Here is a 144,179-nt window from a genome sequence, read left to right on the forward strand (position 1 = left end):
ACCAATGTGGAATCATTGTAGTAGGAACTATCATAGCAACAATTTGTGAAAACTTACATAGTTAGCTATGACAGACACAAAACAGAGTCTGAGGCAAGCCTCAGTTTTAAAATAACAGGAGAGAGCATTTGCATACTTGCTAATGACTGAACTCAATGTTTATGACCAGTGGCCCTAAGTGTTTGCACTATAAGAAGCTATCAGCAGAAACCACAGTTGCCAGTTTCTCTTGGAAAGCCTGCCGAACAGTCTGAAATATTGAAACTTTACCTGAACACTGTGTAAAACATAGATAGATGACAAAATGGTCAGTGATGGTGAGTGCCCACCTGGCTGAGTCTCTGGTCCTCTCTGGAACCCAGCCAATGCTGTGAAGTTTATGTGCAGAAACCAAAGAGCTAGGCTTTGGAGGCATACAATTTATTCATCTTTATAGGATCTGCTCACTTTTCAAGGGAGGCCCCCTTCCCTAAATACTTATACATGACTCAAAATCTAATCTTCAGGAGGTTTTTTCCTTGTGCTTCATCTGATGTAGGGAAACTGGCGAGTTTTGGATATTTGTGTCTTTTTTGTTTCTTTGGTTGCTTCAGTTCTATCGTAAACCCTTTTAATTGGAGTAAACTTTTTTCATTATCGGAATATGCCTTCATTTCTCCAGATCCCCTACTGAGTTTCCATGTGACTTTATGTCCTGAAATAATAATATCAATCAGGTGCAAATTCATTTCAGAAAAAAAAAATTGAGGACAGTATTAGAATTACATAAGACAGATGAATTGCTTTATAATGAGAAGGAACTTATTTTCATGTCAGGTTGAAATTCTACTTGTTGCTTCGCGTGACCTGACTTTCTGAATAGAGTCAAAAAGAAACAAAGAAATTTCCCTTCACACTCCCTAATTCCAGAAAGTATATAAACTTTTTATTATTTTGAAATCAATAGAAACATGTTTCAGATAGTTTTTTACCAAGTATGGCTAGTAATGTCTTGCCTCATATATATATATGAGGAGTAGGAAGTGATTATGGATACAAGTTGTTTAAACAAGGTTTGAACTTAAATATTCAAGTACCTAACTTGAATGACAGTTCAAAATTATTATGGCATTAGGATATTTAGAATCTAAAGTTCTGTATTAAAATAAATATAATTATGCTTTTATTAATAAATATGTAAGTCACAAAATTTTAAAATAGAGAAGGACCCCTGGAAGAATGTCTCTAAGAGTTCGTTGGCTCTCCCCAGGTCTTTAGTTCCAACATCCGTTACAAACCTGCTCTCCATTTTTATTGTCAGAAACCTGATTCTGTGGCCAACCGTTACTCTACCAGGCTCACCATCAGCCCTTCTGATTTCACTCCTAGTAACCTAACCTTCAATCAATACTGCAAACCATAAACTTTCCTTAACCCTTGCTTTCATTAAGTAAAATGTTTCTCATGTGTATGTCAAATCAAGGCAGACAATCAGAGTCTTCTCCCACTCTGTCCCATTTTATCTTTCCTGGTCTTAGCCAAGACCACCCTTCTTTTTATATTTTAATACATATACTACCACTCTGATCCTGGATTGATTCCTCGCTAACTCCTGCCCCTCCAACTCAAGTTTCTCACCTCTCACCTTGGTTGTTCACTTCTCTGAACTCTGAATGCACTCATGGTCAATAGCCACAGTGTTTGTTTCCATTCCTTATTCTAGCATCTAGCCCCTACAGCAGATCCTTTTCTACTTCATACCTTTAACTTCCCTATATGAACTGATAACTACTGCCTCTATCTTTAGCTCAAACTTCTTTCCTGAACTCCAGGATTGTTTATCCAACTAAATAGACTTCCACAAGCCCCTACAAAGCATCAGTCCACTTGCCAGCATCCATACCTATCATTCCATCTCCTATCCTCTCACTATCAATGACTGCTTGTGCCCCTCTCTAAGTCCATTTCCTATCTTTGTCCACCAGATCCCAAACACAGTGCTTTGTAAATTCTCTCTTCCTCCCCATCATGAATTTTTCTTTGTCTATTGGGTTAATTATCCTGTTGTATCCCCTACCCTAAAAAAAAAAAATCTACCCTCTCTTGATCTGACATCACCTTCTAGTTCCTGCCTCATTTTTTGGCTCCATTGTACAACAAAATTTTTTACATGGTTGTGTCTCTGTCTTAATTCCTTCCCTCCTATCAGGATTTTGCCTCTGACTTAATCACCTTGTCAAGGTCACCATTGACCTCTCCTTTACTAAATCAGTTGGTCAGTTCTCATTCCCAACTTCATTGCCTTGTTGGCTACCTCATTCTTAGAACACTTTCTTCCCCCACAATCTCCTGGTTTTCCCTTCTTCTCCATCCTCCAAACCACTAGCAAAGTAATTTTTTATTGAAGTATAGTTGATTTACAATGTTGTGTTAATTACTGCAGTACTGCAAATTGATTCAGTTACATACATATATACATTCTTTTTCATATTCTTTTCCATTATGCTTTATTATAGGATAGTGAATATAGTTCTCTGTGCTTTACAGTAGGACTTTGTTGCTTATCCATTCTACATAAAAAAGTGCAAAGTAATTTTTAAATTACTTTAGTAATTTTAGTTCATCATGATACTCTAAAATCCCTTGATGGGTCTTTTAGCTTCAGGATAAAGTCCAGACTTCATTTGTTCTTCAATGATCTGATCCTTGCCTATCTTTCTGGCCTCATATGTTTTCATTATCTCTCCTTTCTCTTCCTCCTTTTACCCTCCCCTGCCTCAATATATTGGTCTCTGCTTGCAGCATGCCATTCTTCCTCATCTTTGCTGACATGACTAACTCTGCCTAGAATGTCATGATTGACTTACCTAGCTGGTAGCTGACAACTCTCTTGTCTCCCAAGGCAAAATTAATCCATCGTTACATTCTTTACCTTTCATCATATGTGTTAAATAAGATGCTTGAATGCATGACACAGTGTGAGGTGTGAGGCATATTCCACTTGCTCAATATTTGATTATTATGATGAGTGATAAAGATGACGCTCTGTCTCCTCTTCTAGACTGATTCTTGGAAAAGTAGCTTTTATTTTATTCCTTATCACCATCCAGCACAGGATCTTCCCAGTCAGCTGTAGGAATCTAAAAAAACATTTTTGGACCTCTTAAGGGGCACAGGGAGACACCCACAAGAATGATCAGAGAACCTTTATTTATAATGTGAAATAATATTCAGTTCAGTTCAGTCACTCAGTTGTGTCTGACTCTTTGTGACCCCATGAACTGCAGCACGCCAGGCCTCCCTGTCCATCACCAACTCCTGCAGTTCATCCAAACTCATGTCCATTGAGTCGGTGATGCCATCCAAACATCTCATCCTCTGTCGCCCCCTTCTCCTCCTGCCCTCAATCTTTCCCAGCATCAGGGTCTTTTCAAATGAGTCAACACTTCGCATCAGGTGGCCAAAGTATTGGAGTTTCAGCTTCAGCATCAGTCCTTCCAATGAACACCCAGGACTGATCTCCTTTAGGATGGACTGGTTGGATCTCCTTGCAGTCCAAGGGACTCTCGAGAATCTTCTCCAGCACCACAGTTCAAAAGCATTAATTCTTCTGCACTCAGCTTTCTTTCTAGTCCAACTCTCACATCCATACATGACCACTGGGAAAACCATAGCCTTGACTAGATGGACCTTTGTTGGCAAAGTAATGTCTCTGCGTTTTAATATGCTGTCTAGGTTGGTCATAACTTTCCTTTCAAGGAGTAAGCGTCTTTCAATTTCATGGCTGAAATAATATTAATGATAAGTATAATAAGTCTACATCCCCAAAGTAAAAAACCTAAGCAAAACCACACACACACACAAAAAACTGTAGGGACAAAGCCTGTTGAAACTGATGATTCAGTCAGCTGACCTTACCTTCTGACTCAGTTCTTCACTGAGAAATCACATAAGTCCCCAAAAAGCATATACTCAAGGTCAAAGATATGTGGCCACGAAGCCTGTGTTCTCACATGGGGGCACCCAAAGTTTATCGTTTCAGCAGCCCTCCTGCAAGTGAAGCGCATGACAGCTCAGAAGCAGCCCGAGGATGGGCCCGCTACTGTTTTTACTGAGGTCTGGGTGAGAGGCCATGAGAACGTGCCTGGGACGACCACTGTATCACCACTGACTGAGTCCACGTTTTGTCCTTTACTACATTATCCCAGGGGGCATCCGCAGTTAAGAACCCACCCACCTGCCAGTGCAGGAGACGGAACGAGACTTGGATTCGATCCCTGGGTCCAGAAGATCCCCTGGAGGGGGGCACGGCAACCTTCTCCAGTATTCTTGCCTGGAGAATCCCATGAACAGAGGAGCCTGGCGGGCTACAGTCCAAGGGGTCGCAGAGAGTCGGACACGACTTGAAGCGACTTAGCACATACGCACATGATCAAACTTAGCCAAGATTTCAGGGTAGCAGGTTTGCCACGCCCACCATATTCATCAGTAGGAAAGAAGACAAATGAATATTGCCTTATCTGCTGTATCAGACAAGATGCAACCAAGAAAATTAAAATTTTAGGAGAAAATTAAATTTTAGGAGAATTTAATGTAGGGATTTGGTTACACAGGTATTTGATGACTGAAAGACAAAAAGGAACACAGGGGTAACACAGGCAGTAACTGCCATTCCTGGCATTCATGAACAAAAGGAAAAGGGGGGAGTAGGAGCTAGAAGCTTTCCGGGGAAGCCTGCGGAGCTGAGGCTCAGACCCCTAGGGTGAGGCGCTCTCCAGCTGGTGTAAGAAGCCAGCTCCCCAGGGGAGGGCCCCAACAGAGCTGGGACTCGTCTCTTAAGGAGACATTGGTTGCCGCTGTTATTTTTGAAGGAGGGCAATGACATCAGTTCTCGGCATGGGGAAGAAAAGCAGAACTAAAAACTAGAACCAGCTGGTGTTGGAAGAAACGACTGCCGGCAGGCGCAGGCGCGTGGTTCTGGCAAGTGGGCCAACGGGAGTCCCTCCGCTCCTGGTGCCTGTTGTGCGGTGTCCCTCTAGCGCCCTCTATTGGCAGACCCTCCCAGGGAGCCGGGGGGCAAAGGAGACATGCGTTTGCCTACCCTCAACCTCATCATCACAAGGAAGAATACAGCCGTGGGTTTGGAGCTGAGACAATAGCCGAATAACCAGCACACTACTATAATTGGACAGCAGACACTGTGAAAATGCATGAAGTAAACTGATGCTCACTTGCATAGATTAAACTCATAATTCCTTATGCAAAAATAAGAAATACGCAGAATATGTGTAATTTGATGCCATATATACAAAGTTTAAAAAGATGAAAAATAGTACTCAAATACTTTTATGCATATGTAATCAACTGCCAAGAAGTCATAAGAATGATCAAAAATAATCTTAGGATAATGACTTCCTCTAATAAAAGCAGAAAACAAAAGGAGAAGAATGCATTTGGAAGGAAATACAAAAAGTATCCACTCTGTTTGCAACATCTTATTACATAAACTGGGCAGACGGTACATATTCTTTCATTTGATGTCTTGTACTGTCCCTTTATCATTTTTTCTAGTATATTTGGATTTCTTTCTTTTACATTAGTGAGGTATTTAATTGATGAATACGTTCCTAGCTATGAGGCATGAGTTAGGACTGACTAGTAAGGCATACATCTACCCTCCAGCTACACACTTCCTATTTTTATTTTCATGGGTCAAGAGCATATTTATACTAGATGTCTCCCAGTAAGAGTAGATAATAAGCAATTGCTTTTACATCATGTCCAAATGACAGTCCTCTCACTAATTCACTAATATGTTCTATACATCCCTCAGATACGTAAATCTGAATTCATATATGGTCATATTGGAAGTAGGGTCTGGCCAATGAAAGATTTATATCTCATACAGTAGGATCTACAGAATTATGTCCCAAATACAAACAGACATCCATTCTGGGCATCCATTCTCTCTGTTCTTAGTAATTTAATTTTTTTTTTTCAGTTCATTCAGCAGCTTTGTTTCAGGCATTGCGCTACAGGTTAGAAATACATTATGGACAGTAAGCATGATTTCTTCCCTGAGAAACTCATTTCAGTGGTAATTATATAAAATGTGATAATTTTTATAACATGATATGTTACAAGTACTTACCAATGCTTGAGGCTTGAAAGAACTTAGAATGGATGTAAAATCTTGTAGAAATAATTTATTTTAGGCCTTATATTCTGTGCTTTAAAATCTACCATTCCTTATATTTTTAATTCTTAAAATTTATAATCTTTGGTGTTTTTGAATTCTAGCAAATGGAGCCTTACTTTTAATCCTGAAGTTGCTATAGTGGATCTCCTAATTATAAATAAGAGAAGGGCAAACTATATGCAGGTGGGCGGGCGATGAAAATCAAACAATAAAGCCACTTGAAATGTGTTTTATGTGAGGTCTGATGCCAAAAACATTAAATTCCTGTCCTATGGTAACTATGTGAGAGTCCTTATAAATTGTCTGTGAAAACACCCATTTTAGCCCTCTGGAATTCAAATATTTTATAAGTCTGTTTTACCTGCCCTTAACTTACAAAGCTTTTTGGCTCGTTAGTCATCCTGGGTAACTGTTTTCAAATTTGACCTTCTGATTCTAGAAGATATATAAACTGTTATATTCTTTATCATAAAAAAAGAATATTGGCCTCTTTTTCAGTTTCTTTTCTCTTTATTCATGAAGGGTTAAAAAAAAATCAGACTCTTGGAAAGCTAATCTTTAAACAGCATTATGAAAAACTCAAAATTATCAATATCCTAGAATGTTTTCATCATTTGATATTTCTTTATTTAAAAGATTAGAACCATAGTATAAAATGATCTAAGTATAAGAATTTCTGAGTCTCCAGCCAGCAGACCGAATTTCAAGAGTCTGACAGGAGTAACTGAAGGGTGTTTTCTTTTTAATTAATATCTGAGATAAAAAAACGAAAAGTACATAAGAGGAGCAGGGGAACAGGGCTTATAAGTCTTACAGTTGATCAAAGCTATCACCAGGGTTATTCAACTCATATTTATATGAGATGTCACAAGTCTCTTGAGGACAAGTAAGTTAATATCACTCAGTTTATCCCTACTATTTTTCTCCTTTTATCTTCAAGGGGCCTGGAAATTCTCTGGGAAGATTGTCAAAATATCTTCTTTCCTCCTCCAAATACTACTCCATGTCTCCAGATCCTGTTAACTAAAGGAATCCTCTTCACAGTTGTTACTGTTTTCATATCCAAGTATCTTCCCAAGAATGACTTTGTTAGAGGTATCTGTGTGTGCCTGTGTGTTTGTGTGTGTGTGGTATGACCAAATTTACATAAGCAGTCCTCAGCTCTAAGATTTTTTTCATAACACTTATCTATGAAATACCTAGGAGATACGGTCAGAATGGAGTTAGAGAATGTGAATGGACTTTTAAAAAGAGGTCAAAACAGGAAAAAAAAAATTACCACTGGAGATCACTCATGTAGATGAAAGAGCTGACACCATGACAATGGGTCAAAATGCAAAGATGGACTAAAAAAGGCAGAAAGTAGAGGTAATGATCATTGCAGAGAAGGCTGTGAATATATGTTAGAAATTATTGGTCTAGATTGTATAAGGTCACCGGGGCAAAGTCACAGAGTGGCAAAGAGATCAGAGAGAATATATAGACCATGTCCCAGTACTTGGTACCTGGAACATAGTATGAAATCAACAAATGCTGTCTGAATGAAGGGACAAAAGATGGAGGGTGAGCGCTGAGGGGAAGTGGAAGCTGAAGAGAGAGAAACTGGGAAGCTTGCTCTCTGTAACAGAGCATTTCAGGAAAAAAGGATGAGTGGAAACCAGTACCTTGGTTACTCCCTCCAGAACCACAGGAGACTCAAGAACGAACATGAGATTTTAAGGTGAGACAGAAAGATGTTTATCAGAGAAACTGGACTCTGACCTTAGATTCTTTAGAAACTAAAGAGCTACTCCTTCAGGTGCATTTCCCTGAATCAAGGCCAAATGAAACTACACTTAAGCTGTTTGGTAAATAAAATGTGTGTGTGAAAATCACTGATGCGACATTGTAATGCAAACAATTTTACAGTCAAGTACTCTCAGTTTTCCTGGGGACTGGTGCTATTTGTTTTTCCTTCTCGCTTTTGCTTTTAACGAATTCTAGTATAGCTGACAACTCTAAATGTGAATCAGGGGAAGCACTGTCCCTTAGAATCTGTGAGGAAATCCTTGTTTATATCTTTCTCAAACCAGTGAGTTTAACTTCAGAGGCTGACTACCAGTCAACACCGAAACTCCTGAAAGTGAGATATGATTGCGCATGCATCATAAAACACGCCACAAAACCATTGCATAATGTCTAACTTCCTCAAGCAAAATTGACAAATCTGAAATGTTCTGTATTTTATGAAAAGATAAAAGAGCATGCAGTTTTGATGATTTTGGAATATTACATACATGTACGTTCCCCATCACTAAAAACAGACTACTCAATGTTGAAAACAGTGTTACTATTAACAGTCATGGTCTCTGCGTTATGGTATTTGTGACTGTTAAATTATACCACAGCCATTAAGTAGGACTATTTGGAGCTATGACTCCCCAAGAAACTGGACTAGGTGTTAGTTTTTCTAGAACATCTCAAAACAACTTGTTTTGTTAAGATAAACTTAAACGTTGGAGTTTACGTTTCCAGTGGAATTCCGATGAGTTTGTTTCCATCTGATTAGAAAGCAAATCCCCCCACAATCATTAGCGCAGAAAACTGAATGAATTCAAGTTGTCTTTAATGTCAAATGGAATTCAGTCATAAATCTCAGTTCCCCTCATTCCCATCATTACTGCTGTCTTTCAAGGCCATCACTGCATTTAAAATGTCCCTGAATCTCTTCACTCTGCTCCTGCTAACACACACATAAGTAGACACAATGTTATACGGCAAATAAGGCTGGAGCCAGGATTTGATCCTCGTCTATCTGGCCCAAACATCAATCATACCATTATACCATACTGTGATATTTCAGCATAGGCAAAAAAAGAGGCAAAATTCCTGTAGCCCTTAAAAATAATCCTTGATCATTTCCTTGAGGAAAAAATATTTGGAAATCACTGGTCTATACTAGTGAGCTAGTCATTCAATATTTCTTAGTAAATCTGAGATGAATCAATGACTATGATAAAGTGATGTTCTACGCCATCACAGTATACTGCAAGGTTATGATCATTAATAATGTGGGTAGCATCAGGTACGTTGTTGCTGAGTTGCTGGTCCCGCCTGAGATGGAATGTGCGTCTTTGGTGTACCATCTCCCAAACAGCGACACTGTTAGGATAGGCTCAGATGATCCGTTCTTGTTTACCAAACGCCCATCTTCTAGTACCTAAAGGAAAAGTGGGAAGAGTATAGCCAACTTAATTCAAATATACATTACATGCAGACTCATGATTTTGAAACCACCCTAGATATCACAGTTGATCAAGTAGGTTACTAGGAAAGGGGCCTGGGGCCAGGGCTTGGGGAACCGGTGGGAAGGGTAGGGGACAGCTATTTTATATGTAAGGAAGACTAGAGCCATTCTATAAGGTTCGATAATTGAGTTTACACAATCAAATGTAACCTTTAACAGAAAGTCAGAAATCATCAGTAGCAAAAATTTATTGAGTCCAATTATATGCAGGATAACCAGGAGCCAGAAGAGTACAAATAGCACTCTTCCCTCAAGAAGCTTAAAAGTTAGTGCTAAAAACTGAGCAGATTCCAAATATAAAGAGAGAAATCAGTATAATAGTATCTTGGCAAGAGAAACAGGTATGTGCTTAGGAAGTCTGAGAAGGAATAGCTGAACTGGTCAGTTTCCCAGAGTGGGAAACAACCTACTAAAGGAGGAGAATTTCTCCCTGGGGTTGTATGACGGAAGACTCTGTGCCAAGTGGAGATCAAGCCGCAAAGGCTCATTCTAAGACAAATATGTGTGTGGCGGGGGCTGGCGGGGCACTGTGGGTGGCCTTCCCCAGACTCACAGTGTGCTAGGCAATGTGCGGGCTTGCTCATTCCCATTTGGTTAGAACCAGTGAGATATTCGCCCCCATTTTATAGGTAGGAAATTCAGAGGTTCACTGACGCACAAACTTGCATAATTAGTTTCAGAGACCAGTGCCGTGGTATGTAAGCTCACAACAACAGACTGTTAAATCTCCAGGAACTTTGACAGCTGGTTGTTAAGCATGGCTGTTCTTGAAATTGATTGTAGTGAGAGTATTTACACCATGATAATTGGCAAATGCCACACATCAGAGCTTTGCTTCTCCCTTAGAGAGTGGCTTGTTACAATTTATAGTGCATCACTAGTTGAAGATTAGTGAAGAGAAGACTAAGGCATATGGTCAAAAAGAAGAGCAAGGGTTAGATATGCAAAAATTGTGAACTCTCCTGAAGTCACAGAGGCTTCTCTGTAAGGGAGTAATGTATGCAAAATAATGGAACAAGAAGAAACACAAATAGACAACAGAACAAGAAAAGAAAATGAATTTATAGAAAGAAACACAAATAGAGAGACAAGAGAACAAGAAATAAAGAAAATGACAATTTGGATGGGGGAAGAACTTAGAGGGTAAGAAATTAGATGCTTCATAACTAGAAGTAGAAAATAGCTAAATATCCTCAAAGATAATTATTCTGGTGACACATAAACATAAAAACACAGCTCACTAACAATTTTCAAATGCACAACCTGTTGGTAGTTAGTTAAGTGTTCATTGTTTCTAAATTGTTCCTTGTTTACTAAACTGTTCATTAAAGGAACAAAAATGAAATACCAGAGGTATATTTCAAATTATAGTTGGGTGAAAGTTTGAAACAAGTTAAACACAAATATTTCGTTTTCTTGTGACTTTTCATTAATATAGTAAAATCGTGTCTATGTTAACTTCCTTGGGATTAACTTTTCCATATCAGTGATTGTATCTTAGGTTCTAGCTAGAACTTAGCAGTTTTACTAGTTTCCTGTTACAAATTTTCCTAAAATATACTGTATAATTAATTGACCTCCTAAATAGTATATACTCAGTATAATTTGATCTTTTTGATTATTCTCTTACACTGGGAGTTCTTACCCACAAAAATCAAATCAATCAATCAACCCACCAAAATGTGGGACTGTGGAAAAATACAGGTCTCACCCCCAGAGACTCTGATTTACTGATCTACAATGGGACCTGGTCTCTTACTCTTCCAGTCCGTCTGCACATTGACCTATACTTAGATGATGTTCAGTACATGTGGCCTAATTCTGGCAACATTTTCCTCCAGTTGTTGATAAACGGTTAACTAGGGACACCTTCTGAGGTAACTAACTAAAAATACATCCTGATACTTGTACAATGCTTCACTGTACAAGTGCTTTCACATGCCTTCCCAAATCAGTGAGGAAGATATTCTCCCCCATTTTATAGGTAGCAAATTCAGAGGTTAACTGACTTGCACAAACTTACATAATTAGTTTCAGAGACCAGACTTCTGATAATATACCAGAGTTAACTTCAAATAGTAAAGTAATGTTTCCCAGAGTTGTGGTCAATAACACTTCATACTCTTAGCTTGAACTAAGGGTGGGGAAAAGATAAGAAGTAAACATACTGAAATCTTTGCAGAAGGGATCTTAAAAGATAATGTGTAAATATATGTTGATGGAGAGTCCATAACCAGGGAAACTGGGGAAACACTCAGGAAAACATGGTTGGTGTGACTCTTGTAAAACACTTGTCATCTATGGTATTAGAACTGATATCTCTAGAAATAGCAAGTTAACAGATCAGCAAGTTAACATGATCTGCAAAGTTTCTAGAGAAAGAATAACTAAAAGATAAAATTCTTGATCGTTGATTTTTTTTTTTTTTATTGTTCATTTGGTTAGTTGGTTCTTCCTTTTGTCTTTCTTATGAGTTTACTTGGTGTCCGTTCCTTAGAACCTGATGAACTTCAGGGAAAGTCATGCCACAGAGAATCTACACTTGTAAAATGAAAACCAGTACCCTAACTAGGAAACATCCTCCAAGGAACTGTTATACCAAAACCCCTGCTTGCCAGCAGACAAATGCCTCTTTTATAGCTCTGAGGAGTCAACACACAGTGTATCCCATTTCTTCTTTTTGCAAATGAGCTGGAGTAGATGCTGCTGCTGCTGCTAAGTCACTTCAGTCGTGTCCGACTCTCTGTGACCCCATAGACGGCAGCCCATCAGGCTCCCCGTCCCTGGGATTCTCAGGCAAGAACACTGGAGTGGGTAGATGAGATATGGCCCAAATGATAAATATAATGCAAGTGCCTAATTTATTTATCTATTATCATTTTTGGCCATACCATGCAGCATGCAAGATCTTACTTCCCTGATCAGGGATCAAACCCATGCCGCCTTCATTGGAAGTGCAAAGTCTTAACCACTGGACTGCCAGGGAAGTCTCTGTAAGTGCTAAATTTAAAGGGTAGATACGATCCCTCCCTCTCCTCCCTCTTTCTATCCAAAAATAAAGGGCCAGTGTTCAAGGACAGGAGGTAGCATGACTAATTCTGGGAATTTTGAGTTGAGATCAACAAATTAAGTTAAGTGCTTAACCAGTTACTATTTTGTTTTATTCTCTCATTGTTTCCTACTGCCTAAAACCATTTGTGATGAAAAGTTTAAAATCTTCATCAACTAGCACCACCAACTTCTTCAAGTATATTGATGTGGTTCAGAGTGATAGTCACATGGCATCTCGGACTTTGGAATTTTAATGTGATCTGGAAAACTCCAACTGTTTTTTGTCTTTCTCCCATGGATGAGACTCTTTTGTGAGATAAATGTTCTGTCCTATTTTGGAGCAAATCCTCAAAGAGATACAAGTCTAAGAGTACATGGCATGGGGAAAATTTTTCAAAACAGTACCCAGAAAATTAGATTGTGTGCTCAGTTGAAATGGCAAGGCTTAGCTAGGTGGGATGCGTGGTGACAAACGAGATCCAAGAGGGAGGGCATGTATGTATACATATAGCTGATTCACTTCATTGCTCAGCAGCAACTAACACACCATTGTAAACTAATTATACTGTAATTAAAAAATAAAATGAATGGCAAGGCTTACAAGACACAGTGCACACACACCACTAGACCCCATGTCTTCCTAAGCTTACCTGAGTGAACCCTACCCTCCTTTCTTTCACTTCCTGGAATTCGCAGATAATTTCAACTTATCGACACATGTTTGTGCCAGGCTATCAACTTTTAACTATTGGATTTCAGTTCCAGATCTCTTACTTCAGATCTGATCATGGTTTTCTGTAGTTGGCACCAAAGGTTTTATTCCAGCCTCAATGTGCTCCCGAGATTCTCTGCCTTTACTGGGTTCTATGGCAGCCAAGGATTCCAGTTCTCTGAGTTTCCCAGCCTTAAGGCTGCACTGTATGTTAAATTGTTGGTGTCACAGAATCAAACATTTTTACAGATGTGACATATTCCAATCTGATAATACAAGCAGACACAGATATATAACCATAAGCAGTCTGCAATTTTAAAGATTCCCTTGCTTGATGCTTTGGATTAATTAGCTTAGATTTTATTTTTCTTTTGTAAAAACAAAAAATGCAGTGATTTCATTTAGGTTTCTAAAAGTCTGCCACCATTTGTCACAGTTCAATGAAGATATTAAATTCCAAACTTGTGGAGTGTGTGTATGTACGTGTGTGTATATGCACCATGTACTAAGTAGCAGATATAAACCTGCAGAATCTTAATTTTAATTTGAGACCAGCTTAATTTGTGGATGAACTAGCTATGACCACTGTGGTTTATGAAATAAATATTTGATTTTCTATTTGTCTTCACATGTTCGAAAAAAGAAATTAAAACTCTGTAAGCAAATATTCTGCAATGAATGGTTCCTCAGACTCATAGGCCTTAGGTATCTTGTGTTGTTCCAACAAAGTGTCATCACATAAGAATTAGTTGCTGTAAGTTACAAATATGGTCACAAACCCACTTCCCCTTCTTATCCATACCCTTTGCAATATGATTTCACAGCTCTTCCCATTGAGAGTTCTGCATCATTTTTTTCTTCACCCTTTGAATCTACATTGGTCATGTGACTTGCTTATGGTAGATGAAATATTTGCAAACACGGTCCAAGCAGAGACTTGAAAAGAACTTGCCTATTGTGTTTCTTTCTCTATTTATGCTCTTGGACTCTTTCATTTAACATGTGGACAAGCCCAGGCTTTCTGGAAGATAAGGGACCACAGAACATGCCTCCAGTCATTCCAGCTGTTCAAGACATGGCCATCACCAACCAACCAACCCCAGCCAGCTCACTTGCTAGCAGCAGATGCATGAATGAGCCCAGCCAAGATCAGCTGAGCCCCTTCTAGTCCAGAAGAACAGCTTAGTCACACCCAGTTCACAGCACCAACCACAATATCAGGCTAAAGATACGGTTATTGTGCAAAGCCATGAAATTTTGAGGAAGTTTGTTACACAGCAAAGGTTAACAGAAACTGTTTTCTTAGCCTGTTTTGTTTGACTTCAGAAGACAGATAAAACGAAGACACTCTTAAAATTCTCCTACCTCAAATTTTTCAGGTGCCAGCTTGATTTTAGAAAGTAGCACTTCAGGAAAAACATACTCTGTTCCAAATGTGCCGCTTAGGGAGAACATTTCAAATCTCGTCAGAGCAGTTTCTACTGGCTGTCCACACGTTGTCAAATTAGTAGATCCGCATTTCAGCATTGTGCATACCTGTGTAGAAGAGATGCATATAAATTCCAACACCTTGAATCTAAGTTACTTGTACTAGAACTCTTGACTCAGTTTATAACAAAGAAAATATTTTCTCCATTTGCTAAAGGGATTGGATCATATAATTACTTGATTCATTGGAAATGGCAAATGATTAAGAGCCAACCCACACATCCTGGGCAACCAGTGGATTGAAAGAAAGAAGCCAGTTTTCATAATAGGAAAGAACAAATCTGACTCCATATTGGATCTGGTTCTATTACTTTAACCTTTGTATTCTAGTGCTTTTGCTACAAGTTAATCACTGAATGGAGACCGGTGCGCTCAGTTGCTCAGTCATGTCCAGCTCTTTGCAATTCCTTGGACTGTAGCCTGCCAGGCTTTTCTGTCCATGGAATTTTCCAGGCAAGATTACTGAAGTGGGTTGCCAGTTCCTCCTCCAGGGGATCTTCCTGAGTCTCTGACATCTCCTGCATTGGCAGGTGGATACTTTACCACTGTGTCACCTGGAAGCCTAAATGGAGGTTGCCTATAAGCTTAAATTATACATAATGAACTGTCTCTGAGAATCGTGCCTTTCATGTAATAAGCTAAAATACCTCTGTTTAGCTCATAGGGAATATCTAGACTAGGTCCACTTATGAATGACTACAAGAAGAAACATTTTACATTTCCCTTCCAGAGTCTGACCGGAACCAGGACTTTACCTTTTTCCCTTTCAGTATAAAAGAAGCCTGACTTCTACCTCAGGAAAGACGGTTCTTTGGGACACTAGTCCGCCACTTCAGTCTGCTGGCTTTCCAAATGAGGTCACTGTTCCTTGCCACAACAACTCATATCTCAATTTATTGGTCTGTCCCACAGTGAGCTGTACAAGCTTGAATTTGGTATCAGATATAAACCATTCATCTGGCATGTCAGATGATGGCATTTGGTCCAAGAAAGTGGAACTCTTTGGGCAACAGAAGTACTAAAGTCAAAAGAATGATTAAAATTTTGACCATCTCTTTTTTTTTTCCCTATCTGTTTCCTTAGAAGAAAGCAATGAGGCACAGAGTGTAAAAATAAAATGCAAATGCATAGCCAACACTATACAAAAAGCTTGCACTTTAAAAATTTGTCATTGGAAGGGCAGGAAATGACTAGGACATATGGTTACAAGAGCAGTTAAAATAAAAATGATATCCCTACTTATTGTTAGTTTTAAAAGTTAAAGTAAGACTTTATATTTAGATATGTCAACAAAATTACTTAAGGAAGCCACTTAAATATGTAAGCTAGTTCATTAGTCAATTAGAAAATGAGGTTAATATTTTTTTAATGTGTTCAAAGCAAGCAATCAGATGATACTTAGCTCCCCTGCAAATATCATAGGATTAATCCCAAATCGTGAAACCATGAAAAAGCACTGGATTCCCCGGAACAAATATGAAAAGTTGACCCTGGAGTTTACTCACACCCAAACACTCGTCTTCACTTGAGTTGAGATTACCTGCCAATATTCTCTTCTCCTTCGCCCATGAAGTCCTGCGAAAGCTCCTAGAACATACACTTCACTCCCCTCCTGTCCTAACATCCTGTAGCTTAGATGACAGCAGAACTCTTTTTGACACACGGTAAGGTTTCCTGCCCTTTCAGAGAGCTTTGTGAAGTTGAACTCATCGTGGGAAATAAATCCCCTGAAGGAATTTTTAGCTCCTGGAAAGGGTGTGATGGAGGTGGCGTAGGCACTCCAATTCATGGCTGGTGGGTAGGTCGGGGAGTTCCGGGGATGGGAATCCACCTCCGCAAAGAGGATCTTTCCTGACTCTGTTTCCATATCATGATGGTAGACTTTGGGAGAGTGTGGTGCATAGATACCACTGCCTGTGAATGGAAGACAAGTCTTTTAAAAACAAACAAACAAACAAACCCAACACCCCCAGTTTCCCCATCAGAACTGAGCATATGGTCATGTCACAAGACTAGTCATGAGACGGCACAAGGCATTGAACACCCAGGTACTTCTCCTATTCTCCACTGGAGGAGATTAAAAATGGAATGATCAGTGGTCTCATTTAATAAACTTTGAACATAATTTATTACCACAACAGAAAATTGAGCCAAATATTAAAACCACTGAATCATTGAAGTTTCTGAGATGTGCATGCTAAGTCACTACAGTCGTGTCTGATCCTCTGTGATCCTGTGGGCTATAGGCAACCAGGCTCCTCTGTCCATGGGGTTCTCCAGGCAAGAATACTGCAATGGGTTGCCATTTCCTCCTCCAGAGGATCTCCCCAACCCAGGGATAGAGCTGGCATCTCCTATGTCTCCTGCATTGGCAGGCGGGTTCTTTGCCACGGGCCCTTTGAGAGGTAGGGAAGGTAACAGAAAAGAACAGTCCCTCCTGTTCTCCATTGTGGTGGTTTTCAAATATGTCCAAAAATTCTTCATTATTCCTCTCTCCAACAGGTGGATCTAATTTGTTTTACCTTGAGTGCGGGCTTGACTTAGTGACATACTCCTAATGAATATAATGAGGTAGAAATAATGGCTTATGACAAGTCATAAAAAGCTGTTCAGCTTTCCCCTATCTCTCTCCATCTTTCTCTCCTTACTAGCTCTGGAGAAAGTCAACTGCTATATCATGAGGATATATCACACAGCCCTATGGAGAGGCCCATGCGACAAGAAATGAAAGTCTCCTGTCAACAGCCACTGAGAAAGAGAGGAACCCTACCAAGAGCCATACGAGTGAGCCATCCTGAACGCAGACCTGCCAGCCCCAGTCAAGTCTTCAAGTGACTCCTAGCCCAGGCAAAGGCTTGATGTAACCCAAGAGATGGCCTGAGCCAGGACCACCCAAGCTACTCCCAAGCTCCTGACCAACACAAACTGTGAGATAGCAGATGTTTGTGGTTTTACGCCACTTCCGCTTTTTACTTTTTGAGTAATTTATTACACAGCAACACATCAATAACACGCTCCTCTGCCTTCACCAGTTTTAGAGCATCTTGTTTAGTTTCCTGCTTTGCTACATACTGCTGCTGCTGGGTAGTGACTTCAGTCCTGGCTGACTCTGTGAGACGCCATGGACTGTAGCCCCCCAGGCTCCTCTGTCCATGGAATTCTCCAGGCAAGAGTACTGGAGTGGGTTGCTATGCCCTCCTCCAGGGGATCTTTCCAACCCAGGTATCGAACCCAGGTCTCTGCACTGTAGGCAGATTACCACTGAACTACCAGGGAAGCTCTTGCTACTTACTAGCTGATGCCTTTGGCAGGTTACTTGTATTTTTGTGTGTCTCAGTTTTCTAATCCACAAAACCAGACTGATAATCCTCAGCCCACACATAAAGTTGTGAGGATAAACGAAATAATACACATAAAAGTCTTAACACAGACATAGCTATTATATGTAGCTGTTATTATAACAGTAGCTCTTCTTTTCTTCTTCTTCTTCTTTTTTTTTTGTGAACAGATACAAGCTTAGTGAGAAGTTCCAACAAAGAACTAAAAAAAATTACAACAGGTCATATCCAAAGCATGAGTTTCTCTCCATTTAGAAATATAATCTGCAAACCACATCTAGTCATGGATTACCTGTCATTTTTAGGTTGATATTATGTGTGTTTGCTGCAAGAAGATTAACTCTCATTCCCATTGCCCATGCTGAATGAAATTCAATAGCTGTCAAAAGGGGCAAAACGTTCATCCAAGCTGTGGGAAACAATATGGTGTCCACGTGGAAATCTTTCACCAGGGTCACAGCAGGATCATGGAAGAGAATATCAAAGCACGTGAAAATGCCAAACTTTCCAAAGGTGGTGTTGAAAGTCACTAACTCCGGCTTTTCGGGGACATCAAACTGAAGCTCACGGTAGAGGTGGTACTGTAATAAACACCCAGGATAAAATCAGAAAAGCCTTGTTTATTGAAGAGATGACACATGAAGACCTTCCAAGTTAGTAATTACCTGCTCAACAGTGGGAAATCTATAGAAGGTGAATGCCACTGGTGATTGGAAGCTAACTTTCAAAGAAAAATAAGGAGAAATATAGTTTCTCTGGGTCTCTCTCTGTCTCTGTCTCTCTTGCTCTCCTTTTCTTTCTCTCTCTCCCTCCTCTTGTCTCTCCTTACCTGCCTCCCTCTCTCAATCAGGGCCAAATATCTCCCCATGAATTGCAAACACTATGTGCTTCTTGAAAGATGAAGATTTACATCATTTTTCTTTGAGTCCCTGGTACCTAAAAATACAATTGTTGTTGTTGCTTAGTTGCTGAGTTGTGTCCAGTTCTTTGTGACCCCATGGACTATAGCCCGCCAGGCTCCTCTGTCCATGGAATTTCCCAGAAAAGAATACTGGAGCTGGTTGTCATTTCCTTCTCCAGGGGATCTTCCTGACCCAGGGATTGAACCCGAGTCTCCTGCATTGGCAGGTGGATTCTTTACCACTGAGTCACCAGAGAAGTAGAAATATAATAGATACACAATAAATATCTGTTAAGCAGGTGAGGGAGGCCCCATCCCTGTTTACCATGTCCCTTCCAAAGTAATCTCAGGGACTGTTATCCAGTTTTGAAAATTGTTGTTAAACACAAATGTTTTATTTCATTCTGATTCCTTCCAAGTAAGGTTGAGAAACAAACCTAGTCTAATTTGCTAATCAGGGTCAATAGCTTAATAAAATGATTTGCAAAGTAGGAAAAGCTGAGAGTTAGAAGCAAGACTATTAAAACTCCTCTCAACGTTTATTTTCTATCTAAAAAATTTTTAATTGAAATTTACTAGCATTTTAAGAATCAATCGACAAAAGTACTCTTATCAGATCCATATGTCAGAGGACATCGGTCACGAACTGTTCTGAGGTGCCCTGCCAGGAGAGTAGGAGCTTCTCACTTTAGGATGACTCAGGTCCTCACTAGCTGCCCACATCCTGTACACTGCACCATCCTGCCATTTACTGGGTCTGGTTAAGTGGATTGATCAACTATGTTATCAGTTTAACTAGGTCAACACTTACAGAATAGAAGAGTAACTGCAAAAAATAGCCTTTAAAATGATACTAACGATGCAAACACGGTCTCCAAAATAACAAAAATGGCATTTCTATTCCTAATTTGAGACACATTTTTGAGAACATGAAAGTTTAATTACATTTGAAAACAAGTTGACAGACCCACAAGATTACATAGAAAGCTTTTGGAAAGTTTTGGGTCTTATTTATAAATGCACAAATAAGTGCATAAATAAATATAAACATATTTTTAAGGACTTGTGTTAAATTCTTTTTCATAGAGATATATGATCAAAAACATTTGAAAATATTTGATAATATATCTTTCTTCTTGACTAAAATTTATTTTTTACCTAGGACTTCCAGGAGATAATTTCTCCACTCAGAAGATTCTGAGGTTCCAATATAAGATGATTAGAAAAAAGAATATGAGACAGGAAACGGGACATTCACACGGACCTGCACACCCCATATTCATGTAAAAGTTCAGTCTCTCTCCATGCCCAATTTGGTACAAAATTATGGCTTTATGTTATTTTATTCCTTCAGGTTATTTTACTCAGATTTTAAAGTAAAAATTTTATAATTTGACCTTAAATCAATAAAAGGATAATTAAATCAACTGGTATAGAAACTAAAAAATAAAGATCATTTTTGTAACTTGATAGAAAACAAAGAAATTAGCTTCTATGAAACTGATTCATACAATATGAAAACACCTTTTATCATTTTAGTGTTAAATGGCATCCAGGTCAGAAAGCAACAGTTAGAACTGGACATGGAACAACAAACTGGTTCCAAATAGGAAAAGGAGTATGTCAAGGCTGTGTATTGTCACCCTGCTTATTTAACTTATATGCAGAGTACATCATGAGAAACGCTGGGCTGGATGAAGCACAAGCTGGAATCAAGGTTGCCAGGGGAAATATTAATAACTTCAGACATGCAGATGACACCACCCTTATGGCAGAAAGTGAAGAAGAACTAAAGAGCCTCTTGATGAAAGTGAAAGAGGAGAGTGAAAAAGTTGGCTTAAAGCTCAACAATCAGAAAACTAAGACCATAGCATCTGAACCCATCACTTCACGGCAAATAGATGGGGAAACAGTGGTTGACTTTATTTTTTGGGGCTCCAAAATCACTGCAGATGGTGACTGCAGCCATGAAACTAAAAGATGCTTACTCCTTGGAAGAAAAGTTATGACCAACCTAGACAGCATATTAAAAAGCAGAGACATTACTTTGCCAACAAAAGTCCATCTAGTCAAAGCTGTGGTTTTTTCAGTAGTGATGTATGGATGTGAGAGTTGGACTATAAAGAAAGCTGAGTGCTGAAGAATTGATGCTTTTGAACTATGGTGTTGGAGAAGACTCTTGAGAGTCCCTTGGACTGCAAAGAGATCCAACCAGTCAATCCTAAAGGGAATCAGTCCTGAATATTCATTGGAAGGACTGATGTTGAAGCTAAATTCTAATATTTTAACCACCTGATGTGAACTGACTCATTTGAAAAGACCCTGATGCTGGGAAAGATTGAGGGCAGGAGGAGAAGGGGATGACAGAGGATGAGATGGTTGGATGACATCACCGACTCAATGGACATGAGTTTGAGTAAACTCTGGGAGTTGGTGATAGACAGGGAGGCCTGGCGTGCTGCAGTCCGTGGGTTCGCAAAGAGTCGGACATGGCTGAGCGACTGAGCTGAACTGACTGGTATCCAGATGACAGTCATCTCAGTATCCTTTGTATCAATATTAAAATTATTTGCATATATAAAACAGGGCCTTTTCCAATGACTTGTCTCTTCACATCAAATGGCAAAGTATTGTTTTATATATGCAAAAGTATTGGAGCTTCAGTTTCAGCATCAGTACTTCCAATGAATATTGAGGGTTGATTTTCTTTAGGATTGATGTGTTTGGTCTCCTTGGTATCCAAGGGACTCTCAAGTCTTCTCTAGCACCACAGTTCAAAAGCATCAGTTCTTTGGCTTTCAGCCTTCTTTATGGTCCAACTATCACATCCATACATGACTACTGGAAAAACCATATCTTTGACTAGATGGACCTTTGTCAGCAAAGTAATGTCTCTGCTTTTTAATACATTGTCAAGGTTTTTCATCTAGGTTTGTCAATACGATGTTACCAATATTTTTTAAAAGAGAGCAAAAAAAAAAGACATTTTAGAAATGTGGATTAAATTGTAGACTGAGATCTGTAAGAAAGGTTTTGTAAGTCCAGGCCCTGATGCTGGAAAAGTTTGAAGGCAAAAGGAGAAGAGGGTGGCAGAGGATGAGGTGGTTAGATAGCACCACCGACTCAATGGACATGAATTTGAACAAATTCCAAGAGCTAGTGAAGGACAGAGAAGCCTGGCAAGCTGCAGTCTGTGGGGTTGCAAAGAGTCGGACATGACTTAGTGATTGAACAACGACAATAAAACATCGTATTATAAGGAAATGAAGCTCTATCCCCTAAACACAGAACACACCCTTCTCAAAGGAGGCTCCATTTTACACACTCACCCCGTCTTACCTTATGGTAACGTGCCACCAGCTTTCCCGTTTTATCATACACCACGTTGGTGTTGTATTGATAATGGCCATTAGAAGGACACTTGGTATGACTAGAATTACATGGTTTTTTGTCACCCATATTTGCCACGACATAGATAGAGTTGTTCTCGGCCAGGCAGCTGAGTCTTGCTTGTACTGGTGTATGACCAAATCTAAAGCAAATTTTAATTAAGACATTTCAATGTCAAAGAGAGAAAGGCCAATACTGTATGATATCACTCATACATGGAATTTTTAAAAGTCAAACTTGTAGAAACAGAAAATAAAATGGTGGATATCGGAAGTTGGATTGTGGGAAATTGGGGACATGTAGTTTAAGGGTACAAACTTGTAACTTATAAATAGATAAATCCCAGAGACTGAATGCATAACATAATGCTTATATTCACATATACGCATGTATGATAAACTTTAAAGTCACTATGAAACTAGGTCTGAATTTTCTCACATACACACAAAAAAATACTAATTATGTGACATGATAGAGATCATATTTAGAAGTCACAAGTTATACTTGGTGAATTTTTTCCACATTGTATCTATTAGTCCAGCAATTCATTATTCACTCTCCTGTAGAAACGGTTTTCACCTCTTCAAGAGATCACTCCATCAACACACACATATACACTAGTACCTCTCATCTGTGGAAAAAAAATAAAATAGAAACATCTCTTGACCCCCACATGCCCTTCTAGTTTATTTTTTCCTTAGGTCCCTAGGTTCATAGGTCCCTCTTAAAATAAAACTCCCTGAAATAGCTGGCCCTCTTTCTGGATCAGCCCATCTTCTCCCATTCTCTTTGGAAATGCTCAGATCAGGCTTCATTGCTCTCGTTCCACCTGACAACCCCTACTAATGCAAGTGATGACAGCCACATCTTATCTTATCTTGTACCACTTCTGCATCAGCTGACGGAGTTACACCCCCCTCCTGGAAACACTTCACCCCACCTATTGAACCCCACTCTCTCGTCCTCCTACTCACTGGCAGCTTTTCTCCATCTCCTTTTCTGGTTCCTCCTCTTCTGCCCTGACTCTAAACATTGAAGTTTCCTGTGGCTCAAGCAATAGATTACTTCTCTTCTCTGACTCATTCCATAGGTGAACCCATCTTGGTGTTAAATATTGTCTATTAGAGATAAGTTTCTCTTCTTTTTCAAAGGGAATTTTATTCTTTTATTATTTCCAACAATAATCCAGCTCCTAAAGTCTTGAATTTAAGATGTATTGGGGAGTTTGGTTCTTAGTAGTTTGGGAATAGTTAAATGAGCTCTCCTTCTGGGTCGTGGTGGCAAGGGTGTCTCAGTTTGTTAGCGGTGCAATCCAAAGTTACATGTGTTATTCTGGTGGTGGAATCCACTGGAACCCCCTGGAAATAGTAGCACTGTTAGCCACTGGACCAAGGCCAGCCGTGAGGGCCATGACCTTTGGACTCTGGAGATTCCAAGACAATAAAGTGACAAACAGCAGAATAAAAAAGAAGGGACATGATCCTTCCATCTGTGCCTTTCTTTTTAGCTGTGACTCTGTGGCCTTACGTAGCAGTCATGCAAAATAGTCTATAATTCTTATCTTTGGATTTGAAATGAGTGTAAAAAAGAATGTTTGCACGGCTTATTGAAAAATCTGACTACTGTGTCTTTACAATGAACAGAATAACTTTATATGATGAAAGTAATGTTTTTGTTCTTACTGTAGAAATATTTCTTTTCAAAGTTTGTACATGATTAAGGACATAAAAAATGTGCTTGACAGGTCTCTTGTTTTACCCAGAATAAAGAATATGCAGACCTGTGGTTACATCTGTGAATAGATCATTCTTTGAGACAGTTCTTCCTCCTCTGAGGACCAAGATTTTTGCTCTTTAACAGTACCGACCAGTGTGGAGTTGGCCTACCTTTGTGTCTGCTCAGACAGTCAGTTGTGTCTGACTCTTAGTGACCCCATAGACTGTAGCCTGACAGGCTCCTCTGTCTCTGGGGCTCTTCAGGCAAGAGTACTGGAGTGGGGAGCTGTTTCCTCCTCCAGGGGATCTTCCCAGTTCAGGGATGGAACCCATGTCTTTTACGTCTCCTGCATTGGCAGGCAGATTCTTTACCACTAGGGCCACCTGGGAAGCCCAGCATAGCTTTACTGATAAATTATTAATATTATTTGAGAATAGTCACACTAAATGTGAAAGGAATAGAGTGAGCGCCATGTCAGGATATCTTTTTTAAACTAAGTATGACTATCAGTATTTAAAAATGCAACTACTATTCTTGTGTAGATGATAGATATTGTGTTTTATTTCCTAAAGCTTAATAGGTTTGAGTATGGACTTTATTTGTAGACAGCAAATAAGAGGAAATCTATAAAAGCATGTCTCAAAATAATTATCTATTTATCCATCCTATAAACTACATTATGACATGTGTTTCATTGAGAGCAATGTGATTTGAAAAAAAAATGAGATTACGGGGGACCCAGATTTACTTAGATATTTATAGATGGTTCCTGATTTGAACTGCCACTGGCAAAGTACATTCATGACCTCACCAATAAGAATCTGATAAGATTCACTTTTGATTTTTAAAGCACAATTAAGTGTTCTGGAGCTTGCATTTAACAGGCAGTTTAAATTCAAACCCCCAGATGACTCTTTCTCATGACTACATTTCTGCTTCCTTACCGTAGATCTCTAGACATTTGCTGGTTACATGGGTGAATGAGTGAATGAATAAATGAAAAAGAATGGATTGATAAGTACTCTTATCCATGTTAGTAAATCTGATTTGAAAATGTTTTTCTCCCTGATTTTCTACCTCGAACCCTGACCTTGTATTTCATGCCAGACTCAAATATATATCTGCCAGGGTTACATCTCCACTTGGATGTCTATTAAGTTACAGCTCAAACTTCAGATGCACAAAATTGATTTCCTAAGTTCCATCCCAGACTTGCTATTCCTTCATTGCTCCTGTAACTGACCAGGACCCTAGGGGACCTAACCAGGACAGCCTCCCCCACCCCACCCCCACCCTGCCCTGTCTTCTACCTGCCTCTTTTTTGTAGAAAAACTTTAGTCTCCCAGGCCTCCCCTGAGTCACAAAAATTTAGCTCAAGAATTAATGACTGGAAGAATGTAAAGACATAGGAACAAAAAAATAGCAGTTGGGCCAGGAGGACTGGGAACAATTTAAAGAATAGATCAGCCATACAGGAGCACAGAATGTTAGGTCTTCCCCTGAGGACATAAAAATCAGTTTCTGACACCCATTCCTAGTCGTTTTGCAGACATAAAACCCTCACCAGATGGAAAAAGCTAAGTGCATGAAGGCCATGAGCATGTAGCCCCCAGTCTGGCTGGAATCTGAGGACTGATGATGTTAACCCCTGTGACATCACCCTATTACCTCTCCATCAGCTAACCAGAGAATTGTGCATGAGCTGATCACACACCCTGCAACTCTCTCCCTTACCTTGCCTTTAAAAACCCTTCTCTAAAGACCCAGAGGGATGGGATGGAGAGGGAGGTGGGAGGGGGGATTGGGAAGGGGAACACATGTAAATCCATGGCTGATTCATGTCAATAAATATTATTTAAAAAAATAAAATAAAATAAAAACCCTTCCCTAAAATCCATCGGGGGTTTGGTTCTTTTGAGCATTAGCCACTGGTACTCCTGGCTTGACACTGAACTTTCCTTCACCACGACCTTGTATCAGTAGATTGTCTTTCCAATGCCTGGACAAGAGAAACCAAACTTGGTTCATGAACAATCCCTATGTCCATAAATGGCAAGTTTGTGTCTCCAACTGCTTAGGCCAGTCATTTGGGAGTCACTCTTTTGTTTGTTTGTTTGGAGAATTTTGTTTTGGCTGTAAGGCATGTCTTGTGGGATCTTAGTTCCCTGGCCAGGGATTGAACCTAGCCCCCTAAAGTAGAAGTTCGTAGTCCTAACAATTAGCAGTAATCTTTTGATGTTGGACTACTTTGTTTACTTTTATTTGTTTGGTTTTTTCTTGGAGGTGGGGGGGTGTTGCAGAAACCCCTATAAATCTTGGCTCCTCCCTTACCTCTTTGGACCAGTCCAAAGAAGTATCTGAGCGACTGAACCCCAGGCTTAAGGCCTTGGTAAAGTCCCAAATAAAACATAACTGTCAAATTTTAGATTGTATTTGTTTTTTTCAGTCAACACCCCTATTATTATCTCCAAATGACATTCTATATGATAAATGAGTTTGTTTGCATCTATCTTCCCCCACAAGAATACTCATAAGCCATGGGGAGGGCAAAGACTTTGCTTTAATAAGTGCTATATCCCCTCTTCTTAAAATAGTATCTGGTACATAGCAGGTGCTCAATAAGTAATCATTAAATGAATTAAATGTGACTACATTGGATGACAATGCAAACCCATTTTCTTTTAAAATTTCTTTTTTGTAGCATAGAACTATGAAAGAGGTATTTACTAACCACCTGGAATAGACCTGTCCTCCAGCCTTCACCATGTGGCTCTAGTGGTAAAGAACGAGCCTGCCAATGTAAGAGACATAAGAGACGTGGGTTTGATCAGGAAGATCCCCTGGAGGAGGGCATGCCAAACCACTCCAGTATTCTTGCCTGGAGTATCCCATGGACAGAGGAGGTGGGCTAATGTCCACGGGGTCAGAAAGAGTTGGATACAACTGAGGCAACTTAGCATGCCAAGCATCACCAGTTTTCATAGCTACTGTGATCTCTGACTGGCCCATAAATTGGCCAAATATGTTGTTTGTTTGTTTGTTTTTTTAACTAAGGAATCCATCTCGCAATCCTACTGTGAGATGAAAAACAAATGGGTTGTCCTCTTCTCAAGACTTCTAGGCAGAAAGACTGTCCAGCTATTGCCCCTTTTCTTCCACAGCAAACACCATGGGAAGCATCAGCTCAGAACAAGAAGAACAGGAAAGTGGGGCTGCTGACTGTCATGGAACCCAATGGTCTCCTCGTTGTGTGGCTAAGCCCTTTAGAGCTGAGGAAAGCCATTTTCTGATAACCCTTACATAAGCTTCAGACTTAACAGTAGTGCCTCAAAAAGCATGGTACCCATAATCCCCAGCAAAAGCGTGGCAGAGGAATGTTTAATAAGCTTAATTTGAGGTACCAGAGTGAAAAAAAGTATAAAAGGGTAAGATGGTGAGAGGATCTGAGAGTTGAGAAAGAATGAGTATGAAGTATAGAAGTGTTCAACCTGTACCTCAATAATTCAAGCCTTAGTAGGTAGTAGAAGTTATATATTAATAGACATATATATTAAATATTTTATATTGGAAAGTTTCTAAATTAATTTTTCCCAGGAAAATTAGCTTTACGAGCCTAGGAAACTGCAAAATGTCAAAGCATAAAGTCTTATGATTCAGATCTTTCTGCATGGGAAACAGATTCTAGAGCAGAGAGACGAAGAAACTGAAGTCTGATACCATCAACAGAGACCTTGGAATATTTTCCGAACACAACCCACGGTCCACTTCAGAAATTAATTTACTATTTATATTCATGAGATTGCCTTCCCCTTAGTTTCTAATCCCAATGATAAATATCTTATTTATATATTTCTCCAAATTTGATAAGCATATTAGATTACAAATTGTTAAATGGTATCTAAGTACAGTTTTAAAAATCAGATGAATGTCTACATATATATAAAACTTATACTACATATATGAACAGTTAGGATTTATCATTTTCTGTAGTAAGCATATACATTTTAGAGAATCACAGTACTTTGTACAAACAACTATGACCGGGACTTCCCTCATGGTCCAGTGATTAAGAATTCGCCTTCCAGTGTAGGGGAGGCAGGTTCTATCACTGGTCAGGGATCTAAGGAACTAAGACTCCACATGCTCTGGGGCAATGAAGCCCAGGTGTCACAACTGGAGAAGTCTGCATACTTCAACAAAGACCCAGCATAGCCTAAATAAATAAGTAAATATGTTTTTAAAAATAGGATACTTCAAATACCTGCGGGGGTCTTGACATGGAATCCAGTTCACCTGAGGATCTGGGATATTCTCCAGATAAGGGAAAATGGTTTCCCTGGTAAATTTCCATCCATAAAGCGCATCTTCTGGGGTCACGATGATCTGAGCACCCTGCTCAAAACAAGTTAAATCGGAATTATTTCTCTATGTATGTAGACAATTCAACACTCCAGTTTTCATCAGCTCTCATGCCTGTCTTACGAATTATGATTTGCAGAAATAAAAGAATACCTGCTCAGCTGCCTGCTTAATTGCCTTCTCCAGAATATCTATGTTCTTGTTCATGAGGAACAAGGCCTCACCTGGAGAAACAGGTGTTTTTGTATCACTTGGCAGTATGACAGCATGTTCATACACTGCAGCTTTAAAAGTATCCAGAGCACTGACATGCAGAATTATTAGGGCAAACACTGCCACGGAGGTTTGTAAAGAGGAAGTGATCATGGCTAAGGGATCCTGAGTTCTGCAAGTGAAAGTAACATTCATGCAGTATTTATAGAGGAAGGAACATTTATGTAACATGTGACTGCCAGTTCTTATTTTATAATCTCATGAATATTATGTCTCATCATTTCGGAGGAAACAAATTTCAGTTCCATGAATACAATCAAAAAGTATTACAAGGACTGTACAACATGTACTGTTGATAAAGTGTAATGACAAATTTCAAAAGAAGAATTCAAATATAACACAATTCTAAAAAAAAAAAAAAAAAACAAAAACAAATATAACACAATTGTACCCTTTTATTAATAGAAAGAAAATAGTTTACTAAATTAACTCTCATATGAAAACTATGACACAATAAATTTCATTTTTAAAAATTACAAAAACCAGATAATTTTTTTTTTCTGTTCTGTTGAAGGATCTACTTTGTGTTTATTTTCAGAAGATGAGAAAACTTTTAAAATATTTACTACTAGGAGAATGCAGTACAGGGTGATGTTGGGGGCAGAATTCACCCAGATCAACACTCTGACTTACTTATTAAAGACTGAATGTGCACTCCACAAAAACAAGATTTTGTGTTTGGTTTGCTCCTTGCTGCAACCTTAGTGCCCAAAGCACTGATCCTCCAGGAGCTGGTCCCTGGTGTTTGGCCAGCAGAGAAATCAAGAAACTCTCCTTAAGGAGCCTCTGTCCTTAGGGAGCTAAGCCTCCTTCCTCCCCCACTCATTTCCTTCCTTCCTTTCTCTCTTTGGAAATAGATGCAAGGGAAGGGGAAGTATCTCACTTGGGCTAGTGACTACAAAGATCATCTCTGTTGTAAACTCAGATAATTGGAAATTTCATTTTTTTAGGGGCAAATGACCACAAAAATGAGCTTTAAAACACACATGCACATACATTATGTGACCACTGATAACCTCCTGAAAGAAGTGAAAGTGTTAGTCGCTCAGTCGTGTCCGACTCTTCGCGACCCTTGGACTGTTGCCCACCGGGCTCCTCTGTCCATGGGATTCTCCAGGCAAGAGTACTGGAGTGGGTTCCCATTTCCTTCTCCAGGGGTCTTCCTGACCCAGAGATTGAATCCAGGTCTCCTGCATTGCAGGCAGGGTCTTTACCATCTGAGCTACGAGGGAAGCTGGCCCTTCCTAGGACATCCATACTCTCCCTTCTCCAGTCCAATTCTATCACACAAGCACTTAGTGCATTTTGTTTATTTGTCTGTTTGATTTTGTTTTTTAATCTGAGTCTTTCTTTCAAATACTTTTAAACAGCATAAAAGAGTAGAAACAAATAAATACAATTCTTGATATAGGTGAGGTCTAAAGGTTATAAACCAGGTCTGCTCAAATGTTCTTCATTGAATAGAAATTTTTAGTAAAGAAATAACTTATTAACCTATATAGAATAGAAAACTGAAAATAATTTTTTAGAAGAATGTTCAAGTCTTTAGTGGATAATGTGAAGATATTTTTTATCATCTATTTTCATACAGTAAATCATGAGTGCCTTTAGAGTCTAGAGAGTGTGTAACACAAACAACTCTTTATAGGACAGGAATTGGAGGCATAGAGAGACAGAGTGATTAGAAACAGGGTGTGGAACTTCTCACTGTTTATTCCAGAATCTTTTCCTGATACCTAAGACATCATGTGTGCGTCTGTACTCTAGTTTAACATCTGTATCCAGGTGTCTGAATATTCAGTTGCATCTTTTAAGGAATCCTATTCAAAATGACCATCTTAGGAAGATCACAGGGAAATCTAAATATGAACAAATACTTGATGTAGCTGTTGGAAATAGCATGTACAGTCATTGATGGTATTTCCTCATAGGTAGCAAGGATGACGCATCAAAAAGAAGGAAGCAAAACAGAAAAACCAGGCCCTTCTTTTAAAATTGTTTTCTCTTGATACTATATACCAAAAAAAAAAAAAATGTGTAGTTGAGGCCTTTAAGCTCTTGCATTTCTACCAGTATAATTTGGGTCATGATCTGCTACCTTGTCATTTAATCTCACCAACTGGTAATACTTCATTATCTCTTTTGCTTAGTAGTATTTAGGTAAGCTGGTGAAAATACACAAACAATCTTTACTTTTGGAGGGTAAGAACAGAAACAGTCTTATCTGTCTTTCGAATCTCAGTGTCTCCAAATTTCCTGGATGTTTTTCTCTCTTTGTTGCCATACACAAGAGATATAGTGTTTTGTTTATTAGAGGTTTTTGGCTGGAGGGCAAAAGGGGAAATGGTTTCTGATGTAAAGTCAAGGTGATGAAGTTTCCTTTTTTCTCTGTAGCATTTCAAAATTGTCTCATGAAAATTGAGAATTTGAATAACAAAACATTGGAAGAGTCAGAAACTAGTAAATGAAACAGCAATTTAAATATGGAAAGATCTATAAAATATAAGAAAAAGAGAATGAGTTTTACAAACATTTGCCATAGAATAACTGATATACTTTTAAATCTTCACCAAATTCAGGACAGAGAACTTTAAGAGTTTACATTTTCATGTTCATAAATGTGATTGTTTAAGTAAGGCTAAATTAACGTCTTCAGTTTATAACTCAGCTATAAAATAGTGTTACCTAGCCACAGGAAAGACTGAATAATTATAATTTATTGCTAATAAGATCTATTTCCTAATTTACCAGTTTTGATTACGGAATTCATTACGAGGGTGAAAAGTTCCAATCAATTCAAAGTTTTGAATGAAGAGTCACTATAAAAACTTGACAAGAGTTCAAATATTTGTTTCTAACTGGGATCTGATCATCTCAAAAACAGTACTCAACTGAACTTGGTTTTCTGGCTCTAATAAGTAAGAAGAGTAGAAATGCAGTTTCTTTTTTTTTTTTTCCTTTTTCTCATTTTTGACAGTACCACACAGCTTGTGAGATCTTAGTTCCCCAACCAGAGATTGAACCCAGACTCACTGCAGCGAAAGCACCAATTCTTAACCACACAACCACCAGGGAATTCCCTAGAAATGTAGTTTCTGCTTTGTATTCCACTTCTCTGAACCTCTATTTCTCACCTAAAAGTTCAGGTAATCATACGTGCTCTATCATTTTCACAGAGTTGTCCTGAGAGTCAGAGACACATGAAAGTCGTCTGCAAGATTATGATGGAATGACAGTAGTTAACAAAAAGGGGGAGACAATTTACGTTAGGTCCACAGAACCACTATTTTTCAATTGAACAGATCTAGTCCATTTGGGGCTCTGTGCTGAGGATGAAGTCAGGAACATAGCACCTGGGCACCAGCTCCCGGAGCATGCACAGCTGGGCCTGGCAGACACACATCCATGCGGCAGCAACAGCGCAATAAGAATGCCAAGGCCTCAGAAAGGCAAGGAGTGGCTCCTGGCTCTGACTCAAGCCTCAGCACTTCCTGGTTTCCAAGGTTGAAATAACATTAACAAAGACTCAGAAATAGCATGTACAGTCATTGATGGCATTTCCTCATAGGTAGCAAGGATGACATCAAAAATAAGTAAACAAAATAGAAAAACCAGATCCTTGATGGGATGGTGAGGGAGGCGGGAGGGGGGCCCGGGATGGGGAACACATGTAAATCCATGGCTGATTCATGTCAATGTATGGCAAAAACCACTACAATATTGTAAAGTAATTAGCCTCCAACTAAGAAAAAAAAAGAAAAAAAAAAAGAAAATTGCTTTCGATACTATATACCAAAAAAAAAAAAAAAAGATAACACTGTACCCCCAAAAAGTACTTAGTGGTAAAGGACAATGTTTTGTCCCCATTTGGGTTGTGCTTTGGTCTTCAGCGTGCCTCTCTGATTCAGTCTCTGAGAAATAAAATGCTTCTTGAGCCAAATCAGGCTGAACTTGAGCAGAACCTGCCTGAACTTTAACGATGTTTTGGAGTCATGTCCCACCCAAACGAGGTGCTCCTCCAGCTCTGGACTTGAATGGGTGTTCAACTCTTCAGACAGTTCAAGCAACTCAAACCAAGAGAGACTCTTAGAGAGTAAGGATTCCAGCCTGCATCTCCTAGAATGGATGGAAGGGTTGGGCATAGGAAGTTGCTAATCGCCACCTGTTTTTGACCTCCGGCAACAGCAATTTCACATGGTTCAAACTACCCTTCTGTTTTCTTGCTCTCAAAAGTTTAGGACCGTGGTAAGACAAACTACAGAAGCCTCTTTGATCTGGCTTCTATCAGTATGCTCCCACACTGTCCTCAAAAGAAAAAGAGTTTATTTTGTTCTAATCCAACGCTGCCAGGAGTTCATTGACTTCACCAACAGGAACTTCTGAAATGTCTCTTAGTTGGTGCTATAGACTGAATGTTTGTGTTTCCCCCACAAACAGATTCACAAATTCATATGTTGAAATCTAAACCCCAGTGTGATTGTATTAGGAGGTGAAGCCCTTGAGAGGTGATTAGACCATAAGGGTGAAGCTCTCATGAATGTAATCCCTGCCTTTATAATGGAAACCCCAGAGAGCCACTTTGCCTCTTCTACCACATGAGGACACAGTAAGAAGATCACCATCTATGAACCAGGAAGTGGGTCCTACCAGACCGGAATCTGCCAGCACCTTGTTCTTGAACTTAGCCTTCAGAAGTGTGACAAAGAAATTTCTGTTGTTTTAAAATACCCAGTTGATGGTATTCTCTTGTAGCAGCCTGAACTAAGACAGTTGGATTCAATGCTTTGGGTAAGGTCAGGACTGCCACATATGACACGAATCCCTAGGACCTGGATCAAAGTCGCTTGTTTATTTATGTAGGCAGATGTAGAAGCCTGCATTTGAAAGGGTTGTTGTTTAGTTGCTAAATCATGTCTGACTCTTTGCAACCCCATGGACTACAAAATGCCAAGCTGAAATACAGGTCCATTGAGTTGGTGATGCCATCCAACCACCTCATTCTCTGTCACCCTCGTCTCCTGTTGCCCTCAATCTTTCCCAGCACCAGGGTCTTTTCCAATGAGTTTGTTCTTTGCATTGAGTGGCTAGGGTATTGGAGCTTCAGCTTCAGCATCAGTCCTTCCAATGAATATTCAAGATTGATTTCCTTTAGGATTGACAGGTTTGATCTCCTTGATGTCCAAGGGACTCTCAAGAGTCTTCAGCACTACAATTTAAAAGCATCAGTTCATCCATGCTCAGCCTTTTTTTATGGTCAAACTCTCACATATGTACATGAAAATCCATAACTACTGGAAAAACCATAGCTTTGACTATACAGACTTTGGTCAGCAAGGTGATGTGTCTGCTTTTTAATACGCCATCTAGGTTTGTGCTGTCTAGCTTTTATTCCAAGGAGCAAGCGTCTTTTAATTTCATGGCTGCAGTCACCATCCGCAATGATTTTGGAGTCCAAGAAAATAAAATCTGTCACTGTTTCCACTTTTTATTCTTCTGTTTGTCATGAAGTGATGGGACTGGATGCTGTGATCTGTTTTCTGAATGTTGAGTTTTAAGCAGATTTTCACTCTCCTCTTTCACCCTCCTCAGGAGCCTCTCTAGTTTCTCTTCACTTTCTGCCATTAGAGTGGTATTATCTACATATCTGAGGTTGTTGATATTTCTCCTGGCAATCTTCACTTCAGCTTGTGATTCATCCAGCCCAGCATGTCGCATGATGTACTCTGCATGTAAGTTAAATAAGCAGGCTGACAATATACAGCCTTTTGTATTCTTTTCCCAATTTTGACCAGTCCGCTGTTTCATGTCTGCTTTTAAATGTTGTTTCTTGGAGTGCATACAGGTTTCTCAGGAGATTGGTATGGTGGTCTGATAACTCCATCTCTTGAAGAATTTTCCACAATTTGTGATCCACACAGTCATGGCAACCCACTCCAGGATTCTTGCCTGGAGAATCCCACAGACAGAGGAGACTGGTGGGCTACAGTTCATAGGGTCACAAAGAGTCGCTCACAACTGAAGCAAATGAACACACACACACACAATCAAAGGCTTCAGTATAGTCAATGAAGCAGAAGTAGATTTTTTCTGGAATTCCCTTGCTTTTTCTATGATCCAATGGATGTTGACAATTTGATCTCTGGATCCTCTGCCTTTTCTAAATCCAGCTTGAAAATCTGGAAGTTCTCGGTTCATGTACTGTTGAAGCTTGGCTTGATGGATTTTGAGAACTACCTTACTGGCATGTGAAATGAGTATAATTGTATGCTAATTTGAATATTCCTTGTCATTGCCTTTCTTTAGGATTGGAATGAAACTGACCTTTTGCAGATCTGTAGCCACTGCTGAGTGTTCCAAATTTGCTGGCATATTGGGTGCAACACTTTAACAGCATCATCTTTTAGGAATTTAAATAGCTCAGCTGGAATTCTATCACCTCCATTAGCTTTGTTCATGGTAATGCTTCCTAAGGCCCACTTAACTTCACACTCCAGATTGTCTGGGTCTAGGTGAGTGACCTTGCCATTGTGGCTATCTGGGTCATTAAGACCTTTTTTGTATTTGAAAGGGTACATATGATATAAAAATAAAACTGAAATCTCAGGTACTTACATGGGGAAAAAAATGAAAAGATAGGTTAAAAATAGAAAAGCATCAAGCAGTGGTACATTTACTGTTTTGTTGAGCAATATGAGGGCACCACAATAATTCACCAATAATTTACCTTGTTCTTCATGGACAAGGATGTGAAAAAGCATGTTTCTTACATGAAGTAACTACTTACAAGCTTGGTCTACATGAAATCCTCCACCCAACCCTGGCTGGATCCCATCTGCTTTCTTCTTTCCATGGCCTGTAGCTCCTTCAGTCACCTCTGAGTTTCCGTTTTGGCTTACCTTCTGTACAGAGAGCAGGTGGCCAGGGGAGGCTGACACCATAGGCACCAGAAGGAGTGTGCGTATTATTCTAGCCTGGCAACTATGATTACTGGGTTTTTCTTTCAAGCAGTCGTAGAGGCCAGATGGAACTATAGGGTTGGCCAAAAAGTTCATTTGAGTTTTTTCCATAATATGTTACCGAAAAAAAACCCAAATGAATTTTTTTGTCAACTCAGTACATGATTTCTACTGAGCAATGACAAAATAGCCAGGAGAAGTAATAGAACGATAGAAGCTGGGCACTTCCCAGCCTTCAAGGCCTAACTAAAGTTGACTCTTACATTTATTCCATATTCTTTCTTTTTAGCATATTTTTCTTCTATTGTAAAACATATCCACTCTTGAACTTCCCTCCAGGTAGAGGTAACTAAATTCTGCATGGTCCTGCATCTAATTACTATTTGCTTACATGGCATGAAGTTTTCCCCACTATATTGATGAGTGTCATGATCATATTGGGTAATGGTTAAAGTATGGACCCTGAAGACAGAATTCCTGGGTTTGAACCACTCCCTGTGTGTACGGCCATGAGCCAGTCACACATCCTCTCCTTACATTTCTCTCACCTGGAAAGTGTTGATAAATGGGCTGAATAGCTTTTGCTGTTATTATCATCTCACACCCAAAACGTGGAGGCCCTTTGGTGAGAGGGATGCCCAGTACAGCTTTGACACAGGTCTTTAAATCGCTCAGGTCAGATGCCTACCTGTTTTTGGCCACTAATTTGCTAAAAGAATGTCAATTAGTTCACATTCTCTATTTTCTCATTTCCACAAAATTGTTCATGTTTCCTTTCTTCTAATGTCAGCCTGACCTGAATGGCTTCCCTTGGAATTATTAACTTAAAGTCCATTTCTATGAGCTCATCTGGATGATTTTTCCTCTTAGCAGTCCCACAGATTTGCTCTCTAATCAATAACTCTCCATATTTCATGCATCACTCTATTATTTTATTTTATTTTATCTTATTTAAACCTATTTATTTAAACATACACACACACAAAACTTACTGAGAAACTGGGTTAGTCATACGTTACTGTTGAGAAGATTGCGCAACGGTAAAATTGCCTTGGAAAACCGCTTGGGGGTTGCTTTAAAAACTAATCACAGCCGCACCCCTCCTGAGTGACAGTCGTGCTTGGAGGGAGGGCAGGGTCACAGTACCTCCCACAGCCTCTTGTTCCTTGTTCTAGAAGAGGTCAGACAAATGTTTGTAGAGAATTTAGAGGTTTCAGTGAGGGAAGAATTTCTTTATGAGCAGCATCTTCCATTTCTTGTAAGCTGGGTCATTCACCAAAGTGACTATATTCAAAGACAGAGGAGAAAAGCTGAAGTCTGTGTTTGTCTGCTTTGACCCACCCAGAATCCAAATCTTAGGCTTTGCTAAGTGAAATTTGTTTATATGGAAGATCAATTAATATGCTGTATCTGTTTGGGAGTTCTTGCTCCTCTGTGTCCTGAGAACAAATCAAGACACATTCAGGAATGAAAAAGTGTGGGAGGATCTTCCTTTCTTGTGCAGTTAATTTTTTCCAATTAACAACGTGTTTGACCTCAAGTATATTTTTTCTTTCAGAGAGTTTGCAGTGGCATTTATGTAATTTTTTTTTCCATTTATTAGTTGGAGGCTAATTACTTTACAATATTGTAGTGGTTTTTGCCATACATTGACATGAATCAGCCATGGATCTACATGTGTTCCTCATCCTGAACCCCCCTTCCACCTCCCTCCCCATCCCATTCCTCTGGGTCATCCCAGTGCTGGTAGCCCCGAGCACTTGTCTCATGCATCCAACCTGGGCTGGTGTTCTGTTTCACACTTGATAATATACATGTTTCGATGCTGTTCTCAGATCATCCCACCCTTGCCTTCTCCCATAGAGTCCAAAAGTCAGAGAAATGCAAATCGAAACCTCAGTGAGGTACCATTACACGCCAGTCAGAATGGCTGCTATCCAAAAGTCTACAAGCAATAAATGCTGGAGAGGGTGTGGAGAAAAGGGAACCCTCTTCACTGTTGGTGGGAATGCAAACTAGTACAGCCGCTATGAAGAACAGTGTGGAGATTCCTTAAAAAACTGGAAATAGAACTGCCATATTACCCAGCAATCCCACTGCTGGCCATACACACCCAGGAAACTAGATCTGAAAGAGACACGTGCACCCCAATGTTCATCACAGCACTGTTTATAATTGCCAGGACATGGAAGCAACCTAGATGCCCATCAGCAGACGAATGGATAAGGAAGCTATGGTACATATACACCATGGAATATTACTCAGCCATTAAAAAGAATTCATTTGAATCAGTTCTAATAAGATGGATGAAACTGGAGCCCATTACACAGAGTGAAGTAAGCCAGAAAGATAAAGACCAATATAGTATACTAACGCATATATATGGAATTTAAAAAGATGGTAAGGATAACCCTATATGCAAAACAGAAAAAGAGACACAGATGCATTTATATAATTAAATCTTGCAACTTCCTTACTACCAGATGGCAGTGGCAGGACACGCACATCCTTGTCCTCATACTATTCGTGTTCCAGATCTGCAAGCTGGACCCAGCTCTTAGGAATGGGCACACTGACAACCAGGTAACTCTGATCGTCATCAGATACATAAATAAAAGAGGCAACAGCAAACCAGTAATAGCAATAGAAAACAACAGAGGAAATGAATATAACCATTCATTTCACTTAAGTTCTGAAAATGTTTGAAGGAAAAGTATTAATATGATGTTTTCAAACATTCAGTAAACAGAAATCTCAATGAAATAGAGTTGGGAGATCAGACGGGAAGCTCTCATACTCTGCGAGGATAGCAGAGCCCAATGGGGGAAAGAAAAATCCATCTTCTTTCCTGGCAAGGACTCTGCCAATGAAATGCCAAGGCCTGTTTGTTTACCAGTGCCCTTCCAACTTGCTTTTCCCTTTATAGAAGTATTCTCCTTCCCTGGCTGTGTGGGGACTTGTGCATGGCTCACCATGGCTATGAACCCTGAACTGCAGTTCTCTGTTGATTCCAAATAAACCCATCTTTGTTGAGGAACTATCTGGCCATCTATTTGTTTCGGGTCAATGTGTTCAAACAAAATATTTACCTACACTGGCTTTAATTCTCTTAAAAGAAAAAAAAAACTCTTTTCAAATTCTGATTTGAAACTGATTTCATGCCAACAAGAAACTGAAATCAGCCAACAACTGATTTCATGGCTGTGACTTTTGAAACATATAACGATGCGACTTAACTGATTTGGTTTTCAAACTTATCTTGAATGACAAAAACCTAAAAATGATAATAATACTGCATTTTGTATTAGTTGTGCCATTGACCACAATCAGTAAGAAATACACTCCAGATTATTTTAGTACTGCTGATGCAATTGCACTAAGACTATAAACCACAAGCTATTCCTGAACATCATGTTTCTTAGATTGTCACCTACAAATAAACTGGGATTCAAAGTGGATCTGTCGATTTTCTGAAAGAAAGGTCAACTTAAGAAAAGGCACAACATGGAAGTTGCCAGTTAAGTTTTATTTTGGGCAAAATGAGGACTGCAGCCTGGGAGACAGCACTTCAGATAACTCTGAGAGACTGCTTCAAAGAGACAGATGGAGGAAGGTCAGTATATACACGATTTTGGTGAAGGGGGAAATACATGCAATCAAGCACATATGTTTCCAGAAGGTTTCTGCTAGTCAGGAGGAAAAGTTTCCACCATGAAGGATTTTTGTGCTTTTCTAGATAATGAGGAAATACAAGAACTGGCCTCATAAAATAGGCTCCTGAAAATGTCCAACTATCTGAAGACCTATCCTGCCAGTGTTTTCCCCCTGAGCACAGAGTGCCTCACTTTTGCTCTCCACACTGAACTCCTTTCAGAGGATGTTGAAACTCAGTAGAAGTCTCAGCAAATAATTTAATCCTCATTGAGATACAGGGTAAGTGCCCATGGCAACTGCCAATTTGTAGCTGACAGGAAATAGTGCAAATATTTTAAGAGTTGCAAGTTGTTCTTAATGAAAAACTGAATATGTAAAATTTTGTTTCATTTGTTAATACTTTAGATAACATTTTACTTTTTCTAAGTATACTGTTTCAGAGTCTTACTCTCCTGCATGTTTATTCATAACTTGAGGACATATGATACTGATACCAAAGGAAAGAAGCCCATCATAACTAGTCTCTAGATCATTCCATGTTGCAATGATTGTATATAAATAAAAGATACCAGCTCTTTACTTCTCACTTACTAATTGTACTTAATGAAAATCAGCTGGCAGTTCAGTATTTGTTATCTACCTCTCTTGCCAGCTAGATATAAGAGGTATGTTTAATAAATTTAAATCTGGATAGCTTAATAAGCAAGTAAATAGAATATTTCATTGATGTATAATATTTAATATTTATTGTCCAAAACTAATTTCCTATGTAAAATATATGGGTTATTTGGGGAAAAAAATAATCATGCAATTACCTTACAACTCAACAGTTGTACTCCTGGGCATTTATCCCAGAGAAGACATTTTCACATAAATACCTGTACATGAATGTTAGTAGCAGCTTTGTTTTAGCTATAAACTGAAAACAATCCAAATGTTCTTCAGTGGATGAATAACCAAGCTGTATGCCTATCATGACGGAGAAGGCAATGGCACCCCACTCCAGTACTCTTGCCTGGAAAATTCCATGGACGGAGGAGCCTGGTAGGCTGCAGTCCGTGGGGTCGCTAAGAGTCAGACACAGCTGAGCGATTTCCCTTTCACTTTTCACTTTCATGCATTGGAGAAGGAAATGGCAACCCACTCCAGTGTTCTTGCCTGGAGAATCCCAGGGACGGAGGAGCCTGGTGGGCTGCCGTCTATGGGGTTGCACAGAGTCGGACACGACTGAAGCGACTTAGCAGCAACAGCATACCCATCGCATAACACTCTTCAGTGAGAAATGAACTACTGACACATGCAACAACGTGGATGGGTTTCAAGAATCTTATGTTGAATGAAATAAGGCAGTTTCAGAAGATAACATACTATATGATTTTATTTATGCAGCATTCTTGGCATGACAAAATTACAGAAATGGAGAACAGATTAGTGATTGCCAGAGATTAAGGAAGGAGTAAGTGTAGCGGAGAGAGATAAGGAAAAAAGCCTTCCTCAGTAATCAGTGCAAAGAAATAGAGGGAAACAACAGAATGGGAAAGACTAGAGATCTCTTCAAGACAATCAGAGATACCAAGGGAACATTTCATGCAAAGATGGGCTCAATAAAGGACAGAAATGGTATGGCCCTAACAGAAGCAGAAGATATTAAGAAGAGGTGGCAAGAATACACAGAAGAACTATACAAAAAAGATCTTCATGACCCAGATAATCATGATGGTGTGATCACTCACCTAGAGCCAGACATCCTGGAATGCGAAGTCAAGTGGGCCTTAGAAAGTATCACTATGAACAAAGCTAGTGGAGGTGATGGAATTCCAGTTGAACTATTTCAAATCCTGAAAGATGATGCTGTGAAAGTACTGCACTCAATATGCCAGCAAATTTGGAAAACTCAGCAGTGGCCACAGGACTGGAAAAGGTCAGTTTTCATTCCAATCCCAAAGGAAGGAAATCCCAAAGAATGCTCAAACTACCACACAATTGCACTCATCTCACACGCTAGTAAAGTAATGCTCAAAATTCTCCAAGCCAGTCTTCAGCAATATGTGAACCGTGAACTTCCAGATATTCAAGCTGGTTTTAGAAAAGGCAGAGGAACCAGAGATCAAATTGCAAACATCTGCTGGATCATAAAAAAAGCAAGAGAGTTCCGAAAAACATCTATTTCTGCTTTATTGAATACGCCAAAGCCTTCAACTGTGTGGATCACAGTAAACTGTGGAAAATTCTTAAAGAGGTGGGAATACCAGACCATCTGACCTGTCTCTTGAGAAACCTGTATGCAGGTCAGGAAGCAACAGTTAGAACTGGACATGGAACAACAGACTGGTTCCAAATAGGAAAAGGAGTACGTCAAGGCTGTATATTGTCACCCTGCTTGTTTAACTTATATGCAGAGTACATCATGAGAAACACTGGGCTGGAAGAAGCACAAGCTGGAATCAAGATTGCCGGGAGAAATATCAGCAACCTCAGATAATGCAGACGACACCACCCTTATGGCAGAAAGTGAAGAGGAACTAAAAAGCCTCTCGAAGAAAGTGAAAGAGGAGAGTGAAAAAGTTGGCTTAAAGCTCAACATTCAGAAAACTAAGATCATGGCATCTGGTCCCATCACTTCATGGGAAATAGATGGAGAAACAGTGGAAACAGTGGCTGACTTTACTTTTTTGGGGGCTCTAAAATCACTGCAGATGGTGATTGCAGCCATGAAATTAAAAGACGCTTACTCCTTGAAAGTTATGACCAACCTAGACAACATATTTAAAAGCAGAGACATTACTTTGCCGACAAAGGTCCATCTAGTCAAGGCTATGGTTTTTCCAGTAGTCACGTATGGATGTGAGAGTTGGATGGTGAAGAAAGCTGAGTGCCGAAAAATTGATGCTTTTGAACTATGGTGTTGGAGAAGACTCTTGAGAGTCCCTTGGACTGCAAGGAGATCCAACCAGTCCATCCTAAAGGAGATCAGTCCTGGGTGTTCATTGGAAGGGCTGATGTTGAAACTGAAACTCCAATACTTTGGCCACCTGATGCGAAGAGTTAACTCATTGGAAAAGCCCTGATGCTGGGAGGGATTGGGGGCAGGAGGAGAAGGGGACGACAGAGGATGAGATGGCTGGATGGCATCACCGACCTGATGGACATGGGCTTGGGGGGACTCCGGGAGTTGGTGATGGACAGGGAGGCCTGGTGTGCTGCGGTTCACGGGGTCGCAAAGAGTCGGACTCTCACTCTGAGTGAGTGAACTGAAGTGTGAAAGAAAAGTGGCAGCTTGGGTCAACGTGAAGATTATGAATCTTTCTTTATCTTGACTCTACCAATATGATGCTGCTGCTGCTGCTAAGTCGCTTCAGTCGTGTCCGACTCTGTGCGACCCCATAGACGGCAGCCCACCAGACTCCCCCGTCCCCGGGATTCTCCAGGCAAGAACACTGGAGTGGGTTGCCATTTCCTTCTCCAATGCATGAAAGTGGAAAGTGAAAGTGAAGTCCCTCAGTCGTGTCCGACTCTTAGCGACCCCATGGACTGCAGTCCACCAGCCTCCTCATCCATGGGATTTTCCAGGCGAGAGTACTGGAGTGGGTTGCCATTGCCTTCTCTCCTACCAGTATAACCTGGTTATAATATTGTTCTACAGGTGTTACAAGCTGTTACCATTGGGGTACCTGGGTAAAGAATAAGATGATCTCTGGGTATTATTTCTTATGACTACAAATGAATCAACAATTATCACAAATTTTTTTAAGTTTAATTTTTTATAATCTGTGATTTTATTTGTCCTGTTTATTTTTTCTTTGGCTTAGTTTGTCCGTCATATATGCATAGGATGCAATGTGATCTTAACATAAAAGATAGTTCTTAGTTATTCTACATTCAGCCTCATTTAAAAAAAAAGAGCTTTTTTAAACTGGGCACTTACCTACATTTTGTTACATTTAGAAGACCACAACTCAGTCGGTAAATCATCTGCCTCAATGAAGGAGACCTGGGTTCGATTCCTGGGTCGGGAAGATCCCCTGGAGAAGGAAATGGCAACTCACTCCAATATTCTTGCCTGGAAAATCCCAGGGACAGAGGAGCCGCGCAGGCTACAGTCCGTGGGGTCGCAAGAGTTGGACACGATTCAGCCACTAAACCAACCAACCATAAACACAAACAAAGATTTCCCTTGATAGTTTTGACCTACTTCTTGGTTTCATTGTTCAAAGTTCTGCTATCATTTCTCCTTTTAACCTTTCTTTCATTGAATATTTCAAAATCATCACATGTGCAAAGTTGGTTTGGTACAAAGTGGCTTTAAATACACCAGTACCCACAGCACGTATGGACAGCGGTGTTTGGGGAGTGGGAACAAAAACTTCTCTCGCCAGACAGCGTGGCATCTTTGCGCTTTCTTTGAACTTCTCTCCAACAGTCAGCAGCGCGCGGAGGGTAACAGGCCGACAGTCCCGAGTGACGTCTGGACGCCAGGTCGGGGCGGCGCGAGTCCCTGCTCTGAGCCGAAGGATCCCCGCTGTGCTTTAATAGCGGCCCCACGTGGCAGAATTGGGAACTGCAGGCCCTCGGCGGCATCCTTGACCCCTGCGCGGAGGAGGGGTATTTTCCTCTAACCTTCGCCCAGAGAAGAAAAGCACTGGAACGTAGCCAGGATGCACACGAGTGCAGCGGGCCGGGCTCACCCTCGTCCTAGTGCCGCTCCAGCAAGCGGGGGAGGAGTGATAGGCCATTTGCGCTTGGCTTGGCACGCCCTGGACCACCCTGTGGCGTTCTCAGGGTTATGGGGCTTGGAGGGAGGGGGGGAATGAAGAGTTCATGAGGTTTGTGAATCTTCAGTTTGGGGAATTAATGCCAAGCAGCCTTCTGAAATGGTCCTTAGGTCCAGTTTCTGTCCGTATTATCCAATCTGGGTATTGTGATTTTTTTTTTCCCCCCTTCTAGTGGTGTGAAAGGGCAAGGTTTAATTTGCTTCTTCGGGACCTGCTTTGCTCCCATTCTTCCCCATTTTACTAAGAGGCATCGCTGCCCACCCATACCCTCAAGCCAGATCCCAGGAGTCGTCCTGAATTTCCCTCTCCTCTCTCCATATCAACAAGCCCTGTTGCTTCCACTTCCAAAACATCCTTTTCTCTCTACTTCATCACCTTCTTGCTTGGAACTATTAATGACTGTCTCAAGGCTTCCGAAGATCCCCCTCTACCCCGAGTATGCAAACACAGCAAGCTTCCTGAAATATGAATCAAATTCTGGCATCCTCCATTCAAAAGCCAGTCCCTCCCCACCTCTCCAAATTCCTCTGTTTACTGGTCTGCAGCCTTGAGGACCATGGCCGCCTTCTCTTTGACCATGCCAAGCCTTTTTGCGCAAACTGAGGAGGGCTCTCCCCTCTCAACGGCTGCCTCATTGTCATCCTTCAGATCTCGGTTCAAAAGCCCCTCCACAGACAGGCCTTATCTAAAGGAGGACCCTCACACCTAATCAACTCCAGCCAATTACTCTTTCGTATCACCAGGTTTTTTCTATCATAGATAATTAGAGATTCTGCCATTATTTATTCTTTATCCCTTCCACTGAAATATTAGTTCCATAAAGGTTAGACTGTTTATCTTGATCACAGCTAACTCTGTAATACCAAGCACAACGTCTGCTTCGAGAAGGCATTTAATATGTTTGAATTACTAAATAGATGAAAAACCGTTTAGTCTACTAAAAAATTGGGGGTGGTGGTAAATGTGGCTACTAAATTATGAAAATGGATCAGGGGGTATGAGAGTTGCTCATTAGAGATTCACTCAAAACAATGACATGGATTTTACATGAAGTCAGAGGAACCCCTTCCCTAACACAGAACAAGTATTCCTGTGGACTCACTTGCTCTGGAAATGGGATACATCTATTGGAAATATTTAATTTTTTTAATGATAGAACTAAAACAGAGACATTAAGAGAAATGAATAATATTAAACCAAGCATTATTTATAAATCAAGATCCTAATTCACAGTATGTTACAATATTGGAAGTGATAAGTAATATTATTCTTGTATTTTTCACACAAACAAAATTTTTGGAAGAGCTGATGGCCAGGATATACAATAGAGTTTTTATACCATAGGCTGGAAATATTTTTTTGAACGAAAACAAACAAACAAAAACTCAGGGCACAGAGAAAGCAACTATTTTAAAAACTGATTTCACAGTAATTATTCTGTATATTTTGAGTTATCTTTACATTATTTATAGGCATGTCAAATCAATTCTTTTCCTGTTAATAAAAAAGGTACATTCACAGAATCAGTGCACTCAATAAAAAGTAAACAGATGCAACAGGACACCTAGAGTCAACCACATCTTCAAGGCCAAGTCTAGTCACTCAAGACCACAAACTTCTGTTCATTTTCAATGACTCCTCTCATATTTAAGATTTCAGATATGACTGGTTCAGTCGGCCAGTTCTTCAGGACAGCAGGATGTACAGCCCAACACAGGATCCCCCAAAACTATGTTAACATTTCCAGGATGCTCGTGTGGAGTCCACGGAGGTTTGTGCGTAAAAATTAAGAAAGTCCAACACTGATGTTCAAGGCCAGGAGCATCCATCTTCCAGCCCTGTATTGGTTGAAATTTCTAAGGCTACCTTTCATCAGACAAGAGAGCAGTCCGTTCCTCCTCTGTGCCAAGGATACTTTGAAGTTCAGATCTATATTGAAGGAAAAAAGAGGCCAACCTCAATATTTCTCACCTTAAAAAAAACCTCAGTACCTACATCGCTACCCAACTATTTCCATATGTGTGTCTATCAAGTGATGAGGCACAGAGAGCCCAGAGAGCTTCAGACTGGAAGAATGGGTGTAAAATGGTGTTTGTTTTCCACTCCCACAAGCCAAATTTTAAAGGCAGGGGAAAAGCTCCAGAGTTGACCATACCTCCTCCTTCTCCTCAAGTGCTCCAACAGATAAAACAAGCCCATCACTAGTCCCTTTAACATAATGAAAGATATGGTTAGCGTCAATTATCCAAGTCATGTTTCTCCATAAACATAAGAAAAATGAAAGTAAAAGACTAATTACTCACGCTGGTCAGAGCCCAGAGACCCTGTAGAGCAGCTGCCCATTCGAAACCGATTTTCTCATAGAGAAATCCCCCCAGCGTTGGTCCTACAAAAGCACTAACAGTGGAAAGAAGAAAGAAGATTAAAAAGAGCCAAAAGAAAGCTACCGCTTATGGGCTACATGACCTCTTCAATTCATTATACTGAAACTACGTGTGCGTGCATGCTAAGCCACTTCAGTCCTGTCCAACTCTTTGTGACCCCATGCACTGTAGCCCTCCAGGCTCCTCTGTCCATGGGATTCTCCAGGCAAGAATACTGGAGTGGGTTGCCATGCCCTTCTCCAGGGGATCTTCCCAGTCCAGGGACCAAACCCTCATCTTATCTCCTGCTTTGTTGGCGGATCCGTTACCACTAGCGCCACCTGGGAAGCCCTGAACAGGGCATCAGGTGTAAGAACATAGAAAGTGAAAGTCGCTCAGACATGTCTGACTCTTTTCGACCCCATGGACTGTACAGTTCATGGAATTCTCTAGGCCAGAATACTGGAGTGGGTAGCCTTTCTCTTCTCCAGGGTATCTTCCCAAGCCAGGGATTGAACCCAGGTCTCCCGCATTGCAGGCGGATTCTTTACCAGCTGAGCCACAAGGGAAGTAAGAAAATAATTCTACCTGAAAAGGATGATGTTTGAAATGTTTAAACAATCCTAAGATTATGATTGCTTCTGAAAAGTTGGTGCCTTATATGAGAATTTTTAAAAGATGGCATGCATTCAAAAGAGTCTTTATTATATTCTCTCCAGGTATTTGTGTTTAAAATAACTCAGTACATACTGATTGATGCTAGCTACACAGCTAGCATATAATTCTCTCTCTGGCATAGTACAGAGTGGGCTTCCCTGCTGACTCAAAGGAAAAGAATCTGCCTGCCCATGCAGAAGAGGCAGTAGATGTGGGTCTGATCCCTGGGTCGGGAAGATCCCTGGAGGAGGGCATAGCAACCCTCTCCAGTATTCTTGCTGGGAAATCCCATGGACAGAGGAGCCTGGCATGCTACAGTCCATGGGGTCACAAAGAGTCAGACACGACTTAGCAACTGAACAACAACATGAAGTGAAGTGAAGTCACTCAGTCATGTCCGACTCTTTGAGACCCGGTGGACTGTAGCCTACTAGGCTCCTCCATCCGCGGGATTTTCGAGGCAAGAATGCTGGAGTGGGTTGCCATTAGTACAGAGTAAAAAATAAATACGAAAATGAATGAATAAATGAATACATCTTTAAACCTGAGACATGGTCCTGTTAAAAGAACTTTAAAATATCACTTAAATAAGACAAAGTATATGAGGCCATTGTGGTTATCTTATGAAAACTGTTGGTATAACCACTGATCTTTTTTTTTTTTAACCACTGATCTTGAAGTCAGATAGCATGGGTCAAAACTGCAGCATTGCCCGAAGAGAATTATGTGCATTCTGGCAGCTCCTCTGATCTCTCAGTGTCTGAATTTCTCCATCTGTAAAATGGGAATAGGAGTCTCCAATTTACAAGTGTGAATTAAATTCCAAAGCTACTCACCCAACTGACCACATTGCACCAAAGAGGCCTGACACAAGCCCCAGGGTACTTAATCCTTCTTCAAATCCGTTTTCGCTGCAAAAAGGAACAAGAGTATATTCATGATTAAAAGGGAGACTTTCATGAAACAAAGGAACAGCGTATGGTAGATAAACTAAACCAAACCAGGGATTATCTGGACAAACCCAACAGCAAGAACACTCCATTTCTAAAATAAAAAGTTAACCTAATTTGAAGCTATTCTCCTAGTTATGACTACTCCAGGGTTTTCTAGAAATGCTTCTACTGTATATGTACAGGATACAATATTAAGAATCCTGACCCACTTGCATTACATGTTAAAGTATACAATTAAGAAATCTTAAAATGAACATGTAAAGAGAACAATGGGCAACTTTCAGAAAGTACAGAAGCAGCTCCTAATTCCTATGAGGACTGTTGAATTGGCACATCAGAACCAACAGTTATCTTCCTGCTCAAGTTCACTTTGTGTTCTTCATCATCACATCTACTAAAGACTGACGGCCAAGTGACAAATGCCTGGTGTGGTATAGTACTTCACAATAAAAAGATACATTTGGTCTTCTTCCCCATTCTTGGCACAGAGCTCCTAAAATTTGTGGAATTTCTTAAAAGATGAAAGCCATTTAAAAAAAAGTGTCTTTTGTTGTATTGATGAGATGATTTTGGGACCAGCACCCACGTTGCACGGAGAATCAATATGGATTAGAGGGTTGGAAATTTCAGCCCCGCAAACCCCTTCCCCATAGGGATGGGAATGGGGCTAGAGATTAAATCAATTGCCAATTGGCCGATGATTTAATCAGCCGTGCCTACGTAATGCAGCTTTCATAAACATCCAAAGGGACTGAGCTCAGAATGCTCCCAGCTTGGGAAGCCAGAATGCTTCCTTGTGCCCCAGTGCTGGGCCCGGAGAGAGGCCCCGTTGCTGGGACCTCACTGCCCTTGGTATCTTGTCATCTGACTGTTGACGAGTGAACTGGTTTCCTGAGATCTATGAGCTACTCCAGTAAATTAACCAAATCCAAGTCATGGGAACTGCCGATTTACAGCCAGTGGGTCAGAAGCACAGGTAACAACCCACACTTGAAATTGGCTTCTGTAGCAGAGAGCGGTCTTGTGGGACTGAGCCCTTAAGCTGTGGGACCTGCTGCCATCTCCAGCTAAATGGTTTCAGAATTAACTGAACTGCAGGACACTCACCTGGTTTCAGAGAAGTGCTTGGTGGTGTGAGGGGGGAAAACGCACACGTTGGAATTGGAGCTAAAATCATTTCACCTGGTCACTCTGTGTCCTTGTATGGACCTCTGCTGTGAGAGGGAAATGATGCTGAGGGCTTTCCACTGTGCTTGGGCTTTATTTTAAAATTTATTGAAGGATAATTGATTTACAATGTTGTATTAATTCCTATTGTAAGCAAAGGGCTTCAGTTATGCATATACATATACACATATATATATGCTTTGACTTTTTAAAAGTATACCTGTACCAAGGTGTAAACCAAGCCAAGCTTCTACCCACAACCCATTTTACCTATCACTGTATTAATACTACTCTATATCATCATTTATATTATTGTATTGTTGCTTATAGTATTTATAACAATATTGTGTGACATGAAATCATGAAGATTTAGTAATGTAAAAAAAATATCCAACATCCTACAAAATTGAGAAATTCAAGAAAGCTTGTGATGTTTACCGTTAATTATAACAACAGTTCAAGCAACGGAAGTCACTTACTGTGCACAAGTGAGAATCTCTGGGAAAATTGGAATTAAGCTCATTCCGGCAGAGATACCATTTATGACCAATATCAGCACCAGCAACCAGAGCTGACTGCAAAAAAGTTTTGGAGAAAAAAAAAATTAACATTGCAAGAGACAACAAAGCTTCATGCCCAAAAGGGCAAGGAACTTGGGAGAAGTTCCTTTCACAGATTACAAGACTAGTCTGATTCTTATTCCCATCTGATCTTTATATTTTGATGGAAAAAAATCAATTCATTCTGCTATCCCCAGGTCTTTGGCCACACATGTTAAATGCCTGGAGTCATCCTGCCTAATCACCATATAAAACCCTTCCAAAGTTGATTAAAATGTCAATGTTAATGTCACTCCTTCAAGCACTTAGTTTTAAAATTCCATTGACTGGAAAAGAGCGCAGAAGAGGCGTGGTGAAGGCGGTGGCAGGAACCTGCTATTTCATGCCAGGCCCAGGTCAGTTACTTCATATCCTCTGCTCTTTAGAATCCTTGCAGCGACCCTGCCATGGGGGTCTGTGAAAACAATTAAAGAAGACAATCTAGGTGACAGAAGCAAACCTGACTTAACACTTCATGAGGCGGATGGTCTCCTCTCAGAGGACCGCAAGATGGGATGGGAGGCAGGAAGCTTTTACGGGGTAAAGAGTAAAGAACAAGGAAGGGAAAATCAGAAAATATCTGATTGGCCAGGGCCACACCGTCTGTCTTGTCTGGGGTGAGAAAGCCAGGGCAGGGTTGGCCATCTGGGGGGGGACGGGCTGACTGGATACACTGCTTTCTGGCCAGGAGGAGCATTTACAGGGACATGAAAGTTTTCTAAGCTTCAGTTTGCTGATATGGAACCCTGGGCTGGAGTCACTCCACCCTGAGCCTAGAAAGTTATCCCAGTGGTACTATTATCACCTGTTTCGTGTGTGTGTGTGGATAAGAAAACCTAGGCTCTTGGAAGTTAAATGAGTTACCCAAGTTCACATACCAAAGAAGGTACAAGGCCCAAATACAAACCCAAACATGAAGGACTCTGAGATCCTTGCTTTTTTCCATGTCATGCTTTGTCCCAGAGGTACCTAAAAAGCTCTAAGTAGCTCACTTTATTTTAGCAAAGAAATTACAACAAACAAGCTTTAGTAAGCAGCTATCACATACTAAGGATGACACAGAAGCTAGACCATTGCTAGCATCCAGTAATACTGTCAGTAAAACATATTTCAATATAGTCCTAAATCCGATCATTATTTAAATAATAAGATTCAGATACTAAGCATATCAGAGTTACACCAAAATTTTTAAAAAATAATTCTTAATAATACTTGGCCAAAAATTTGAAAGAAGAAAAAAAATTACCTCTTAATGTGCAAGAATGGGGCAGGTCCTAAGACCATGTAGCAACCTGCTAAGGTTAAGTTTCCGAAAACCAGAAGCCATTTCCTCAGGTGCTGAGAAAGAAAGTCCAAAGAAACTTAGAGGTAAAAACCTCCCATAATCCAAGAATATAAAGAAATCATCAAGGAACACAAGTCATGATATTTAAAAAAAAAATTAATACATTGAAAACAAAACTTTACATATAAGAGAAAACAGGGTAGATGGTAAACACAAAACAAGTGCAATCAGTCTACCCCAAGACAGGGTGTGGGCAAAGGACAGGATCCCTTGGAAAGGGAGTATTTGTAGATTTTGCAAATGATGAACTGTTTCAGATATAACAACTTTAAAGAAGCAGTCACCACAAGAAACAACCAAGTAGATGCATTATCTAGAAAAATTCACATTTTAAGAAGTATCAAATAAATGTTTTCTTATAAACTACTGAAATGCAGGCTAAACATTACAAGGGGATGATATCCATTCAGTTATATATATGACTACATCTTAAAACTAAGCTCCAAACCCTTTAAGACACTTGCTTTTTCTCACCTGGATTACCAACCGCCACATAACCAGTCTTCATAAATACATACACATGTGCAAGAAAGAGGGGAAACATGAAAATAAGCACTAGGATCACAGAAGCTTGAGACTTGGTTAATAGTACTAAGCTCTCTATACTAGTCATTTAGACTGAATCATTTAAACCTAGTTAAAGGAGAACAGAGAAATTTTCTTTCAGGATGGCTCTGGGATAACCATGCACATTGACATGACCAGTCCTTTCACTCTCGTAGAAAAACTACATTTTATCCTTTCAAGTTGGTCAAGTCCTAAGTACCTTGGAGCTCTGTCCTCATTATTAAGGTCAATCCACTTTTTTTGCATCAAGGGAACCTTTTCCTTTAGAAAGTCTAATCCAGGAGTTTATCAACAGTTTTGGCATAAGCTTCCCCTTTTCCCAGCTGAAGCAATTAAAAAGTGAGTCTGCTCAGGGTGATGACAAGTTGGAAGATCCTGAAACCTCTCCATCAGCCCAAAAAAATGAGTATATTCAAATTTAAATGTTCTCACTGTTCCCTCTCCCCCCAAAGATAACTGTGGTGATGGATATATTAATTAACTAGATGGAGTGGATCCTTTCACAATGTGTAGATATACCAAATCACCATGATGTATACTTCAAATATCTTAAAGTTTTCTTTGTCAACTATACTTCAATAAAGATAACTTTTTAAAAAATTTGAATATGTTCATTCTAATCAGTAGCCCTGCAGAACTCCAGAAGTACAGTTAGTTGGACAACCACCAGTCTAGACATACAAAAGTCATTCTTAAATATCAATGAAGTGTACTTACTGGCATTTTATCACTGAGCAGGCCCACCAGTGGTGAAGAAATGGCATAGGACAGTGCCAAACCCAGGAATACCAGTCCCACATATCCAGCTGGTAAGTTAAACTGTAAAAGAAATCCCGTGTTAAAGTGACATGGTTAAGTCATTTTTTAAAAATAAATATCTATCTTTTCCTTCTACCATCTCTTCAGCTCTTATCACCTGCCATGAGGCTACCACTAACACTTAGCATCCTTTGTGATTTTTGTCTTATGCTTGTAAATGGATTATTTTTCACTGTGGGAGAAGAAACCTAACCAGAGCTCACAAATCCAGGATGCTTTTGCTTTGTTAGCATTTGATAGTAAATATTGTATAATTATCCTTCTATGAACCACAGCATATTTACATGTCAACCTGTGCTTTGCAAGTGTTAGTATACACAAAAAAATTACCTGGAGAACTTGTTATAAGAGGTTCAGGAACCCCAGCCCAAGAATTTCTAATTCAAAAAGTCTGGGAGGAGGCCTGAGAATCTGCATGTCAAACAACAATCCCAGGTATGCTGTCTGTCCACAGACTAAAGTGCATTTCTGTAAAAAGCACTGACAATAACACCTATTCTGTCCATCTCAAAGGGATATTAATCTCTAATTAAAGAATTAGATGGTATGACACTTCTTATAAGGCTTTTATAATAGTAAGCTACCTCATAACTCTGTTACTATTACCAACATGATATAAATGCCTTTCTTGGTTATCTGAGTCATTCTTATTTTCCTTAATTTCCTTAACTACTCTTTAATTAAGCACATGGGATCTACTTAGGTCGGTATATGTTTTAACAATTTTTATGACATAATTCAAGCTAAAAATTAGCCCTTTAAAGACAGTAGCAAGATATAAACGTCAGAAATATCCTCTTCTGATTTTATAGCTGGCGGAGACAGGGTGGACCCCTTCCTTCCCTAAAAGACTGGTTGATCAATGATGGGACAGTAAAAAGCCAATTGAAACAACAGATAAGGCAGAAGAAGGGCAACAGGAAAAAAAAAATGTGATAGAAAAACAGAGAAGTACATTTCTAAAGATTTTTATAAGTTAGACATGAGCAACCCGGGTTTATGAAAGATTGTTACACTTTTTTCTAGATTTGGACAGAGTTCTTAAAAGGAAGAAAAATGACTCTTAAGCAGACTCGTTGTTGATAATGTGAATGGAATGTGTCATCAAAAACACAAGATATTTTTCTTATGCATTACCTCATAGATGCTCACTGCTTAATTGTGATATTATATTATTTTCCAAAACTTGGGCCTGGCACTAAAATTACAGTCCCCAAGTTTACCTGTGGAATACCCCAAACTGTCGAGTGACTTCAAGGGGCTGTGTTTCTGATAATGGTGCTTTCTTCATTCTAGGGCCTCAAGGTGAACTTGGGCTGTAGCTAGTAGATTTCTGTCTTTATAAACTCAGATTAACTCTCTAGTATAATTAACTGTCAGACTCAGTAATATACTCTATTGCATTATTTCTTAATAATCTTTTTTCAAAAATATCAAAGAACAAATTGCTATGACATCAAACTTTAAAATTCAGTCATTTTCAGCAGTAAAAAGATAGCGACTCCTGGTTCCTTTCTCCCATTTCAGATCAATATAGTTCATAGTCTTTCAAATACACGCAATAGACTAAAAGTAAATGGACCCAGAGGGGATCACGGAAGTCCAGAAAAGAAGGACACCTCACATTAAATGAGCCACTCAGAACCTCAAATGCCTCAGTGGAATTAAAACAGAGGAAAGTATCCTTGTTAAGCAGTCAGGATGCTGCCCAAGCCAGATCTGTGAAGACTAGAGCGAGGCCTAGGAGAAAGAGACCAGATGAAAGTCTTTTTTCATTTACACAAATCAGACCGCTAGTTATAGGGATATCACAGAGGGAAGGTACGGGCTATCTTGATGTATGGATTTCATTCTGCCTCCTCCTTGCAGCCACACCCAGGACTTTCTAGCAAGCAGGGCCTGAGAACAAACAATTATGTGCTCCTACCACAATGGGGAGTCTTCATCACCAGGCTACTCACCTTCTCCAAAACAAAGAGGGAGAGTGTAGGATCAAGGAAGCCAAAACAGGAGCTGAAGGAGGTGATGACAAAGGATAAAAAGGCAACCTTGGGTAAAGCGATGAGTTTCCAGAATGAGTGTTTCCCTTTATCAGACTCTTTGGGGTAAAAATTTAAAAAGAAATTAGAGTAATTAAAACTGCTGAACTTAATCTTTCAGTCTATTTTCAAAAGTAAAATCGGTAATGCCATCTTTATCCAGTAATCAAAAAAACCACGCCTCTGAGTTAGCCTAAAATTGCACATTATCAACAGTTGCATATAAGTTATTCAAACCTAGAGGCCATTTCCAGGTACTTAAAAAATAATTTCTCAGATTCAAAAAAAAAATCAACTGGAATCAGCGTATGAGGAGAAGAAGTGGTCTTGGTTATAGGTCATCATCGAGAAGGCTTTCCCCAGATGGAATAGAGAACACATAAAGTTGCACTTGGTGGTAGGGAAAACCAGACGCTTTATCAAGCAACGATGTGTGTGTGCTGAGGAAGAATCTGAGTCAGTCAAAGAACACAAGACAATTTTTTTCTGCTACGGAAAAACACTGGATTGAAAGGGATGCTAGTGAATCATGAGTACATTCGATTTGGCATCAAGGTCAGCTGAGAGCCAACCTCATGTTAGTCGCTTAGTCGTGTCTGACTCTTTGCAGCCCCACAGACTGCGGTCCGCCAGGCTCCTGTGTCCATGGGATTCTCCAGGCAAGAATACTGGAGTGGCTTGCCATTCCCTTCTCCAGAGGATCTTCTCAACTTGAGGATCGAACCCCGGTCTTCTGCATTGCAAGCAGATTCCTTACCGTTTGAGCTATAGGAAAGTCCTTTGAGCTATAGGAAAGCACCAACCTCAGGTACTGCTATTTGCTCAATAGCAACACAACTTCTGCACTGTCCCAAGTACCAGGTTTGGTTGTTCCCAAGCCTCCAGTCATATCCAATAACTCCCTTCTTTTTCTCCTGCTAATTTTTCAATCTCTAGCCACTCTGTAAAGCCTCGTTCTGGTCCTAAGCATCCTGCAAATTTTACCTCCATTACCATGTAATGGAGCAACCCAAACTGCGTTTCATCTTACATGGTTTATTGTTTGATGACTTTCCTATCTTCCAAGTAATGTGCTCAACAAAATCTCTGCTGAATCAATACCATGCCACATCCCTGGGTACACAAAGCCAAAGAAGACGAACTCAGATCCTGACCTCATGGAGAAGTTACAAAAAGGTGTGGTGAGAGGCAGGATGGAGCCAGGAGGGTACCAATTGGAGCATATGAGACGGTTGCCTAAAAGAAGAGCGAAAGCTGTTTAGGAGAGAATTTATGAAAGTAGTAATGTCCAAATTACTGCCTCAAGGATGAGCTTGAGATGAGCAAGCAAAGATGGAGGAAGGAAGAACCCAGGCATACTATCCAGGAATGGCTCACTGTGAAACTCAAAACTGAGGGGAAAATATTCTGTTTGAGGAAATGGAAGAGCAGAAGTAAAGAAGGAGGGTGGGGATTGGAGTGTCGGGAGGAGAGATCACACTGCAGAAGGATGTGGTGATAAGATGATGCAGGACTTTCTAAAGTAGGCTAAGGAGCCCAGGAAATCACTAGAGGGTTCAAACAAGAAGTGAGAATCAGATTTTCAGTTCAAAGAGCTACCTCTGTGGTCTCCTGGGAAACAGAGACAGGAGGCGAGTTAGGAAACTGCAGGGCGCTAGGCCAGGACGCCCTGAGAGCCAGATCCGCACTGACATAGCCTCATTTCTCCAAGAGCACCCAACAGAACTCATTATGTAATAAATTCTTGGTGAATAATGATCCAGTAGGAAGCAAAGTACAAAAGAAGCATCAAGTGTGGTTCAGCTATATTTGTCAGGATAAGAGGGATACAGTTAAACTGTGTTGTTGCTTTCTTAATTAGCCAAATAGTCAATGATGAACCAAATGTGAGCCCAGCCCATTTCACTGCAGATTTGACTTAGAAAAGGGCTAAGCCCACCATGTGTCTCAGTGAGGCAGGCCAGCAGGGAGACTTCACTGGTTATGGATTTTGGATTGTATATTACCAATGTTTAAACTAACAATGATAAAGGATCAACTTTAATCAATTACATTTATTGTGTATATAGAGGTATTATGGGTCTGTGGCATAAGACAAACTATTATGAAATAAATGGTCCCTTTCTCTGAATGCAGAGTGGGAAAGGGGATTATCACCATAAGAACATACAGGAACATCCGTGAAAATAACACATGAGTTTAGCTAAGCTGTTCATTCAAGAAGCCCAAGTAATGAAAACTTAGGGTGATACCTGTTTCCAGAGACACATAGCAGAATCACCCAGGGAGCTTTTCCAACCTCCTTAAGTAATCTCTCTGCTTCCTCCAATTCTGATACATCCTTCTTGGAGGACATGACTCCATGGTGGACAATGCCTGCCACAGGAAGCTGCTCTGAGCGGTGGGGAAGCAGAAAGGCCTTCAGGTGTGAAGGGATAGGAAAAACGTGGAACACTGTGGCACTATTGAACAGCATTTAGATCAGTGATTCAGAGGGTTCAGGGAAACTTTCCAGAGGAGGTCATACAATTAAGTTTTGAAGGATGAGTCTGAGGTAGAGCGGAAGTGGGAGACAGTCCAGCTCATATGACTTGCCCGAAACCTCTAACAACAGCTTCTAGTGGCTTTCAAGGTAAAGCTCACAATTCAGGGATTCAGGCATTTTTATTGAGAGAATTGTCATCCCTACAGGGGGCTTCCCAGTGGCTCAGTGGTATTAAAAAAAAAAAAATCCACCGGCAATGCAGGAGACGCAGGAGATGTGGGTTCGATCCCTGGATGGGGCAGATCCCCTGGAGGAGAGCTTGACAACCCACTCCAGTATTCCTGCCTGGAGTATCCCATGGACGGGGAGCCTGGCGGGCTACTATCCACAGGGTCTCAAAGCGTGAGACAGGACTGAAGTGACTGAGCACCACACTCAGGCATCCCTAGAGGGGTGGGAGGAGGGAGTGGTGGGAGGAGGGAGACTCAGGAGGGAGGACACGTGTATACTCATGACTAATTCACATTTTTGTACAGCAGAAATCAGCACAACATTCTAAAGCAATTATCCTCCGATTAAAAACATAAATTAAAAAAAATTAAATTTAAAAAAAGAAGACTGTCACGTACATGCCTGTGTTTTAAAAATATTTCTTTAGGGACTTCCCTGGCAGTCCAATGATTAAGATTCCCCATTGCCACTGCAGGGGGCATGGGTTCATCCCTGGTCCCCAGGTCAGGGAACTAAGATCCCACATGCCAAATAGCATGGCCAGGGGGGAAAAATTTTTCTTTAGCACAATAAAGAAGAGGAGACTTGGCAAGCAAATATAAAGGATGAGGAACAGTGAGGGACTGAAATTGACTCTTAGTAATCCAAATCCACAGTGTTCATGGGTTTAAAAGGAAGTAAACTAGTGGAGTAGAACTTATAGACACAAAATTCTGCCAATATCATCAAAATAAAAGGAAATTTAACTTTCCAGCTTTACCTATAAGCTTTCCTAAAACAATAATTTTTAAAGGCACTCCTTAATGGGAACATCTAAATCTATATTTATAGTTTTAACATTATAAATTGTGAGATTTAAAAAAATATATATCGGTTTTTCCCATTCAATCTAAATACAAAATCCTTACTTAGATAAACAGAAAGTTTGCCAAACCATTTTGTTCATAAAAACATAGTGGGCCTTAGGAAGCAAAACAAAGCATAGTGGAGGTGATGCAATTCCAGCTGAGCTATTTTAAACCCTAAAAGATGATGCTGTGAAAATGCTGCACTCAATATGCCAGCAAATATGGAAAACTCAGCAGTGGCCACAGGACTGGAAAATGTCAGTTTTCATTCCACTCCCAAAGGCAATGCCAAAGAATGTTCAAACTACTGCACATTTGTACTCGTCTCACATGCTAGCAAAGTATTGCTCAAAATTCTCCAAGCCAGGCTTCGATAGTACGTGAATCGAGAAATTCCAGATGTTCAAGCTGGACTTAGAAAAGGCAGAGGAACCAGAGATCAAATAGTCAACATCTGTTGGAACATAGAAAGAGCAAGAGAATTCCAGAAAAAAACATCTACTTCTGCTTCACTGACTACACTAAAGCCTTTAACTGTGTGGATGACAAAAAACTGTGGAAAATTCTTCAAGAGATGGGAATATCAGACTGCCTTACCTGCCTCCTGAGAAATCTGTACGCAGGTCAGGAAGCAACAGTTAGAACAGGACATGGAAAAACTGACTGGTTCCAAATTGGGAAAGAAGAACGTCAAGGCTGTATATTGTCACCCTGCCTATTTAACTTATATGCAGAGTACATCATGGGAAACGCTGGGCTGGAGGAAGCACAAGCTAGAATCAAGGTTGCATGAGAAATATCAATAACCTCAGAAACACAGATGATACAACCCTAATGGCAGAAAGTAAAGAGGATCTAAAGAATCTCTTGATGAAAGTGAAAGAGGAGAGTTGAGAAAACTGGCTTAAAATTCAACATTCAAAAAACGAAGATCTTGGCATCTGGTCCCATCACTGCATGGCAAATAGATAGAGAAACAATGGAAACAGTGACAGACTTTATTTTTTGGGGCTCCAAAATCACTGCAGATGGTGACTGTGGCCATGAAATTAAAAGATGCTTGCTCCTTGGAAGAAAAGCTATGACCAACCTAGACAACATATTAAAAAGCAGAGGCATTATTTTACCGACAAAGGTCCACCTAGTCAAAGCTGTGGTTTTTCCAGTAGTCATGTATGGATGTGAGAGTTGGACCATAAAGAAGGCTGAACGATGAAAAATTGATGCTTTTGAGCTGTGGTGTTGGAGAAGATTCTTGAGAGTCCCCTGGACTGCAAGGAGATCAAACCAGTCAATCTTAAAGGAAATCAATCCTGAATATTCATTCAAAGGACTGTTGTTGAAGCTGAAGCTCCAATACTTTGGCCACCTGATTCGAAGAGCTGACTCATTAGAAAAGACTCTTATGCTGGGAAAGATTGAAGTCAGGAGGAGAAGGGAACGACAGAGGATGAAATGATTGGAAGGCATTGCTGACTCAATAGACATGAGTTTGAGCAAGCTCCGGGAGATAGTGAAGGACAGGGAAGCCTGACATATTGCAGTCCATGGGGTTGCAAAGAGTCTGATACGACTGAGCAACTGAACAACAACTGGAGCTTTAAGTTAATTGAAGATGTAGGAAAATTTTAATTGAGGAATAACAGGAATGAAGAGAAATAAGTACCAAATAACTAGGCTGACAGTGATTAGAGGGGCTTCAAAAGATACCATGTGGTAGGAGTGAGGGGCAGAGATGAGGAGAACATGCCAGGACTCAAAGAATTACTGATGCTGGGGTCAGTCCAGCACCTAATCACAGAAGCTCTAAATACCACATCCCACAATTAACTAGTAAGCCATCGTTTTTCCCTATATGGTGTTATTGATAAAGAGTAAACAGAACTCTTTCTCCTGTTGCCAGAGAATCTGACCTGGTGTCAGTTTCTTAGTTAATAGCCAAGTGTTCACCTGTGAGCCCCATCGGAGGCCAGTCCGGGATGCCTGCCTACAGAAATAACTATCACTATACACAGAGAGACGACAGGCTCTCCTCCAGCTCTCGAGCTAACTCGGCGGCTCTGTCGCAGTGGTCATCTGATACTGGTAAAATGCCAACTCCGTTACTAGGCAATCTGGCTTATAATGAGAACGACCCCTGACTGGTGAATTTCATCTGCACAGAAGGAACTATAAACAAGCCATCAATACCCGAGGCTTCGTGCCTCCCTGAGCCTGGGGACTCTTGCGCCCAGAACGTGTCTCATGGAGACCCCGGCAGCTGTGACTATGGAGTTGTTAAGGGATAGGTTGACTCCTACGGGGCATGAAGCTTCGGAGCCAAGATGATTCCCATTACTGCCTGATGTGGCCCTGGGTCTCACACTTGAGTCGTGCTGTGAGCACAGCTACAAGAAGCCTGGGGGAGGAAGGTCTAACTGTCCTCCTGTCACAGTGCCTTGTAATGGAAAGATTCTTTATATTAAAAGATGTAAAGAATCTTTAATTTAGAACCCAAGAAGACATCTGGTGGGCATTGAATATGTTTTATGATAAGGAATTTAATATTTGCTAGTTCTATAGGTCAGAAAGAATTTATGACAATTTATGTAAGCTAATTGCCTACCGCAACATTTCTGAAAAGAGAATTGATTCTTTCAGCATGCACTACAAATCTATTAGTGATTATATAAAATGAAAGTGTGCATATGTTAAATTGGTCTCCTACAAAGGCATAAAAATATTTAAATTTAAGATTCTTAAAATGAGCAATAAATGAGGTCTTACCATAATTGGGTAAAATACACATGTTGAGGGGAACCATCAGCAGAACTATGCATCCCAGAAAAATGAAAGGCACCTCATATCCAAAGGATTGGTACAAAAAGCCACCCAGAGGAGGCCCCAGCACGAGCCCCAGGCCAGAGAAAGTCTCAAGACTTCCCTAAGGATGGGAAAACAAAAGAAGATTGAGTTAATATGTTTCGTTTGAAAAATGAACAAAGATTTAATGGAAAGTTCAGGAAAAATTCTATCTACTTTACAATTTATACACACACCACCTACACACATCCAAGATAGACTAAAAATTTAAACATGCACCCTGAAATTATAAAAGTACTAGAAAAATAAAATATGAGAGTTTTTTCCTAATCCTTACAGTGAAGTAAATTTTCTAATTATGACATAAAAACTCAGAAGACACAAAAGAAGACTGATAACTCTGATTACACAAAAGAATGAAAAACTATGGACAGCAAAAAAGAAAAAAAAAAAAGACAAATGAAGAATGGGGAAAAAGTACTGACAAAAGACTAATTTCCCAAAAGCACCATGACAGCTGCTATTAATGAATGAGACAAATCAGCAGTACTGTGGTAAAACGGGCAAATGTTATAGCCTGTTCACACATAAAATGAAAACAACTCACACTAATGTGAACTGACCACCTCTAATTTGCAGGACAGCAAAGCCCTACTCCAAACATCTTCAGCCACAAAACCTTGTTTTACAGAGCATGTCAACTGACTAGCATCTTCCTGAACCCCTTCTGAAAAATATACTTTTTGGAAATGGAAATAGTGTATCTGTTACAGTGGCCACCATGGCCTGACAAATTGCTGTAGAACCTAAAGTGAATTTATCCAGATATACAACACATATACAGATATGTGTACTTACATTAAGGGTGTAAATACATATGGGTATATACTTAATAAAAGTGTGAATATTTATATTTATACAGCAAGCAGTTTACCTGATGGTCAAAACTTTCAAACTGTAGTATTAATATGGGTAAATGAGGAAATGTGGTACTGAGCTGATTAGACCTGAGGTCTCTGAGGGTAGTGCCTATTCTCATATACAAACCAGGAGTCCTTCAGGAATGCCTGGGTCTGGAGGAGAGAGATATGGGAAAGTCTCACTGGGATCAGGGAGGCAGCAGCCAAGAGCTGGGACAAGAATCCGCTATGTCACTAATGCTCTGTGTCAAGGCATTTGGGCAATATATGAGAATGTATGTCAATACAATGCTACCAGACTCTGGATTTTTATGGTAAAGTAAGTCTGTCCTCAGACCCACTGCACAGAAGCACATATGGACTTCAAGACAATCTCCAAGATCCTTTCCATGACTCTGGGAAAAATGGAAGCAGGACTCTAGTATAAATCTGCTTCAGGCAGCCCAGCCACAATCTAGGCTACAGAGAGATAGCAAATACTACTACCGAGGCTTTTTTTTTTAAGAGGTAAAAAAAAGTATTTGGTTTTGCCCATTTAGGGGCTTCTGAGCCCAGGAAAAGCACCTAAGTAAGACTAAGGGTATGTTTATGGACAGCCTGCTGCTGAAAGTAGAAACTGGGGTAAGAGCTAACAAATACACAGAGAGTAGGAAAAAAGCAGGTCTAGAAGAATGGGCCCCAGCTTTGGCTTGAAAGGTCAAGCAAATATTTTAGCTTACACTAAAAGGAAAACAGGAAAAGTATATAAACTCACCAATACTGTAGCCACATTGTTTGGAAAAGCCTTTGCAAGGATAGAAGAAGACGCAGTTATTGCTGCCTCGAAACTTACTGCATCAGTTATTCTCAGTAGAAAACACATAGCAATAAACACTGGTCCTTCTGGAACTTGGTCCAAGAGACTAAAAAAGAATAAGACAATCCTCAAATACCAAATTGATTTTACTTTTTTTAACTGTACTCACTGAAAACAGTAATACCTCAATCACAGTTATTAAAATAAGTCAGTTTAGAATATGAATTTTTAAGAGTTTCTTTGTTACATTTTTAGTAGGAGGAATTTGAGTCATACTAACAGCCTCATTGTCCTTTTCTACTGACATATTTGATGTCTTAAATAATAATACTAAATAGACCTTTTGAAAAATATAGAGTCAATCTAACAAGAACCTATGTAGAAAGACTTCGATTTAGGTCTTCCCCAAGCAAAAAAAAAAAAAAAAAAGCAAAATCAGGAACCTGAGAAAGACTTCTGATAACATTATCTTAACATCTGTATTCTGATTTTTAGCTGATTGTTTAGACAAGAAACTCACATTTTTGCTTAAGCGAGAAAAATCTATGACTCAGAAAACTGAGTTAAGTTTCTGTCACTCAAGTCACAGAAGTCCTAAAGAACAGATTCAGCAGCCAACTTAATGGTGATCCCCTAGAGGAGTTTTTTCTTAAGATCAATGTCATTCATTTCATTCTCCACACCATCCAACTCCCTTCACCATTAGTCATATGCCAGGCATTTGATAATCAATGGTAATGATTGATTTAAAGAAACCATTAACAGTTTAAACTGAAGATAAATTAGAAAATCTGTTCAGGCTCCCAAACATATCAGAACATGACTTACCCAAAGAGAACTGTAACTGCTCCTGAGACAAACATTCCTGCTACAAACATAAATTTTGCTCCAATATGTACAAGCTATAATAAACGTCAAAGAAAAGTGGTAAATTGATGACTGCTACAAGTCTATAGTGACATAAACAAATCCACTGTATCAGGAAACAGAAGATTTGGGGAAGATATATACAGTTAACAAAACATAATTCTTCAGTGGAATGATAACATGCATTCTTGCAAACATGGAAGAAGTTAAACATCAATCAACCGTAAGAATGGAACTGTCAGCTGAAGCACAGTTCATAACATACGATGTTGGTTATTTCTGCATCAGTGGAAATTTTAGACTTGTAAGTTAGAATAACTCATTACACCATTTTAAAAAATTAATACTTACATATTTTCCAAATACCAAAGATGCCAGAAAGTCAAATAAAGCATAACATCCAAAGATCATACCAATAACTGTATTGCTGGCTCCTTTCTTTTCAGCCTTTAAAGAAACAGAAAAGAAAAAGTTTGAAAGATAAATTAGCAACAGTATGGGGAAAAAATGGAGCTATTAGATCAGAGGACCATCCTCCTGTAACCTTTGTCCGTAAAGCAATTTCAGAGATTATTATTTCAGAATAAAGGCTAAGAAAGGAAAGAGAGCTATAGTAAAACCCAGTTCTCTGACATGAAAATAATTCACTCACCAAGCCTAAAACAAACTGTTAACTTTATGATCTTGAGGAAAAAAGAGCAAAACTGGAGGTATCACACCTCTTAATTTCAGAATAGATTACAAAAGTGTAGTAACTAAAACAGTACAATACTGGCCTAAAGACAGACATATGGATCAATGGAATAGAGGAGAGAGCTCAGAAATAAAGCTAAACAAACCCGATCAATTCATCTTCCACAAGGGTGCCAAGGAGAAACAATGGGGAAGAGATATTCTCTTCAACAAATGATGTCGGAAAAACTGGATATCCACATGCTAAAGAATGAAAGTGGATCCCTATCTTATACCACTCACCAACTAAACTCAAAGCAAACTAGACTTAAACATAAAATCTGAAACTGTTAAACTTCTTGAAGAAAATGGAGGATGGGGGACTTTTTAAAAATTATTTTTATTGGAGTATAGTTGATTTACAGTGCTGTGTTAGTTCACTGTACAGCAAAGTAAATCAGTTATACATATACACATGTCTACTCTTATTTAGATTCTTTTCCCATATAGGTCATGACATTGATCTTGGCAATGATTTCTTGTATTTGACACCAAAAACCTAAGCAACAAGACAAATCAAACAAGTGGAATTACACTGAACTAAAAATCTTCACAGCAAAGGAAACAATCAACAGAGTGAAAAGGCAATCTACAGAATGGGAGAAAGCAATTTGTAAACCATCTCTATATAAGTAGCTAATATCCAAAATATGTAAGACTCTCCTACAATTCAATAATCTATTAATAAAAAACCACCACAAAGAACATGACTTAAAAATGAGAAAAGGATTTCAACAGACATTTCTCTAAAAAAGATATATACAAATGGCCACCAGGTGTTAGAAAAGCTGCTCAACACTGTTTATAACAGCCAGGACATGGAAGCAACCTAGATGCCCATCAGCAGACAAATGGATAAAGAAGCTGTGGTACATATACACCATGGAATATTACTCAGCCATTAAAAAGAATTCATTTGAATCAGTTCTAATGAGATGGATGAAACTGGAGCCCATTATACAGAGTGAAGTAAGTCAGAAAGATAAAGACCAATACAGTATACTAACACATATATATGGAATTTAGAAAGATGGTAATGATAACCCTATATGCAAAACAGAAAAAGAGACACAGATGTACAGAACAGACTTTTGGACTCTGTGGGAGAAGGCAAGGGTGGGATGTTTTGAGAGAACAGTATCGAAACATGTATATTATCTAGGGTGAAACAGATCACCAGCCCAGGCTGGATGCATGAGACAAGTGCTCGGGCCTGGTGCACTGGGAAGACCCAGAGGAATCGGGTGGAGAGGGAGGTGGGAGGAGGGATCGGGATGGGGAATACATGTAACTCCATGGCTGATTCATGTCAATGTATGACAAAACCCACTGCAATGTTGTGAAGTAATTAGCCTCCAACTAATAAAAATAAATGAAAAAATTAAAAATAAATAAATAAATAAATAAAAAGAAAAGCTGCTCAAGATTACTAATCATCAGGGAAATGCAAATTAAAATCATAATGGGATATCATCTCACACCAGTTAGGATAGATAGCAATAACTGAAAACACAGAAGATAACAACTGTTGGTGAGGAGGTGAAGAAATCAGAACGCTTATACACTGTTGGCAGGAATGCAGAATGGTGCAGCCACTATGGAAACAATATGGAGGATCCCCAAAACATTACAAACAGAATTACCATATCACCCAACAATCCCTCTTCTGTGTATATACCCAAAGGAATTGAGAGCAGCATCTCAGAGATATTTGCAATCCCATGCTCACTGTGGCACTAGCTAAGATAATACAGAAGCAACTAAGAAATAACTAAGATAATATAGAAATAACCCAAATGTCCATCGACAGATGGATGGACAAAGAAAATGTGGTATATACATAACACAGAATATCATTCACCTCAAAAATAAGGAAATCTTGGCATCTGCAAGAATATGGATGAATCTTGAGGAAATGATGCTAAACGAAGTAAGCCCTCATAGATGAACAAACACTGCATGATTCCGCTTGTATCAAGTATCTACAATAGCCAAATTCATAGAAGCAGAGTTTAGAATGGTGGTTGTCAGGGACTTTGGGAAGGGGGCAGTGGGGAAGTATAGCTCTTTGGATATAAATTTTCTGTTAAGTGAGATAAGCTCATGTTATGTTCTCACCACAAAAAGAAGAAGAAGAAGAAAGAAAAAGTCCACAAGAAAACTCAAGGGATATTTTGGAGGTGCTGAATAAGTTTAGTATTTTGGTTGCAGTGATGACGTCATAGATGGTGTGCATATGTCCAAACTCATCAAGATGGATATATTAAATGAGTGTAAAATTTTGTATAACAATTATACCTCAATAAAGTCTGCCCCCAACCAAAATAAGAATTGTTAGCTTTAGCAGGCCAAAATCAGAACTAGAGTATAAACAAAACAAAAAGCCTTGGTTGAGGAAATGTAAGCTCAGCTTCTCTTGTAGAACTAAGCCAACAGTTGATCTTGAAATGCTTTCTTTTTGGTATCTTTGAGTTCATAGAAAATATACTTATTGGTCTCTGCCCCCAGTTCTTGGCACAGAACCCTGACCATCCTTGTAACCTCCTTAGTGATAAGAGCCCCAGGAGTAATAATGTTCTAATATTCGGTCTTTGACCCTGGTTCCCAACACCAAGCTCCTAGTCCCTTGGTATCTCCTGGGTGACTCTTGGTGATTCCTGTTTGGGGATTAGTCACCAGAAAGACCAAGCCATGATTAGAAGCTTAGAACTTTTGGTCCCACACCCCATTCTCCAGAGAAGGGCTGGAAACTGAGTTAATGATTGATCATGCCTATGTGATTAAGTCCCCATAAAAATCCCTAAGGTGTGGGACTGGGGTTGGTGAACGCATGGAGGATCTGGGAATGTCGCTCACCTGCAGGGACATGGGAGCTACATACCCCTGCCACATACCTCGCCCTCTGTATCGCTTCCATCTACATGCTCAGCTGTATACTTTATCACATCCTTTTATAATAGTGTTAAGCAAGAGTTTCCCTTGAGTTCTGGAAGCCATTCCAGCAAGTAACTGAATCCTAGGTGGAGAAGTAGGGGGTCATTGTGTCTTGCCTAAGGTTTTACCTATAAGTTCAAAGGATTTGTTAACAAAAGAAACCATTCATTACACACAAATAAACAATTTCAATTTTTATAGGTTTGACTTAATTTCAATATGCAGTCATTAAAGAAAAAAAAGAAATAGAAACAAGAGAGAGAACTAACAGACAATAAACCACCAAACTGAGCCAACAACCTACATCCAGACTTGAACAGGGCTGGGAAGTCCCTCGTTAATAGCAATCTGGAGTCACAATGGGACAGGGTCCCGAGTGGTGTGTCCACCCCATGGGTGAGACTTCAAATTGTGGTTAGGGGGCTCCCACTTATAATCCCAGGCCTCAGACTGATATCATCAGCAGTTTGCATGCAAAAATGCAGCTCTGGTTTTGGGGTTCTTTTTTAACTTTTACACTGCATTTTGTTTCACTTTGTGAGTCATAGGATTTTGTTAGACCCCAGGGATTGGCCAGACCTTCAGAGGCTCGAGAATTCCAAGAGCCACTCCCTTTCTTATCTAAGCACTTGTGGTGCTTGCAGGCAGGATCCTCGGTGTCCAGGCAGGTCAGAAGTAGGTCAGAGGCCCACTCTCCTGCTTCCAAAGTCTGAACAGGGTTTCCTCCATTTTAATTTCCCTAACACATCGGAGGGCTTCCCAAGTGGTGCTACTGGTAAAGAATTCACCTGCTAATGCAGGAGACATAAGAGGCACAGGTTCCATCCCTGGGCCAGGAAGATCCCTGGAGAAGGGCATGGCAACCCACTCCAGTATTCTTGCCTGGAGAATCTCATGGACAGAGGAGCCTGGCGGGCTACAGCTCATAGGGTCCCAAAGAGTCGGACATGACTGAAGAAGCTTCACACACACACACACACACACACACACACACTACATGGGAACCTGTGACTTGTAGCCAAGTTGGACAGAAGTTGGGGGTAACTTGGAGACCTACTACTTGCAACTAGCATCTGAAGCGGAGGGCAGTCTTGTGGGACTGAGTTCTTAACTTGTGGGGTCTGGGCTAACACATTTCAGTGTCAGAACTGAACTGAATGGTAGGACATCCAACTGGTGTCACAGAGAATTGCTTGGTGTGGGGGAAAAACCTACACATCTGGTATCAAATGTGTTGTGAGTGTGCAAGCAGCATGAGCATAAAGGTGAAACACACTGGAAGAAGGTTTTCCAACTCAATATCACATTTAGTCATAGGATCAAATGTCAATAAAAATACACAATTCCCCCCCCCCCCCCCAAACAACCACTTTACTTTGCTGGTCAAAAAATCTAAGGACAGAAAGTTCCTTAAACTGGTACAGGAGTCATCCCAAGGACCGATCAGACCATTCAGTTCTCTATTTCTGATACCAACTACCTAACAGTTCACAGAAGATCAAGTTTCCTTTCCTGACATCAATGACACAGATGAAAGAAGCTCCCTCTCTTCCCAACATGCTGCTGAAACATTTGGCGTAATTTATCACCCATCAATGATTCCTATGATTGTTTATAGACTACTCTACCAGTGGCTCCTAAATTTGCTACAGATGGTGGTGGTGGTTTAGTTACTAAGTCGTGTCCGCCTCTTATGACCCCATGGACTGTAGCCTGCCAGGCTCCTCTCTCTATGGGATTCTCCAGGCAAGAGTACTGGAGTGGGTTGCCATTACATTCTCCAATTGCTATAGATGATATAGTGTTCATTCTAAAACTACTTCTTTCAAACTTCAAATGCTACTATTAGTTGTGTTGTACAACTGAATAGACAGAGGTTTGAAAACCTTTCTAAGACCCTGGAATTATGGTGGATCCTTAGATCAGGTTCTAGCTATAACCATTTAAGGGGTTAAAATAGGAGTAATTTTTTAAGATAAGATTGGCAACTTGGCACACCATGAAGCACTAAGTCTGAAACATACATCTGTCCTCTCGGGCAGTCAGTGGTCATTTATCCAGCACCTTCTATGCATCACACAGGAGCCAGCAGTGAATATTTATAGTTAGAAGATGTGCCTTAGATTCATCCTTTGCCAGAGCTTCAGATCTTCCACTAATCACTCTACTCTAAATTAAGGAATGTGTGTGCGCACACATACTCCCTTTAAAATCTGTCATCCACAACAGCCTTAATTCTATTTATCTTTTCACCTTAATTATAATTCCAAGATAAAAAATTAGTTTATCACTTCCTACAGGAAGTTACGAGAATCATTCAATCCTTGTCTTTAAAAATATATATTCTTACATTGTGTTTCTAAATAAATCCTACCTTTCTCAAAGCATCATACCACAGGAAACCAGATGGGTGAACTCCATTTTTTCTAATTTTGGCCCCATCACATGGCTTGTGAAACTTCCAGACCAGGGATTGAACCTGTACCCCCTGCAGTGGAAGCACAGTCTTAACTCTTAGACCCCCAGGGAAGCCCAGGTGAGCTCTACTTTTCATTGCTAAATACAGGAAGCAAAGGCCCTCTCGCTCTGGGAAGCACTTGCTAGCCCTGAAGTGCGGTCCCTAAGTGCCTGGTGGTGGGAGAGAGTGGAGAAGTTGAACCTAGAGCATTCTAGAAACTGCTTGGGTGGGATGGTGGGATTTCAGCCCATAATTTGATGAGACTCAGGATTAACCACTCCTTTTCCATCACTAATCATCATACGAGATAATGGTATAGAGAAAAGAGAGCCCTCACTATGAAAAATGCCTTCACTGGCATCCTAGCCAAAGGTTATGCTATATGTAGACAGGAATGTGGAGTCCATGTTTCTACCACACCAAGTGTCAGGGGGTGCCACGGGGCTGTGTCCCTCAAATTCCTTATGCTGATGTCCTGACTCTCAGCACTTCAGCTGTTGTTGAGTCACTAAGTCATGTCCGCCTCTTTGTGACCCCCATGGACTGCAGCATGCCAGGCTTCCCTGTCCTTCACTATTTCCTGGAGTTTGCTCAAACTCATGTCCATTGAGACAGTGATGCCATCCAACCATCTCATCCTCTGTCACCCTCTTCTCTTCCTGCCTTCAATCTTTCCCAGCATCAAGGTCTTTTCCAATGAGTCAGTTCTTTGCATCAGGTGGCCAAAGTATTGGAGCTTCAGCTTCAGCATCAGTTCTTCCAATGAATATTCAGGATTGATTTCCTTTAGGATTGACTGGTTTGATCTTCTTGCAGTTCAAGGGACTCTCAAGAGTCTTCTCCAACACCACAGTTCAAAAGCATCAATTCTTTGGCACTCAGCATTCTTTATGGTCTAAATTTCACATCTGCATGTGACTACTGGAAAAGCCATAGCTTTGACTATATGGACCTTTGTTGGCAAAGTGGTATCTCTGCTTTTGAATACACTGTCTAGGTTTCTCATAGCAACTTAGAAGGTGACTTTATTTGGAGAGAAAGTCTTTGCGGGAGTAACCAGTTGAAAGAGGTCACGGAGGGTGGAGTCTAACCCAGTATTACTCATATCTTTGTAAAAACGGGAAGTGTCCTCAGAGAGACAGGTGCAGAGGGAAGATAACATGAGAAGACACACGGAGAAGTTGCCCACCCACAAGCCAAAGAGAGAGGCCTGGGACAGATCCTCCCCTTGCAGCCCTCAGAAGGAACCGACCCTACCAACGACACCTTGGTTTTGGACTTCTGAGCTGTGAGACAATACACTTCTGTTGTCCGCAGTCTATGGTACTTTGTTATAGCAGCCCTAGTCACATAGAACAGGTAACTCAAAGAGAAGGTGTTATCAAAGGGATCAATTAAGATGTGGAAACAAGAACTTTGCTGGTGGTCCAGTGGTTAAGACTCCATGTTCCCAATGCAGGAGGCACAGGTATGATCCCTGGTCGGGGAACTAAGATCCCAATGGCTGAGACGTGGCCAAAAAAAAAACAACAAGATGTAGAAAGAACATTCATTGGTCAAGTTATATCCATGTTGTTTGCTTAATAGATCTGAAAGTTATTTAGTTCTCAAGTCTGGCTGAAAATATATAGTAGTTACAGCAACTAACATTTATTGGCCCCTCATTATGAGCCATGCTGATCTATATGGTTTCAAACAACACGTAAGGGATGTACTTTTAGCTGGCCCCTTTCCATAGATGACACAGACTTGCAAGTTACTTGTGTCAGGGTCATAGAAGTCCTATCAGTTTCCATCTTGCACAGGTTCCCACATTCTCTGTGAAAATGGGATGGAGACTTAGCATGTTCTAGAATCACACACCACAGGAGCAACTGGATATTGCTTTTGACATGCAGATCCTGCTGCATGTTAGGATGGCAAGAACGGTTATCAAAAGCAATAGTTTATTCATTATCCTCTGCCAAAGAAGGAGGGGGCCAGAAAAAGGATGAGTAGAAACATTAATTCTACACCACAAGTTAAGAAGAAGGACCTTGTTTTTCCTTGACCTAATTAGTTCATTAATAAGAAGCATGATGGGGCTTCCCCAGTGGCTCAGTGGTAAAGAAACGGTCTGCCAGTGCAGGAGATGAGGGTTCAATCCCTGGGTCAGGAAGATTCCCTGGAGGAGGAAATGGCAACCCACTCCAGTATTCTTGCTTGGGAAATCCCATGGACAGAGGAGCCTGGTGGGCTACAATACATGGGATTGCCCTGAGTTGGGCACAACTTAGCAACTAAACACCAACAAAACAGGAAAGAATAACAGAATACAGAGAGGGAAGAGAAAGTTTTGCCAGTGTTTCTCAACCCTAATGTTTTTATTAAAAATGAAAAAGAAGAGCCCACTCTTCATGTCTATACCTTTTAAAGTTAGAATGCTCTCTCTCCTGCCTCTTGCAAGCAAAAAACTAAATCAAATACTTAAGAAGAAAGCAAGCAAGCACATACCCACAGCCTGCTTTTCTTCTGTCTGTATTTCACTGCTGCTGCTGCTAAGTCGCTTCAGTCGTGTCCGACTCTGTGCGACCCCATAGACGGCAGCCCACCAGGCTCCCCCATCCCTGGGATTCTCCAGGCAAGAACACTGGAATGGGCTGCCATTTCCTTCTCCAATACATGAAAGTGAAAAGCAAAAGTAAAGTCACTCAGTCGTGTCCGACTCCTAGTGACCCCATGGACCGCAGCCCACCAGGCTCCTCCGTCCATGGGGTTTTCCAGGCAAGAGGACTGGAGTGGGCTGCCATTGCCTTCTCCGCTGTATTTCACTAAGAAGAATCTAACACTAGTTACTCACGCTGAGTTCCAGCTGAATCGGACATGCCCTTCTATCTAGCTGGCCACTACTACTGTTCTCCTCTGTCTTAATTCCACAGCTTCCATTCCTCATTTTCTTTTCCCAAATCCATATCTGCCCAGTCTAACCTGTCTTCCCCAAACATCTCTGATGACCTCTCACTGATGATATCTTTGATCTGCATGGAAGGACCCTCGCATTTGAGCACCAACATGCCTTTTCAGATCCTCGGCTCCCACGGACCTTACTGCACCCAGACCCAAGTCCCACCACTGTCCCTGGTTCCCTAAGAACATGCTATTTCCTTTGCTCATCTCGTGACTGTCTCCTGTGAGTTTCTAACCTAGAGGACCCTTGCCTCTCTTGTTCACCTTGGGAACTACCATTTCTCAAGACTCACCTTGGGGTTACCCTGCCAAGTCCCTTTTAGTATTACTCCTTCTCTCCTTCCCTCCCACACATGCCAGCCTCACTCATCGCAAAATTAACCATTCCCTTCCCGAGAGTCTCCTTACACTTTGGACATCCTCTTCAAGAAGATTCAAATACTCTGCAACTTTCTTTTCATATTTTTTCCCTGCCAATGGACAGATGAGACAGGGACATTTTCCTAATTTTTTTCCAGCCCTAATACATCCAATACCTAGCACGCTCTAGGGTGGGAAATGGTTAAACATCCCACTCCCATTCAGTAAACAGAACTGAACTGGGCCAGTCACTTAACTTTGGGATCTGTTTCTTCATTTGCAACAGGATGGGATTCTGTCTACTCTGCCTATCTTACAGAGTTGCTCCAGAAACCACATGGGATAAACATGTTGGGAGTACACTGAAAACTAAAAGGAACTTAATGGGTACAGGGTTGTACCACTGTTCTTTGAGCAGAGAAGCCATGTTTATTGTCTTTTGTAGCACACAGAAGGAAGGACCACATGCTATCAAAGAAGTCAGAGGACTGGGAAGGACCCCTGCATCATGAGCTGAGGCTTTCGAAGAGGGCATGAAGCAGAACACACAGGCATACTGTCTACACCCAGCCAAGACAGTGTCATTTCCTCCATACTACACCTCACCAACGTCCAGATTCCAGGTGGATTCCCTAGGGGTTATTCCTTCATGTCTGTGCCATTATCCATAGACCCGAACATCACATAAAATGCTATGATTAGAAGGACCTAATCAATAATAATCAGAATACCTCCTTGGCACAAATATTGCAACTAGATTCCCTACACAATTTCATACGAAATTCAACTCAGAAAAGGGAGTGGACCATGCCTTCCTAATTCCAAAATATTCATAAACCCAACTTCAGGAAACTGTTACTGTCTTAATACAGATCTTTTGCAATAACACTGAAATCTTAGTTATTCAGTGCACTTCCTTTTTTTGTTATCAGCTGCAGAAACCAAACAGATGAATCAAACTTCATGGTAAGCAAAGCAATCTTCAGAAGGTCAATTATATTTAGGTGAATTACTTCTCAAGATGATGTTATTATGATTGATTTTTTTTTTCCTTCTGGGATCAAATATTCTATAAGAATTCTTCTGTTTGCTTAAGTTCTATACAGCATCTTTGCTATATGCAGGTTTTTACATTTTCCATACTGTCAAGTGAAGTTTGTCAAAGGCTTTTTAAAAACATTAAGAGTTCATATGAATATCAAAATGTCCTACCTCCTTGGGGAAAAAGGGTCCAAGGATAGAATAGCACATCATGGAACCTAAGTTAATGGAAGCTGCTGATATCAGTACAAAAATCTGTTCTCTTGAAAGCCGCCTGGATGTCTCCATTGCAACTCCTGGAGTGCCATCACCTTGAAAGCAAATAGGCTGCAATTAAAGAAATGTAATTGGGGCTACTGATCAAAGTACAGAAATGTCATTTCTGTGTGCAGACAATGCACTCTGAAGGTAATATCTGCTGAGCTAAAGGCTATTTTGAATATAGCATATTTGGTCCAGTGTAACACAATCCTTGTATATCACTGCAATTTTCAAAGCATGTCACTTTCACTTACATTACTGTGCCCTATGAGAATTTCAGTGCAGAATTTATCAAACCATCTGCTTCGTTTTGCCTTCACCTTAAGGCTTATCTGTTTCACCTTTAACAGATTCTTTCAAGAATGATGAGGCCACAGGGTGCTCTCCAAATGGTTCTGTCCTCTGAAGTAATGTACTTTCTCAGGTTGAAAAGTGAAAGTGTTAGTCACTCAGTTGTGTCCAATTCTTTGGGACCCCTTGGACTGTAGCCCGCCAGGTTCCTCTGTCCACGGAATTCTCCAGGCAAGAATACTGGAGTGGATAGCCACTCTCTTCTCCAAGGGGATCTTCCCGACCCAGGGATCAAACCTGGGTCTACTTCATTGCAGGTGACCCTTTAATATCAGAGCTGCCGGGGAACCCCACTTTCTCAGGTTACTAGCTTTGTATGCTACGTGGACTCAGTCATGTTTTAACCACTTCATGTTAGTGGTTTATTAAGGTGGCTCAGTGGCAAAGAAGCTGCCTGCCAAGCAGGGGATGTGGTTCGATCCCTGGCTCAGGACGATCACCTGGAGAAGGAAATGGCAACCACTCCAGTATTCCTGCCTGGAGAATCCCATGGACGGAGGAGCCTGGCCGGCTACAGTCCATGGAATCTGAAACAGTCAGACATGACTTATTGACTGAACAGCAGAAAAACTACTGAAGTCAAGTGAAGTGTAAGTAGGAAAAAACAAACTAAATCATTCAACTGGAGAAGTGGTACTTACAATGGCAGCTCCTGGAAAAACAAGTGTCATAAATCTATAAATCAGTAGTGTTTTACAGTAATTACTGGTCTTCTGCATCAATTAATTTAATATTTATTCCCAGGGCTAAATTACCATTTAATTTAAAGATATCAGGTCACTTACTCAGTTCCAAACACCCAGTAAATCTATTTGCAATTTTTAAATTATAAATGGTTTTGAGAGAAAAGAAATCTAAGAAAATATATTTGAATGGCTCTGTGTTTTCAGAGGTTGCCATTGCTGTCTAGAAAAAGAAATCTGCGAAACAGAAGGAAGTCTCAAGGAGTTTTAAAAATTTTGGTAGTGGAGGAGGAAAGGAACTGAAAGAGTTAAAGGGGTTGGGGGATAACCGGCTGGAAATGTCACCATTTGCGTTTTCCTAAAGGGCATACTTATTTGAATGCATTCTTAAACACACACGATACTTAAAAGTAGAACCACGAAAGTCATCGGAGACCACATCCTGTCACGCCAGTGTTCAAACTTTAACCCTTTCCAGGGAGAAAAAAACCCACTGCCAGGACCCTGCCTTCTCCAATCTCTCTAAAACAAACCAAGCTAAAGGCAATTCAATCGCTGGTAAAGACACAGAAGCCAAGCCACAGAGGTGCAGCTGGCCTCGGGCTCTCCGTCACCTCCCGGGGGGCGTGGGCCTTCGGGGTCTCCCGGTGAGTCCATAGGCGGTGCGCGGTCTCGCCTCGGCTCCCGGGTCCAAGCCCCTGGGACTCGGCCTCGAACGAGCAGAAGCGCAGACGGCCACCGCTCAGCGCGGCCTAGACATCCCGGATTGCCTACGGACCGCGCGGCTCCGAATTCCACGCAGACCTGGACGAGAGGGAAGAGCTCCCGGAGGCGGGGCGGGGGCGGGGCGGGGGCGGGGCGGGGGCGGAGCAATGGCTTTTTTTTTTTTTTTTTAAGGCTCAGCCGGTTATCCAGCTACAGTCAGGACCTGTCCTGTCCAGAAACACTCATGTCTTGTCCATTTTCTTTCTGTATGGGAAAGAAAAAAAAAAAAAAAAAGAGTCAGCATTTCATATAACTGAACCCCCATCTTAAAATGAGTAAAATTTAGGAATACCAAGAGTAAGAAAGGAAGCTTGTGTAGACACAGAAAAATAGGTAGTACATAAAATTGAAAATTGGCTTTCCTGGCGGTTGAGTGATAAAGAATGCACCTGCAATGCAGGAGACGTGGGATCCGTCCCTGGGTGGGGAAGGTCCCCTGGAGAAGAAAATGGCAACCAACTCCAGTATTCTTGCCTGAGAAATCCCATGGACAGAGGAGCCGGCGGGCTACAGTCCATGGTCGCAAAGAGTCGGACACGACTGAGAAACTTAAAAATGCCTATATGAATTAGAAAATTAGGTTTATAACGACTCTTTTTTTTTTTTTTACAGTAAAATCAAATTTGTTTAGAGAGATGCACATTCCATAGGCAGAATGCAGCCCATCTCAGAAGGGGATAGTAGCCAGGACATTTTTATTGAGTGAATTATTCTTTATAATGGGTGAAGGGCATAGTGTTTGTAACCACTGAAGCCAGACATTAGTAACCTGGAAATGAACTAACTAATGTGAAGTACTCTGAGTTAAAAAAAATTGCAAGAATTATAATGAATGTTGAAGACACGTGGTGGAGTGTCTGGGAGAACCACTTCTGGAAGAAGAGGCTTGAGGCACTGGTCCTAAGGCACAAGTTCAGGCACTTGTCCTCAGCGGGACATACCCTCTTTCTGCATTCCTGGAATTCAGATAAGGAGGAAGGAAATTGAAAATATTTTTTAAATTTTTTTCTAGAAATTTCCAAAAAGCGAAACTTGAATTTGCCAAGCAGGAACAACTATTTGTAAATTATTTAAATTTCATTTATAACATTTACATTGCATTGGGTATTGTAAATCATCTAGAAATGATTTAAAGCACGTAGAAGGATGTGCTGTAGGTTATATGCAAAGGCTATGCCATTATATATAGGGGACTTAAGCATCTGTGTTGGGGTGTTGGGGGTCCTGAAACTGATACCCTTGGATATCCAGGGATGACTGTACTAGCTGATTGTGACCCTGCATCACAGGTCAGTTTCTCTATCTGTGTGACTGGGATTATAACGCCTGTCATGGAGAGTGGCTGTGAGCAGTGGTGATAAAGTATGTGAAGGGCTTGGCTCTGGAAAGTGAAGGCTGCTATGTTATTCTCACCCTCACAATTTTCTGGCACAAAAAAATAGAGGCTTCACTTATCTTCAACTGATTTACTGTTTGGGAAGGGTTAAAGTTTAAGGGCTGGAAAATTCTTAATTTGGGGCCAAGGTAAAGTACAGTAACGTAGGACTATTGAGTTACTATCCTGTGCCAAGCATTGTGAATTCAAAAATAAGTGAGCCCCATCCAGTCTCTGCCTTTAGGTAACATACATACTCCCTTCAGAGTATGAAGTATGTTAATCAGACACTGATTAACAATTTATTATAATGCAATGAGGTCTGTAAGAGAAACACATTGGAAGAACTGTTTACTTATATTACAGTGTGTCTTGAAGATTATGAAAATATTTCTGGGAAATCAAGTAGGTAAGGAGAGCCTGTTGAGACATTCTAAACAGGATTAGCTCTAGCAAAGTTTTCTTAAAGTGGACTCCAGAATCTTTCTGATCTATCCCTGCCAGTTTCTCCAATCTTATTTTACTCTACATTCTTGCTCCAATCTAACATCAAACCATAGAAGAGAATTTTCTTGAATTACTTCTTTGATGACTGCATTCTCTTTTTTTTTTTTGTTCTTTCTTTCCAGACTGTTCTTTATGCAGCTATTGGGTTGCTAGACTGGTCCTCTTACTTATTACTCTACTTTTCATCTCTTTCTCTTTTTGCTCCATCTTATAAGAAGTTTCCTTAACTTCATCTTCCAATCCTTCAACTGAATTTTTCATTTGCTGTCATCTCTTTCTCTGTATCCCTCTATTCCCATTCTCTCCCCATCAACAATCATTCTTGCATGTTTAATACAAAATTTGTTTGTATATATTTTATATTCTTATCTTGCAACTATTTTTAATTTACATGAAGATTTTGTGGTACATATATTCATACTCCTATCTTCCTCTCACATCTAACCTCTCCCTCCAATCCTCTTTCCAGATCCTTAGTGTTATCATGGAAAATATTATCACATTATTAGTTTTCTGCATCCACTGTAACAAATAACCATGAATTTGGCAGCTTAAAATAACACAGCCATGCAGGTCAATAGTTCAAGATCAATTTCACTGAGACAAAATCCAAAATAACCTCTTAATCTCAAGATCTTTAACTTATTCACATCTGGACCCTTTTTGTCAAAAGGTAACATTTATAACTTGCAGGGATTTAGAATGTGGATGTATCTTTGGGATCCATTATCAGCCTACCACAACTATCTATTCATATTTTTATATGTTCATCTAGACATACATACACATATGAAGCATTTTTTTTCTTTACAAACTAAAATGGAATACTAGTATGGTCTCTGTTTAAACGTCACCTCCTCTGAGTTCAGTCTTATCTCTCTATCCAAAATACAGCCCCATAACCCTTTGTCCCTTCATCCTTCTTTATTTTTCTCCCTAGTATCTGTATCAATCAGGGTTCCCTGTTTCTATTAAAATAGCTGACTTTTGTTCATTTGAGCAGCAAATGAATTTATCATAAGTTATTTGGTAACACATCAGGAGGGCTATACACACCACTCAGGGACTACGTGCCTAAAATCACATCCTGTGTTTATTGGTTGCGTGGTATATATCTTTTTCCATCCTCTTACTCTTAACCTATTCATGTCTTGGACATTAAAAATGTATCTCTACTAGAATATAGTTGATTTTTAAAAATTCCTTTCTAATGATCTCTATTTTTTAATTTGAGCAAATATTTTTTAATTTGAGTTTATTTACATTTAAGATGAGTATTGACATGGTTGGATTTAAGTACTATTTTTTAAAATTTTATTTACTTATTTATTTTTGGTTGCGCTGGGTCTTCACTGCTGCTTCTGCTGTCCTCCAGTTGTGGCAAGTGGGACTACTCTTCTTTGCAGAGCACAGGCTCTAGGCGTGGGGGCTTTAGTGGTTGTGATGCATGGGTTCAGTAATTGCGGATTGGGTACAGGCTCAATAGTTGTGGCACGTAGGTTTAGCTGCTCTGTGGCATGTGGGATCCTCCTGGACCAGGGATCAAACCCATATCTCTCCTGCATTGGCAGGCGAATTCTTTACCACTAAACCACCAGGGAAGTCCCCTAAGTCTACTATTTTATTATTTGTTTCATATCTTCCCATCTGTTTTTTTTTTAAATTAGCTTCTTCTTTCTTATGGTCTTTTTGTTTAATTGAAAACAAATTTTGGAATTACATTGGAATTTATCTATTGTGTTTTTAGCTATGTTATTTGGTATTATTTTTTAGTGGTTGCTTCGTGTTTTCAAAACACATTCCTAACATTTCTGGTCTATTTTGAGTTAATATTGCAGCACTTCATGCAAAGCATGAAAACGTTACCACCATATAGGTCCAGTTATCCAGTGTCAGCTGCCAATTATTTATGTTCTAGTCTTCATTAAGCATTTCATAAGCATTTTTTGCTTTAAATAGTTGTATGTATTTTTAATTAATAGTTGTATTTTTAATTAATAAGAGAAAAATAATGTATCATGAATAATACATTGTGGAAACTCTGGATTCTCTTGTGTTCTTTCAAAGAATATTGATTGGTTTTTCTTTTCTAATTTCTGCAGAGTTAAGCTACGTTGACTCAAACTTTATGATTAGATAGCATCACCGACTCAATAGACATGAGTCTGAGCAAATTCTGGGAGACAGTGAAGGACAGGGGAGCTTGGTGTGCTGCAGGCCAGGGCGTCACAGAGAGCTGGACAGGACGTCGTGACTGAACAACAACGACGATGAACAATACGGCCGATTAGAGATTTAGCTGAGTATTTAAAGGTCCATCTGGTCAAGGCTGTGGTTTTTCCAGTGGTCATGTATGGATGTGAGAGTTGGACTATAAAGAAAGCTGAGTGCTGAAGAATTGATGCTTTTGAACTGTGGTGTTGGAGAAGACCCTTGAGAGTCCCTTGGACAGCAAGGAGATCCAACCAGTCCATCCTAAAGGAGATCAGTCCTAGGTGTTCATTGGAAGGACTGATGTTGAAGCTGAAGCTCCAATACTTTGGCCACCTCATGTGAAGAGTTGACTCATTGGAAAAGACCCTGATGCTGGGAGGGATTGGAGGCAGGAGGAGAAGGGGATGACAGAGGATGAGATGGCTGGATGGCATCACCGACTCGATGGACATGAGTTTGAGTAAACTCTGGGAATTGGTGATGGACAGGGAGGCCTGGCGTGCTGCAATTCATGGGGTCGCAAAGAGTGGGACACGACTGAGCAACTGAGCTGACTACAGAGAACCCTACACGGAATGCTGGTCCCCACCTTTTTGGCTCGCTCCTTTCTGGAACTGCCCCTCCCCTCCATTTTCAGCAGCTGTGTCTGCTCTAAACTCTGTCCTCTGGTTTTCAAGGCAGTCAAATCGAGGACCTCTGACTGTGAGCTGTGACCGGGGCCCCTCACACTAAAAACCATAAACACGGGAATGCAGCCGGGGCCATGCCTTCTCCCAGCATCCGTCTCCAGCCCCATCCTCCACTCCGGTCTGCTTTTGGCCATCCTCCAGTATCTTCAGGTAGTTGTTTCTAAAATTCCTACACTTACATTTCTTATCTGCAAGAGGGTTAGTCTTGCAAAACCACTAGTAATTAATATTTGTTGTATTTTGTTAAACTATTTGACTGTGATGGGTTGGGTGAAAGATCTTCATTTAGTCATATAGTTAGCCAGATAGTTTGAGAAGCACTAACTTAAAATAATTTGTAAAAGTTCCTGTAACCAAAATCTCTGGAGTTACCCTGTTTCTATCCTTCCCTAAACCTGATTGCTCAGCAAACCCTTTTATTCTCTGAGCCAACTAGTTGCTTTCTGTAGTATATTCATTTTGCAGTGGTGGGAGGGGGGGTGGCTGGTGGTTTATGTAGACCATAGGTTACTCTGTTGCATGCAATGAACTATAATTAATACAATATTATCCAAATTTTCTATACTGAACATGCTTACTTGTTCTAATGGAAAAAAGGAACAGCTGTCATTTACAAATAAAGAAACCACTTGTAATCCGGAGACACAGGAAGGAAGCTGACAGCAACTACAGCTAAGTGTCCTGTGGCTGAAGTCTTACAATATCGCAAAATGACTATGGCAGACCACATAGATGCTCAACATTTACTAAAAGATAAAACTAGTGTTTAAATGTTGACATAGAACGTCCAAACCATGTGCTTAAGAGCATCTCATCAATTCTCCACTTCATTTTACAGCCGAAGCACTTTTGAGACCCAGAGACTAGAAGAAGTACTTTGACCAAGACTACAGAGTCAGAAAATAGTGGAATCTATATGAAGAACTCTTAACCACCAGTCTGCCTTTTAACTTCTCTGCTGGGGTTAAACTGGTTGTGTAAGAAGCACTTTTCTCCCCCCTTTCAAGTGTGTGCTTATGCACTCAGTCGTGTCAGAGTCTTTGCGACTCCGTGGACTGTAGCCCACCAGGCTCCTCTGCCCACGGGGATTCTCCAGGCAAGAATACTGGAGTGCGTTGCCATGCCCTCCTCCAGGGGATCTTCCCAACACAGAAATAGAACTCGGGTCTCTCGCATTGCAGGCAGATTCTTTACTGTCTGCGTCACCAGGGAAGCTGCCCACCCCCCCAACCACCGCCCCCGCCCTTTAATATAGCTCTAGTTTTAAGCACGGCAGCGGACCTGGCTTCATTCCAGTGATTCTCCAATAAAAACCGCAGGTGTCAAGTACACGTTAGAGCATCAGGACCCATTAAAAAAAAAAAAAGTTACACAGATACAGCAGAGCTGGTCCATAGGAAGCAGTGTTGGGAGCTGAAATTTTGCACTCAGGTCCTCCTTGTTGGCCAAGTGAATAAATTCAATGTGAATGTAGGGTGTGCTCCATTAGCCATTATTTACTTGGCCTATAAATTGCCCATGTTGCTGGTTTATAATTAGTTTATTCATGAGCATTAAGTATTGCCTCTAATTGTTTCGTCCCTGCCAGTCCTGAACCAGGCCTGTGGTGAGCTGCCACAGCAGCCAGACAGCTCTGGGTAGCATCTGGTAGCAAGAAAAACAAGGGCTGAGGGAACATGTTTAGTAAGACTTCAGAAAATGTACACATTATTTTTACAAACTGCTACTTAGGGACTTCATTAATCTATTCCACGCCACTCTCATTCATCTATTTTATTCTTTTTTATGCTGTTTCCTCTCACCAACTTCTTTCTCCTTTGATTCATCCTTTGATATAATAGGATTCAGCTACAGCTGTTTTTCAGCTACAATTATTTTTCTTCAGTATGTTTAAAACCACATGCTACAGAAGCCGAGGCTAGACCTATGTTCTGAAGCTTCAGCGGGATAACAGTTTTGTGTTGTTTTCATGTTTTTAGCTTCCGTTTCCATCCATTATATTTATTTCTACTCTCCAAAGTGGAAACATTTAAAAGTTTTCAAATTAAAAGTGGTTTTCTGGGATTCCCACAGCCTCCAACTAGCTCACATTAATTTGTCACAGAAGTTGTCAACATGGCTTTCTTTTTGGTGTGTTGACTACCCAGATGCTTCTTTAATCTTATTTCATTCCATGAATTCATTTAGTACACATTGGTTTAGTGATTCCAATATGTAAGTCACTGTACTAAATGCTAGATGCTTTAGGACAAGATAAAGGTTATATTAAGAACCCTTCCATGTATTCTCCTATGAAGTTCTTTATAAGTTAAGTAACTACTTCACTGTAGAAGACTCTTGACAGTCCCTCAGATAGCAAGATGATCAAACCAGTCAATCCTGAGGGAAATCAACCCTGAATATTCACTGAAAGGACTGACGCTGAAACTGAAGCTCCAATACTTCGGCCACCTGATGTGAAGAGCTGACTCATTGGAAAGGACCCTGAAGCTGGGAGGGATTGGGGGCAGGAGAAGGGGACGACAGAGGATGAGATGGTTGGAGGGCATCACCAACTCGATGGACTTGAGTTTGAGCAAGCTCTGGGAGATGGCGATGGACAGGGAAGCCTGGCGTGCTGCAGTCCATGGGGTCGTAAAGAGTCGAACATGACTGATACTGAACAACAGCTACTACTTCACAGGCAGCGGTGAACACTTTAAACAATTATCTCTTTTTACTCCTCACAATATTCTAGTATTATCACCACTTTACTGACTCAGAAAAAAAAAAAAAGCCATTCGCCAAAGGCCACAGAGTTAGCCAGAATTTGAACTCAGCTCAGCTAGGCCCTACCACTCCATGATATAAAATCCTTCCAGTGCACTGGTTTAGCTTCTGTTCCCAGCTTTGGTCTTCCAAGTAAAGCTTTTTGCAGTTCAACACAAAGATCTTTCCTATTATTTAAACTGTTCTTCATTCCGTTCTTTTTTGACATCTGTCATGGGTTGAATTCTGTCTCCACAAAATACATAGGTCAAAGTCCCAACCCCAGAACCCCATATCAAGACCTTATTTGGAAATAGAATTATTCTATATATAATTAATTTGGACACAGAGACAGATATGCATACAGGGAGAACATCATGTCGATTGGAGTTATGCTGTCACAAACAGAGGAACATCAAGATTGCTGGCAAACCTCAGAAGTTAAGAGAAAGGCATTGACAAGATTCCCCCCCTTAGCAGTAACCAGTCCTGCTGATACCTTGATTTCAAACTTCCTGTCTTCATAACTATGAGAAAATAACTTTGTTGTTTAAGCTAACAGTTTGCCATACTTTGTTAAGGCAGCCCTAGCAAACTAATACATCTACACTTAGATGATTCAGAAACTCAGATTTCTACTGCGGTCTCTTTTTCTGCCTGACACTGCAATATTCCCTTTCTCTATGTGACTTTTTACATGATGAAGGTAGAACCAGTGGTATCATTGCCAAATGTGAGATGTCAGGAGTTATCTTTGAAATCTTGACCTCCCTCCCACATTTGGGCAATCATCCAAATGGCTGACGGGTTAGAAGCATCAGCTTTGAAGTCAACTGGGCTCAAACACCAGTTGCCACATTTACTAGCTGTGTAGCTTGGGAACTCCTTATGCCTAAGTTTCTTTCCCTATTAAAAGGGCTAACACCACCACTACCACCTGAAGTTTCAATGATACTTAAGGGAGAAAACATAATAATTAGTACATAAACTGACATCTAAACCAAATTACCTATTATCATTAATGTTTCTAAAACACACAAACTTTAGAATTTATTTTTCATAGGTATTTCAGACACATATTTGTGTACATTATTCAAGCCAGGTATAATCTGCTGGTATGAGCGTGACTCTAGCTATTAACTCCCCTGAGGCCTTCAGGTGTCACCAACTTTGGCTCAAATCTTAATCTTACCACAGATATGAGAGCAGCAGGAATAAATATACTCATCTTTATAAACTGTTCCCCCCCCCAAAAGCTCAATAATTAAGTGAGTAAGTGAACAATTTTTTAGGATGAGCTATGGATGGAAATAAGTAGGTTCAACATTTATACAACAAAGCTTGAAAGTTAATACTGAACAACAGGTATTAAAATTCCAGTATATCACTATTCTGGCTAACTCTACCTCACACTCTGAACATGTTACTCATTTTTTTTTTTTTTTTCACAGTAGTCAAGAATTTAATGTTATCTGTCTGTTCTTCGTTGTTCGCTAGATGCATTAATGCTAGCACCTATCAAACGCTTAATAACTGCTGTCTGGGCTACTTGTTAGAAGAGGAATTTAGAACACAAGAAAAAGGACTGTACTGATGACATGAGGCTGTATTTCATGTATTAGCGTTGTAAGTGCCGGTGGGGGAATGGTCAGTCAACGCAAAATTCAGAATATTGCTTTCCGAGAAAGTCAAAGTTAAAACTGACTTCTCAGAGAAGATTCCACTAACTCCGCCAGTCCTGGGAGGCGAAATTAACGCCGGATTTCTCAAAGACTACGTTTTCTTCTCTGTATTCCCAGACCCCGTCCCTATGTTTGGTACACTGTGTTTCAAATGCACCTGCTGAATCCCGATTTGGGCGGGATTACGAATCCACGGGGCAATTCAGTGTTAAAAAAAAACCCAAAAACAAACCCAAATCCTAAAAACAACCCCCCCCCAAACCAAAATTTCTTTTAGAACCAACTACATTAGGAAACCGTAACCAATCACTAGGCTGGCCAGGGTTTTCACTTGACACTGGTCAGGACAGTGGAATTTGCGATGTGCTTCAGAAGCAGCGAAAACGTGTTGGCTGTCGTTTCATAAAAACACACAGACACACACGCACGCGCGCGATCACCCACAGACTGACAAATTCACGAACATTCAGAGTGACTCAGAAACGAAGCGAGAGAGGGTGCCGCTCGGGGAGGCCCAGTTAGCGGGTCGACAGGAAATTACACCTAGGGCGTAGAAAGGGTTAAAATTAGTCTTCAGTCTCAGCCGGGGCAGCAGGGGCTCCGGGAGCTTTACAAGATCGCGCGGACAGGAGCGCCTGGCCCTTCTCGCGCTCCGTAGAGGCTCTCGGGGCCTCTGCAGGCCGCGCCTCCGGCGGGAAATGACGTTAAGAAGCTGCCCGCGTTAGTGCCTGTTTCGTGAGCCAATGACCGGCGAGCAGCGTCAGAAAGTTAGCAAGAGTCCTGTCTCAGGACCGCCTCAATCCGGAAACAGAAATTCTCCAGGCCCGGCATTGCCAGAGCCAGCTCTTCCATAGAAGGGAGTGCGCGTGCGCCCAGGGGTCCTGGGAAACCCTTAAATACCGTCATGCGGGCGCGTTCGTTCTCTTTCCCTGCCGCCGCGGAGCCGCGCGGAGGCGGAGGCTCGGGGTGAGTTAGGCAAAGTAGAGGTGTTGGTTATGCAGCGTGGCTGCATTTTATTTGGAGTTGGCGTTGAGTATGTGGGGCTAGTCGGGGTCGTTTCTTTACCTAACTTATTGCTGTTTGTTTTGCAGTGCATTCAAGATTCGGCTCCACCCGTAACCCACCGCCATGGCCGAGGAAGGGTGAGCCCAGGGCTGGGTGGTGGGGCGGGCAAGGTGTGGGCCTGGACCCGGTAGCGTGGTTTCTAGTTGTGCCGTCAAGTCGTAAGCTCATCTGGCTTACCTTGCTAATGACTGCCGTATCCAAGGCGTTAGATGGTGGGCGAGAATTAAAATTTTAAATTTCTGTCTTTTAGCATTGCTGCTGGAGGTGTAATGGACGTTAATACTGCTCTGCAAGAGGTGCTGAAGACCGCCCTCATCCACGATGGCTTAGCACGTGGAATTCGCGAAGCCGCGAAAGCTTTAGACAAGTACGTGTATCAGTCTCAATACTGTGGGGTGTTGGAACCGGAACAAAACTGCAGCCGAGGGAAGAAAGCGTGAAGTTTCATGGTGTTAGCACAAAAGTTCTGAATGACATCCGTTCTACAGGAAACATAGGAAAAGGTATCAATTCAGAACTCTAATGGCCCGCTGAGTGTGTGGGTTTTGAATGGGGATGAACGTTTGATTCTTGAAGTAAAACTACAGTGTTTGAATGATGACTTAAGCTGTCGGATACCCCTTCACTCCTTCTATGAGTGAAATCTCATAGTCTGACAAACCTGTAGCTTTGGGGGCTAATTTCACTGTTACGGAAGAGATGGGAACCTTCATTTTGCACTTTGGAGACTTAAACCACTAAAGTACTGTGGCAGAAACATTTAGGTTTAGCATGAAGTTAGTAAGAGCAGCAGCTGTAGAGGTCAGTGTGGATGAGAAATACTTGTAAATTTACTCAGTGAGGTCTTTGGGGTGGTTAAAACAGTTGCTATATGTGAAATTTAGAATTTTACAAGTTATTGAAGATTAGGTGGTGGTTCTATCGATGGGAGTAAGGAAATAATATGCTTTCTGGCAGCTATGTCAAACTGAAGTTGTGTTCTCCAATGCCTGGTTAGGTTTTTGCCAGTATCCAGTGCAAAGAGAATTCTCTTAGATATTGCAGGTAGATTTAGACCCAGGTTTCAGCTTCTGCTGTTGGGTTTTGCATTTCAGGCGCCAGGCCCATCTGTGTGTGCTTGCATCCAACTGTGATGAGCCTATGTATGTCAAGTTGGTGGAGGCCCTTTGTGCTGAGCATCAGATCAACCTGATTAAGGTAAGTTACTCCTTGGATTTAGCTTTTGTGAAAGCCAAATTAGCTTATTGTAAATTAGGCCAGTTACAGACCTGTGTCCACATAAAGGCTATCCATAATGATTTTTGTCATACCAGAGAAAGTCTGTAAAGACCTTTTCTGCAGGTCTGAAAAGCATCACAAACTTGGCATTTGTTGGCTATGCTAAAGCTAGTTAGGGAAGCATTTTTATTCCGGCAGATTTAAATGCTGCTTTTACGTTGATACAGAATAACCTGCATTAGGGTATTGATAGGTTTCTTGGGGCTGTACATGATGACAACTGGCTCCCTCTACTGAACCGCGGTGAGGAAACTGCCATGTCACCCTATCTGACTCCAGCCGCCTTTCATCTAGTGTATTGTCAGTAGTATTAGTGCCTACTAGTGTGGTGATTTATTTTTGTTATTATTCCCCTAACAGGTTGATGACAACAAGAAACTAGGGGAATGGGTAGGCCTCTGTAAAATTGACAGAGAGGGAAAACCCCGTAAAGTGGTCGGTTGCAGTTGTGTGGTAGTTAAGGTAAGTTGATATTTATGTCTGGGATAAATGGACTGGGTAACCATGCCTACCACTGGATATGTATTAATGTGTATTGGGGTTTTACATTACCATGCAAAACTTTTAGATCTTAAAAGTGATCGAGGGTTCATTTACAAAGTATAACTATTATATTTTGTGGTTATATTTTTTGTCCCATCCTTGTGTATATTACAAACACAAACATGGTAAAATTGTCAGAAATGACACGTGGAATTTTGTGTGAATTTTTGGATGAGTTTTATGTAGCTACCTTCTGTTCAAGTGACATTAGTGTCTCGGAGATGATTGTTTTTCAGTGTGTTAAGTCATGCAGTTAGCCTACCAGGCTCCTCTGTCCATGGCATTCTCCAGGCAAGAATACTGGAGTGGCTAGCCATTCCCTTTCGGGGGTAATCCTGACCCAGGGTCTCCAGTGTCATGGTCAGATTCAAAAACAAGCAAAAACATCTTAGAGATTGATTCCGATATTGAAAATGAAAATCATGGTGCTGGATAATACAATTGTATCAGATATAAATATTGAATGTAATAGTTTTCAGAGTGTAAATGAAATGACAATTTTTGGTCAGGCCACAGGCGTTAGTTTCAGCAAAAATCCTCTGGTCAATAATGAGTTAACCCTGTAATGAGTCAAAAATCACTTAAAAGCAAACGGTGTAATTCTCAACAGATGTAGAGTCTTTCTTACAGGAAAAGGAAATAAGCCATAATTAAGCCAGTCAAAGAATCTGCTTACCTGAATGTGTTTCTGCAGAAATTTAGAAAATGCTGGCAATAGGAAAGCCATGTTACGAGCCTTAAAGACATTGAGGTCATTAAGGTCCCTGAAAATGGCTACAAGGCATTTGAATGGTGGGGAATACTTCTGCTGTTTTTTTTTTAAAGCTTCACTGTAACTAGTATTGCTAACAACTTGGGAGTTTGTAAATTTTAGTAAAATCACATTTGTTTTTTAGGACTATGGCAAAGAATCTCAGGCCAAGGATGTCATCGAGGAGTACTTCAAATGCAAGAAATGATGAAATAAAAAACTGAGCTCTTGTTTTTCATCTCTGGCTTTTTATTTGGGGCAGTAAAATTAGTGTGTTAATGAAGGACAAAAGATTCATTGCAAAATAACTGGATGCATCCTGTTTGTCCTGGTTTCTAAGTGAAAGCATTTTTCCCGACCAGTAAGTAATTTCAGTTGGCAAGTAGAAGAGCCCAAGTGAAGATAGGCTTGGTGATGGTCAGGGTTTTCTTGAGTGGATATTTATGACTGAACTGATAAGCCAAACTGTAACCTAGAAAAGTGAACTGGACAAATCAGCAAAGTGCAAAGGGGACTGGATAGGATTTAGGCTGTGGGGCTTTTGTACATGCCCATTAGGGTAGGTCAGGGTTTCTTTAAGTATCAGGCACAGAAACGAGCTTCCAGGTACTCAAGTCCCCAAAATTCTCAGAGGTAATGGTGACTGTGCTTGAAGCCTGAGTCAAGTTGAGACAGGAGGAATATGAAATTCTCTCATAGATAACCAAGTGGGGTACTTTGAGCTTCCCTTAATTTACCAGTCTATGCAGTGACAGGGCACATGGGAAAAGTAATTGTAGTTTACATGTCTTAATAAATTCTCTGCATTTGGTGCCATTTGAGTGTGTTTATGCAGTGGGAAAACCATATTTCTATTTGATCTTTTATGGGAAGTAGTTTAGTTCAGGCTCGGAAAAATTGAATTACTGCAGTGTGCATTTTCACACTGACTCACTGGCCCATCTTGAAGTTAGTGCTAGGAAGGCTTTGTTGGCTTTCGAACTCTGAGCTCATTCAGTTATGTCTGACTGCAGTCCCATGGACCGCAGCACACTAGGCTTCCCTGTCCATCACCAGCTGTCCGTCCATCCCTTGCTCAAGGGACCTGAGTTTGAGCAAACACCATGATGGTCAGAAGCCTGGCGAGCTGCAGTAGACGGGGTGGCAGAGTTGGACAGGCCTCAGTGACTGAACAACTGAATTTTGGCCCTTTGTGTAAGAGTAAGGGGCTTCCCTGGTGGCTGAGCTGTAGAGTCTACGTACCTTGTGGGAGACCTGGGTTCGATCCCTGAATTGGGAAGATTCCCTGGAGAAGGGAAGGGCTACCCACTCCAGTCTTCTGGCCTGGAGAGTTCCATAGTCTGAGCAAGGCAGGCTAGTCCATGGGGTTGCAGAGTTGGACATGACCATGACTTTGAAGAGCCAGAGGAAGGGCTATTGATCCAGACTGAGTAGCTTTACTAGGCTCTGCACCAAGCAACCAGCTTGTGTCCCCAAGCCAGAGCCCTGAGTGTCCTCTGCTTCCCTCTGCCTTGTTGCACGGCCCATAGACTCCAGGTTTCAATGGCCCCAGTGTTGGATCCACACTGCCCGGTTGCAGAGGAATGATGTTCTTTATAACCTGTTTTCTCTCTCCTGAAGTGCATCCTTTAAAACCCAGCTCTAAGAATTATAGTTGGAACTTGTGACTTCTGGTTGTGACATGTCTGTAGTTGATATGAAAATGAAGTTCAGTCGTGTCCGACTCTGTAACCCCATGGACTGTATGTAGCCCATCAGGCTCCTCTGTCCGTGGGGTTTTCCAGGCAAGAGTACTGGAGTGGGCTGCCATTTCCTTCTCCAGGGGATCTTCTCAACCCGGGGATTGAACCTGGGTCTCCTGCATTGCAGACGGGAAACTTTACCGTCTGAGCCACCATGGAAGCCCGGTTTTACGTGAGGGAGCTCATCCATCCTAAAATGTCAGGGCAGAAGCAGTGTCTTCAGTGGGGAAGATGGCATTACCAAAGGAATTCAGGCCAGTCCATTACACAATGCTGTTTTTATCTCCCAGGGACAGTGAGACTCCCAGTTGACTTGAGCTGCAAGAAAACCTCCATACCGGTTTTTTTCCTGTTCTAATTTTTTTGGTCTGGTCCTGATTTTATTAAAATATCTAGCATGTGTGTTTTTGGTAAGCCACTTCAAATTCTTACCAAAGAACCACAAGGACATCCATAGAAAAACTGTAAAAACACTATCAGGTTGATACCTCTTGAGGCAATGAAACCACTAGATAGGCAGAGGTGTTACAAACCCTGGAAATGTGGAAATATCTGTTAGTCTTACTGAAGACTAATACGGTGCTTGAATTTGCTTTATTTTTTTTTTTGTAGATGAGTACAAAGAGCTGGGCTCTAGGAAAATGTTAGGCACAAGCAGGATTTGAATGCACCCTACACTTGATCGATAGTGGGAAGAGGTATTTTAACCAAGGAGGGGAAATAAGATATTGGTCTTCATTCTAGGCTGAGGATGGGGCAGGATGATGGCACAGGGGTAGGGCATTGTCCCAGCTGGGGTCCTCGTGAAGCTCAATCTGCAAGGCGGAGTTTGCAGCAGTGATACCCAAGCGCAATGGAGGTGTCATGGCTGGGCTGTAGAGGTGCCCCAAAGGCCACCACATCTTCCCATCCTCCCGCGAGAACCTTTTGGGTGAAGTCTGAATCGATTCAGGTGGCCAGGTGCTGGGGGTAGAGGGGTAGTTGGCGATCAAAGTCGAAGGTGATTTTCCCAGAAGGTGATCAGAGTTTGGGCTACATAAAATATCAGTGTTCAGAAGGACTGGTGGTGCTGTTGCTCTTGGCAAAAATTTCAACCCTTTTAAAAAGGCACGGCTAACACTTCAGATGGCATGCTGCTAAGTCGCTTCAGTCGTGTCCGACTCTGTGCGACCCCGTAGACGGCAGCCCACCAGGCTCCCCCATCCCTGGGATCCTCCAGGCAAGAACACGAGTGGGTTGCCATTTCCTTCTCCAATGCGTGAAAGTGAAAATGAAGTCGCTCAGTCGTGTCCGACTCTTGGCGACCCCATGGACTGCAGCCCACCAGGCTCCTTCGTCCATGGGATTCTCCAGGCAAGAGGACTGGCGTGGGGCGCCAGTGCCTTCAGATGGCATAGGCACACCTAAATTAATGCGTTATCACGTGTGAGATACTTAAGCTTGTTACCCAAAACCTACAAGGCCGAGTCACAGTCTGCTGATTCGAATTTCATTGCAACCTGGGTTTTGCTTGAAAAGTCTTAGAAATGAGGGAGGTGGGTTACCCTGAGTTCTTAAGACCTGCACTAAAATGGACAGTTTTCTAAGCTCTCTCCTAGTTTGTATGAAGCGTACCTTCCTTAAGAGTGTTGACTTATGTTCAGTGACTACCTTCATCACATACATCCCTAATTTGTTTTCAGTGGCACATTGGCTTTGGGAAGGGAGTGGACAGGAGAAGAAACTGAAGTGTTTTTGTAGGTAGAAGCTGAGCCTCAAATTTACTGTCAAGGAACTAAACTGGGTTGTGAAACGTGAAGATAGAGACTGGTGGTTATTCTGTGGCTCCGCCAACCTGGAAGATTCTGTTAACCTTGCATTTTCTGATGATAAAGGGTACATCTTCTTAGTGGGATTTTACTGTGCTATAAGGACAGAATGGAAGGGCATTTGTCAGTATATTTTTAAGCAATATTCAGAAAATGTACAGTAAGACCACATTTTGTAAAAATTAAAAAAAAGAAAGGACTATAAGGGCACATCCCCGCAGAAGAGTTATACATCAAGGTTTTAATGGTTGTTTCTGGAAAGATGGGTGTTTTGCTTCTTTTGCTTTTTTTTCCCTTTAATGTGCATTGCATTTTTAGTAAGAAAAAATTCTTGAAGAAATGAAAGAATGGTACAAGACTTTCTTAGGGTTAATTTTAAGTAGCATTAATATAAAGCTTTAGCGATTTTTTTATGTTTTGTGAACACGTGGTTTCTAATAGTAAAAATAGCACTTGGATGCATCAGGACAGGTTTAAAAGACTGAATTCAGACCTGGCCAGCAGAGGGCGCTAAGAAGCTAGTGTCAGAGCGACCTATCCGTGTGAAGATAAGCAGAGACTATACTGCAAGCTCCAGGTAGAAAAAGAGTCTTCTCCCACCCCTGTAAAATTGTTGGGCTTCAGTGTACTATTTCTGGTTGCGCTTGCTTTTTTGTCTTGATATTGCAGAATCCACACTCCCTAGCTGGGGAGGTCAATAGTGGTGACTAACTACAACTAAGAAATTGAAACTCTACTTGTTCCTAGAGGAAGAGGTTTTGCTCTATGATAGTCGATTGTATATTAAGCCTCTTTCTCTGCCACTATACCAAGAATTTATCTGAAGCCACCTGAAAGCCACAAGGTTTCAGAGCAGGCCTATTCTTAGAAATGGGCATAATTTCGAAAGCATCAAAGTCACAGCTGTACTCTGGATTATAATAGAAGGTATAGCTCCATGGAAGCACTGACTTTGCTCTGAACTGTATCTCTGGTGCCTAGAATAGTGCTTGGTGTGGTAGGCACTCAAATATTTTCTGAGTAGATTTGAACTGCCAATTTATGTTTAGTTAATTTGAGGGTTCTCTTCATAGGCTTAAACTCCTCAACTTAACTCAACTTAAACTCCTCATTTTTGACACTTTAATTTCTTATGTTGTTTTTTTTTTTTTTCTGGTAACAGAAATGACTCCCGAGTTGGGCCTCTTCTAGACTAGGATGGTGCCAAATTGTCTGAACTTCCCCTGTCTCCAACTCTCCTGTAGGGAGCAGGGCAGAGAAACATATCCTATCACAATATGGGGTACATGGCTCTAAGAGTCTGAAAAAATAATATTAAAAGCTATTATGAGACCCGGGAACAGTAAAAAGCACATGAGTTCAGGGAAACTATTTTTACACTGCAGTAATTTCTTTTTGAAGCCTGTTTATTGAGACACATGCCAACAGCACAGTATTGTACAACTGATGTGAATTAAACCGTACACAAATGTAGTATTTGTCTTTTTATTTTTCCTTCTCTCAACTGCCCCCAACTAAAATTTACAAACAGATGTAAAAATCCCATTTGAACCTGGTTGGCTTGTTAGAGAAATACGGGGTCAAAGGCTTGTGATATTTTGCAGGGCTAACACCAGGTTAAAAGGAGCAAAATGCACATAAAAAAATAAATATGAGATCCGTAAGGGGAAAATAAAGTATTAACATACAAAACGCTGCAAATTAAAAATCCTGTCTTCTCTTTTAGATTTGATGCTTGGATATACTTTAGTGAGTTCCAGGGGTCAGCAGATGTGTGGCTAAATGGGTGTGTGTTGTGTCTTGCTGGGAGGTACCTACCCACACATGGATCATAAAGTGATACAGTTATGCCATTATTTTAGTAGGGAGTATACATGTATAATTTTAAAGAAGAAATAAAACCTTTTCTACCCCCATCCACAAGCTGCATTTTGAAATAAAATAATCCAGTTCAAAATTTGATTCCAGATTTCTGTCATGTAAAGAGTCTAGAAATTTTATTTTCAAGAAAATATGAAAATGATAATGCAGATGACGTGAATGTGCAGAAGCAAAGTTCAAAGCCTTATGTAGAGAGGAAACTGAGGTTTTTTTAGATTTTTAAGTAACTGGTCAAGGCATAAAACTTGTGCTTGTTATTACCTTTATTATTGGCTGCCTAGCGTTGCTGTGTAAAGTGAGGCTCATTCAAAGTGTCCCAGGCTGTATTATTGCCCCGTGGAGTCTTGCTAATAGACTGCAGGGCAGATGGAGGTTTAGCTGACATTCCGTTACAGTTTGAAACTATCCTTTTGGGTGGTAGTAAAAATAAGACAGGTTAAGAAATGAGCTGCTCTCCAAAGAAACTAATGTGTTTTGGTAAAACTGCTGAGGACCTTTCTCTTATCAGGCTAGTAGAACAGTGGACAACAGCATTTTCTTTAATGAAGCAGAAACCTGCCTGTTGGATGAATCTCAGGACTCTCCATTTTCAAGTAAGAGTACAGGTTATTTGTGGCAAGTGAAGGTAACATTTTTAAAGCAAGCCGTATTTCTGAGGGATGCAGGAGAGAAGAAGGCAGAGAAAGACAAGACTGGAGAGGAGTGATGGGCGGGTGGAGAAGAAGACAGAAAGGAAGAGAGATGGAAGGAGGGAGATCTGGGGAGGGGAGAGGGAGAGAGAGAGAAATGATGCATATTCGGGTTATTATGAACTAGTTAAAAAGATTTATTTATTCTACACATTTTCTTCAGTTAAAAAAGTGAGAATGTCAACATTCACCTTTGATTTTAGAAGGTCAGCATTCACTTAACATTAGAAATCATTAGTTGAAAATAAATATAATTTCGTTACGTATTAACTGAGCAGTCACACTTCCATTGCATCGGGTAGAGCCCCAGTAGTTACTTTCCCTGGTGAGTCTCAGCTGAAATGGTATCTGTGCCCTTTAATCATTGCCAGTCCCCAGACTTGTCCTTATATGTTGAAATTTTTTCTCAGCAGCAAAGTAAAATATTTTGCTCTACTTAGACAGTTCAACTCTGCCTTCCTAGTAAGGCATTCACATTTGGTGATTATCAACCAGTTTGGATAAGAGATGCAAAGTCTTATTTATTGCTTTATCTAAACTGGGAAATAACCAAAGAAAAATTTCCCCAACATATAAACAACATGTAACAAAAGCAAAACCCCTATGTAGCATTGAGTGGAGCAGCATGTAAACTGTTCCTTACCCCTGTAATTCTATGATTCCTTGATTTCTGCTTTGGTATTTTGATAAAGTTAAACAACTGTGAAAAAATACAGACATTTCTTTTATCTTGACATTTTGCTATCCTAGGCAATTCCCAAACTGCTTCATGTTTCATTTTAGTCCTTTGAAGAGGGTCTAACAGGAAAGGGTTCTTATGTAATTCTGGGTTCTGGATTCTATTTAAGATGAATCATTTAGTGTAAAAAAACATATTTCTATAATATCTATCATGATTACCTCTCAGCTTATTTCTAAATGATACAAAATTTAGGGAATTAGACAAAGTCTTCTATTTAATGGCACAAGTGATATCCTTTAATATGATCATCTAAACTAATCATTAATGGTGACTGTGGTAAATTATTCTCTAGAGTTAGTAGCATCATTACTGGCTGTGTTATTTTCTAGAAGTAACTGTGTATGCTCACCAAAATGTGGCCTTGCTACTTTCTTCCTGTATTTCTGGAGAAGATGCTCTGTCTTGACCAGAGAGAACTGGGAATTTAGGCCTGAAGTCTCCCACTGCAGACTCTACTTGCAGTTAGAACCTGAATTTTTTCAGTTGGAAAGGCCTGAAAAATGATCTCATTTGGTTCCCTCATTTTCCATCTGAGAGGACAGAGCCCCATATCCCAGGATATGCTCCAAGAAGCCTTTGGAGATGTGGCTAAACTGATGATAGGAATTGTCATTTTGTTGAAGATTAAAATATTCTCTATTTAATATATGTGGAAGGAATATACTTTGTAAATTGATACAGTTGTATTGGTGAAGACTATCAGGGACGAGGACCATAAACATACTATGAGTCCAGAAACTCTGTTTAGTGCCTGAAAAATAAGCTACAAGGGCAATTTGTTAGCTTCCACGGAGGTGTGTACGAATGTGGAAGAATGTCTTTTACAAAACCAATATGTACAAGCATCATCTCCCTCAGGCCACCATTTGCACTCTGCACTTCAAGTCTGTGCAGTACTTTCCTGATCTGCACTTGTTTAGGCCACCAGCAGTGATATAGAACAATGGAGTCTCCTGAATTAGGGGCTTAACAACAGAATCCTTGTTAGGCCCTTAATACACAGGTGAACTAGCAGATTCAAGGATGTGCCTTTAAAGAGAAGGAAAGACAAGGGGAGCCATTTGTCCAGAAATGAGTGATGTGAAGACCTGCCTGAAGGTGAAATCGTGAGACAGTATTTTGCAAAAGATTACAGCTAGTTCTTTGCCATCAAATAAAGTAAAAAATTAATGTAACTTTTGAAAGCAGTTATAAATAAAGGAATATTGCTATCTATAATTGGTTGTTAGGGGAATTGGACTTTTAAAAAATAATCCAGGATTAGATATCCATTCTATAGTGTTGACAGAATGTTGCTAATGTTTACAGAGAAGAAACTGCTTTTTAAAGATATGTAAGATGAATGAGCATAAGACATGGATTCTCATGCTAGACTAACATGCAGTTCCTGTCCACAAAAATCTGGAGAGACAACTGCATTAACATGCCAGTTATTGATTTGTAGTGATAACAAGAGCAGAAGAAAAACTATTTTTTTGAGATATGGAATTCTAGTGGATATGTTTTCAGGTTCTGAAAATTAGAGACAAAAAGAACCTTTTGAAAAGTGCCTTTATTTTCTTGTATATGTGCTTTGGTGAAATTCCAGTGTAAATTCTGTCGTTGTTAGCTTTTGTCTTTCACTTCCTTGCTTCCCTTTGAGTGTTGCTAAATTTGGATTCATTGGAGAGAAATAGAATGCCTTAGCCAATATTCCAATTTACCATACATGATTGTTATTCTTAATATTTTAAAATGTTTTATTTATGTTTACATTGTACAAAATAGATCATTAAAATTTAGGTAATATGAAAACCATATTCAAAAAAATCAGAGCTATTAATTTAATGTTTAGATAAAGACTTCAAAACTTCTCAGGAATAGCTTCTATATAAAACACACCAAATTTAAAATTATGATAGCGTTGCCATCTTGAATAAGATTGGTTTTAATTTACTGGCTGAAAAACACTTTATAAAGGAGCCAACAATCTCTAGCTCTCCACTTTGCATTCCTTTCGAGGGTCATTTCAGGACATTCTGCGCAGTGACCAGAAGGGGGCAGCATGACCTCGGCTGTGGGAAAAGCTGCGCAAACAGCGCTTTCTGAACCGAGACGGCGGGGAGCTGACGAGGAGCAGAGTTACAGCAGCAGGTGCTGCGGGGTGTCTATCAAGCAGGATACACAGGAAACAAATGTGAAATAAAACTGTTTAATGCCTCTGAATGCTGCGGATTTTTACGCATATTTTCCAGAGCAATCGCCCCTTCCCTTGTAAAAATGAAATGGGTCAGATGTTGAGATTTTTATGGGATTTAGAAAGCTGTACATGCCTAACTAAGACCTTGACTCCCCAGCTGGGGGATTTCTAATCTCTATTTTTTTTTTTCTTATGGAATCGTAATTTTCTAAGAGCAGTAGACTCATCTGCCTTATTTCTTCTCAAATTTCTAAAGTGATCTTAATAATAAGGAATAAGAAACCCAGATCTCAGGCTGAAAAAATTACATATATGCATATAAACTATTACTGTCTGTTTTGTTGCAATATTAGTACAGGAGAGAAAAGATTAGATTGATAAATCTCTGGACCTCAAGATCTTAAGACCTCAGCTTCTATTTAGTATTTAGTATCCAGCTGCCCTTGAGGGGACAGCTTCCAGGGAATACAAGCCTGCAGTGTGCAACTGGGATATATTTTGCCAAAATACATATATATCAATATCTATTTCTCCATATATCTATATCTATCTATCTATATACATAAATTTGCATGTGTGTAAAGAACTTGTATACTTTCTTAGCTTCTTTTAGGAAATTTAACCACAGCTAATTACCATGTATTGGTTTTCAGAAAAAGAGGAGAAAATGAGGGCTGAAATTGAGAAATTTTCTTGCTACTTATGTTAGGTCTTTACTCTGGTTAGAAAAGAAAAGATTCAAAGGATTATTTTACATTGGTGAGTTGCATCCCAGCCTCAACTTTCATTTAAAAATTCTATATTCTTTAAAGTTTCAGTTAGGAGATATTTCCCAAAAACCTTACCTCTGAAATATGGATTTCTGTTGCTCATTTTCATTTTTAATTTCCTTATGTCTGCATATAATCTGCTTTGGGTAGTGCTTGCCTTTCCCCCACCCCGGCCCCATTTTGAGAAAGCAACCCTTCCTTAATGGCATAAATTTGACTTGGGTGTTCTAAATAGAATATTTTAATAATATGTTCATTTTTTCCATTAAAATCTTGGGTTAACAAATGCATAAATATTGTATTTATGGATTCAACAGGTGAACTTGAAATCTAGTTTACCGCTTGGCAGCTAATATCATTGGCAGGATTACTTTATCAGAAATGATGACTTGAGTGTGAATTTGAATAAATGAAAACCATAGACATTTAATCATAATGCGGTCAGAGGTTTATCCTGGCTTCCACACTTAGTGTGTGTGCTCTGAGCTGTGTCTGACTCTTTGCACCCATGGACTGTAGCCCTCCAGACTCCTCTGTCCATGAGATTTCTCAGTCCAGAATGCTGGAATGGGTTGCCATTTCTTCCTTCCGGGGCTCCTTCTGAGCCAGGGATCAAACCTTCGTCTCCTGCATTGGCGGACGGATTCTTTACCACTGAGCCTATACTTAGTAGGGAGGGAATATCTGATTTTAAAACCCATTCCACCTTTCTTTTTCAATATGCTGGGTCTCCTCATTAAATAATTGTAAACAAAGTCCCTGGTACTAATTTTCATCCCTTCTGACATATGAAGAATTTAAAAATGGGATTTGACAGGTTTTTGGTGTTTTTGTAAGGCTGATGTCTGGGCATCAGATTGGTTAGTACAGGCTGTTATAGTGTTCCTACCAATCCACTTGATAAGGGTATTGCAGTGAGCGCGTGTGCACACACACACACACACACATACACACAGTGATTGCTTAGCCCACACTGGCTTTATGGTCAGTGGTTGGGGTGGAGGCTTGGGGGTGAATCCTGGTTTCGCTGGTTAGTTATTACGAGATGCTAGAAAAGTCATTTAGTTTATTTAAATCCCAATTTTTTCCTCTAAAATAGAAATACTATTACTGTTTCATAGTTTTGTGTGTACGTGTGAGTGTGAAGATTAACTGAGAAAGTACACGTAAAGTGCTTAGTTTAGTGTCTAGAAGATAAATGATGGTGGTTATTATGATGATAAAGAATTATCACAGCAGATTTGAATACATATAAAAGGTATAATCAGACTACTTTTTCCTTGCAAATCCCTAACCTACATAAAGATAGCTTTAAGATCTGTTAAAAACTTGGATATCCTCTAAGGAATAGGTTATAACTTATCGTTACACAGTGCTTGAGACAATATATTTGTGTAACCTTCTCAGAAAAGTTTTATAAATAGCTTTCATAGGCCATGGATTTTATTAGGGTCCTGTTCCTAAGGGATTCATAGAAGCTGGTCTGAAGATTGTTTAAAAAGATTATAGAAAACTGTTCTGCCCAGTGGGAGTTTATGTCTGTTCAGGCTTCTATTCTTGGCTTCAGCTCCCAACTGGCTTTGTACCTCCATAGACAACATGCGTGTTGAGTTAAGAGCGTTGGTTGTGGTCATTTGGAACTTTTATTCTGAACAGTATTTCCCAAACAAGAAAATTTTTCTCGTACTAACATACTGGATGTTTAACACAACGTGTTCACTTTATTTCTGTAGAATTACTCTGTTGTTGTTTTTGCCTAAGAAACAAAATAAGTATTTTGAAAATCTTGGTCTTTTCCTTGAAAACCCTTTGACTTTGGGTCCTTTGTTTGTTTGTTTGTTTTCAGTTACAGTTTAGGTCTTTGAGCAGAGAGGTCAGATAATCATGCTTCTTTCCCTGTCTTTCCTTCTGGTTGCCCATTTGTGCTGCCCACATTAGCTTATAAATTGCAGACTTGAGTAAGAGTTTTTTGAAGGTAGCAAACACTCTTCTTATGTACCTTCCCTAATGCCTGGTAAGATATTTTGTTCAAACGGTGCTTAAAAATGAAGATGTGACAGTGAACTGCAGTCATATTTTGTGTATTAGGGATATAAACACTGCCAAGAATGATTAGGCTGAAATGGAGGCTCTTTATTCTGGAAGGATGACAATTGAATACTATGATGGGGAATGCGTATGGTATAGATTAACCAACAGTCTTCCCATTATAATTTAGGCTAACTTAGAAAAGAAATAAAACAGAAAGCTACTTTATGTACTGAGTAGGTAATACGTAACTGCAAGTGGTGATATGGGCTGAGAAGAGTAAGTTTCGTTAAGTGTAGAGGCAAGTGTAGAAGGAATGGTTAACGGAGGCGGCAGCTCTTAACAAATCTCTGGGCTTTAAAGCTACCGTGAACTGCTGCCATCTTGGCAGTTCTACCAGGATTCAGTTCAGTCCAGTCGCTCAGTCGTGTCCAACTCTTCGTGGTCCCATGGCCGGCAGCACGCCAGGCTTCCTTGTCCATCACCAACTCCCAGAAAGGCATCAGAAGCATCAATTCTTTGGTGCTCAGCTTTTTTTATAGTTCAGCTCTCAATCCATACGTGACTACTAGAAAAACCATAGCCTTGACTAGACGGACCTTTGTTGGCAAAGTATGTCTCTGCTTTTTAATATGCTGTAAGGTTGGTTGTAGCTTTTCTGCCAAGGAACAAGTGTCTTTTACTTTCATGGCTGCAGTCACCATCTGCAGTGATTTTGGAGCCCCCCAAAATAAAATCTCTCACCGTTTCCATTGTTTACCCATCCATTTGCCATGAAGTGATAGGACTGGATGCCATGATCTTAGTTTTCTGAATGTTGAATTTTAAGCCAAAATTTTCACTCCCCTCTTTCACTTTCATCAAGAGACTCTTTAGTCTTTCTGCGAAAGACTAAAGTTCTTCTTTCTTCGAAGAAAGAAAGTTCTTCACTTTCTGCTGTAAGGGTGTTGTCATCTGTGTATCTGAGTTATTGGTATTTCTCCCAGCAATCTTGATTCCAGCTTGTGCTTCATCCAGCTTGGCATTTCTCATGATGTACTCTGCTTATAAGTTAAATAAGCAGGGTGACAATATACAGCCTTGATGTACTCCTTTCCCTATTTGGAACCAGTCTGTTGTTCCGTGTCCAGTTCTAACTGTTGCTTCTTGACCTGCATACAGGTTTCTCAGGAGGAGGTCAGATGGTATTCCCATCTCTTTAAGATTTCCACAGTTTGCTGTGATCCACACAGTCAAAGGCTTTGTTGTAGTCAGTGAAGCAGAAGTAGATGTTTTTCTGGAACCCTCTTGCTTTTTTGATGATCCAACGGATGTTGACAATTTGATCTCTGGTTCCTCTGCCTTTTCTAAATCCAGCCTGAGCATGTAGAAGTTCACGGTTCATGTACCTTTGAACCTGTCTTGGAGAATTTTGAGCATTACTTTGCTAGCATGTGAGATGAGCGCAATTGTGCGGAGGTTTGAACATTCTTTGGAATTGCCTTTCTTTGGGATTGGAATGAAAACTGACCTTTTCCAGTCCTGTGGCCACTGCTGAATTTTCCAAATTTGCTGGTGTATTGAGTGCAGCACTTTCACAGCATCATTTTTTAGGATTTGAAATAGCTCAGCTGGAATTCCATCACCTCCACTAGCTTTGTTCATAGTGAGGCTTCCTAGGGTCTACTTGACTTCACATTCCAGGATGTCTGGCTCTAGGTGAGTGATCACACCATTGTGGTTATCTGGGTCATGAAGATCTTTTTTGTATAGTTCTTCTGCGTATTCTTATCGCGTCTTCTTAATATTTTCTGCTTCTGTTAGGCCCATACGATTTCTGTCCTTTATTGTGCCTATTTTCGCATGAAATGTTCCTTTGGTATCTCTAATTTTCTTGAAGAGACCTCTAGTCTTTCCTATTCTATTGTTTTCCTCTATTTATGTGCATTGAATGCTAAGGAAAACTCTATTATTTCTCTTTGCTAGTCTTTGGCACTCTGCATTCAAATGGGTATATCTTTCCTTTTTCCTTTGCCTTTAGCTTCTCTTCTTTTCTCCGCTATTTGTAAGGCCTCCTCAGACAACCATTTCACCTTTTTTCACTTATTTCTCTTGGGGCTGGCCTTGATCACTGCTTCCTGTACAATGTCACGGATCCATAGTTCTTCAGGCTCTCTGTCTGTCAGTTCTAATCCCTTGAATCTATTTGCTACTTTCACTGTATAATCACAAGGGATTTGATTTAGGTCAAACCTGAATGGTCTAGTGATTTTCCCTGCTTTCTTTAATTTAAGAGCAAGAATCCCTTAGAAGAAATGGAGTAGCCATCGTAGTCAACAAAAGAGCCCAAAATGCAGTACTTGGATGTGATCTCAAAAATGACAGAATGATCTCTGTTTGTTTTCAAGGCAAACCATTCAATATCACAGTAATCCAAGTCTATGCCCCAACCAGTAATGCTGAAGAATCTGGACTTAATGGTTTATGAAGACCTACAAGACCTTCTAGAACTAACACCCCAAAAAGATGTCCTTTTAATTATAGGGGACTGGAATGCAAAAGTAGGAAGTCAAGAGATACCGGGAGTAACAGGCAAATTTGGCCTTGGAGTATAAACTGAACCAGGTCAAAGGCTAACAGAGTTCTGCCAAGAGAACGCACTGGTCATAGCAAACACCCTCTTCCAACAACACAAAAGAAGACTCTACACATGGACATCACCAGATGGTCAATATAAAAATCAGATCGATTATATTCCTTGCAGCCAAAAATGGGTTAGCTCTATACAGCGAGCAAAAACAAGACTGAGAGCTGACTGTAGCTCAGATCATGAACTCCTTGTTGCCAAATTCTACCAGGATTGAGTCATTCTACTATGGGACTGGCAGGACCCTGACTTTGACAATGGTGTCATTTGGTTGCTAAGTCATGTCCAGCTCTTTTGAGATCCCATGGACTCTAGCCCTCCAGGCTCCTCTGTCACTGGGATTTCCCAGGCAAGAATACTACAGTGGGTTTCTATTTCTTTTCCAGAGATCTTCCCAACCCAGGGATCGAACCCACATATCTTGTGTCTCCTGCATTGGCAGGCGGATGCTTTACCATTGAGCTACCAGGGAAGCCTGACTTTGATAATCAGGCTGTCTTATATTTTTTAGGACTCAAAAAGAATGGAATGTATGAGTTATAATTATTTTATTCACGTCCCTGGCACCCTCATCATCCCCACCTAGCACACCTATAACCCTGGTTAATATAGTACTTCTCCCAGTCCATCCGTGAACCACATGGGCAAACACCACTGCAGAAAAGCGTGCAACCAAACCAACTGGTTCCATGTTGAATATATAAGAATGCAGGTAGGAGGTTAAAATTGTGGTGGCAACTTGATGTTTCTTCCTGACTGTTTCTATTTCTTTCTCACTGAAAAAAGCAAGGTCACCAGCCAGAATCAGTATGCAGGATGAGGTGAAGATCTGAGGTGAGAGGAGAGTGACAAAGTCCACGGGCAAAGCATCTGATCCCAAATCCCCTTCAGATATCATCCTTGTTACTCAGTTCTCATTTAGAGCAGAACTACCCACAAGAGGTGCCTATATTCCCTGTCTTCAGTTCTTCTTCCATTTCATCTTCAAATCGCTCCAGTCATGTATTCACTCAGAATTTCTCTGAAACTTCTCAGGGTCACTGGTGAGTTCAGTTCAGCCACTCAGTCATGTCCAACTCTTTGGGACCCCGTGGACTCTAGCACGCCAGGCTTCCCTGTCCATCACTGAGTCCCAGAACTTGCTCAAACTCATGCCCATGTTGTTAAATGTAATGGTCACGTCTCAGCCCTTACCTTTTTTTGACTTCTCAGTAGCATTTGCCAGTTGACCGCCCCCTCCTCTTTGAAATACTTTCTAGTCTTCTGTTTTTGCTACTTCATTGGCTTCTTTTTCTTGGTCTGCATCACCAATTCTTCATCCTGTCTCTGACCCAATGTAGGAGAATGCAAGTTTCATCCCCCGAATCTCTTCTCTGTCCACGCACACTCTTTTAGTGGTCTCATCCACACAGATGTGGAGGGCTTCCAATTTATATGTCTGTTGCAGACCTTTTCCCTGAACTCCGGAAGCATCCTCGCACTGCTTACTTAACATCTCTGGTTGAATATGTAACAGGCTTCTCAAACGTCTGGTATTTCCTCGAAAAACTTCCTTCCTTCCTGATTCCTCCCCATTGCAAAAAATTACAACTTTAGCCTCTTAATTGCTCGGGCTAAAAAGTTGGGAGTCAGACTTGCCTCCTTTCTTTCCTATATACTCCACGTTCAGTTCTGGTAGAATATCCTGTTGCTTTCAAGATACAGACAACATGTGGTCACCTCTTAGTCCCTGCAGAGAATAGAACAGTCTGATGTCACATGGTTCAAGTCCATGGTGAGCATCACAAAAGTAGGAACATGAGTAAGGATACATTTTGGAGAAGTTTATAGACCGATGTTGCTTTTTCTTCACTACCAAACTCCAGCCAAATGTTCATGGAGAGGTGATGATAATAACTCATTTTTTCTATTTTCTTGGCATCTATACCCTCCAACCTTAATATTGCCTTCATTGTTAAATTTATTTAGCATGTCCTGTGATTCTTACATGATACTGATTGCAAAATAGGATTAACAAACAGGCTACCACAAGTTCACCTGTGCCACAATAGCTCTAAAGGAGAAACAATCTATGGAGGATAAATAAGAGGCACTTACATGGTCAGAGGAACCAGAACAGAAGGAAAAAAAGTCAGATGCTGCAGAACTTGGGAGCAAGTTTTTATATCAGTTCTACATGGGTAGAGAGAAATTCAGGAGAAAATCTCATATTCACCTGTGATGGGGAAAGCAGGAGGCTGGGCACTCAGGGGATCATAGGCATAGTTTTTCAACTGTGTGTGTATTGGCCTTGTGTTTGTATTTGCAAGTATGGACAGAGCTCATAGACTGAACGTAAAGAACAAATTGTTCTCTATTATGGGACTTTCCTGGGGTCCAGCAGTTAAGATTCTGTGCTTCCATTGCAGGGGGCATGGGTTCAATCCCTGGTCAGGGAACCAAGATCCTGCATGCCATAAATAAAACAATTTTTAGAAATTAAAAAAAGAGCAATGTGTTCTTTATTATAATTTTAACTTAGTGAAGCACATAACAAAGGGCTTTGCATGTTAAAAATACAAGCACTAGTTGAATGAGTAAATAAAAATCTACTGAAAAATGAGCACTAACTACAGTATATTAAGGTTGGGTTGGTCAAACTGTTCATATGGGTTTTCCTGTTACATCATATGGAAGATCCTGAAAGAACTTTCAGACCAACCCAGTAAGTTAACCCTTGGTCTCAGTGTAAGGTTTTGCTTATTTAATGCTGTCTTGATTAGACTCTGTTAATTGAAAATAGTCAATTATTAAATCTACCCAAGAGATACATTGAGAGACATATCTGTTTACTTTGCTAAAAGTTAATTGCTGTGATTTTATACATCTTTTGAATCTACCGCTAAAGGAGTTACAGAAAAATCTATATTAATCTGTTAATCATTAATATACAGCCATTGTGACTTATGTGTATAAATTTATAAACTAGATGCTCATGTTGTCAAGTTACTGCTTATTTATAATTTGCATCCTGTATTTCCTTGGCTACTTCTAACCTGATCAAAAGTATAGATTACAGAGCAGTGAAAATCCTGTGCCTATATTGGGTGAACAAATAAAAGATGTGTCTGCAAATGGAGGATCAGTAGCATCATTTTATGCATTTATGAATCATAAATCAAAGAGTTCAGTTTTAAATCAAGTTATTAGAATTTTATCAATGCTTCTATAGTTACTTCAAAAGCTGGTTTTGTGCCATTGAAAGTCACTAGGTAAGGGGAAAATGAAAAAAATGCAGTTCATATGTTAGATTCACATATAAATTGAGGTGCAGTTTTAGGCTTCAGATGAAACACGGGGCTCCTACAGAATTTTTTACATACTGTATAATAAGCGTCTGCAATCTGATACTTCACACATCTCTATTAACCTTTGACATTGAATTTGTTCTATTCTGATTGTTTTTTCAATGATACAAGTGTTTGGTGAGGAATTAAGGAGCTTTCCTTCACAAATGTTTTGTTTGATTTATAGCATTTTTCGCTGTGATATTCCTGGTTAGAATACTTTACTGTTGAAATCTTAAAAAAAAATTAAATTCCCAAAGGATAATGTGCATCAGTTCTATGTTAAGCTCTTTGTTCAGACTTATTATTTCAGCCTCCAAAATGTGTTTTCCCTAACATTACAGTGCGATAAATGAAAAAAGTGTGTGCACAGCTTAAAACATTTGGAAAAGCTTCTGTAAGTTGCTTTTATCCTGGGTAGTTTACTTTTTCCATAAAGATATTTCTTTTTTTTAAAAAGTTTATTTGTTTATGACTTTTGGCAGTGCTGAGTCTTTGTACAGGCTTTTATCTAGTTGCGGTGCACAGGCTTCTCGTTGTGGAGGCTTCCCTTGGTGCCGAGTGCTGACTCTAGGGAACGCAAGCTTCAGTGGTTGTGGCCTGCGGGCTCAGCAGTTGTGTTTCCCGGATTCCAGAGCACAGGCTCAGGAGTTGAGGCTCACAACTGCTAGTTGCTCCCAGCATGTGGGATTTTCCTGGACGGGGGATTGAACTCATGTCTCCTGCATTGGCAGGTGGATTCTTATCCACTGAACTACCAGGGAAACCTCCATAAAGATATTTCTATTCCATTTTTTACTATCTCACTGGTTTCTGAAAGGTGAGCATGAACTCTGTAGGAATTTTATTTTTGGACTCAAAAACTCAGCACTGCCAAGATTTTATTTTGGACTCAAAAACTGTATGGTAGACAGTTTTTGTTTAATAGAATTCTCCAACTTTCCCCCTTCTTCCTTACATAGATGTTAGTTTTATTTTTTTTTTTGAATATTTATGTTCTCTTCCTTAACTTATGGAACAAAAAACTTCCAGTTAACAAAGAGCTAAGTATCATATTCATCCTTCATTTTCCGTGCTATTTCATTCTCCTTTTTGACCTTTCTAATCACCTTCTTGCCTCAAGCACTTAGTAGTTGTGAACCATCAAAATAAAGTACCACCACCAAGACAGTCTTATGTCACTGAGATGATTTACCCCGTTACACTTCAGATCTGCTCTTCCCAATATGGCAACCAGCTATGGGAGGTTGTTGAGTACTTTCAGGGGGGGCTCATCCAAATTGAGATGTGCTGTGACACTCGATTTCAAAGACTTAGTACAAGTAAAAAGGATGTAAAATATCTTGTTAATAATTTTTATGTTGATTACATGTTGAAATGGCAATATTTTGAGTTTATTGATTCAAAGAAAATGTCTTAGTAAGAAATTTTTTTTCAAATGAGGCCACTAGAAAATCCTTTTGAAATGTAGCTACCAGAAAATGTGGCTTGCATTATATTTAGATTAGACAGTACTGCTCAACACTAGTCTTCCTCAAACCTGGTTACCCATTAGAAGCATCTAGGAAACTTTAAAAAAAACCTCACAGTTTCCTAGGTCTTACCCAGACCGACTATGTCCAAATAATGGACGTGGGTCTTAGGAATCTGTACTTTTAGAAAGCTCTCCTGATAATTTTGAGGATGTCAGTTAGGAGAGCAATGCTTGGGAACTTCTGCTCCAAACGCCCCTCTTGTGCTACCTCATGGCAACACTTTTTGGCCTAAATCTCATGTATTACAGGAAATAGTATTTTATGTGACCGACTACAGTTGTGGGTAAAACACAAGAAGAAGTCCCTATCTTCTTGCTAAAGTAGTTCCCTTTCCTTCACCTATTTAAATTTAGAACTTTAAAAACCAACTTAGTGAGTTAAGTATTTGAATAACGCTATGTCTAATTTGGGCTTCCCAGGTAATGCTAGTGGTAAAGAACCCACCTGCCAATGCAGGAGACATAAGAGACTTAGGTTTGATTCCTGGGTTGGGAAGATCCTTTGGAGGAGGGCATGGTGATCCACTCCAGTATTCTTGCCTGGAGAATCCCGTGGACAGAGGAGCCTGGCAAGCTACAGTTCAAAGGGCCACAAAGAATTGGACACGACTGAAGTGACTTAGCACACACGCATATCAAATTCAGTTGGGACCAGCAATGGTCATTTACCTAACCTTTTCTTAAAGACATTTTACTTACTTTTTTAGGAAGAGTTTTAGGCACACAGCAAAACTGAGAGGGAGGTACATAAATGTCCCATATACTTTCTGCCCCCACACATGCATAGCTTCCCCAATATCAACATCCCTCATCAGAGTGATGCATTTGTTACAATTAATTGATGAACCTACTATGAGACATTATCATCACCCAAAGTCTATAGTTTACATTAGAGTTCATTCTTGGAGTATTGTTTGCTTTCAAAAATACCAATGGAGTCAGGGGGAACAATGTATTCATATACCAAACATTTTAACTTAAAAAATATGTGCAGACATTCCATTGTCAATCTTTTCATTTAGGGCCATAAGGTTTTCTTGACATATTGGTCTGCTGATTAGAGATCTCTAGTATCTTTCTTTCAATAAGCAACATCCAAAATGCCTTCTTTACAATTTCCACTTCTGTTTCTTTAAAATGCAGAATGATCTTAAATATACATATGAAGCAATTTACATACATAACTTTCTAGATTATTGTGATCTTTCTCCCTAACCTTCTGTAGTTTTGTCACTTAATTTGGCAGAAATAACTTTTCTCCTTATCTTTCCAAAGCATTTCACTTAGCTTCCACAGTGATAAAGACTCTTTGTTTTTGCTTTATAAGTTTATAAAATATTTTTTAAGTTACAAAATTTCAATAAGAATTATAGTGGTCACAATCAAGTTTGGGAATAAATTTATTTGGCTTTTATTAAGCATAAAACTCAATGTACAGGCTTCTCAGATGTACATTGCTGTTGAGGGCATTCAGAATTCCCTGGGCATCAGTCTATATGCTTAACAGTAGGAATGAATAATTAATTAATGGGATAGATAATAAATTAAATAATTAATGGATAATTAATATGGTGAATTAATCTGACAAATGAGTTAATGGACAGTCATTGGTAGAAGCTTGACTATAAAAAATAAGGATATAAATAAGAGTAATAATAACTGATATTTATTGAACACTTACTATGTGCCAGACATGAACACTTTATATATATATCATACCTCATTTTCACTCACAAACATCCTTTGAGGCATGATTTATAGTTAGTCTCCTTTTATGCTGGAGAGAATTGAGACTTCCAGAGGTTAAGTCACTTAAGGTCATACAATTTTAAGTTTGGAGATAAAGTTCAAACCCAAGTCAGTCTGATCCCGGAATCAGGGACCAACTTTTAGCTTCAAAAGCCTAACCTTGGCGAGAGGGTTCATGCTATCCCTTGCTGGACATCTCACTTGGCCTGACATTGATCTATAGGATCGGGTCAAGGGCAGAGACCCTGCAAAGCGAGCAATCACCATAACAAATAACTTGCATGTGTGTCTTAGATCAGAGGACAACTCTATAAAGCTTTTTAGAATATGATGGAGCATCATGTAATGAATATATCTAATGTCTTAAACCAATGAATAGATGGGGCATTTTAAAGCAAATTTTGCTGAGACTTTTTTTGAGCTAGAGCCCAGGCTTGAAGGAAATAAATAAATTCTTATCCTCATTTCTGGACACTCTATCCTGGGATCCCCAAACCAGGTATTTATCATGCTGTCTCCTTTGTGGTGCTATTCTTTGGTGTGATAAATGTGGCTTCTTGGAAAGCCTGCTTTACTCCAGCCTTGAGGCAGAATCCTTTTAGCTCAAAGAAAAATAAATTGGCTTCAGAAAAAAAGGATCATTGTCAACTTTTTAATCCTTCCTTTTCCATCTTCTTTTTCCTGCTATGGCACCATGCATAGTTCAGTCTTCAGGGATACATTGTTCATTTCCGGAAGAGCATCAGGTGACCCAGATGTGCACTTTGAGTGCCTTTTAAATGCTTTGTCACACCCATATTTGTATGCGGTAATTAATCACCCATGGATCAATCACCTGTAACATTGCCCCAGGCTATCTCTGCCCCCACCACAATTTTCCTCCCACAGGAAAGTGGGGTGGCTAACTTTGCCAAGGTGTCATTTGGTAATAAAATATTTTTCCAAGACATTTTCCAGTGAGCTATGGAGCACTTACAGCGATTTGCACCTATTTTCTTGTCTTTTCAAGTGAATAATAGCATTTACTTTCTTTGAAGTATAATTATGTCCAAAGAAGTCATTCTATTTATTTGGTGGTTCTAGATTTTCTGAGACTTTACTTTTGCCACTTCTGCCACATTGAAAATGTTTTTTTCTAGTGATAATTTTTATCTGAGTGTTAAAAAAATCAAGCTGTGTAGCTTCTTTTTTTTTTGCACTGTTAAGAGAAATCAAAATTATTCTGTGAAGTTTTCAGTTCATAAAAACTTGCCAGGGAAGTGAGCAACTTTGTGAGTGTCTTAAACTCCGTTGGACATAGACTGGCCGTGCTGTGTCATTTGAAGTTAAAAATTTCTGAATGCCGGAAAATAAGCAGCTGCCACAAGTAGGTCCAAAGGGAATAAAAATACTGAAATTTCTCTTCTGTCAAGGCTGTCTCTGGGTTTCTGTGAGACAATATTGAACATGAGTTTCATCTCATTTCAAAAACATTAGCTTTATGGTTAAAGAGGCATCACATTGAAAAGAAATTCTGTCATTGTTTTTCACATTTCAGGGTTGGAAATTAAACTGAGTATCAGAAGTAGATGGGAAGCTTGCACATGTCTTCATAGATGGACAAACTCCAAAGGGCACTGGAATTTGGATAACGGCTCACGTGTGTTTTGTAGAAGAGATACTGCTTTCGTAGTAGATCAGCAGTCCTTGCTCTGTGGCCCTGGGACCAGCCTACTAGCATCACCTTCATCTTCAGAGGGCAAATTTTCAATCATTACCCAGATCTTCTTCAATCAAAAACTCTGGGGAGTTCCCTAGTGGTCCAGTGGTTAGGACTCAGCTCTTTTACTTTCAGGGCTGAGTTTGATCCAGCTGTGTGGTGCCACCAAAAACAAAACAAAATGAAACAAAACAAAAACACGCTGAGAAGTGGAGTCCAGTATCTGAGTTTAAACATCCCTCCAAGTGACTCTGTATACAAATGTTTGAGAGCCACCACCGCATACAACTGTTTTATTTAGAAGGACATTTTGCCATTCTCTCTCCATTTCATAGGTGAAGGTTGGAGGCTCAGAGAAGTTATGTAGTTCATCTAAGGTATTTTCAAGTTGCAAGGAACAATGTCAAACAATAGCGCTTTAGTTAATGGACATTTTGTATGGTATCACTGATCCCAAGTCTTAGTCTATTGTGTGGATTCTTTCCCACTGTCTGTTATTTCTAACACTTCTGACCAAAGAATGACGGTCTCTCCTCTGTTTCTAGCTCATGGCTTCTGCTCATGTCTGTTGTTGCCTAACTGCTTTTGCTTAATGCCTTCCATTGACAGTTTTGTGTTGATTTGTCTTGTTTTGGTTTTCCAGTTCCTTATAGCCCACCGCCTGTATCCCACTCCGTGTATTACTATTTAAAGTCTTTAAGAGAGAGAATCTGGTATAAATTATGGAGTTCTTCCATGAGGCAGAACTCTAGTGCCAGACCATCTCATTCATTCATTCATTCACTCAACAACTGTTTATTGAGATTTTGTGTCTTTATTCTGGACTTTGGTGATAGAAGGAAAAAGATAAACAGAATATTCAGGTCTCCACATCTCTTAAATCTTGGTTGGGAGGCTGGATAGAAAATAGACCAAGAATAAATATTTACAATTCCACAATCTTTTATCTGTGATTCTGAAATTCAAAACGTTCTTCAAACTGAAAGGTATTTCCTAACTCAGTTGGCAGCAAAACCTGACCTGACTTGAACTCCTCTGGCAGCAGAACATGACCTGGGGAAAGGTGAAGCTATTTGTAGTCTTTGTTTATCCCTCTTGGTATGAATGCCCATGCACTGCATTGAAGGAATGTTAGTGTTTGATTATGAGGATTCATCACAAAACCTGATGGGAGTATGCCATAAAGCCTTCATAAAAAGTCTAAAAATATAAATTTGGAAGTTCAAGTGGTACCAAGGATTTTGGATAAAGGTTACAACTCTGTAATCAGGATTGTGAAAGTGCTATGAAGAAAAATTATCAAGGAAAAAGGATAGAGATAAACGGGCAATGCTCTGTGGATCCTAAACATTAATGATTGTTATCGTTCTCAGAATGCATCCAACTCTGGGAGCAGTCACTAAAGTGTGGAGATGAAGAAATACAATGACCAGACAGAGGAGCTGTTGCAGATAAGTTATGCAAAAAGAACGTGCTAATTTCAGAACTTCTAATCCATTCCCACCAGGTAATTCCTTAAATGTAGTGGAAAATATTATTAAAATTATAGCCTGTTCTAGTTGAACATTAAGCCTTTTAAAGCATTTAGAGTCCAAGGAGATGGATTTAAATGATGCCCTTCTATAGTGAAAGCATACATATGTTTAGAGAAATGATGAGTAAGTGGATTAATTAGTGACATGGACAAGAGAGTATGAAGAGCAAGAGGATTTGAATGATCCCTCTGTGTGTGTGGCCCAACCTAAGCAAACAAGTGACCCTGTTTTTCACATGCAGAAACAGCATATGGAAATCTAGGCAATGTTAGTGATAGCATCAGTCGTGCCAACTTCAAATTCTGTGCCACTGTTTATATATAAATTTTTTCTCCTCTTATACTGCATGCAATATAGTCTTCACCTGCTAGAAGTATTATTACTAAGCTGTTATCAACATGTTTCAAAATATAAGTGCTGTCTGACTCTATTGCCTTTCCCTATTATTTTAGTGTATAACTTGTAACAGTATTTAATGTACACTGAAACTTTTAAGTGATTCTGGCTTTTTGATCTCTAAAAATTTTAAATAAAAAGTTATGTTTGGCAAAGGATCATGCATTGAGATCCACAAAATCATAGTGCTGGATGAAAAGTTAAGAATTTCTTCATCGTCCCCCTTGGCACATGATCATAGGATCTCTGCTTGGATGCTCAAAGTAATAATAGTCAGCCACCTCTATTTCTTTTTATCACTTTATTTCTGCACTATGTGGAGTAAAACATTGTATTAGCAAAAGTGCCTGCTTGTGTTTTTTGAAGTTACAGAGACTGATCTACTCTTCCAGTTTTTGACATATATCATCATAGTCTATCCTCATCTTTCTTTTGCCAAGTTGTCACAAAAATTAATTTGTGCAGCTTTTCCTCATAGCTCATGGTTCCTAAACCATTTGGTCTCCAGTAGACATTTATTTTGTATTGTTCATCTAAAGTTGTAATGCCCAGATCCAAGCATTTAGTGTTGTTTTGATCCATAGAGAATAGAATGACACTAAAAGTTTCCTAAACCCAGAACCATACTGTTATTTCACATTCCTGTCATATATTTTCTTATTTATGTTCTTACTTCGAGCTGTCATCTTTGGCACTTTCCTGGCACCTCACTTGGGCTGCTCTGTACCTTAGATCATGGTTGATGGTGTAACTGCTTGACAGAAATCAGTCGGTTTACTAGTAAGTTGGTAGGTTGATGTGATGCTACACATAGGCACAGTTCCAGATAACTGGAAAAAATGATTACATTCACTGAAACTTTAAAATCAAGGTTTTCATTCTGTTTTAAATGTTGAGGAGTAGTAAGATTGTTAACCCTGTGCCCTACATGTATTGATTTTAGAAAGCTAAAATAGTAATGGCTTCAAGCAGTGTTGATGTATAAAAAGTTTTCTGAGAAAAAAAAACCTATCTTATCTTTGTACTTGTTTTCTAGAATTGGCCATAAGGATTATGGTTAGAGGATTTTTTTTTTTTTTAAACTTCTGTGGTTAGAAGAATGAGTTGCAGTGTTGATTACAGATCTTCATTGCAGACCCTCAGCTTATGAGGTTAGGGAGTGATTTATAATGTTGACTATAGGTCAAATTGTCTTTGAGAAAGCTGTGCTTTCAACACCACAGGATTAAACGGAAAAGCCAAAAGGAAAAACAGTATATTAAAAACAACCGTCCTCCCAGCTCCTATTCTCAGCCCCCCTCTCCCCAATATCCTGGTTTATAAACCAGTGTAAAATTGATGCTGGTGACTGAAGGTCTTTGCCTGCAAGCATGGACTTCCTTCCCTACCGTTTCACTTCTCCCAAATTTCTCTGTCTGTGCTCATTACTTTCACTCACTCTGGTTCTATCAGGATTATTAAAGTGGTTGGGTCCTGCTTTGTGGTCTCTTCGAAAAGAAACTCACAGCTGCCGCCAAAGATAATGGAGGAAACGTCACTTTCCTGGTTTTAGTACCACATTGCTAAGGGAGTTACACTGTGTCATGAAAAATTCGTTGGTTACCAGATTTCCAAGACCTCACTCATGGATGTAACCCTTATGAAATATCAATAAACTCAAGAATCCAAGAAAGGCATATTAAACTCCCCTTTGGGTGTTATATTTTCAAGATAGTAAACTTTGAAATGTATTACGTATGATCCTTTTAAATGTTATAACTGATGTCCTGATTATAGAGAGTGAAGTGGCCAAAAACACAAGTAAAAATATAAAAAGTAATAGTTTGGAAAAACTGCCATTTAAATATTCAAACAGACTGGTTGTGACAATGATGTATACTGCGTATTTTTTTTTTTTTACAAATGAATTAAGCATTTATTTTAAATGGTCTTACATTTTATATTTTATTCCAACCTCTTCCCTCATTCCGGAATTTTCAAATTTTCAAATTGACAAAACTCTCTTAATTGTACCTCTATCTAATGTGGATAATTTAGAAATTAGAAATTCTAATTCATCTGATATAGAGCCAAGTTAAGGCTTCCCTGGTGGCTCAAATGGTAAAGAATCTGCCTGCAATGCAGGACACCTGGGTTCGATTGCTGGGTCGGGAAGATCTCCTGGAGAAGGGAATGGCAACCCACTCTAATAGTCCATGGACAGAGGACCTGGTGGGCTACAGTCCTCAGGACTGCAAAGAGTCGGACATGACTGAATGACTAACGAACACACACACACCTAGCTAAGTTACCAAAAGTAGATGTGTGATATGACTCTTCAGAAAGATTATTCTCTTGGGAAAAAATTATTGACAATGATAAAGTGCCCAGATTTTGTTCTTATGGCAGGTAATATAATCAGAAGACTTTTGGGAGTCAAGTCCTTAACAAATGTAAAATATTTCTTTGGAGGAGTCTAATTATTGACAAATTATAAGGGTCTTCAAATGTGCACCACTGTACAAATAGACTGTATTTCCACTGAACTTGTTTAATGATCTTGTAAGCTAAAAGAAAACCAAAGTCGAGTGGTTTATCAATGTCAACAACACTAGCTGGATGAAACTTGAGTCACATAAGAACTCCTTAAGTGTATATATGTTTCTCATTATCAGGTCAGTTCAGTTGCTCAGTCATGTCCAACTCTTTGTAACACCATGGACTGCAGCATACCAGGCTTCCCTGTCCATCACCGACTCCCAGAGCTTGCTCAAACTCATGTCCATCAAGTCGGTGATGCCATCCAACCATCTCATCTCATATTCTCATTATAATAATTTACTTTAAAAAAGGCATGTATATATTAAATGTATGTGGGAAACAGAATTGCCTTCTGGAAAGAAATAACCAAACACTGAAGTGTAGGCCAGAGATGATCTTCAGGTATGAACTCTGGATGGTAGAGGACATTACCAAGAAGGCCAACCACCAGAGAGCTAGACTGGTATTTCGAATTATTGCTAATTGTCCTTCCTACCAGTTTTTAGTTTCTCTGGTTCATTAGCTAAGAGAGTAAAATTTTTTATTAGATCAGGGATAAAAGATTTGTGACAATTCAAATATGAGCTAGGTTTCAGTTAATCTTTGCTCTATGAACAAGTAACTCATTAAAAGCAGTGAACAGTATTACAATAAAAATGTGTGCTTTAGCATCAGACTAGAAATCTTGTAGCTATCGAAGCAAATCTTTCCAGATAGCCACTGTGCTACTTACAAGTCTTCCCTAGTCTCTTCATCCAATTGGAATGATTCACTTAAAACTTGACACTTGCTCTCTTCCCAGTTCTAAAAGCAAAAAAAAAAAAAAAGCAATGCAACCTATTTTTAAAAACAAGCCTTCAAAATCTTCTATAGTTTTTCCCTTATAATTTTATTGAAGTGTAGTATAAAAGAAAATTGAAGCAGAAAAAGTTTTTTTTTAATTCTAAAGATAATTGATAGCATTACCTCCAAGTAATCTTTTGACTCCAATAATCTCTTCCAGGTTTACATTGCCACTGTGGTCTGACCAGGTTGTTCTATCTCAGCTTTCTTGTTGTGGCTGTTCAGTTGCTTTTGACTGAACTTTTTGCGATCCCATGAACTGCAGCATGCTAGGCTTTACTGTCCTTCACTATCTCCCTGAGTTTGCTCAAACTTATGTCCACTGTGTCGTGATGCCATCCAACCATTTCATCCTCTGTTGTCCCCTTCTCCTCCTGCCCTCAGTATTTCCTAGCCTCAGAATCTTTTCCAATGAGTTGGCTCTTTGCAGCAAGTGGCCAAAATACTGGAGCTTCAGCTTCAGCATCAGTCATTCCAAAGAATATTCAGGGCTGATTTCCTTTAGGATTGACTAGTTTAATCTCCTTGCTGTTCAAGGGACTTTCAAGAGTCTTCATAGCACCACAATTTGAAAGCATCAATTTGGTGTTCATCCTTCATGGTCCAACTCTCACATCCATACATGACCACTGGCAAAACCATAGCTTTGACTACATGGACCTTTGTCAGTAAAGTAATGTCAGTAATGTCAGTAAAGTAATGTTTGTCATACATAGCTTTTCTCCCAAGAAGCAAGTGCTTTTCAATTTTGTGGTTGCAGTCACTGTGAACAGTGATTTTGGAACCCAAGGAAATAAAATCTGCCACGGGTTCCACTTTTTCTCCATTTGTCATGAAGTGATGGGACTGGTTGCCATGATCTTAGTTTTATGAATGTTGAGTTTTAAGCCAGCTTTTTCACTCTCTTATTTCACCTTCATCAAGAGGTTCTTTAGTTTCTTTTCACTTTCTGCCATAAGGGTGGTGTCATCTGCATATCTGAGGTTATCGGTATTTCTCCCGGCAATCTTGATTCCAGCTTGTGCTTCATCCAGCCTGGCATTTTGTATGATGTACTCTGCATACCAGTTAAATAAGCAGGGTGACAATACACAGCCTTGATGTACTCCTTTCCCAATTTGGAACTAGTCTGTTGTTCCATGTCCAGTTCTAACTGTTGCTTCTTGACCTGCATACAGGTTTCTCAGGAGGCAGGTCAGGTGGTCTGGTACTCTTATCTCTTTTAAGAATTTTCCACAGTTTATTGCGATCCACATAGTCAAAGGTTTTAGCGTAGTCAGTGAAGCAGAAGTAGATGTTTTTCTGGAATTCTCTTGCTTTTTCTATGATCCAGCAGATGTTGGCAATTTGATCTCTTGTTCCTTTGCCTTTTCTAAATCCTGCTTGTACATCTGGCTGTTCTTGGTTCACATACTGTTGAAGCCTGGCTTGAAGGATTTTAAGGATTACCTTGCTAGCATGTGAAATGAGTGCAATTGTACCACAGTTTGAACATTCTTTAGCATTGCCTTTCTTTGGGATTGAAATGAAAACTTACCTTTTCCAGTCCTGTGGCCACTGCTGAGTTTTCCAAATTTGCTGGCATATCAAGTGTAACACTTTAATAGCATTATAAATTAAATTGTATTATTACTGCTTTTTAACAACCAATATTTACTTAGAATTGCCAACATCTGGAGAAAAGGGAATCCTCCTACACTGTTGGTGGGAATGTAAATTAATGCAGCCCCTATGGAAAACAATATGGAGGTTCTTAAAAAAAAAAAAACGGAAAAATTCTACAGTTTTGGTACTTGCTAATGACAGTTTAATGTACTAATTTGTTATTCCTAACATTCATGGTCTCTGTTTAGATCAGCTGTGCTCCTTTCCATCATTTTCTTAGATCCCAGTTCTGGGTGGCATAGGCACCAACGTTTGGTGTGAGCGAATGGTGGGGGCTGGGGGTAGGGAGTGGTGGTGGGCAAGGGAGGTTCAGAAATCAGCTAGCCAGGAGCTAATAGACTCTCAGATCAAAGCGACGTTAAGAAATTGGATCCTCTAGCTCCTGTGTCCTCAAAGCTCTATTCCTAGTTGTTTCCCCACCCTTGGAGAGGGCCAGTTATGAGACTGAATCCAAGTAGGGACAACACACTATGGTGCAGGTCCCATCCAGTGTGGAAAACAGTGGGCGCTTTCAGAGGACTAGGATGGAAGCTGTCCAGGATTAAGTGTAGGAGCACTCAGTGCAGATGCAGAGCTAGATCCTTCAAGCACTTCTTTTGGAAACTGAGTTTGGAAAAACAAAGGGAATAGGGCCTAATCCCAAAGATTTGCAATGCAAGAACCATGAGGATGTTTGGATGGATTAGGAAAGAATGTGGCTTCCCTGGGTATCTGGAAGAATGTGCAATAATTTCTCAACACTCTCAAAACTTCTCACTCTGCTCATGGTTAATTCCTCTCCTTCCATGTCTTGCTGCAGCCCTAGGGGTCTACCTAAGAAATGACGCTTTTGAGCTGTGGTGTTGGAGAAGACTCTTTGAAAGCCCCTTGGACTGCAAGGAGATCCAACCAGTCCATCCTAAAGGAAATCAGTCCTGAATATTCATTGGGAGGACTGATGTTGAAGCTGAAACTCCAATACTTTGGCCACCTGATGCAAAGAACTGACTCATTTGAAAAGACCCTGATGCTGGGAAAGATTGAAGGCAGGAAGAAAAGGGGATGACAAATGATGAGATGGTTGGAGGACATCACCGACTCAATGGACATGAGTTTGAGTAAACTCTGGGAGTTGGTAATGGACAGGGAGGCCTGGCATGCTGCAATCCATGGGGTCACAAAGAGTTGGACATGACTGAGTGACTGAGCTGATCTGAGGGGTCTACCAGATATTCTTCTGGGCACTGATTTCTGGACTTCTTCTTTGACATGGATACCTAGATGCTGATTTTTATTAAAAGAATTACAGTAAAGAAACACTGTCAGATTTCCCCCAAATATCTGAATAATTTTAAGGTAGCAAGAAGTCACTAAGAGGATGCTTTTAGACTCATTACAAGTTGAATTACACCCACCAAGTGTTGTAGTCCTTGAGCCCCACTGAATTGAGCACTGTGGGCTGAGTGGAGCAGTTCAACTGCAAATCAGCGCAGACTATGATCAATGTCAAATGGATTGGTTCAAAGAGTGAGTGTGCTGGAAGTTTAGAAAAGAGAATGGACTACATGGATTTGAGTGACCAAGGGCCCTGAATGGAAAAGGTGTCACTAGTTGGACCTTAGGGTATTCAGAGAGAAGATCAGGGGTACTTATCATATACATTCTCTGATGACAGGGAAGTTATGTTAATGGAGATGGTGAGGAACTTTGCCTAAAACAGGGGTAAAATTATATTTGGGTTTGAAAGTTAGTCTGAGGAGTATAAACTTTATACTGATGGTAATGATGAACTATCGGTTTATGGACCAAATTTTAAAGCATAGCATCCTGATAAATTAAGGGTTTTAGGAAAGTTATTTGTCTAGCAGAAATGCAGTTTGGCTTGGAGAGTGAAGACCTGGAGTCAGGGAAGGCATTAAGCAGAAATCTCAGTAAGGCTGGCAAAGGCCTAGAAAAGGTAAGAAGGGGAGGAGGATGAAGTGAAGTATCGCTTTCTTTGTGTTGCAGAAATTATGAAGAGTGAACATGGGACCTCAATTAAGAATGACCAGAGCTTTGGGAAGTGACAATCACGGTGTTCCATCCTGGGAGAAGAAACCAACGTTATACATGGAGAAAATGACTCAGTGCCTTGATTTTGTGTGACGAATCTTCATGACACAACTAGCTTAATTACTGAGGCTTTGAGCTCTGACTGGCTCCACTAACAGGCATTCTGGAAAGGTTTTGCTAAGAAATTAACTCCATGGTGATTTGAGGCCTGTAGCATCTATATTGGTTCTAATCTTTCTGACATGGTTGTACTTGGCAAACTATGCATGTCAGTTTTATATTCATCACTTTGGCCGAGAATATTTGGATCGGGATAGTCAATTCCATGGTGGGAGTTTTCTGCGTCCGTGGATTTCAGTGCCCTCAGATGGTTGCCTTAACTTAATTCCTGCAAGCTGCCAAGCTCCTTGTCCTTCAAGTTCTTTAAAAGCAAGTTTCAGAACCCTAGGAGATAATGCAAGCAATTGGTCAGCCTTCTACTGTCCACTCTTCTTGATCCTAAACTAAATCATTATGATTTCATTATTCTCCAAATACTTATTGACAGCCTATTATGTATCAGGTTTGCCCCCATGGAGATCACAAGGTAGTGAGAAGGTCAGATAACCAGACTGGCAGTAAAATGAAGCGTTGGACATACCATGAAAGGTGTGGTGTGAGATAGGACTCTGAAGCCAGACTGCATTCACACTCCAGCCCTGCTACTTACTAGCTGTGTGACATTGGCCAGGTGACTTCACATCTCTGTGTCTCAATTTTGCTATCTGTAAATGAACATAATAATAGCATCTAATTTATAGGATTATGTTGAAAGTTAATTGAAGTGATGTAAGAAAAGTGTTTAGAAGAACATTTAGAACAAAGCAAGTGCTCAGTGACTATCAGCCAATATATTTCAGTCCAGAGGAAAGACAGGGTGCAGTCCAGAGGAAAGATGGGTAACAGAGCATGGGGCAGCTGGTTCTTGTTGGCACAGGCTAGTACATACGAGAGCTTGGTAGCCGGAGTCCACTTTGACTATCATGGCGTCTGTCTTGATTGGTCACTATGTCCATTTTGATTGATGGGGAATTGTGTTGTAAGGGTTGTTTATTTTTACTTGTAGCATCTCAGAGTCAAAGTCATTGGTCCTAAAACATGAGTAAGTAGAATGCTTGCAAAAAATGTAGTTTCCTGGACCCCAGCCCAGTGACATTTGATTCAGTTAACATGGAGTGGACCTAGAAATATTTTAAATAAGCACTGCTGCCCTCTGAGAAACTCTTAATTTGGAGGGTCAGGGAAGGTCATCTAGAAGAAGTACCGTTTAAACCAAGACCTGAAATTCTAATATCTGTAGGCAAGCAGGTGGGAAGAGCAGGATGGAGTAGGTGATGATTCTTCTCTGAGGGACCCTCCTGGGCAAAGGCTCAGAAGCTGACAGAAGTTCAGAATGGCTGTAGTGCTGAGTACAAGGGTGGAAGCAGCGGGAAGGCTCTGATCACAAGAGCACTGTAAGCCATGGAGGTTTAGTTTATCCTGGGTGAGGAACAGACAGTCACTCACAGAGTTTAAGGAGCAGTGACAGGACTGTATGCACACACTTGAAGAGCTCTGGTTTCTGCATAGGGAAGAAGGATAGGCAAGTCAGAGGCGAGAGGCCAGCCCGTGGGTTTTCTAGAGAGCACTGTCTCCTTGGTGGACCATCTCTGTGCTCACTCTTGCACTCGGCTCTCTCCCGGACTCCTCTTTCCTTGACCTTGGGATTGCTCTTGGCTCACTCAAGCGCTCGAGTCTTCCTGACTTTCTCCGCGTCAGTGTGGCCTCCCTGCTTCAGTCCCTTGCAAGACAGACACTCTGGCCTCAGCGCTTGGTCACACAGGTGCCTGAAAAAGAGGGAAAGGAGGAGGGAGAGGCTGGAGGTGACGCCAGTGTGAGATGTGGGAAGGCACTTCATGTCCATCTCTCTGTGGCCACAGAAGTGGCAGAGTGTAGGGCCTAGGAGAGTAGGGTGCAATATGTGTGTGAGTGGCTCAGTCCTGTCTGACTCTTTGCAAGCCCATGGACGATAGCCTGCCAGGCTCCTCTGTTCATGGAATTCTCCAGGCAGGAATACTGGAGTGGATTGCCATTCCCTTCTCCAGCGGATCTTCCCGACCCAGGGATCAAAACCCGGGTCTCCCGAATTGCAGGCAGATTCTTTACCTTCTGGGCCACCAAGGAATCCCAGTGTGCAGTAAGTGCTCGTTCAATACTTGCTTGAAAGAAGAAGAACTCTGTCTCAGACAGTGGACACATCCATAGATACCCGAGGGCGATTCTTCCTGCTACACTTGTCACTGTCTATTAGCAGTCATTTTAATTCATCCATTTGATCATACTTTCTTCTCTTTTTTTCCTCCTTATTCTCTGTGTATTCCCTAACATGTAAAGACAATTGGACATCATTTTTTTCATTCGGGAGTCAGTCTCAAAATATTGTATTTTAGAGATGCTTGTTATCCTCTGCTGTATCTTTGGCTTTTTGGAATTACTTTGCCAAAGCAGAGATCGTCCAAATCCTAGAAACCTGTTCCTCTCTAAACTCACTTCATAAACCAGTCCCGAGTCATTTTCCACAATACAACTGAAAAAGCAAGAGGAACAGTTGGTAATAACATATAGCACTTACTAGCTTACCCTTTAGATCCCGTCCTTCAGCCAGCACTTTGGTGCGGGGTCCCAGAAGAGCAAGCAGTGCAGAATGGGGGTTAAATAAACTGCTAGATTTTCCAAGGGCCATGTTTTAAAACCCTGGGATTAGTCCCTGGAAAACCATTTATTTAAAGAATTATTAAAACAAAGTTATAGATGATGATTTTCCCTCTACCTGACCGGATGTTTGCTAGAGCTGGGCTGTACCCATGGACAATAGGGATTAGGAAGGCTTTGCTATTAAGGGCCAATTGTGTGTTTAATTGTTACTGCAAGAAAAATGAAATTTACTGGTAAACTGTGCAGAATTTGAAACAAAGTACCCTTTTTTCTTTTGTAGGAATGTGGATGCTAACCAAATGTGTCCGCATGGTTTCAATTAAGCAGAGGAATGTTAAATGTAAAGCTAAATTGATGAAAATAACCAAACTTTCTGACAAACCAATAAATTGGAGTCTAGAACTCTTTGCCCATACTGTATGGCAGCCAGAGAAACATTGCTAGATCATCAATTTTTACTTAATTTTTTGAGTTAGTTTATACTTGAAAAGAAGAAAGGAATGCTAGGCAAGTAATTTAAATTCTTCCCAGCTATAAACAGAGAATATGCACACTGGATGTGGGCCTTACCCTTCACTGTATGCAATTGAATGGATTGTTTATTCTTTTAGCAATTTCCTCAGTGAAATTTTTGGAAACCTAAGACAAAGTTTTCAGGGAACTCTCATGTCAACATTTTGGCAAATGATCTGGCAAAATGCTAGTCACTGGACTATTTTTCTAAACTCCTCAGACTGCTCCATAGCAATCCTTAATCTTTTAAGATGATGTTTTAATTTTCCTGCCCTCAAATTTTTTTTACTCCTTCAAGCTGCTGTCGTGTTGAGATGACAATATTTTAAAAGAAAGTACGAGTTTGGAGAAAATTCTAAATTTCTTGCTGAAGACAGAGGATAAAATTACATAGTCAGAATCTAACTCTTTGCACATTTCTGCATATGTCAGAAATTTCTAGGACATAAATTTACCTCTGAATAGGTCTTTTTATTTTGTGGGAAATGGCAGGAAATAAACTGTTTAAATAAAAAATAAATGTGGAAGCTGGAGCCATCATCTTTACTACTGTGATAATTGTGTGACGTGAAATGGGCACCCTTTGCTGAATCACGGCCGGGAAGCCCAGACGCCATGTCTTGGTCCCCACCACCCTACAGGTTCAAAACTCTCCCGAGATCCTCGTGCTTAGAAAGTAGAACTGCTGCCAAGTGTAAGGTGGAGTCTCCTGGTTTTCATGACAATTTTCAGAAACTGCCAGTGTTCTAATTTTTAACATTCCTAGCCAAAGGCCTATCAAAGTCTATTTTTTGCTATAATTTTAACAACATTGGAGAACAATCAGTTTTTTTAAATTAGATGATCATCCAGCACATTTTGTTTGGTGATTGCTCAATAAGTGTTGTTTCTGCCAAATTATTATTTTTTTTGCACTGTCGTGAAATAGTCTCTTTATGTTCTTTAAGATCAAGTTTTCAAACCCCTTTTCAATGTTTTTATAATTCACCTAAAATTTAAAATCAGGTATGATTAAATATATTACATCTTTACTTAGACTCTACCTAAACTTCACCACCTATTTAATTTCACTGCCTGTTTAAATGGTTTCTAGAGGGGGGAAACAAGCTTGTTTGAGAGGAGGTAACTCAGTTTTTCTTAAATTTACCCTTGGATATTGTTTCGAATGGTTCTGATTTCACTCACTTAATATTGCTGCTGCTGTAGCCTGTTAACTGCTATATTTAATATATATTAAGATGCTGTATTGATTATAAAGTATTCATAGCATTTTATGTGTTAATAGCCATTCAGATGTTTTATCATCTGCACATTTAAACTTTATACCTTAACCTCTAAGGTATTCATTCACATCATAGATAAAAATGTTGAAAATCTGAGTTTTATGATAAGTCACTAAATATCTCCTTCCAAGTCCAGTAGGTCTGAAAATATTTATTGTGCATCCTTTGGTCAGCCTCAGGAGTCAAAGATAAAGATTATTACATGGTCTTTGCCCTATTTAGAATTCAATAGAAGTTATAGTGGCTTAGTGGTAAAGAATCTGCTTGCCAATGCAAGAGTGGCAGGTTTAATCCCTGGGTTGAGAAGAGCTCCCAGAGGAAGGCATGGCAACCCACTCCGTATTCTTGCCTGGAGAATCCCATGGACAGAGGAACTTGGTGGACTAACGTTCATAGGGTCGCAAAGAGTCATATACAACTGAAGTGACTTAGAGTGCAAACAGGCAGAAAGTTCTTTGTATTTATTTTCCACAATAATCGTGTGAAAATTTCCCATATTCCAGAATCTTAGACACAATCTTAGAACAACAAGAAAGAAAAATGAGAAACTTTTATGATTGGAATATTGTTATTTTTTATTTGATTTTCTCAACAGAATGCAGAACAAAGTAAAGATCTTGTTTTGGGGAAATATATACATTTTTCCTTTTTTTTTCCTACTTGGAATTCACAACAATGTACAGAGAATATAAACATACAACATATTTAATAAATTTGTATTTTATATGAATTTTGATGTAAATATTCAAATTCAAACAATAGTTTGGGTGAATCCAATTCATATATGAATGACATAATTTTGGTCACCAGGAAACTTGTGTAACCTACTTGCTAGTGGATTCCTTTATATTCTCTTTTGAGTTGTCAGTGTTAATTAAATTGTAAAAAGAGATTAGCATGGAACTCAGAATAGGCTCAGAATTCAGATAGAATACCTTGTTCCTAGTTCTTATTTAGGCTGTGACATTAGCTGTATTCTTTTGCTTCTCCATATTTGGAATTGGTAAATTTCTATTAAATAACAATCTATAGGGATTCACTAAAAATAATTTTAATTGTAAGAAGTTTAAAATAATAATGATAACAGCAACATCAATAACAGTAGCTAACATTTATAAGGCTGTTTTAAATACACCTTTTTTTAATCCTTATAATACGTTATGGTTGCAGGTTATCAAAATTATGTCATCTGAAAAACTGAAGTTTCGAGAAGTTAAAAGTCTGCTATGTTCTTAATGTATATTTTATTGAGCCTCCTTTGGATTTTTTCTCAGCATTTTGTTTGTCTTATATAAATATTTATGGTGATAATAGGTATATCTGAAAACCCAAAGCCAATTCTCATCACCACTGTTTGACAGATTGTATGTAAATATGTGTGTGTGTGTTCATATAAATGCTTCCCTAAATAGTGTATACAATCTGGTATAATATATAAAATTACTAAAGAAATGCTAAATTTGAAATTTTAGACTAAAAATAGGATGTTCAATTATTAGTAGCAATGAAGAAACATTTGAAAAGAGTATAGATGGTTAAACAAATGGGAGAGGGGTTACGCTCTTGGGCGGTCCTTGAGATTTAGTGAGAAACCACTGGGGTCCTTGGAACAGTCTTTAGAAAATGCTTCTACACTGGATGACCTTTCTTTCCCCTTCAGACTATAACAAAGGGCATTTTGTTAAAAGAGCAATTTATATCAAATTCTTTTCTGAGCCCAAGAAGACCAGATTTTTGCTCCTAGGTTAGATTTCTCTCATTCTTCCAAGGCCAAGTTTTGGAAAAAAAAAAAAATCTCTAAAAGCAAGATGCAATAAATACATGAACTTGCTAGTCACCTAGTCTTGTGACTGTGGCAAATCATTCATTTGAGCAGAACCCAAAGGGCTTTTATTTCCCGTTATGGGAAATACAATCTGGCTGAGATGGAGGAGGTTCTTTAAGAGGAGAGGTTTGTGGGTCACGTCAAAGATACACGTGCTTACCCAGGGCTCTCTCCTTGAGGAAAGACTGTTAGAATCAGCATCCACATTTCTGGCTTTAGTTTTGAATGCATTTTTTCTCCTCCGCACTCAGCCCTCCCTTCCTGTTGTTGTTGTTGTTTTTTTTTTCCTGGTTGTTTTCCAGTCCTCAGACACCTCTCTCAAGACACAGTGTAGATGGAGGTTTGGGATGCGATGCTGAACCATCAGCCATGATTTAGAGCAATCAAGGCCCCCTGGAGGTATTTTTCTACTTCACTAGCAGTTTGATAACTAAGGACTATAAACTTTGAATAGTGATTACAAATCCCTGTAGACTGTCTGGCTTAAAATTCACATTCCATGCTGTTTTATAGAGAATGACATTAGCTTCTGCCTTTTTTTAAAAAAAAATTCTGGTTCTTTAGAAATATTGAAACATGGTATTTTATAAATGCTGAGAAACTATGGTGGTTGATGGTATTCTTGTATAAATTTCTTGTTTTGGATGATGTTTCCTTATTTTTTTACTCATAGTAGTAGCAAATCATCAACCCAAATGAGTTATTTGAATGTACAGACCCATCACATAAAACCCATTATAAATACTCATCACATCCTTGATGATACAGTGAGAATGTCTTTTCTCATGCAAAAAATGGATTCTATCTTGAATTTTTAAAATTTAGCAAACATTCGCTGAGAACTGTCTCAATATCTTGTGCTGTGCTAAGGTTGGAGAGTGAAAAACAATGGCTCCTGTATTCAAGTAGCTTCCAGGTTAGAATATTTAATTCCCACAAAAGAGTGCTATGCTATGGTTTACTGTGCTTATTAAGAATACATTAAATATTATAACCAAAAAAAGGCAGTGATTTTTAAGATATGTTCTTGGTGGAACTACTGTTTAAACTGCATTGTATTAGTAGACAATATTGCTAGGAGGTGTTCTGCAGTCAAATAAATTTGGAAAATGCTGATTAGGCAAAGTTCAACAGGATTCTTTTTATGCTCTGCTCCAGGAGATGTGATGGTGTGTGAGGTGTGTGTACGTGTGTGTGTGTGTGCTCAGTCGTGTCTGACTCCTTGGGACCCCGTGGATTTAGCCTGCCAGTCTCCTCTATCCATGGAATTTTCCAGGCAAGAATACTGGAGAGGGTTGCCGTTTCCTACTCCAGGGGATCTTCTCGACCCAGGGATCGAACCCGAGTCTCCGGCATCTTCTGCATTAGCAGGCAGATTCTTTACCACCGGGCCAGCCACCTGGGAAACCCAGGGTGGTGTGCAACATTCCCAATTTACCTGAGCCCAGAATCCTTTTTTCTTAAACATCTCCAGGAACAGGGTCTTGTGGAACATAACTTTTAGCAATGGAATGTTCGTTTTTAATGACTTTAAGCCTTTCATTAAAGGAGGCTTGCTGGCTAGAAACTTCCAAGTGACAATCCTCAGGGGACTGAAGGATTGGCTGTGAGACTGTCTGCTTTCATTGGGGGAGAGCACTCCAAACCTGTCAACCTTTTACTGACAAGCTACTGCTCAGAAAAGCCTCCCTCAGCCATCCCACAGTCTGCTGATAAGAGATGGGAGGCACGGAAAGGAAGTAACCACGAATGTCACAGGGCAGCGGCAGGCGTACTGACACGATGGCAAATTCCTTGGCTTGATCTGGGGAGCAGCTGGGTCAGATATCACTCCATGAATCTCCTGGGATAACCCAGCTCCATGACATATTCATAGACCTGAGTGTCTGTTTTACCAAGTGGGATGCTTCCTGAGGCTTTGTTTATACACAGGGCTCGTGAAGGCAGCTGCGAGGGATGTGGCCAAGACACTCCAGACACCAGCCCTGGCCCCTTGGATTTTCCTTGTATGCAAACGCCCGTTTTAGGTGAGACTTCTAATGACACTCTATAGATTTCAAAGTGCTTTCACATAATTCATTGCCTTTGATCCTTTAATCAGTCCTCTGAATTAGTGTGGCGGGGACCCTTTCCACATTGGAGATGAGCAATTTAGGTTTAGGGATTAAGACAGTTGCCTAGAGTTACATGCTAAGGAAATAACCAAATCAGCATTAGGACACAGACATAGTGCTCCCTAAGAATCACCTTGAGATTTAGGGGGCCTGTGATATGGCCAAAGGTTCTGCCTTTCTAATAATCTTGCAGGGGATTTTGATATGGCTGATTCCCATGAGATTAAACTTTGAAAAACAAGGTTCTAGACTAATTGCCTTACATAAATAAAAAGTAATTGAAAAGATACAGGCAATTTAATTCATTCCTTTGTTCAAAAATTTCCAGTGACTTCCTATTGCACTCAGAGTGAAAAAGCCAATCCCTTCCTGATGGCCTATGTGCTATGCTGTGCTAAGATGCTCAGTCGTGTCTGACTCTTTGCGACCCCATGGAGTGTAGACCGCCAGGCTCCTCCGTCCATGGGATTCTCCAGGCAAGAACACTGGAGTGGGTTGCCATGCCCTCCTCCAGGGAATCTTCCCGACCCAGGGATTGAACCCACGTATCTTGAGTCTCCTGTATTGGCAGGTGGGTACTTTACCACTAGCGCTGCCTGGGAAGCCCACGATGACCCATGAAAGTGAAAGTGAAAGTCGCTCAGTCATGTGGGACTCTTTGTGACCCCATGGACTATGCAGTCCTTGAAATTCTCCAGGCCAGAACACTGGAGTGGGTAGCCTTTCCCTTCTCCAGGGGATCTTCCACCCCAGGGATTGAACCCAGGTCTCCCACATTGCAGGCAGATTCTTGACCAACTGAGCCATCAGGGACGCCCACAGAGTCTGGTGCCTGCTACTTCTCCCATCCTGACGCTCCTGAGAGCTCTGATGCACCCGTGTTGGGGATGTTGAGCTCCTGTACTTTGCTTGAGTCTCCCTGTGGCTCCCCCTCTCAGTTTCTTTAGGAATTTGTTCACTTCTCATCTTTTCAGTGAAGCCTTCCTTGACTTGCCTGTTTAAAACTGTAAGTCCTAGTCCCTTATACGCCCAGCCTTCTTCCATGCTTTATTTTTCTTTACTGAACTTTCTACCTTATGACAAAATATATATTTCATGTGGATGCCATCAGAGTAGGAATTTTTTTCCGATTGCTGCTGTATCCCAGCACCTAGAACATGTTCTTGCACACTATATACTGTGTACATTCTGTACACTATATACACTGTACATTCATATACAAATGAATCAAATTAATAGTGGTACACTGTGTATATATATATATGAATGAATCAAACTAAAAATAAATTTGGTTTAATAAAATTATGTGCATTCATCTTATATTGAACATCTGGGATGCTATTTATATTGATGGTAGTGTATTTCAGATTCCAATCCAGTGATAATCCAATGATAAATTTCAAAGTTTGTTAAAGTATTTTAGGAAACATTGGTTTCAATGGGAGCATTACTTTATGGGAAGTAATCTACATTTGTAGTAAATGCATCAAGGAACTAATATATGTGAGAAGGTCTTGGCATGGATTATCAGTGATTATCAGCTTCTCAACAGTGTTCCCCCGGCTATAAATATGACTCACTTTCCATAGTCAATGATTTAATGAGAGACTGTAGTCAAATGGAAAGAGTCTGAGATTTTGAGAAGCCTAGGCTATACTTCATCTGTTGTGTGACCTTGGGCAAATTATTTAACCTCATTGGGTCTTAAAAAATGGTAACAACAGCAGGTTAATTGTGATGATTAAATGAAGCCTGAAATTTCTTTTGAGAGCAGGGACTTTTTCTTCAGTTAAGTATCACATATGAACAGTGTGTATACTACAATATATTCAATAAAACAAATACTTGTTGAATGAATGAATAATGTGTGTAAAATAACTAGACCAGTACAGGCAACCAATAAATGGTATCTAAATAATAATTATTAGCAAATTAGCTATATATCTTTAGTTATATAGAACACATAGAAATTTGAGAGCGTATAGTAGATCCTAGCTGACTTTAACTGTTTGCTTTTTATTGGACAAGACTGAAGATGTTTGACTGAGTTTGCTGATCAGAATTTTTTTTTCTCTTATCATTTGTTTTTTCTTTTTGTTTTGTTTTGTTTTTGGCCATGCCTCTTGGCATGTGGGATCTTAGTTCCCTGACCAAAGATGAAACCGTCACCTCCAGCATTGGAAGTACATAGTCCTAATCATTGGACTGCCAGGGAAGTCTGAGATCAGAATTTTAAATGCTAGAGTTGGAAAGTGTTTTTATTTGCTTTTCTTTTGATGACAAAAATCATTCAATACTGAAACTGTAGGTGGGGTTAAAATAGAAGCTGTAATACATTTTGGTTAACAGTAATATCAAAGTAAAATTTCCTTGGTTTTTTCTATGAATTTGATGGTGGACCTAGAAGTTAATGGTCCTGAAGCTTTTAACTGAGCTGATCACCCATAGTCTCCCCACACGGTGCTACTATAGCAGAACCGAGATGTAGCACTTATTCAGTTATACCACTGTTAGGCAGATTTCTGCTGATGTGTTCAATGGCTGCCACCTCAGCATCAGCCGTCTTTACTTCTAAACACAGAAGAGTTAATATCAGAGGAACTGGGATTGAAATAACCCTAATATAGGGTTACAGTAACAGATGGGGAAACAATGGAAACAGTGTCAGACTTTATTTTCTGGGGGCTCCAAAATCACTGCAGATGGTGATTGCAGCCATGAAATTAAAAGACGCTTACTCCTTGGAAGGAAAGTTATGACCAACCTAGACAGCATATTAAAAAGCAGAGACATTACTTTGCCAACAAAGGTCCGTCTAGTCAAGGCTATGGTTTTTCCAATAGTCATGGATGTGAGAGTTGGACTATAAAGAAAGCTGAGCACCAAAGAATTGATGCTTTTGAACTGTGGTGTTGGAGAAGATTCTTGAGAGTCCCTTGGACTGCAAGGAGATCCAACCAGTCCATCCTAAAGGAGATCAGTCCTGGGTGTTCATTGGAAGGACTGATGCTGAAGCTGAAACCCCAGTACTTTCGCCATCTCATGAGAAGAGTTGACTCATTGGAAAAAGCCCTGAGGCTGGCAGGGATTGGGGGCAGGAGGAGAAGGGGACGACAGAGGATGAGATGGTTGGATGTTATCACCGACTTGATGGACATGAGTTTGGGTAAACTCTGGGAGTTGATGGTGGACAGGGAGGCCTGGCGTGCTGCGATTCATGGGGTTGCAAAGAGTTGGACACGACTGAGTGACTGAACTGACCTGAACTGAAGTGATCACATACTGTTAAGTTATTTGACTCAGTTCCTGATCTGTTAGTGAAGTCGCTCAGTCATGTCCAACTCTTTGCAACCCCATGGAGCCTACCAGGCTCCTCCATCCATGGGATTCTCCAGGCAAGAATACTGGAGTGGGTTGCCATTTCCTTCTCCACCGACACATGGATTGAACCCGGGTCTCCAGCATTGTAGGCAGATGCTTTATCGTCTGAGCCACCAGGGAAGGCAGTCTGTTAAAGGTGGATAAAAAGCATATGCCTTATTCATTTTTAATGTAATTTAGAAAGGACAAGGACTTATTTACCCAGGGATGCTTTGATTGCAAGCAACAAAATAACACCTGAAGTTTGTTTAAATAAAGAGAGACTTTTAATAAGATATCCAGCCACATCTCATGAAACCAAAGGTGCGATGTGTCTCTAGGCATGAGTGAGGTTTTGGAACAGAGAACTGGAAAGCCCTCAGAAGCCACCGCTCCTTAATCAACTGTCTCGCCTCTGTAACAATTATGTTCATTATGTTGCTTTATGTTTCTGATTCATTTTTTAGGTTTCCCCCATAGATTGACTTTGTTGTTTGGCTCATTAACAGACCAAGTCTTTAGTTGGTAGTCTCTAATCTAGTAACCGGACAGGTAGAGTACTCTCAGAAAACCAATTCCATCTCTCTGTGTTTCAACTATAAATCCCCAGAAAAGGGAATCTTAGAGACCTTGTTTGGGTTAGGTGTCCCCCTGGTCTGATCAGCTATGGATCATTCATTTCTTGCTACTCATTCAGTGAGTTCTGAGGGAACACACTCTTTGAGATGGGATATAGACAGACTCTTTAAAAGAGTGTCAATGTGCAAACAAAATTATTGGCTTTCCCAGTTCATGTCTTTAAACTTAATTGGAGATTAAAATGTAATATATGAAAAATTTAAATTGATCATCTGTTTTTACCAGCAAACTGATTTTTGATGTAAGACATTTCTATTGTTAAGATAATTGACTTGATTATCTATGACTTGAAAAGGTTAATTTACTCTGAGAAGTATGAAGTGATGCAGCGAGGGAGTATATGTTCAGAGTGCTTCACTTGAGTTTTAATATCACAACTTCCTTCTCCCAAAACCTCAGTGACACCCGTTCACTTAACTTTCAGCTTCTTTTATCTGAAGTTAAACACAAAATTAAACAGAACAAACAAGGAAACAAAATTTTAGGAAATATTCAGACCGTTATAAAAACACAGAAAGAAAGAGCTTGCCTGAAAAGTTTTCAAAAAGTTATATCTCTGAGGTGTATGATCTATTTCAAATGATTTACTTCTTTTTCATTTTATGTAAACACCTATATAAATGTTAACCATATTAGCATTGACTGGACTTCAGTATGTTTTTTTGGTTACCTGAATACACTGGAGACTCTCTTCTTTCTCTTTAGAGAAAGACATTAATAAAATGTCTTTTCAAAGACTTCTAAATAAATTTTACTCATATTGCGCTCACAGTATATGTGGATATAGAGAAAAGTTTGGGTCGTATGAACTACTATAAAAAATAGAAAAAACATAGATAATAGTACTACTTAAAGGTAACAGTTGTTCATATTTTATCATATTTCAGTATTTTTCATTAGTTTTTATGATTTTTTTTTCAGACTGCATATGTGGCTTGATATTCTGTTTTTTCCACTCACTATTTTATTATATGACATTTCTGTGTCATTAAAATCTTCATAAACATCTTTAATAGTGTCATAATGTTTTGCCAAATGGATGTGCCATATAGTAAAGAGTTGTGTTTCCTTTTACCCTGACAGTGGGTATTGAGGTTGTTTTATATTTTCCTTTATTAGAACTCCCATATGTGACCTTTTTTTAGGACACAATTTCCTAATTTTTTTATTACCATAAGGAAAATTGCCCCCAAATAATTACTTGATCAAAGTTTGTCTTTATTCATGCTTCTGAAACCATTGCCAAATTTCTTCCAGACTCTTTATACTATTTTATAGATCCATCAACAATGAAAAGATGTCTCTCCTTGCACCCTTATAATATTATGTAGAATCATTAAAAGTAAAACAAAAAACCAAAACCCTCTGTTATTTTTAATAGGGAAAAATAGTATTCTATTTTCTTGGACAACTAGTGAGGTTGACCTATTTATTTATTTATTTATTTTTCATATTTAGTCACTTGGATTTCTTCTGAGGAGCATCTGTCTGTATCTTTTGCTCATTTTTTCTCTCCTTTCAGAGTCCTAGTGTTTTGCTTAACAACTTTCATGAACCTTCTTTTTATTAAGTGTATAACATTTGCCATATAATTTAAAAGTATCATATTTTACATACAGATGCTTTACATTTTTAATTCATTAAATCTATTTTTCTTACTAAAAAATTTTCCTTCTGAGCTTTATTTTAAAAATTCAAACTTAGAGAAAAAAATGAAAGAATAATCCAGTAAGCCCGATATGCTCTTCAGTTAGATTCACTAGCCAGCAGTGTTTCGTCAGTTTTATCCCCTATTCTTTCTACCTCATATAAATGATACATACATATATATGTATTTGTGTAAATGTACATTTGGGTACGTGTATGTGTCCCTCATGGCTCAGACAGTAAAGAATCCACCTGCAAAGCAGGAGACCTGGGTTTGACCCCTGGGTTGGGAAGATCCCCTGGAGGAGGACATGACAACCCACTCCAGTCCAGCAGTCTTGCCTGGAGAATCCCCATGGACAGAGGGATTCTATAGTCCATGGGGTCACAAAGAGTCGGACAAGACTGAATGCACACACACATGCATATACACATGCAGTGAAACAGATTTATTTATTATTGTTGAACTATTTGAAAGTAAGCTTCAGACACTTGATTGACAAATTTTTTATTGTCCATATTTTAAGAATAATAATTCTTAAGATAAGGATATTCTCCAACATAACTACAATACTATTAATACAATTAAGACAATAACAATTCCATGATATCTAATATCCAGTTCATATTTCAATTTTCTCTATCTCGCAAATAAATTGGGAGATATAATTATATAAATTTATATAAATTATATAAATTATAAATTATTTAAAATTATATTATATAAAATATAAATTATAAATTTATAAATATATAAATTCTATATCTCCCTCTTATATTCTTTTATTTTTGTGCAAAATCCATATTTCATACATTGCATCTATCGTATGTCTCTTTCATTTACTAAATAGTTTTTAAAGAAACTGTTCTCCTAAAAAGAGATTAAACAGGTTTCACCTATACATTCTAATAATTTTTTAATTATTTTTTTTTACAACAAATTTTCATATCCAATTGCAATTTATTTGGGCTATGGTGACTGTTGAATATCTCAGATTATTTTTTCTTTCTAAATAGCTTATTTTTTTCCAGCAAAATTTATAGATATTTCTTGAAATTCTCACTTATTTCTGAAATGTTATTTCTAAGACCTTATTCAGCATTTATGAAGTTCATATTCTTATTGAGTAGAATCTGTTTCAGATAATTTCTCTACTCCATTGATCTTGCACCAGCACAATATAAATATAATTATAGATTGGCAATGGATTTTAATATATGGTTACTCTAATCATTAGTAATCTCATTTTCCAATAACTTTAAAAATTATTACGTAAGTTTTGTTCCTTAAATGTTAAGATTTTTTAAATTTCTCCCTCCATTATATAAAGAATATCACATTGATATTTTCATTGTGACTCCAATATTCTCTAGAATTACCTTTCATTAAAGTTGCATATTACTCTGACTTGATAACTCTTGGTACGTACAGGAATGTTAATCTTTATATTAGTATCACTCCATAGCCCTTGAAAGCTTAGGTGATTATGTATGGAATATTGCTTGAAATATATGCTATTTACCCAGTCCTAGATGTTCTAAATTCTATCCCAAGATGAAACCACAGAACGCTGCAATTCTGTACAACATTTATTATTACCTCTCTCTTCTGCCCAGATTCACCCTTACTGGGCTTATGAAATTGTACATCAGGTGAAGCCTTTAACACAGACTATTAAAAAGATGCCTGTACTAAATTTGTTGATATGTCAACATTAAGGATGCTGTTTGTGACATTATGCAGGGTCTTACTTGTGAGATGCTGTGGGAAAGTTTTCTCTCTAGTCTCACTATAAGGAGTACTTTTCCCAAATAGATATAATGTTTTAATTTTATGGATACTAAATCTTATAGTTCACTATGTTTGAATTTGTACTTTTGCTGTTTGAAATCATAGAGCAAAATTTGTGAACCTCATTCTTTCATTTATTCCTTCAGGTCTCTGACCATTAATGAATGATTTTTTAAAATTCCTAATTTCTCTACTTTTCTTCTAGGAGTACATACTTGGATTTAAAGGGTGTTTGTGCTACCTGTTCAAACTGCTGCTTTAACTGGTTTATTTGTGATTTTTTTTTTTTTTTGCCTTTCTTTTTAAAATATTGCACACTTACTTATAAACCCAAGGAATGATTTCAGGGAGCAGTAAAAGAATGGAGAAAATACCCACTATGGTAATAATGAGCTAGAGTCTCATGTTTTAAAGAGACTGTAAGTTTCAGCTTTGCTCTGTCACTGGAGCAGGAGTGTTGTAAACACTTGAAAATCTCTGCATCCAGGCCTAGACGTCCTTTGCTCCATTCATCCTATTAACCTTCACTCACGCCCTTCAAAATATGAGAGTATTGACCTCATTAGTATTTATGGAGATTTTACTTCCACACACGCTCAAGGCTCTTCAGGGGCTCTTAATGTTAGAGCACCGATTGCAACAATTTAAATCAGTGCAGTTATATATTCCAAAATGTTCTTGTAAAGACGTGCACAGGGACCACAGTCCCTCTTCCCCAATTCATGGAGGGAAAACAGTTCTGATCCCACATTTAAACAGCTTCCCTTGTGACTCAGCTGGTTAAGAATCTGCCTGCAATGCCAGAGACCTGGGTTCGATCCCAGGGTTGGGAAGATACCCTGGAGAAGGGATCCACTCCAGTATTCTGGCCTGGAGAATTCCATGGACAAGTCCATGGGGTTGCAAAGAGTCAGGTACAACTGAACGACTTTCACTTCACTTCATGAAAGGAAAGGATATTTTAATCACAGTGGGGCAAAGTCTTGTGACGTGTTCCAGAACATTCTGCCATCAGACAGAATAAGGTGATGAGAGACTATTTACACATATGTATCAGAGGAAAGGACTGTATACTCCTTTCCCCTTCCTGCAGCTTTCTCTTTTGATGAATGGTTTTCTTAACAAGTTAATATCCTCATTGTAATATAAGGTGCTAAAATATATGTATATGAACACATGTATGTATACCTCTACTTTCTCTTGGTATTTTGTAACAAGCCCAAAGTTATATTTATCATGACATCCCTTTATGTAGAACAAAGAATCTAGGAAAAAAATTTTAAACCATTATCTTGTACTTGGCCGCATGGCCCATGGGATTTTACTTCCCTGACCGGGGATTGAACCTGGGCTCTAGGCAATGAGGATGCTGAGTCCTAACCACTAGATGGTCAGGAAATTTCCTAGAATTTTTTTTGTTGTGATTGTTAATAAATAGTATTGCTATAGGGGCTTCCCTGATGGTCAGACAGTGAAGAATCTGCCTGCAATGCAAGAGACCTGGGTTGGATCCCTGGTTCAGGGGAGATCCCCTGGAGAAGGGAATGGCAACTCACTCCAGTGTTCTTGCCTGGAGAATTCCATGGACAGAGGAGCCTGGCAGGCAGGCTGCAGTATATGGGGTCACAAAGAGTCAGACAGGACTGAGCAACTAACGCTGTCACTTTTTTTTTCAGTATAGCTATAGGGAATAAAAAGATTACCTTTTCACAAACTGAAGTAATAGGCAGATAAAATCAGGACCAGAAGTCATGGAAACAAATAATTGGTTTTGTTTCTAAAAGGACAAATAAGGTTATCCAACCTTGTTCCATTGCATAAGAGGTTAACTAGTCCTTCTGAAGAGCTGGCAAACATTTTACTGGGGGTTAGGCCTCCATCTGAAGTGTTTGTTCCTTGTATGCTTTAGATTTTGCATGGTACATAGCCAAGTTTGAAGAAGTTCACTCAAGATAATTATGTCTCTGAAATTATAGAATATTTTGTATTTAAGTCATAATTATTCGGTTGCCTAGCTTTTCTGCCAATAAAAATGGCAACTACCAAACTGATAAGATGCAGTAGTTTCTGAAAAGCATGTGGCTGATTGACATACTATTTTCAGCTTTTAAATAAGGAAACCATTCATAGAAACATAAGAGAAGTCTTTTTAGCAGACCAGCTTTAGATATAGATGATATTTTACTACTTTGCTGTCAAGTCTGGGTTCCACACTGAGGTCCTTGCTTTATTCTGCTTAAGGATCTATTATTGTTTTAAACTGATACTGTGTAGAATTATGGATTCATTTCCTTGAAGAGACACCAAAGCTGAAGGGGTCAGGGTAGAATTTTCATTAGACTTTATGATCAAAGAGCTGTATTTTATACTATTCAATAAAATTAAACTTTAACTTCATCATAGATTTTTCACACTAACAGCCAAGTGTTGTTGCTTTTGATTATCTCTGTAATGCCCTTTTCAGCCTTGTGATTGTCACCATTGCCAGTAGGAATTCCCCATTAACCCCCTGGGGTCCCTTCTTGGATGCTACTATGCTGTGCTGCGCTTAGTCAGATCCAACTCTTTGTGACCCCATGGACTGTAGCCCACCAGGCTCCCCTGTCCATGGACTTTTCCAGGCAAGGATACAGGAGCAGTTTGGCATTTCCTGCTCCAGGGAATCTTCCAGTCCCAGGGACTGAACCCACCTCTGTTGCATCTCCGGTATTGCAAGCAGATTCTTTACCACTGTGCCACCTGGGAAGGACCTTATTGGATGACAATGCCAAATCTGGAAGTGCCTGCTCTAGCTCCAGAAAATGGCATTTTGTATTTATTGAACATTCTTGTAGCTCATATTTTTGAAATTGGGTGATATAAAAATAGTGTATGAATCACTGATAGCTTTTCTTTAACCTAAATGTTTGATGATCACATGTACATTTCCCCAAATCATCTGGGTAGGCATTTGGTGTAATTTTCTGGGAATCATTTCCACATACGTGTCCATCCTTGACAAAGCAAAAGAATGAACAGTGGCCAGACTTTTTCTGAGCCAGTATCTGACCTGACTGCTTTCTCTCAAGGAATTATCTATCAATCAGGCTTGATTTCTAAGAATCGCTTTGTTATGTTTGAAGCATAGCTATTTATTACTTTTAACAGAAAAACACAGGAACTGAAGAATAGTTTTTTAAATAGAGCCAGCCCATGTAACTTCTTTTTATAAAATATTACAAAAATCCCTCCTTTTAACTTTTGCATTCCAATTGAGCCTAATCACTTTGCAGGTTTCGATGATCCAGCAGGTATGAAGCACTATACATTAAACGCAGTGTTGATGAAGGAAATTCACAAGCAAGGGTTTCATTAACTGAGGATTAAGCTAAAACCCTTTCCCAGAATTGCCAATAAATGAGACGCTAATCTAAAATTTCACATTAAGTTTAGTACAACTAAAATGTGTGTGTTCGCACATGTGTGTGTACTTGCTGAATGAGTGTGTATATGAGTAAGGGCAAATCCTAAAATGAGTTTCTTTTTTTTTTAGTTGAACTGGAAAAGTACAAACTTTTCTGGTTATTTTGTAAGTTCAATGTACTAAGCGAGAAGAAATTCTACAGCCTAAAGCAAGCTCTGTAGATCCGTCTAAGTAGATGCAGAAATACATAATTGAGAGATTCAAAAGATGAGCTCTTTACTACATTATATGGGTGGATTTAGGTCTGATTTGAAAGAATATTTTTAATATTCATTTTAACAGAATTCATTTTAAAAAACCGGCTGCTTGTAAAGTTGATACCAAAAATGTCATTCTGAAAGAATACTTCTATTATATTTGGATTTGGTTATGATTATTAAACTAACCTAAAATTAGAATGAAAATATCTCAGATCTTATTGACTTTTTTCAATACTGATTTAAGTAAAGATTTTAGAAACAATAATTGATTGTAATTGCACATATCAGTGGAAACATAATTTTATGATTACAATAGTTGGTTATTTATTAGCTGTGTTTTTCAGTTAACAGTATGAGTTTTACCAATCTTAGATTTGAATAATTTGAACTGACACTGAACTCAATAGAGAATTGGCTTATTAAACTTCAGTGTGTTCTGTTGTGATCTAATTTCAATCACGGAGGTTGTGACAAGTTTGAAGATGTTTATCAAATAATTGTCCTGAGGGCTTCATATCAAATCCATAGAAAATTTGGTTTAGTTTTCTTGTTCTGAGGCTAATATGTTTTATCTGACCTCTGCAAATGAGTCAACAAATCTTTGAGAAGTTAAATGACTTGTCTTGTTTGTATATTGTAAATGGGGGACTAGAATGCAGGTAGGTTTCCCATCAACCTGTTCAGGATTTCCTTCATTGCATCACACTACATTTTAATTAATTTATTAATTTTCACTTTAAAAAGGTAGACTAATTCCAAATGTATAGAAACTTCAGATTATACTCATACTCAACCTACAGATTAAACAAATAATTGTCAACTCCTAACCAGTCTTTTTTTCATCTACACCCTGATTTGGAAGCCCTAGAAGAGCCTGCCTGCCAATGCAGGAGACCTAAGAGATGCAGGTTTGATCCCTCGGTTGGGAACATCCCCTGGAGAAGGAAATGGCAACCCACTCCAGTATTCTTGCCTGGAGAATTCCAAGGACAGAGGAGATTGGCAGGCTACAGTCCATGCTGTTGCAGAGTCAGACGTGACTGAAGTCAAACCAGTCAAACCCACAAACCAGTCTTTTTTCCTCCTATATCCCAATGTACTTTCTTTCTCCCATATTATTTTGAAGTAAATCCTAGATATTACCTATAATACACACATATGTAAAAGAAAATTTGTTTATGATAGAATTATACTGGTGTTCTGTGGGATGACAGGATTTTAGCCTTTCTGATAAATGTGTGCCTGTTTTCTCACAGGTGGAAATTCCTAGTTCTCAAGAGTTTGTTAGAATTAGAATATGATCTAATTTGCTAATTACTAATTTGCTTTTATATAATGCCAACATAACAGCTTCTGAATAACAATGCCAGCCATATCACTAGCAATATTATTGCTGAGAATTGTTTAATTTATGTATGTGTATATGTGTGGTATGTGTCTTTTTATTCTTGGGCTATACACTATTTAGTTTAATTCCTCTTCAGTTACTTGGAGATGACAATAACCTACTACAAAATAAAACTAGGGAATTTTCAAGCAGAGGAGAAAATTCTCTAGAGAGCTACAGAAGTGTATATATGGTTACACAGTTAAGCACAATGGGAGGAATTGGGTAGGTAATAAAAAGCAATTCCTCTATATTTTGCACTGGTCCATTGTGGTGAAATCATAACCAGAACACTATGCATACTCTCCAGTTCTTTCCCAATGAGACAAGTGAAGCCATTATCAGAAATTAAAAAAAAAATTCTTAGAGACTAGGAAAATACAAGTAGGAAGGACTCTGAGGGGAAAAAAATCAGAATTACTCAAAATGGAGAAGCAGATGTTAAGGGAATAATTAAACCACAGTCCTCAAGTATGAAATATTTCCTTTGCTGATGAAAATTAAAATCAACCAACCAGATTTGAGTATTTTTATAACCCCCAAACGGCTATGACTTCTAAGAGAGGCAAGAATATATGAGACCCAGATTCTATTTTTAGAGTTAATGCTGTAATAGACATTCTTAGATTATCCTTCAGGTTCCTCTTCTCTGGCACTGGTCTCAAAGCAGGTGTCCCTGAACAGAGCTTATTTGTTCAGGGGTTGTTACATGAACTTAAGCTGGGGTCATAATATTGTGTCTCTGAGGAAATATCGAGACTAAAAGAGTTAGTGTACATCTGAGTTAGCCTTTCGAACAGAGGAGATATATAAGTCTAGTATGTATGGTGTGGTCATTTTTTGTTAGGTGGATAGAACTGCAACAAAAAAGAAGAAGAAAATAGAAGGAAGTAGATGTATTAAGAGAAAAAGTGAGAAGAGCTGGAAAGAACAGTCCCTTAAGTCCCAAGAGTCTCCCAGTTTCCACTTTGATTCTTTCTGGAGGCTTAGCTATTAATATGTTTCTGCCATTGGATTCTGTGAGATACTTTGCACACTTTATTTGCTGTTATCTGTTTATTTTATACTTTCATTAGTCACTACTGTATATGAAGAACATGTTAAGCTAATATTCTAAGATTCACATGGAGTTATGTCCAAATTGACTATATAATACTTGGCAATTACGCAGCCACTGGTGGGACTTCTTGAATTCCCTGTGATGTTTCATACTTTTCACCTAACAAAAGATGAGAATGGATGCTAAGTGAAAAGGACATAGTGTGCTGGATATCTTCTCTTTGCTCCTCCAAATCTGCCACCTACTCTTCCTTATTGTTTGATGTCTGCATAGACATCAACGTTCTCATTGTACAGATTTTCTTCCTTTCAGATTTCATTATTTCAGTAACTTTTCCTCCCCTCATTCCTTTGGCCCAGGATGTTAAACTGTGTTACTGGACAGTTTTTGTTGGTTCCCCTTTAGCAACATAAAGTTTGTCGCAGTATCTTCATAATCAACTCTCCTTAAATTATCTTATGTCAAGTGCATCAGCAGTTTCCTTGGGGACCCTAACTGCTGAAGACGTAATAGTTCGGGATGTGTTGAATCTGAGGTCTTGGAGATTCACACTGAGGAAAGTTTCAAAGAGAAGAGATGAGGAAAGGTTGAATTGGTGACTTCCATTTGGAAATCAGTAGCAGATAAGTAGCAGATAAGAAAATGAGATCACCCCTGTAGAACACTACGAGGAAGGTAGATTACTGGGAATACAGGCATTTATGGGGCAGGCGTAGGCTGGAGATCTCATAAAGGAGGACAAGATGCACAGGTGTCAAATTATGAAAAGAACCCAGACTGTGCAGCATAAGGGTGATAAACGGGGCGGAGGGTTTTAAAAAGGACTGTCATTCTCAGGGTGTATGTATAGCAGAGAGAGCTAGTAAGATAATAATTTAAAAAAGAAAACTCTCTTGTATGTGGCAATTGGAAAATTGGAAAATTTCCAATTGGAAAAGCAATACAGATCCAGTAGGGGACAGAAGCTAGATTGGAGCAATGGGTTGGAAAATGAGAAGTAGAGCCACCTTCAAAAAAATATTTGTTAAGAAAGGAAGATAAGTGACTGGACCCAGTGACATGGCAAAAAGCCTTAGAAGAGACTATGCTTTCTAGGGAAAGGAGTCCTTCAGTCCTCCTGAACTTTCCTGTAACACAATTTTCCCTCCTCTTTCCCTTTCTCTCTCTTTTTTTCGTTGTCATGTTAAATTAGTCTCCGTTGTTTGCAAACAAAAGAACTCTAATTAAAACAAACATCTTCTTTGGAAATAAAACTAATTACTACTTCCTACTAGATTCAAAGGAGCTTAAGAAAAATTTCAGAATAAAGCAACCAATGTGAAACAACAATAATAGCAACTTGGATTTATTAAGAGTTTATCACATTGCTGGTACTGAACTCTTTAAAAACATCCCATATAATCCTCACACAGCCCTGTGAGGGGACACAATGACCAATGGCCCCTAGGATCTGAGTAATGTAGAGCTTAAGAAGCTTAGCTTTTA

General features: G+C 39.7%; 3 protein-coding genes and 3 non-coding genes across 10 annotated transcripts; 4 read left to right on the forward strand and 2 right to left on the reverse strand.

Annotated features, from left to right (window-relative positions):
• Nucleotides 1–8,766: 8,766 nt before the first annotated feature.
• LOC122434053 (vascular non-inflammatory molecule 2-like) lies at nucleotides 8,767–28,806 on the reverse strand. Of its 3 annotated transcripts, XM_043457211.1 has the most exons (8): nucleotides 28,573–28,800; nucleotides 28,322–28,452; nucleotides 22,294–22,486; nucleotides 18,346–18,634; nucleotides 16,256–16,629; nucleotides 14,593–14,763; nucleotides 14,180–14,248; nucleotides 9,352–9,377 (listed from the first exon to the last, which is right to left on the reverse strand). In XM_043457211.1, the coding sequence occupies exons 1-7, from the start codon at nucleotides 28,783–28,785 to the stop codon at nucleotides 14,219–14,221; spliced, it is 1,401 nt and encodes a 466-aa protein (XP_043313146.1). In that variant the 5' UTR covers nucleotides 28,786–28,800; the 3' UTR covers nucleotides 9,352–9,377; nucleotides 14,180–14,218. The 3 variants fall into 3 exon arrangements, with proteins under 3 accessions (XP_043313145.1, XP_043313148.1, XP_043313146.1); XM_043457210.1 differs by lacking the exon at nucleotides 14,180–14,248 and having other exon boundaries at nucleotides 8,767–9,377; nucleotides 28,573–28,806; XM_043457213.1 differs by lacking the exon at nucleotides 14,180–14,248 and having other exon boundaries at nucleotides 8,767–9,377; nucleotides 28,644–28,729.
• A 16,454-nt stretch (nucleotides 28,807–45,260) lies between these two features.
• On the reverse strand, nucleotides 45,261–76,130 carry SLC18B1 (solute carrier family 18 member B1). Of its 3 annotated transcripts, none has more exons than XM_043456764.1 (14): nucleotides 75,913–76,130; nucleotides 74,175–74,314; nucleotides 63,884–63,979; nucleotides 63,494–63,567; nucleotides 62,624–62,771; nucleotides 60,914–61,070; nucleotides 54,506–54,642; nucleotides 52,443–52,544; nucleotides 51,060–51,151; nucleotides 49,694–49,789; nucleotides 47,931–48,005; nucleotides 46,378–46,471; nucleotides 46,230–46,282; nucleotides 45,261–46,003 (listed from the first exon to the last, which is right to left on the reverse strand). In XM_043456764.1, the coding sequence occupies exons 1-14, from the start codon at nucleotides 75,953–75,955 to the stop codon at nucleotides 45,937–45,939; spliced, it is 1,374 nt and encodes a 457-aa protein (XP_043312699.1). In that variant the 5' UTR covers nucleotides 75,956–76,130; the 3' UTR covers nucleotides 45,261–45,936. The 3 variants fall into 3 exon arrangements, 2 of the variants coding, with proteins under 2 accessions (XP_043312699.1, XP_043312700.1); XM_043456765.1 differs by having other exon boundaries at nucleotides 74,175–74,330; XR_006267190.1 differs by lacking the exons at nucleotides 45,261–46,003; nucleotides 46,230–46,282 and adding an exon at nucleotides 49,155–49,261 and having other exon boundaries at nucleotides 46,412–46,471.
• Nucleotides 76,131–86,151: 10,021 nt separating this feature from the next.
• RPS12 (ribosomal protein S12) lies at nucleotides 86,152–89,153 on the forward strand. Its single transcript, XM_043456767.1, has 6 exons — nucleotides 86,152–86,244; nucleotides 86,370–86,420; nucleotides 86,594–86,710; nucleotides 87,438–87,540; nucleotides 87,982–88,083; nucleotides 89,061–89,153. Exons 2-6 carry the CDS (start codon nucleotides 86,407–86,409, stop codon nucleotides 89,121–89,123), a joined length of 399 nt encoding a protein of 132 aa, XP_043312702.1. The 5' UTR covers nucleotides 86,152–86,244; nucleotides 86,370–86,406; the 3' UTR covers nucleotides 89,124–89,153.
• On the forward strand, nucleotides 86,932–87,004 carry LOC122434254. The gene has a single exon (XR_006267324.1). It is a non-coding gene; the product is annotated as a small nucleolar RNA SNORD101 (small nucleolar RNA).
• LOC122434258 lies at nucleotides 87,825–87,901 on the forward strand. Its single transcript, XR_006267328.1, has one exon. It is a non-coding gene; the product is annotated as a small nucleolar RNA SNORD100 (small nucleolar RNA).
• LOC122434257 lies at nucleotides 88,817–88,946 on the forward strand. Its single transcript, XR_006267327.1, has one exon. It is a non-coding gene; the product is annotated as a small nucleolar RNA SNORA33 (small nucleolar RNA).
• Nucleotides 89,154–144,179: the final 55,026 nt, after the last annotated feature.

Source organism: Cervus canadensis, chromosome 33 (genome assembly GCF_019320065.1).
Source record: "Cervus canadensis isolate Bull #8, Minnesota chromosome 33, ASM1932006v1, whole genome shotgun sequence".
NCBI classification, from domain to species: Eukaryota; Metazoa; Chordata; class Mammalia; order Artiodactyla; family Cervidae; genus Cervus; species Cervus canadensis.

Bases quoted from the DNA above. Each gene is read 5' to 3' on its own strand.
- LOC122434053 (XM_043457210.1), bottom strand. From the start codon at position 28,785: ATGATCACTTCCTCTTTACAAACCTCCGTGGCAGTGTTTGCCCTAATA. The intron at 18,635-22,293 runs GTAAGACGGGGT...TGTTTATTACAG, and splicing joins TGGTGGCACGTTACCATAAG to TACCACCTCTACCGTGAGCT. The intron at 16,630-18,345 runs GTAATCCATGAC...TTCCATTCACAG, and splicing joins TATCAACCTAAAAATGACAG to GCAGTGGTATCTATGCACCA.
- SLC18B1 (XM_043456764.1), bottom strand. From the start codon at position 75,955: ATGGACTCACCGGGAGACCCCGAAGGCCCACGCCCCCCGGGAG. The intron at 61,071-62,623 runs GTGAGTTTATAT...TCCCATCCTTAG, and splicing joins ACAATGTGGCTACAGTATTG to GGAAGTCTTGAGACTTTCTC. The intron at 52,545-54,505 runs GTGAGTAGCCTG...TTTCTTTTACAG, and splicing joins CCCTCTTTGTTTTGGAGAAG to TTTAACTTACCAGCTGGATA.
- RPS12 (XM_043456767.1), top strand. The intron at 87,541-87,981 runs GTAAGTTACTCC...TTCCCCTAACAG, and splicing joins ATCAGATCAACCTGATTAAG to GTTGATGACAACAAGAAACT. The intron at 88,084-89,060 runs GTAAGTTGATAT...TTTGTTTTTTAG, and splicing joins GCAGTTGTGTGGTAGTTAAG to GACTATGGCAAAGAATCTCA.